Here is a 133,044-nt window from a genome sequence, read left to right as displayed (position 1 = left end):
AACATTTAATGGGTGGTCATGTCACAGAAGGTCATCTCAACCTGTCCCCCCCCTCCCAAAATGTCCAATGAGGGGCTTAGGGATCAGCCCTAAGCATCCTAAAGCATCCTAAAGCATAAAAGGTTGAGAAAGGCTAATAAATTCAGGGGGGTCATCATGCAGGTCTGAAGCATCAGAACAACGTTCAGTCTAGTGGCACTTTAAAGATCAGCAGAGTTTAATCCTGGGTCTAAGCTTTCATGCGCATGCCTGGCTGGGCTCAGACTTGGTTCTTCCTGCGTAGTTTGTTATCGAGGCACCAGTGGCCAGAGTTCAGCACTAGGCCAAGGGGTGTCCAGACTCATATCTTCACTCAGCCCCGAAGTTCTCTGAGAGACCTTATCTTAGCACTCTGGGTGGCCAACCTCACAGGGCTGTTGTGAGGGCTCTATAGAGGTGAGGGAAACTTTCTTTGTTTCCCCAAGTTCCTTCGACAAAGGCAGGATTTAAGGGGGGGAAATGTAATAGATAGAAAGTTTTCCGAAAAGTCAGTTAGGAAAAGAAACCACACGGGAAAGTACCTGCTCGTGACTTCACCCATGAAGAAGTGGAATCAATTACTCAAGTTTCACCTCTGCTGAGTTTCGCATTTCTTCTTCCTCCTGTTGTTTGTTTGTCAGTGTGTTCTTCAGCTAGTTCAGTTGGGGACAACTTAAAAGAGGACTTTCGGAGGGCGGTTTCCTTTTTTGCCTGGAAGGGATGGTCGTCCTTGGGATGAATAGAGGGGGCATCCTGGGAAAAATGGCTGAAAGGTTGCTGCCCTTGTTTGCGGGGGACGGTCCCCCGTGACCACTTGCCTGCTGATGCACCTGCTGGACCTGTACGTGTAAAGAATCCAAGAGAAACAGGGGCAGTTACCGTTCTCTCCCCAGCTGTCTTGAGAAAGCCATCCAGAAATTGTCTCTTTCTTGTCTCTGGGAAGCAGGGCGTGATTTCCAACGGGGTTCGGTACTGCGATGAAAGTTTCGGACCTAACTGCCCGCTTTCTGCTTCTCTCCCCCAGAAAAAGCCAGCACTACAGCGGAGCCTGCCCTACAGGAAGAAGAAGAGGAGGAGAAAGGGAGACGGAGCGTCAAAGAAGTCCCCCTCGCTCTCATTGTTGGTGGGGCTGGACTGATTCTGGGCCTGGCCTTCCTGGCCTTCGTGCTCTTTAAGGCTGTCAGGAGGGGAAAAGGTACGCATCAGGGTATCTCTTCCGTACTGCTCGGCTCCTTCCCTTGCAGGGGGGTCTGCCTGGCCAGGAAGGACCTGGTGACCCTCGTGTTCACCAGCACCCACCTGTGCCTGAGGACTGAACAGGCAATGTTGAGCCTTTACGTGAAGCCCCACCTGGTCCCTCCCACTTTCTAAAAAGACCTGAATCATAAAACCATAGAGAGAGAGAAAGCCATACCAATGCTGCAATGCTGATGAGATGTTTTACTGCCATGGGATCATGTTGCTTCAACATTCAATTTTTGTTTTGCAGGGGAACGGACGCGGCGTGCTGAAATGGCCCCCCTGGTGAGTTTCCTTTTGCTCAAAGCTTTGCTGCATGGCGTCTGTCGGCAACATTAGGAAGCAGGAGAGAGGCAAGACTTTAGATTGCAGGGCCGTTTTGGGGATGACCTCTGTTCCAGCTGCTTGACTCCAAGAACACCTAGTCAGCTACTCAGGACATAAGGGACCATCCTCCCCTGCCCATTTGTGCCCAGTGTCTGATGCCCTGAGATACACTGCTTCTGTTACTGGGAGCTCCACTGGAGAACCTTGACTCCAGCTGTGACAAGATGCATGTTCTTGGCCACGTACTTCTGCCCTCCCTATTACTGTTAAGTGTTCCTCAGGTTTGGGAAGATGTAAACCCTCCTCCTTTTAAAAAAACTTATCAGATTTTTCTGCAAACCTGGGTGACTTCCCCCAAGTTCATCAAGAAATTGCCCTTTTCTCTCCATGGCCCCAATTTGTGGGTTTCAGTATCCGGATTCAGTATTCAGTATTCAGAGGAGGTTGGGTCCAGGATTAGATATAGTGATAGTTTATTTTTTCCACTCCCGCGTCTAATCCTTCGTATGAAATTCCACACAAACGATTGCCTTATACTGAGTCAAACAGTTGACCTATTCAGGTTAGCACTACCAACTCGGGCAGGCAGCTGCATGCCAGGGCATCTCAGGCAGAGGTCATTCACAAAACCAGATCCTTAACTGGAGACGCCGGGGATTGGAACGGAGACCATCTGTGTTGCCAAGCAGCTGCTCCCCCACTGTGCCAAAAATCCACCCCAAATTCCTTTCTTAAATAATTCACGCAGTTCTTGTGCAACTCCATGGGGACCTTCTTCTCTTCCTATCTTTGCAGGAAGAAGAGCCCCCTGTGGAAAACGTCTTCACGGTGGATTACGGAATCCTGGAATTCGCCACCAAAGCCCCGCCGAAGCGCCCTCCGGTGGAGAAGACCGAGTATGCCACCATCGTGTTCCCCACGTGCGACAAGTCCCCGAAGCAGCATATCTATGTGGACAGGACACAGCTGCCTTAATGCCCCCTTTGCCAATGTTTTGCTCTTCCTTGGAAATCTCGGGACAGAGGGATCGTGGCTGGGAGGCGGTGCCAAGGACTCGTTTGCAAAACTGGAAGCCACGGAGAACGCTCCCTGCCCCTGGACTCGAACTCTGGACTCCCAGTCACAGAGTAGCAGAGGCTGGCTGCGGTGGAAGAAAAATTATACTGAAATAGGGGCACTTTTAATTTTTTTGAGCATGCACTTTGACTTTATAAATATCTGCTACTTGGTGGACCACGACAGTTCAGATTATATATAAAAAACAACATGAATAGACCATGGAAGCCTAAGGCACTAATACTCCTGATTTCCCAAGGCCCCTTCTCCTCACTTGACATCTGGGACTGTGGCCCCCAAGCAGGTCTGGAATGGAGGGTGGCTGTTCACATCCCAGTTCTGGACAAGGCCTCTCTCTCGAGTGACAACTATTTAAAGCAGAGGTCCCCAATCTTTTTGAGCCATTGGGCACTTTGGGAATTCTGGCACAGCATGGTAGGCAGAGCCATAAAATGGTTGCCACAAAATGGCTCCCGCAGGGACAAAGCCAGCTGCAAAATGGCTGCCACAAAATGGCTCCTGCAGGGGCAAAGTCAGCCGCAAAATGGCTGGCACAGCTTACCTTCATTTACCCAGTGGAAATCCTGATGCTGTGGAGTGCATGTATTTTATTACGAGAATACTGTATTATCTGTGGAACCAAATGTTCACGACACCCTTTGTTGTATGCCTCTCTACGTATTTTCTTTTGGTTTTCAGAGGTGCTATTTGTTTCTGTAAGGAACGGTAATTTATTGTTAAGACTAATTTAAAAATAAAAGCGAGCAAGAGGCGGACAAGGCGGAAAGTTTCTGTCACCCTCGTTCTGGCTTTTCCGGACGCTGCAAAAGATACAATTTGTGTTTTTGCACTTTGTGACTGCGACTTTGCATTTTGCACTTTGTGACTTTCTGTGACTGAGAACCGAATAGGTGTCGCTGTGTGGAGGTTGCACCGCGCCATCACGCCTCCAACACATGCCTGCTGCTACAACTCTGAGTAATTCAAAGTGCGACAAAATATCAGCACCTGGGGGGAGGGGGGAGGGGAAAGTTATTCCTGGGTTGCACTTGGTAGGCATATGTGGTGGGAGTGTCCTAGGTTTTCCCAAGAGCCAGTTCCCAGCAACCTCTTTACGATGGGGAGCGACCCTGGACTTCCTTGGAGGTCTGTCATCCAAGGACTAACCAGAGCCAATTTCTTGGCTCCCGAGATTTCATGGCAAGAGATGGTTGGCCCTTGCCTGCCTCTGTGGTGTGACCTGGGGCTTCCTTGCTGGTCTCCTGTCCAAGGACCGACCGGGGCTCAATCTGCTTAGTTTGCAAGCTTTGGTTACTCTGGGCGATTCAGGTTGCTGCTGGGAGCAAAACAGTGGGCATTTCTGCACATTGGTAAAAATAGCGTTACGCCAGCTGAATGGCGCAGTGCTAGATATTATCGCGCCTCCCAGCCACTCCACACCTTTTTGCTGTCTTACTCTAGTCTGCTGGCTTTTTGCGCTTCTCACCCTTCACAGCTGCTGCTGGAAATGGTGGAAGAGAGCAATGTGCTTTACACGGAACTCTCATTTGCCTGTCAATCAAGCCAGGCAGCCAATCCCCTTTCTCAACATTTTAAAGGTCCCACGATGCCAACTAATTTTTTAAAAATCATACTTCTCCGTTAAAATGCCTATGCATAAATGTATAGTGCTTTTTCAATGCCGCCCCTTATCCTTTGATGATTTTAAACATTAATCTCATTCCTGATTTTTTTTGGGGGGGCGGTGATTAGAGAGGCATGCTTTGTGTCACAAATCTGGGAAAAAATACTTTTATTTCTGGCATCGCCTGCTCACTTGTGCGCCTATTCGTTGCTCCAGGCTGTTCTCCGTTTTTAAAAAGCACTTCCCGTCCCCCATGAGAAGGGAGAGGGAGGCAGGTGTGAGGGAGGGACATTGGAGGCGGACTTAGTGCTTCCACGGAAAGCACTTTTTGGGTTGGTGAATCCACCTTTTTGAATTCACCAACTCGCGTTTTAAAATGGCAGATATAGCGAGAAGCTTGTGGCCGGACGCAGGAGGTTGGTGACATTATGCAGAGTGGCAGGAATATAATGAGGTAAATACTAGGTAAGTATTTCACTATATTTCACTGGTGTTCAGAAAAGCCCCATGATTTCTGGGGAGTCCCTGAAATATTCTGCTTGTCAAAATGGTGAAAGGCTGCCCTCTTGTGGCCAATCTTTTTAAAAATATAAATTTTATTTTTAAACGAATAATAAGAAGAGGAAGAAGAGTTGGTTCTTATATGCCGCTTTTCTCTACCCAAAAGAGTCTCAGAGCGGCTTCCAGTCACCTTCCCTTTCCTCTCCCCACAGCTTTATCAGTGCAGTGGCAAGCCCAAGGTCACCCAGCTGGCTGCATGTGAGCGTCGAGCGGGGAATCAAACCAGGCTTGCCAGAGTAGAAGTCCATACTGCTAACCACGACACCAAACTGGTGACCTATGCTGTGTCCCACTACTCCCCGGCATCTCCGAGGGCAAGATTCTCTTCTCCGTGACTGAAGAAAGGGCATTCAAATCAAAGCATTACTATTAAGTCGTTGAGACCAATATAATTTAATTTTAGACCAACATAATTTAAAAGTTGCTAAGTTGCTAAGATATGTGAATGATAAAACAAAGACCATGAAACCGCGCATCTCTGTGTGCAACTATTATCCTCCGGGGTTAATACGTAATTTGACAGTGGCCACACAAAATTTAGCAGCCCATGCTGTAATTTGAAATTTCTCATTGCTCGGCAGTTGTTTCATCTTACCAACTGAGGACTGGCCCGAAAACCTGTCCAGAGTTGGAAGTATAAACGTATCTCATCGTGTGGCGAAGCAGAAAATGCCCCACAGTTTCCACCTTCCCACGTTCCCAGGGCCGGTCTTTGAGACAGAGGGATGCTCTTAATGGCCTTCTAATACTGCTGTGAGCAGGGAAGACCTTCTGGCTGAAATAAAGGCTTTTCTCTATTTGCTGTTCTCCAGACTGAGTAGATAAGAGGCTGGGGCAAGAACATAGTTATTTCTAGCTGGCATCTGGGACCCAGGAGCTCTGGCTATATCCCACTGTCTACTGCTCAAGTAGCAAATTCATCGCTAATCCCTATCTTGCTGTTTTATATCTCACGGATTTCCGCCAGGATGATTGGAAATCATCCTCAAAAATAAGCATCATAGTCTCAGTTTGATGTTTGAGTTTTAACTGGAAGGTGATAGAGGACTTAGTAATTTTTCCTTGGACTCTGCTTTCAAACGCGCCATGACCCTGAGGAATTTAGATGGAGCCCTTTCTACAAGATGCTCTCCTTTGTGAACATAGAAAGAGCATTGAAAACAGAGAGCTGCCCCTCCACAAAGACACGGCTGACATAGGCCTAGCCAGACTAAAATCCCAACGCCCAGCAAGAAGATCTGCACAAATCCTGCAATCACAAAATATCCGTCTAGGGAATGAAATCAGTTCTACCCGACAGCCGTAACCTGATAAACACCTGGATCTGACCTGCCAGTATGGAAGATGGCAGACCTGTTGTTTAAATGGGATAAACTAACCAGTCCCAAATGCTGTTGCAGGAACGTGAGCATCGTGCTTTCTAAGGAGATGTGGCTGAGCTCTTTGTACTCTCCCCAGCTGCGATGGAGTGGATGGAAAACTTAGACATGCGTATTTAGGGGGATTTAGGGGGATTGCCCCATTGGGTCTGCTCCATAACCGTTGTATCTACTTGGCTACAGATTTTATATTATTATATGCTTTTTGTGCATTACTGCACCATATGATAGATAAATAATACCCTTCACGGTTCCTGTAAGCTGCGACTTGTTGGCCCTTTCCACCCCCAGCTGATCTCCTGCTGACTGCAGGTCAGCTGTAATTCAGGGAGATCTCCAGGTCTTTCCTGGAAGCTGGCAACCCTACGGGGCACAGAATCCAAACTGGGCAGCGGCCAAGGCTGGGCCTGCCCCACCTCCCTGCCTGCCTTCACAGGTGTGCAAACAGAATGCTAACCAAGCAAACAATCACAGCTTCTTAGCAGGTGTGGGGGCAGCTTCAGTTCTCACCCTTGTTGGGGATGGAGGGATTTGGAAGACTGAACTAGGAGGGAGGGTGTGGAGGAAGTGCCGTTTCATAAACGGGACGCTGCTGCTTTTGGGTTTCGTTTCTCAGCAACTGTAATCCTGGCCTTTGGGAGGGAGGAACTGGTTGAGCCCAAGAGGCAGCAGGAGACAATCCGCTCCAGGACAGGAGTCGATCAGGCGAGCCTCCTGTTTGGGGAGCTCCCCACAGACCTTTCCAAGCAGAGAAAGCCACAGAAGCATTTCAGAAAGCAGCCATGTCTAGAAGAGGAGGGCGTAACAACTTGCAGAGCTGGAAGGAAAAGTTCGCTCTGCTGATGAAGATACAGAAACCGGGGGACAGCTGGACCTTGGAAGCATCCGAGAATTGCAGTCCCGCACCATGTGGATGGTACCAGAATGTGCAGAGTCATCTTTTTGCCAGGTAAGGTGGTCAGGTGATAAATACCCTTGGCCATTGGAATTGTTCTTTTGTGGTGCAGAGTGGTAAGGCAGCAGACATGCAGTCTGAACCTCTGCCCATGAGGCTGGGAGTTCGATCCCAGCAGCCAGCTCAAGGTCGACTCAGCCTTCCATCCTTCCAAGGTCGGTAAAATGAGTCCCCAGCTTGCTGGGGGGTAAACAGTAATGACTGGGGAATGGCAAACCACCCCGTATTGAGTCTGCCATGAAAACGCTGGAGGGCGTCACCCCAAGGGTCAGACATGACCCAGTGCTTGCACAGGGGATACCTTTACCTTTACCCCGCTTCCCACTACCTGAAGGAGTCCCAAGGTGGTTACAAACACCTTTCCCTTCTTGTCCCCACAACAGACACCCCATGAGGTAGGTGGGGCAGTGAGAGCTCTAGGAGAACTGCTCTGTGAGAATAGCTCTAACAGGACTAACAGAAGGAGGTTGAGAGGGGACATGATAGCCCTCTTTAAGTATTTGAAAGGTTGTCACTTGGAGGAGTGCAGGATGTTGTTTCTGCTGGCTGCAGAGGAGAGGACACGCAGTAATGGGTTTAAACTTCAAGTACAACGATATAGGCTAGATATCAGGAAAAAATGTTCACAGTCAGAGTAGTTCAGCAGTGGAATAGGCTGCCTAAGGGGGTGGTGAGCTCCCCCTCACTGGCAGTCTTCAAGCAAAGGTTGGATACACACTTTTCTTGGATGCTTTAGGATGCTTAGGGCTAATCCTGCGTTGAGCAGGGGGTTGGACTAGATGGCCTGCATGGCCCCTTCCCACTCTAGGATTCTAGGATTCTATGATTCTATGACTGTGACTGGAGGCCCTGCCTGGAGGTAGACATAGCTTGGAGCGATCAGGGTTTGCATGGCGATCAAGCAAGATGCGAGAGCGAGGAAGAACGGGTGATGGTTTTGAATTGGCTGTGAGTTCTCCCTGGCAAATTGTCTCATTCGTCTCTCCCAGCAGCTTTGATTGCTCCAGTTGTTTTAGGGGCTGGAAATCCGCTCAGTCATCCATCCTCTTCCACTTACGCTTGGAGAGGAGCTGGCCTCAGAACCAAGGCCAGGTGAAGATGTGGATGTTCCGACAGAAATGCCGGAGATGTACGATGGCCGCGTACGAGGAGCCTAATTTCGATGAGGAGGCCCGTGACACCGTCCTCCACAATTTGGTTTCGACGATCCTCGAGAAGAGCTATGGAGAACCCCAGAGACCCCGTCGCCCTTGTGCTGTTGAGGGAATTCAGGAAGGGCCACATGATAAACTCAACTGCGAGGCATGCAAGCATGGGATGTGCACTGAAATACGTACTTCCAGACCGATGGCGATACACAGTTCTTTGGCTCCCTCTGAGTCGGAGGAATGTCTGAAAATTGTATTTTTTTTCCTTGCCATGATTTTGATAGCTTTTTTTGCTCTTCTGCTTCAAAACAATTAAGGGGTTGGGGATTTACCATACAAACAAGCAATGGGGTTTTTCAGCATCTCATTTTCCTTTTTTGTAAGTTCCAGTTTCTTCATTGGTTTTCTGTCCCACGAGTGTTTTGGTCTCCCCAGTGGTCAGTTTGATATCACACCAGTTTATGACTGATGTAGAAACCTGCAGTTTAAATCCAGATCATTTCTGCACGAGAATAACCCCCTGTATCGGCATTTTTAAATAGTTGAACAAGGCAAAGTTTTGTGCAGAATAGTTTGCCTGCCTGTGAGTAGATCCTAATTTTGTGCTCCCCCCCTTTCCAAATTCTTCTTTATAGCAATGTCCCCCCCCCCACTTTGGATCTTAACTGTAGATGCCCCCCCTCTTCACACATTAAATATGGAACCTCATTCTTTTTTTTTCTTTTTTTTTACAAACTAGGCAAACATTCTTTCATTCTCCAAAGTTGTTCTTGTTACATAATGATGATATGCTGGGCTTTATTGCTTATAATGCTGATGCAATTGATTGTTCATTGAGAAGCTATAGAATAGAATCCTAGAGTCGGGACCTCCAGGGTCATCCAGTCCAACCCCCTGCACAATGCAGGACACTCACAACTACCTGCCCACCCACAGTGACTCCAATTTCATTCCTTGTGAATTCTTTTCCTCTGTTTATTGCCCAGTAGCCAAAGATACCATATGCAGGAAGGCTGACTATAAATGCCTTAAAGAAATAAAAATAAAATGAACATGGCCAAGGGACAAAAGTGAATATACATAACTTGTATTCTGGAACCTGTTCTTCACTCGCAATGGTACTAGAATTTTGTTAAATTATCAGGAAGCATTTCTGTGTACTCTCTTGTATGCGTGACTTTGTGATCTCTGAATAAATCTTCTTTGTCAAGAGTATTTTTGGCCTCCGATATTCAGACGTCCGGTGCCAGGTCACCGGAGCCTCAGCCAGGGAGATGAAGAGCAGAGGTGGGTCCTGTGGGGGACTTATGCAAATGGATTTGTGCAATGCTGTGAAGTCACTTGTCGCTGCAGAACCAGAAGTGAGGTTGTTGCGTCACAGGATGCTCTAGGATTTCCCCAAAACTCTATGGTCAAAATCACAACGTTTGGGGAGAAATCTGGAGCATCCTACAACATCGTTTCCAATTTTAATGGGGGTTTTGATGGGATTTTTTACTGGACGTTTGTAACCCGCCACAAGCTGGCTTTGAGAGTGGTGGGGAATAAATTCAACAACAACAATAACAACAGAAGCAACAACAACACTTCTGGTTATGCAGTCATAAATGCCATTGCCGGACATTGCTCTGACCATCCCATCGTCCCCCATCTCCCTACTCAGTCAGGTTAATTCCTATGCTGGTTATACTTCAAAGGAGTTGGTATTATTATTATTTATCAGATCTGTACCTGTCTCTTTGCCCTCACAAGGACCTTTTAAAAATACATGGTAAAATCACATTTCAAAACCATTAAGAACCCCCCTCAACAAGCGTCATTAGAATAGTTGAAAAACAGCATTAAACTACACACAAAACATTAACAAAGCAGCAATGGAAAAATCGATCAGGAAGGCAGGATCATCGCAGGAATGCCAAACCAAACAAAAAAGTCTTCACTTGCTGGCAGAAGGCAGAAGCAGGAGGGACAGATGGATCTGTTCTGGAGGCCTCACTTCAAGAAGGACGCAGATAAAATTGAAAGGGTACAGAGGACCCTCTAATCCAGGGGTAGTCAAACTGCGGCCCTCCAGATGTCCATGGACTACAATTCCCAGGAGCCCCTGCCAGCGAATGCTGGCAGGGGGCTCCTGGGAATTGTAGTCCATGGACATCTGGAGGGCCGCAGTTTGACTACCCCTGCTCTAATCCATCAGAGTTGGGAGAAAAAGAGCTGTTTTTTATGCTCTGCTTTTCACTACCCAAATGGGCCACACAGCAGCTTACAATTGCCTTCCCTTCCTCTCCCTACAACAGGCACCCAGTGAGGGAGGTGGGGCTGAAAGACTCTGAGAAAACTACTCTGCACAAGCAGCTCTGAGAGAACTGGGACTGGCTCAAGGTCCTCCAGCTGCCTGCATGTGCAGGAGGGGGAATCAAACCCAGTTCTCCCCATCAGAGTCTACCACTCCTTCCTTCCTTCCTTCCTTCCTTCCTTCCTTCCTTCCTTCCTTCCACCCTGAGTCCTGTTCTCCTTCCTTCCTTCCTTCCTTCCTTCCTTCCTTCCTTCCTTCCTTCCTTCCTTCCTTCCTTCCACCCTGAGTCCTGTTCTCCTTCCTTCCTTCCTTCCTTCCTTCCTTCCTTCCTTCCTTCCTTCCTTCCACCCTGAGTCCTGTTCTCCTTCCTTCCTTCCTTCCTTCCTTCCTTCCTTCCTTCCTTCCTTCCTTCCTTCCTTCCTTCCTTCCTTCCTTCCTTCCTTCCTTCCACCCTGAGTCCTGTTCTCCTTCCTTCCTTCCTTCCTTCCTTCCTTCCTTCCTTCCTTCCTTCCTTCCTTCCTTCCTTCCTTCCTTCCTTCCTTCCTTCCTTCCTTCCTTCCTTCCTTCCTTCCTTCCACCCTGAGTCCTGTTCTCCTTCCTTCCTTCCTTCCTTCCTCTTCCTTCCTTCCTTCCTTCCTTCCCATGAAACAGAACAGAAACAATACAGATAACTTAGATTAACAATAATGAATGAAGTGAAACAACAAGCAACCTGGAACTGTAGAAAAATTAAACTTTAAAGTAACTCCTACTGATAGCCCAGTGGGTTGGGCGGAACTGCAGTGGGTGCCATCAGAGGGGGCCCAGGAGGACGGCCCTTGGAAAACGATGGTACAGATTGACCTCAACCAAATGCCTGGTAGAGGAGCTCCATCACACTGGTCTTTCCTGTCACCTCCTGGTCCTTTGAAACCGGAGAGGCCGGGGATCGAACCGGAGAGCATGCTTGAAGCTGTTTGATGCTGAATCAGCCCCTTGGTGTTGGAAGGTCACTCAAGCTTCTAGGTCTGTCTGGGGAATAATCCTTCCGGCTCCCTTTTGATTGCTGTGGAGCGCCGGCTGTCGTTTCTGAACCCTTTTGGACTCTCGCTTGGCAGGGGGTGGGGAGGGCCGGTGCCAAAGGCGGTCCTTCACCTTCCCGGCTGGGAGAACAAACTTCATCCTAGAGTTCGCCTCATTCCAACACTGGCTCTGGAAAACCAAATGCTCTGGATGAGCAAAGTGGCCCCGGAGCAACCATGAAGAAGCTGAACATGAATGGCTGGAGAAGGATCTTTCGGGAGATGATCCAGGAGGTGAAGCCCAACCATGTCTGGAGCCTGAAGATGGACCAGCGGCTTGAGTGTGGCCACTTGGAACCGGGCTGGACTCAAGTGCTACAAGAACATGCCCACGCAAGGTAATGGACGGAGGGCTGCTGTGCCAAGAACCTTTTGGGATGGGCACGCGAAGCTAACTGAATGGGGAGGTCCTTTTTGGAACTGAAACAGATCTTGGATCAGGGCCCTGCAGGTCCCGTTGAAAGGGACTGCCATTGCTTTAAACAGGGAATGTAGAAAGCCCCCCCCCCCCCCCGAACAGTGGAGCACCAGGGAACAGGTTGTGACCCCCTGCTCCGCTGCGTTTGAGTCTTTCGTGCAGTTCTGGAGGCCTCACTTCAAGACGGATGTAGATAAAATTGAAAGGGTACAGAGGAGAGTGACGAAGATGATCTGGGGCCAAGGGACCAAGCCCTATGAAGATAGGTTGAGGGACTTGGGAATGTTCAGCCTGGAGAAAAGGAGGTTGAGAGGGGACGTGATAGCCCTCTTTAAGTATTTGAAAGGTTGTCTCTTGGAGGAGGGCAGGATGCTGTTTCTGCTGGCTGCAGAGGAGAGGACACGCAGTAATGGGTTTAAACTTCAAGTACAACGATATAGGCTAGATATCAGAAAAAAAATTGTCACAGTCAGAGTAGTTCAGCAGTGGAATAGGCTGCCTAAGGAGGTGGTGAGCTCCCCTTCACTGGCAGTCTTCAAGCAAAGGTTGGATACACACTTTTCTTGGATGCTTTAGGATGCTTAGGGCTGATCCTGCGTTGAGCAGGGGGTTGGACTAGATGGCCTCTATGGCCCCTTCCAACTCTATGATTCTATGAAACAGAAAGAGGGGGGGGTTAAAGGGAACCTCAGAGTTCCTTTAACCCCTGCCTTTTGCTCTGTCCACGAACTGCCCTGAACCTCCACAAATTAATGTAAAAGTTACTGGCAGTTCCTGATGGTGGGCCTGACACAAACTTCAGTTCGAGAACTAAGAACGGGACAAAATTTGTGACATATTTTGCTTCATGGTTCAGTTTGTGCCCATCTCTAATAAGGATTGTGAAAATGGGTTTGGTTGTATTACAGGGACTACCTCAAAGTATCTGTTGCAGAAACACATGAAACTGCCTTATTCTGGGTCAGACCCTGGGTCCATCCTGGTCAGTACTGTCTACCAGTAGAGAGCCAGTTTGGTGTAGTGGTTAGGAGTGCGGATCTCTAATCTGACAAGCCAGGTTCGATTCTGCGCTTCCCCCACATGCAGCCAGCTGGGTGACCTTGGGCTCGCCACAGCACCGATAAAACTGTTCTGACCGGGCAGGAATCTCAGAGCTCTCTCAGCCTCACCCACCTCACAGGGTGTCTGTTGTGGGGAGAGGAACGGGAAGGCGACTGTAAGCCACTTTGAGCCTCCTTCGGGTAGGGAAAAGCGGCATCTAAGAACCAACTCTTCTTCTTCTTCAGTAATATCAGGGCTCTCTCAGCCTCCCCTCCCTCACAGGGTGTCTGTTGTGGGGAGAGGAAAGGGAAGGCGACTGTAAGCCGCTTTGAGCCTCCTTCGGGTAGGGAAAAGCGGCATATAAGAACCAACTCTTCTTCTTCTTCAGTAATATCAGGGCTCTCTCAGCCTCCCTCCCTCACAGGGTGTCTGTTGTGGGGAGAGGAAAGTGAAGGCGACTGTAAGCCGCTTTGAGCCTCCTTCGGGTAGGGAAAAGCGGCATATAAGAACCAACTCTTCTTCTTCTTCAGTAATATCAGGGCTCTCTCAGCCTCCCTCCCTCACAGGGTGTCTGTTGTGGGGAGAGGAAAGTGAAGGCGACTGTAAGCCGCTTTGAGCCTCCTTCGGGTAGGGAAAAGCGGCATATAAGAACCAACTCTTCTTCTTCTTCTTCAGTAATCTCAGGGCTCTCTCAGCCTCCCTCCCTCACAGGGTGTCTGTTGTGGGGAGAGGAAAGTGAAGGCGACTGTAAGCCGCTTTGAGCCTCCTTCGGGTAGGGAAAAGCGGCATATAAGAACCAACTTCTTCTTCTTCTTCTTCTACCTGGATTGGCAGCAGCTGTTCAAGGTCTTCAGTAGAGGCCGTTCATATCTCACCACACCAATGTGCTGAAGTGGTTAAGAACGGCGGCCTCTAATCTGGAGAACTGGGGTGGGGGTTGATTCCCAACTCTTCCTCCACATGCAGCCAGCTGGATGACCTTGGGGCAGCCCCAGTTCTCTCAGAGCTCTCTTAGCCCAACCTACCTCAGAGTTTGTCTGTCACGGGGGGGAGAGGTAGGGTAGGCAAATGTAAGCTGCTTTGAGACTCCTTTGGGTCGTGAAAAGTGGGGCACAAAACACCAGCTCTTCTTATTTTATTGACCCTTTGCAAATGGAGATGCTGGGGATTGAACCTGAGACTTTCTGCAGGCCACCCATGAAGCTGATTTCTTCTGACTCTGACCCTTGGTCCATCAAAGTATTGTGTACTCAGAATGACAGCGGCTCTCCAGGGTCTCAGCTGGAAGCATTTCCCATCATTCACTGCAGTGGAAGGGGCTTCCTCAGGAGATGGGGAGTTCCTCCTCCCTAGCGGTCTTCAATCAGTGGCTGGACAGATCCTTCTCCTGGATGCTGGAGGCTGATCCTGCACTGAGCAGGGGGTGGGACTACATGGCCTGTGTGCCCCCTTCTCATTCAAGGAGTGTATCAGTCTAGTTCAAATTCTGTGTGCCACTGCTAGTGGCCAAGTTCAACAAAAAGAAATGGTTTCAGCAGCTGCAGGTTGGACCTTTGGGGGCCGTCATGTCTGGTTTGGCCCTCAACATGTCGTTTCATCACAAGGAAGGACTTCGATTTGTTTTCTAAAGCGCCAAACCTGACATGGACTTTACTCCAAATGAAACGTCCCCCTTCTGCTGTGCAAACCAGTGCAAAGGTAACACTGGAAGCGCTGGATGCTTGGACAGTTGGAGGGCTTCTGGAGTTGTGGCACACTGGTGCATTGAAATGTGCAAGGTCTGTAGTGAGCATGATTGAATAGAATGTGAAAGGTATCCACAGGGGACATCGGGGAGATGAGAAATTAGCATCGTTAGATTAGGAACTTCCTGGTATTTTTTCAAGTCACCCCTTTATGTGTCCTGATTGGTTTACTGGAGACTTCCTGCTCCTTTGAGCCCACTTCCTCTCTGCTTGCCTCCAGAACAGAACAGAACAGAACAGACTGAAAGAAAGAAGAACAGCAGAACAGTTACACAGTTTGGATTCTCTCTCTCTCTCCTCTTTTTCGATGCAAAGTTTCTCTTCTTAATAAAACTATTTTATTCTCTATGCAACTCGGTGCTCTTCCCCTCTTTGCATATTTAAGCTCTGCCAACATGGTGGACCTTCTGACGGCCCCTGGGTTTTTGGCTCCTGTGTGACACAGAAGGCTGGCCTGGAGGGGCCATAGGCCTGATCCAAAATGGCTTCTCTTCTTATTAAAGGCAGTCCCAGGCAGGTCCACTTGGAAGTCCTATTTTAGTCAGAGGGGTTTACTCCGGGAAAAATATTCTTAGCATAGCAGCTCAAAGCGAACAAAGCTTCCCTCCTAGAAAGCTGATCAGAAGCGTCCTTTGAACGTTGTTCTCCTCATGGGAAGACTGCAGGACATGAATTCCTGGCCATAAAACACAGGCGAATGGTACAGAAATAAATTGCCTTGTTTATTAATTAATTGTATTTATTTCTTTGATTTTTAGTTCTGCCCTCCTATGTGTACAAGTTGTGGGTTAAATGCAATAGTTAAAGAAATAAAAACTAGGATTGAAATTAATATAGAATAGGTAATGAACAGATTAAAATTCCAGATCAAAATTAGGAGCGACCATTTCTCCACAGGACGTGTGTGTTACAGTTATCCCTCAGAAGTCTGCCTTCTGGTCTGTGGGGGATACAGATGGATAAAAGAAATGGACAATAAAGGGGAAAAGAGTGGGTGGGGCCATTAATAGGTAGCTGAGTTGGTGTTAATTCTGGCCCCAACCAAAAACCTGCTAGAAAAGCTCCGTTTTACAGGCCCTGTGCCTTTTTGACATTTGAACCAACTGTTGACCTCTCTCTCCCTCTGATCCAGAGACCCGGGTTTGATTCCTCTCTCCTCCACATGGAGCCAGCTGGATGACCTTGGGCTAATCACACTTCTCCTGGAGTTACTCACAGTTCCCTCAGGGCTCTCTCAGCCTCCCCTCCCTCACAGGGTGTCTGTGGTGGGGAGAGGAAGGGAAAGGTGTTTGTAAGCCGCTTTGGACTCCTTTGGGTAGTGAAAAGCAGGGTATAAAACCCAGCTCTCTCTCCCTCTCTCCTTCTCTTAGGTTTACATGTTCCCAGTGCCAGTACAGCTGGTCTTCCCACCGAGTGGCTATCCTCTTCCACCTGCATTGGGAGCAACAGGAAAGGCGAGGAGCGGTCTGGATGAGGCCTTTTAAGCAAAAGTGCTCAGAATGTCCTTCCGAGAAGTACGAGGAGGCACAGTTCACTGACGCGGATGTTGCCAGCGTGATCCACCACTTGATCTTCGACATCCGAGAGAAATGCTACCGGGAACACGTTGACCGCGGCGAGCTGCCAGAGGTCTTCTGGGATGTGGCGACTGCCGGGCTCCGGCACCCGCAGTGCGAAGCTTTCCGAATAGATCTGAGCCCACTGCGAGGCGGACAGGCTGAAGTCGCAGTGCATCCTGGGAGGCCCCAAGGGGCAGTGCAGCCGGGGGACCCCCAACCCCCCCTGCACTGCTGGATCGTCAATAACCAAAGTGCAGCGTTGCCGCTGACCCAGCGCTTGAATCCTACAGCTCAGTGTGTCCGTATTGTTGCCGCTTGTGCTGTTTTGACCGTTGTCATTCTTGTTGTTATTGGGTTGGTGTGGTTTTTCCGGAGGATTCTCTGAGGGTAGGAGGACGGATTAGGACAGCTACAGGTTGGGAAATTCCTGGGGATTTGGGGGACGGAGATTGCAGAGGCCAGGGTTTGGGCCTCAGTGGGGTCCCATGCCACAGAGCCCCCACTGCTGTGTGGGAAACAGAGGGAGGCTGGGGGAATCTTCTTCCTTGGAAGACTTTAGGGCGAATTTGGATGAGTACCCGTCAGATGTGGGTTTTTTTAGAATCATAGAATCATAGAGTTGGAAGGGGCCATACAGGCCATCTAGTCCAACCCCCTGCTAAATGCAGGATCAGCCCAGAGCATCCTAAAGCATCCAAGAAAAGTGTGTATCCAACCTTTGCTTGAAGACTGCCAGTGAGGGGGAGCTCACCACCTCCTTAGGCAGCCTATTCCACTGCTGAACTACTCTGACTGTGAAAATTTTTTCCTGATATCTAGCCTACATCGTTGTACTTGTAGTTTAAACCAATTACTGCGTGCCCTCTCCTCTGCAGCCAACGGAAACAGCATCCTGCCCTCCTCCAAGTGACAACCTTTCAAATACTTAAAGATAATAAAAATGTCTATTCCCAAAACTGGACTTATTTGGTCTTTGCAGCTGTGTGTGTGTGTGTGTGGGGGGGGGGGTTGCCAGCTCCAGGATGAGAAACTCCTGGGTTTGGGGGTTAGCCTGGGGAGGACAGGGACCTCTGTGGGGTGCAATGCCACAGCGTCCCCCCCCCCCCAGGGGAACTGACCTCTGTAGTCTGGAGAGGAGCAGTCATTCCAGGGGATCTCCAGGCCCCACCTGGAGATTGGCATTCTGAAACTGTGTACAAAGCCCTCATGCTTTAGCTATTGCTTGTCAAGGTGCAGGAGGGAGGTGGGCAGATCCAGCCCAGGTGGGAATATTTCTAACAAGTCAGATTTGCAAAGTTTCCCCTCCTTCCATGGTGAACAAAGAACATAAGAGAAGCCATGTTGGATCAGGCCAGTGGCCCCTCCAGTCCAACACTCTGGGTCATGCAGTGGCCGAAAGAGGGATATAGACAAACTGGAGCCTGTCCAGAGGAGGGCAACAAAGATGATGAGGGGTTTGGAGACCAAGACGTAGGAGGAAAGGTTGGGGGAACTTGGTCTGTTTAGCCTGGAGAGGAGACGACTGAGAGGGGATCTGATAACCATCTTCAAGTATTTAAAAAGCTGCCCTGTAGAGCAGGGGTAGTCAAACTGCGGCCCTCCAGATGTCCATGGACTACAATTCCCAGGAGCCCTTGCCAGCATTCGCCAGCAAATGCTGGCAAGGGCTCCTGGGAATTGTAGTCCATGGACATCTGGAGGGCCGCAGTTTGGCTACCCCTGCTGTAGAAGATGGAGCAGAGTTGTTCTCTCTTGCCCCAGAGGGACGGACCAGAATGAATGGGATGAAATTAATGCAAATAAATTCCGTCTAAATCTCTGGAAGATGTTCCTGATAGTCAGAGCGGTTTCTCAGTGGAACAGGCTTCCTCGGGAGGTGGTGGGTTCTCCATCTTTCGAGATTTTTAAACAGAGGCTGGAGAGCCATCTGATGGAGAGGCTGATTCTGTGAAGGCTCAAGGGGGTGGCAGGTGACAGTGGATGAGCAATAGGGATGTGAGTGTCCTGCATACTGCAGGGGGCTGGACTAGATGACCCAGGAGGTCCCTTCCAACTCTAGGATTCTAAGCAAAACATCACGTGGACAGCGCAGTCTTGAGGTTTGCCAAGGCAGAGGTGGGCCCTGGAGATCTCCCAGAAGCACACCTGATATCTAGCCGACAGGGATCAGTTTCCCCTGGAGAAAAGGTCTGCTTGGGAGGCTAGAGCATCATACCTCTTCTCCTGAACACCTTGACCTCCCCAGTCTCCAATTTGCCCCACTAAGAGAGGTGACATGAGCAGTCTTGCCAGGGCTGGGAAGAGCAGTGCACAACCGCTCACCGGAATGAAAATGTAAATGATCAATAAAATTAGACCCTCCAACAAAATCAGTGTTGAAATATGAAACAAGCATGCTCCCAGGGGGTTGTGAAACCCTGGGGTTTCTTGATGGCCTTGGAAGGGTTTCCCAAAGGGGTGGGAGTTAATTCTGTTATATATTTTTAAAATTTGTTAAACATTGATCCGGTGATATGACAACATTTGGTCATGTTGACCTGCCCCCCCCTCTTTCCAGAATGGCCAGTGTTGGGCCTGGAGGGGGGGGAAGGGGAGGGGCCCTGGGTGGGCGTGTCCACAGCTCTGCTTCCCAGCCACATTCTGCATGATGGTGCCACTTCTGGGGTTTCTCAAAGCCTAAAGCAGGGGTAGTCAAACTGCGGCCCTCCAGATGTCCATGGACTACAATTCCCAGGAGCCCCTGCCAGCATGCTGGCAAGGGCTCCTGGGAATTGTAGTCCATGGACATCTGGAGGGCCGCAGTTTGACTACCCCTGGCCTAAAGGATGTTTCCGGGCTTTCTCAATGGGAAACAAGTGGAGAAGGGCTGCTCTGCAGCAAAGAATAATTGACAGAAACGTTTGGACCCTAAAACATGAGCCTTGAACTGGGACGTGGTCCTCAGTTGGTAAATCCAACAGTCAGGGATGGCATTCCCGGACATCACCGTGAAGGATTCAGGATTCATCACGTGTCCAGCGGCCAACTTTGTGACATTTCTTGGCAGAGTGTTGCTCTAGAGTGGGCCTGAAGTCAGCTATCGATACCTCCCTAGATGAGCAGGGCCCCCTTAATGCTCGTGGGGCTGCAGAGTGCCCACCCACAGGTTCAGGCAGCCCTAAGGATCACGGCTGGTTGGAGACACTGTGGAGAGCATCTCTGGTGTGGGGCAGAAAGGCCATGGATGCAGAAGAAGGAAGGAGCTGCCCCGAGTCCATCGGTCAGTCTGCCTCTCCGCCAGGCCCAGGCATGGGATTTCTAAAGCGGTGGGTGTGTGTGTGTGTGTGTGTATGGGGGGGGGGGAGGGGGTTACAATACTTTCCAGAAACTTTCCCCTGAATTTTCAACTCTTTTCCTATTATTTATCTGTCTCGTTCCATTGTTTTCATCCATTCAATGAGCAGGTTTTGTTTGATTTCTTTTATATTTCATTATTTTTTGGGGTGGTTAACTGCCCCCCCCCCCCCGTTGTGTACTTCTGCCCCAGTTCATCCAGCAGGGGGGGGACGGGCTCTCTTGTCCCCAAGGGCGCTGGGCTAATGATTATGGGAGCTGCCCCCCACCCTCGCTCCTCGGAAAGAGCCCGTGCCCGCTGCCTTCCTCCGAACTGAAGCCGAAGCGGAGCATGGGGGAGGCCGCCTGGCGCCAGCTCTTTCGGCAGCGGATGCGAGAGGCGAAGCCCGGCCATGCCTGGAGCCTGGCCACGGAGGAGCGCCTGGACGCACGCAGCTCGCCGGCCGGCTGGAGGAAGGCCGTGCAGGAACACGCCCGCGCCAGGTAAGAAGGGCATGGCCCGAGGGCTGCCAACCTCCAGGCGAGGGCTGGAGAGCGTCTGGCCTCACAGCGGAGCAAGGGAGCAAGGCTGCCCCCGAGGGTTGCCATTCCAGCCCCCAGGCGAGGAGCGAAAACGAAAGCCAGGGGCAGACTATGGGAAACAGACCATGGGAAAAGCCCGGTGTACAAAAAGGCTAGGCATTTATGTGTCATGTACAAAAGGTATAAATTGTTATTAAACACCGTATTACTCACTGGCAGTCTTCAAGCAAAGGTTGGATACACACTTTTCTTGGATGCTTTAGGATGCTTAGGATCCTGTGTTGAGCAGGGGGTTGGACTAGATGGCCTGTAGGGCCCCTTCCAACTCTAGGATTCTGGGATTCTATGATTCTACTTTATTGAATCATTCTCCGCTTATGGAAAAACATCTCCCCACAACTAAATCTAAATCTGGATGGCACAAAAACGGCAGACACAACCACTATTCACTTATACGAGCGATTGCATGACACATCTGTCACAGATTACAAATTTTAAAGACAGGTTTAAACATTTTTGAAGAGTTTCCACTGTTGCCGTCCCAGAAGTAGGGAGGGAACACCAAGAAGGTGGGATGCCAGCTTCCAGGTGGGGCCTGGGGACCTCTGGAATTACAGCTCACCTCCCTGGAGGAAATGGATGCTTTTCACCCCAGCTATTTGCAACCGGGTGCTGTTCCCCAAAAGAGATGGCTTCCACTCTCCAAAGAGCTGGGAGAAAGGGAGAAAGTTTTCCTACCAGGTTAGTCAAACTGCGGCCTTCCAGATGTCCATGGACTACAATTCTCAGGAGCCCCTGCCAGCATTCGCTGGCAGGGGCTCCTGGGAATTGTAGTCCATGGACATCTGGAGGGCCGCAGTTTGACTACCCCTGGAGCATAGCCTTTTTGCAACCAGGATTGCTTGGAGAAGAGTTCCCAGAATGTGATGATTTGACATGTTTGTCCCCTGGAGAAAGCGTCTGTGAAACAGGAGGACCCAGTGTCTGCTGGGGAGTTTTTCCTGGGATCTCCCGGGTGTCCCGTCTGGGAGTTTCCTGGACTGTAATTGAAAATTCAACAGACACAACGTGGAGACCTGGAAGTTAGAAGAGCGTGCTCATTTTTTTTTTCATGGGACTCCTAATGTGATATGTGTATTAAAAATAATCTCTGTGACAGATGTGTTATGCAATTCCTTGTATAAACAGTGGTTGTGTCTGCTGTTTTGTGTCATTCATATTTAGATTTTGTGTATAGTTGTAGCGAGATCAGTGAAGCATTGTTAAATAAAGTTATACGGTGTTTAATAGTAATAATTTATGCTCTTTGGACATTATACATTGATGTATAATCAGTGCATAACGTCCAAAGCCTTTTTGTACCTTGGATTTTTTTCTATTGTCGAACCACCAGGGGAGGGCTGGAGAACTCCTGGCACTGCTGCAGAACAAGGTGGCAAATCATGGTGGTATCTGCACACTGACATGGAGGCAGGCGCCTGGAGTTGCCAACCTCCAGCTGAGGACTGAAGATCTGGAATTCCAGCAGAACGAGGTAGCAGTGGCAGCACCCACACTATGGCATGGAATGAGGCCCCTAGGGTTCCCACCCTCCAGCTGGGGGCTGGAGATCTCTTGGCATCACAATATAAATCAATAAATATTTATTTATTTATTTATTATATTTTTATCCCGTCACTCCCTGAAGGCTCGTGGCGGGTTACAGAATATAAATACATTAAACCCCTCCCAATAAAATTGCCCCTAAAAATTTGTAAAATCACATGTACTACAACACCCAAGATGTACCGTGACAAAAACCAATTAAAGAGCACCCCCCACTACCTCCAGGGTAGACATAGGGGGATGTCTTGAGCTGCCATAGGTGGTTCAGAAGACATGTCCTTCTCTCCTTCTAACCATGCCTTGGTTGGCTGCTAATAAAGGTTCAACTCTTTTTCTTGAGTGAAGACATGAACTCAGAGAAGATATCCAGAGATAGTTGCCAATTCCGGAGATTTGAGGGCAGAGACCGTGGAGGGGAGGATTCGGGGAAGGGTGGCCGGTGATCTCGGAGAGTCATGTCTTGCCCAACCAACAGAGGCGCAATGTATGGAAACGGGCTCTTTTCAGTGCAGGGATGAGAAGAGCACCCCCTTGTAATTTGGCTATTTCCCCCTCCATGTTCCTGGCCAGAATCCTGCCCTAGAATCTGTGGCGTTTGCCCAGGGGAACGGCTCTCTAGAGGTCAGAGGGATCCAGGCATGATGGGACTCCACCGAATGTTATCCTCCAGGCATAAAGATTGTGAGGAAACGAACTCCTGGCTATATGATGTGAGAACGGTACAAAAATGCGGGTCTGTGTATCTCATACCCCGATCTCAGCAGCCCAGGCTAGCCTGATCTTGTCAGATCTTGGAAGCTAAGCAGGGCTAACCTTGCCTAGTATTTGGATGGGAGACCTCTGAGGAAGTCTAGGGTCATTACACAGAGGCACCTCTGAATGCCTCTCAGCTTGAAGACCCTGCCAGCAGGGGCTCATGGGAATTATAGTCCATGGACATCTGGAGAGCTATGGTTTGGTCACACCTGCCCTCTGGGGTCACCGTAAGTTAGCTGTGCCCCGATGGTTCTTTTCACCCCTACGTGTCCAGAATAAACCTTAAAGGAAATGGAGGTTCGAGTGCAGGGGCGGCCCGCAGGATTTGGGGACAGTGAGTTTTTGAGACTCCTTATGCTGGTCCCCCTGCAGACGTCCCGGTTGTATTGCAGCTCGCGTGAAGGTCCTTTCCCTTCTCCCGCCTTCCCTCCCGCAGCTTCACGTGTTCGCAGTGCTGCCACACGTGGTCCTCACATCAGGTCGTGATCCTGTTCCACGTGTCCTGGGAGAGAGCTCTGCGGCAAGGACAGGTCCGGATGCGGATTTTCCGGCAGGAGTGCCACCGCTGCCGCTCGCCCCAGAAGGAGGAGCCGCAGTTCGCCAGGGAGGACATGGAGAGCGTCGTCCAGCACTTGATCCTGGACATCCGCGAGAGATGCTACAGAGAACGCGTCCAGCGCAGTGTGCTCTCGGAGGTGGTGTGCGAGGGGAGAGGACCCCACAGGAGCGAGTCTTGCGAAGCTTGCCAGATGGGCCTGCACAAAGGGTGCCTTGGGAAGCCTGGCGATGCACTGCATCATGGGAAGTCTGGGAGGGCACAGTATTGTGGGAGCTCCCAAACGCCAAATTATTTCTCGATCCCTTACTGGCATCGTGACGAAGGTCCCCCCGTTCCTAATTCCTGGAGGGGAAGTTGCATCCAGCCAGCCGGGCTGCCCGCTGTGCCCACGTTTTCTTGCCCTGGCTGCACCTGCCGCAGCTTCTGCCTCCTCATTTTTGTGGCTTGCATCGTGCTTGGGTTGGTTGGGTATTGGGAAGGCTGGTTCTGGGGCTGAATCAGTGGTGCCAGGCCACCAAATGCGCCACGGATGCCAGGCTGAACCTGCTGACCATCAGGAGGACATGTGGCTGGGGAGATGGTGTGTGTGTGTGTGTGGGGGGGGGGGAGCATCAGTGCTAGCGTGATGATGTCACTTCCAGGGAACACCCAGAAGTGATGGCGGTAGCTCTAGGAATTGCTGGAAACTCTATGGCTTTTACCTTAGCGCCTCCAGCTATTCCTAGAGCTCCTGTGGTTGCTTCTTGGTAGGGTTGCCAGGATCCCACTGGCTACCGGAGGAGGTTGGGAGTAGGGTTGCCAGATCCAGGTCAGGGAATTCCTGGAGATTTGGGGGAGAACAGGGACCTCAGCGGGGTGCAAGGCCATAGAGTCCCCCCTGAAAAGTATCCATTTCCTCCAGGGAGAGGAGCTGTAACTCCAGAGATCCCCAGGCCCCACCTGGAAACGGGCCTACCTCTGGGTGTTCCCTCCCTTCTTCTGGGAAGGTGACACAGGTAAATGAAATGTTTACTCTTGCCCCCTGTCTCTGTCCCCTGGCCCAGCACTTGGGGCAGGGGATTCCTGGATGGGGTCTTGGCAGCCTGATACCAGCCCCCCCCCCCTTACCCAGGGGCACAACCTTTTCCCGTCTGTTGGTTTTGCTGGGAATGGATGGAAGATCAGCCTTGTGAGCAGGCGGCCCAGAGAGGGAGGAGGGGCGTCTGTAGACCCAGTTGGGGTCTGTACCGTTGTGTGGCGAGGGACACGTGACCCATTACAGCACCCTGCAAATGCCATGTAGTTGGCCTCCTTCCCTCGGTCCCGGGATTCAGGCCTGCACTGGCAGTTCCCTGGCCAATTAACAAGGAGGGGCCGTGGCTCAGGGGCAGAGCCTCTGCTTGGCAGGCGGAAGGTCCCCGGTTCAATCCCCAGTGGCATCCACAGCTAAAAGTGCCAGGCAGGAGGGGATGGGAAAGGCCTCCGCCTGAGACCCTGGAGAGCTCCTGCCAGTCTGAGCAGGCAGTGCTGATTTGGGTGGACCAGGGGTCTGATTCAGGAGAAGGCAGCTTCAGGAGAGATGATGAGGAAGACAAGAACCGCCCAGCAGGGGCCTGTGGCTGGGGGGGGGGGGTGGTTGTCTCTCAAGGATCAGTGCTTGTATCTACATTCATTTTGGGCACTGCAACCTTTAGGGGGCGAGGCAGTGCTTCAGGCCTCTGGGTGTTGTAGGGTGAGGATGGGGAGGGGGCTGTCGGGAAAGGGTGTTTGATCAACGCACCTCTCTAGGGATTGGTGGAGGCTCTAGCAAAACCACAGAGTTTCCAGGATTCCTAGAGTGGCATGCCATCACTTCTGGGTTTTCTCTGGAAGGGATGTAATCAGCCTTGCTGGGGGATGGGGAACAGAGCAGGTGTGTGATTCGGGTTGCCAATGCTGGGGTGGGGAATACCTGGAGATTTGGGGGCTGGAACCTGGGAAGGGAGCGGGTGGGGGTGGGGTGAGACCCGAGCAGGGTATAATTCCATAGAATTCACCTTCCAAAGCAGGGAAATTGATCTCCATCGTCTTAATATAAATACTAATTCTGGGAGATCTCCAGGCACCACCTGGAGGTTGGCAGCCCTAAGTGTGATCACCAATTAGTCCCGTGGAGTTAGTGTTCAGAAGAGGGATGGGACAAGATAATCTTTGTGAGATCTGGCATAGTTGTGTGCCCCCCCCTAACCTGTTTACAGCGGCTTGTTACCCCTTAATAAACAGCACTGCAATTTCAAGTGATTTGTCCTGTTCTTGGTTCTCCTATGAACGTAAAAGCGGCACCTGGGAGGCCATAAGGCTACAATAAGGAGAAAAAGAAGAGCTGGAAGGAGTCCCAAAGCCGCTTCCCCTTCCTCTCCCCACAACAGTCACCAGGTGAGTAGGCGGGGCCGAGAGAGCTCTGAGAGAGCTGCTCCACAAGAACAGCCCCAAGAGAACTGTGACTAGCTCAAAGTCATCCACCTGGCTGCATGGGGAGGAGGAGTGGGGAATCAAACCCAGTTCTCCAGATTAGAGTCTGCTGCTCTGAACCAACACAACATACTGGGTCTCATTCTCACTTCTTCTCTTTGAGTTCTTTCTTGCTGCAGAAACCGAAGAATGCGGCATGCAGCGATGTGCTGGAAGCTATCCTACACTTCTCATATATGTTGGCAGAGTCTAAACATGCCTTAGAAACCGAGCACCTGCTGATTAAGAACAAAATAGATTTATTGAACAAGAGAACAATTTGTATAGTAAAGAGGAGAGAGAGAGAGAGAGTTCTGTCTGGTCTAGCAGGAGAGAGGAAGAGAACTAACTAACTGTTCTCAGAAGAACAGGGGAAAACCTGAATGAGCCAATCAGAGGCAAGAAGAGGAACTATGTGAAACAGGGGAGGTCCCTAACTTTGCTGTTCTAGCTAGCTGCTCCCCTTCATTGCCGTGCAGACTTTCCAGTCGCTTCTTTGAATAGATCAGCCTTTCTCAACCTTTTGACCGTTGAGAAAACCCTAAAACATTCTTCAGGCTTCAAGGAACCCCAGGGATCGTGCAGAATATAGTTGGGAAGCAGAGATGTGGGCACGCCCCTCCCCTCCCCACCCCCTCCAGGCCCATCATTGGCCACTTTGGGAGGAGAGGGTGGGTCAACATGACAATATATATGGCCATATCACCCAATAAATGTTTAACAAATTAAAAAAAAATTAATTCCCACCCATTTGGGAAACGCTTCCAGGGCTGTGAAGAAACCCCAGATTTTCACCAAACCCTGGCTGAGAAAGGCTGATATAGATGCACAGTAGATCTTGCACTGAATTCCCCCTGAGAATTTTTGTCTGCAAGTCAGAGATCCCACATCCCTGTCGGTCTACAACATGCCAAATGCAGGTTTGCGTAGCTTCCATTTGCCTCTGGCCACTTATGAAAGCAAGGAGGGGGCTTAACTCCTCCCCTGCCATTTGGCATTGATGACTGAACCTGGCTTCACTGTTTTCGTGGTGGGTGAGTTCAATGTTGTGTGGGGGGGGAAGTATTCTTAAAGACTGCCCAACATTTCCTTTAAAAGACTAACAGCACAGTGGGTTAATTGGTTTTAATTTCTGCAACCAAGCAGAGGTGAAAGGGTTAATTCTCCTCTCTCTTCTCTCCCCGCCCCCAACGCATGGCTCCAAGGCAAATTAAGGCAGTATGACTATGCATTTTACAGACAGATCAAGGTTATTTTCTTGGTTTATGCCTGGGTGGCCAAACCGTGGCGCTCCAGATGTTCATGGACTACAGTTACCATGAGCCCCTGCCAGCATACTGGCAGGGGCTCATGGTAATTGTAGTCCATGGACATCCGGAGCGCCACGGTTTGGCCATCTCTGGATAGACCAAGAAAATAGCCTTGATCTGACTATGTTATTTGAGCCTCCATCAATACCTGCGGAAACATGTGATGCCTCAAGGTTTTCGTTCATCTTGCCTCAAACCTAACTAGTTAATGCCAGCCAAAGGTATCACTGATTTCTCTGCACCAGTTCTTGGAAAAGAGTCCAGTTCAGCGGGGAGTTCAGCTCTTGCCTGTCTCCCTGAACGAGTGAACTGAGCGTGTCCTGATCTAGGTCTGTCTTGGGCAGGGGCCAAAGGCAGAGATCTGGTGGACCAGATTTGGCGAGGTTCTTCTTGCTCCGGGGGTCCATCAGCAGGGGTTCGTCTCTGGGAGGCATCAGGATTCAATATTCCACTCCAGTGACCTGCTTAATCCACGGCAGACTCCGGAACACGTTGGAATATACCCCGTAGCGGTCGTTCAAGCCGCACCCGTCGCCCCAAGACACGGTGCCGATCAGCTGCCATTGTCCCGTCTGGTTCTTCAACGTGACCATGGGACCGCCGGAGTCTCCGCTGCAGGCGTCTTTTCCTCCTGGGGACAAAGAGAAGAGTTGGAGCCCACCTTTCCATTCCCACAAGCCACAACGCTCCACACAGAATGTTCAAACAGAAGCCAGTGGGTTTGCTAGTGCATACTGCCGTGCTAGGGATGCCAGCCTCCAGGTGGGCCCTGAAGCGCCTCCCGAATTCCAGCTTATCTTCAGACTACAGAAATGAGTTCCCTCGGGGGAAATGGTTGCTTGGGAGGAGGGCAGAGGCCTGTGGCCTTCTACCCCAGGGAGGTTTTTGTCCTCCTCCAGCTCCACACCCAAATCTCCAGGAGATTTCCAGATTGTGACAACCCTATCCTGTATCCCGCGCCAGGGGGACCTCACAACCCTGTAACGAATAGGAAAGTAGCCTTGTGGAGCCATAGATCTTCGCCTTCTGGAAATGTATACCAGTTCTTCTTGTTTTTTATTTTTAAAAGGTAAAGGTAAAGGTATCCCCTGTGCAAGCACCGGGTCATGTCTGGCAGGGGCTCATGGGAATTGTAGTCCATGAATATCTGGAGGACCACAGGTTGACTACCCTTGCTCTAAGCTCTCAGGTGGAAGTCTTTCACATCACCCACCCACCACCTACTCCTCGTAACAGGGACTGAACCTGGGACCTTCTGCATGCAAAACAGATGCTCCATCATTAACCCACCGCCCTTGGCCATTTCTGCCCTGGCCGTACCTTGTCTTTCTCCGGCACAGATCATATCTTCTGTGATGACCTTCTGAAGCCTGGCATAAGCTTCCTTGCACATGGCGTGATCCGTCAGCGGGATCTCGATCTATGGTACAAAAAAGGGAGCTGGGTGGGTTGATTGGCTGATGCAAACAGGCCTCTCCTGGCTCTGAGGGATCATCTCCACCACAGCCCTATGCCGGTTTCACAGCTCTGGAGACCTCAAGATGTAGTGACAGCTACAGGAGTAGACAGCTTTTGAAGGGATCGGAATGCATTCGTGGCAGAGATGTCTGTCAGCCATGGTGACCGAGGAGAACTTCCACTTTCAGAGGCACTAAACCTCTGAATCCCAGAGCCAGGAGGCAACATCAGGGGAAGATCATGGCCTCTCTGCCCTGTTGTTGGCCCTCCAGAAGAACTGGTTGGCCCCTGTTGGAGACGGGTGGCTGGACTGGAAATCCATTGAAATGACAGATCCCCAGTTTCCACCTGGAGGTTGGCAACCCTAGCCCTAGTCTACCTGCCAAGGTGGCCACTTTCTCCAGGGGAACTGATCCCTGTCGTCTGGTGATCAGTTGCAATTCCGAGAGCTCTCCAGACCTCCCCTGGATGGTGCCACCCTGTAGACTGTGCTGCCTGCAGACCCCAGCTGGGGTGGCCATTTGCCAGGCTGAAGGGTAGGGATGCCAGCCTCCAGGTGGGACCTGGGGATCTCCTGGAATTACGGCTAATCTCCACGCTGCAGAGATCAGTTCCCCTGGAGGAAAGGGCTGCTTGGGAGGGGGGACTCTGTGGCATAGTGCCCAGGCTCCATCCCCAAATCTCCAGGTGTTTCCCAGTGTGGATCTGGCTGCCCTACCCCCCATCCCAGCTGACTGCCCTCCTGGAGACCTGACAACCCTACTGGGGTGTGTGTGTGTGTTCTAAGTGTGTTGCAGCATCTTTGTGAAAGGCGCTTTCCCAAGTTGCCTTTCTTCCCCGAAGCCCAGGCAGGGCCCAGCGGATAAACCTCCTCTCTTGGCTTCCTGAGAAGGCCACCTCCTCCTCCTGGGATTAACTGGTCCCACCTCCATCAAGGAATCCGGGAGACGTTGCAGGAACTGCTTTCCCCATCCGCTGACGACGACCATGGCCTCTGGTGGGGAGAAAGAGACCATCGCCTCAGCACAAGGCAGCCTTTCCCAACCTTTTGACCATACAGGCTCCCCTGGAATATTTTTCAGGCTTCGAGGGACCCTAGAGTTGATGACCCGCCCCTCCAGAGAAGTGGGCATGGAAGAGAGATGCGGGAGCCAGCCAATCTATTGGTCAATCAATTACAATTTCCGTTTCTGTTACAGAGAAAGAGACCAGGCCTGTCGAGCAACAGGGGGAATGGGCTCACAACCCTCTCACTCATCCCCTGTCACCTGCCACCCCCTTGAGCCTTCACAGAATCAGCCTCTCCATCAGATGGCTCTCCAGCCTCTGCTTTAAAATCTCCAGAGATGGAGAAGCCACCACCTCCCGAGGAAGCCTGTTCCACTGAGAAACCGCTCTCACTGTCAGGAACTTCTTCCGGAGGTTTAGACGGAATTTCTTTTGCATTAATTTCATCCCATTGGTTCTGGTCCGTCCCTCCGGGGCAAGAGACTCTGCCCCTGTGCTCGTGGCCAGCTAGAAACAAGCAAACATGTTCAGCCACACTGTTCCCCTGGCCTTTCCCAAATTTAACAGCCCCCAAGCGCATCTAGAGGATTGCTCTGTCTGTCCGAAAGGAGAGGGGGCACACACTCACGGCTTGGTGGGGGTCCCTCCGGAAGGCACACGGGCATCACGTAGTCATTCAGGGCAGCTTCTGCCGAGAGCTCCACCAGGGCAATGTCATTCTCTAAGGTGGCTGCCCGGTAGGACGGGTGCAAGATGAGGGACCTGGGCCGCAGGTGCTGCTCCGTGTCATCTTGCCTTTGGGTCCTGTGCTTCCCTGTCCAAAGAGAAATGGTTGGGGTCAACCTCTCAGGGTTGTTGTGATGCTAAAACAGAGGGCAGGAGAACAGTGTAAGCCTCTAAGGAGATATCAATCGGTAGAATCTGCCCGTTAAAGCTGACTTTTCTCCCGAGGAAAACAGAGCTCCGTTGCTTGGAAATCAATTGTAATTCGGGGAGATCTCCAGTCACCACCTGGAGACTGGCAACCCTAAGGGAAGTTGATTTCAGAAGGATATCCTTCTGAACCACCAAATTAGTGGAACCACCAAATTAGACCCCTAGTCCCTCAAGGTTGGTGGTGGTTCTCCAAGGTCTCAGGCAGAGGTCTTCCCCATCCCCTCCTGCCTGGTCCTTTTTCCTAGAGATGACCCTGGGGATTGAACCTGGGACCTTCTGCCTGCCAAGCAGAGGCTCTGCCACTGAGCCAGGCTCTCAGGCCAAGGTCTTCCCCATCCCCTCCTGCTTGGTCCTTTTCAATGGAGATGCTGGGGATTGAACCTGGGACCTTCTGCCTGCCAAGCAGAGGCTCTGCCACTGAGCCAGGCTCTCAGGCCAAGGTCTTCCCCATCCCCTCCTGCTTGGTCCTTTTCAATGGAGATGCTGGGGATTGAACCTGGGACCTTCTGCCTGCCAAGCAGAGGCTCTGCCACTGAGCCAGGCTCTCAGGCCAAGGTCTTTCCCATCCCCTCCTGCTTGGTCCTTTTCAATGGAGATGCTGGGGATTGAACCTGGGACCTTCTGCCTGCCAAGCAGAGGCTCTGCCACTGAGCCAGGCTCTCAGGCCAAGGTCTTTCCCATCCCCTCCTGCTTGGTCCTTTTCAATGGAGATGCTGGGGATTGAACCTGGGACCTTCTGCATGCCAAGCAGAGGCTCTGCCACTGAGCCAAGGCCCCTCCCCAAAAGAGGGAGACTACCTTCCTGCCCCGAACTCTTCCTTGCTTACCCAAGATGACTGTGAACAAGGACGGGCTGATCACATCCGAGGTTCGGAGAACGGGGTCTTCTGGATTCAGGTCATTGTGGAGGCAGTGAGCAGCGGTCACGATCCACCTGTTGCCTGGGAAACAAGAGGGTGGAAGGGATGACCAGGGGGCATCCGGGGGGATGGGGACACAGAGGTCATGTATTCCACTGGCTACAGGAAGTAAGTCTCTTCCTGCGTGGATCCTCAGAGCCGTTTTGGTTCTGTGCTTCTCTGTTGGACCGGGGAGAAGTAACGGGATCACCTTACAACTTTGCAATCTGTAATAATTAGGAGCTGAAGATTTGCATCCCCCCCCACACTGCTTTTGCATTCTCTTGCTTACATCTGTCTTGTGCTGAAAATCTGCACAATTTTCCTTGCAATAAATCCTGTATAAATTTGGGAGCAGAGCGGGGAGAAGGTGCTGCTTGTTCCTTTTTAAGGGGTTACTACTATTAGGGAGAAGAGCCTAATGCTGGGAGCGATCGAGGGCAAAAGAAAAGGGGGACGACAGGGAATGAGGTGGCTAGATGGAGTCACTGAAGCAGTCGGTGCAAACTTAAATGGACTCCGGGGGATGGTAGAGGACAGGAAGGCATGGAGGATCATTGTCCATAGGGGTCGCGATGGGTCGGACACGACTTCACAACTAACAACAAGAACACTATTAGGAATCTCAGACATCCAAGACTTTAATCCAGTTGGTCAAAAATGGAAGGAGGAAGGCCATCTGATACCAGAAATGGACATGCTGTGGCGTCTTAAGCGGAGGTAAGTTTAATGCTGTTCCCATTGGCTGCAGAGGAGAGGACGCGCAGTAATGGGTTTAAACTTCAAGTACAACGATATAGGCTAGATATCAGGAAAAAACATTTCACAGTCAGAGTAGTGGAAGCAGTGGAATAGGCTGCCTAAGGAGGTGGTGAGCTCCCCTTCACTGGCAGTCTTCAAGCCAAGGTTGGATACACACTTTTCTTGGATGCTTTAGGATGCTTAGGGCTGATCCTGCGTTGAGCAGGGGGTTGGACTAGATGGACTGTATGGCCCCTTCCAACTCTAGGATTCTGTGATTCTAATTTGTCGCCTTCCCTGGTGTCAGTGCAGTGGAAAGGTTAGAGAGTCGGATCTGGTTCAAATCCCTACTCTGGATGAATAAAAATTCTTGGTGATGTAAAAAAACTCTGTGTAAATCTTCCAGAGCAGACAAGACAATCTAGATTATCACTGGGCATGTGCCAATTTTTTTTTTTTAATTTGCAGTTTCAGATTCTGCCAAAAACAATTTGGCCGAATCTGAAAGGCACAGGAACCCCCAAAAAGTTTTGGGGCTTCATTATCAGTTGACGGATGGTTTGAAAACTTTAAAAACCAACAGCTGGCTGGTATCATCTCGGCAAGATCTTAAATTTAGCATAAAAATAATTTGACATTAAAAAACTGAAACATTTTAAAAACGAAAATTCAGACAATGCAGGGTTTTAATGATTTGTGTTTTCACATCCAATTTATGCAGCACTCTGATTCTCGCAGGGTGGGTGCTTGTAAGAGAAACTGGGGCCGGGAGGACAATGTTTGAATCAGATTTCAGCTCAGCAGCGGAGGTACGAACAATTTGCGGACACTCTGCACTTGTTTTTTTCTTTATACGTGCACTGAGTAATTCTCACGCATCTTGCATTCGAGACATGTGGAGCACCACATGAGATTGCGGCCCTGCACAGATCCAAGTGCTGCACCCTGGTTCATTTCGTGAACACGTGTTGGCCCCTTTGGACAAACAACTGTGCACCTATACAGGCCTGTGCATTCCCTGCAACTTGTGCATTCCCTGCAATTCCACTGCAACTTGTGCAGTACTCTGGAACGGAAGAGAAAGCCCTGTTGGAACCATGTTACCTTCCTCAGGCCAAGCCAAAGGGATCCTACCTAAGAGTGATCCTCCGCAGAAGGGACGCCCGTTCCTGTGCAACATGGCGATCCATGGAGAAATCCCCCGCTGGGCGTGGCGGCCATTAGCGATACGGGCCAGCAGACTTCTGGAGAATTTTGGTCTCCCGCAGACTGAAAGAGACAGGAAAGGCATGATTCGGGGCAGGGGTCTTCAGTGCAGTGCCCGTGGGCATCAGAGTTCCAGTCAACACCCTCCTGTAGTGTGCATGATTGAACAGAATATGGGGCATGCCCTGCAGGGGGCGTCGGAGATGTGTAGTTGGCATATTTAGGTCAGGAACGTCTTGGTATTTTTCAAAGAACCTGATTGGCTTAGTTGGAGACTTCCTGCCCCTTTGAACCCACTTCCTCCCCGCTTGGCTCCAAAACGACCAGACTGAATGAAGACAGCAGAACAGTTAGACAGTTAGTTAGGTCTCTCTTTCTCCTCTATTTCTATACGAAGTTGTTTTTCATCGACATCAAACTATTTTGTTCTCTTAAGCTGTCTGGTGCTTCTCCCTCTGCATGTTTAAATTCTGCCAACAACCTAGTGCCTTCCAGCTGTTTTTGGAAAGTTGGCATCATTGGTCAGGCCTCTCGTCCAGGAAAGCTTCTGCCTGGCCACTTGAGATCTGACTGGCTGTGCAGATTTTTGAAGATGTTGCTTTGGCAGCAGGCACCACCATTTGACACCGATCTTTGTTGTGAGACCAAAGGCAAGCTGCTGCAGGAGGAGGAAGAAGGAGGAAGGGCACCTCTGTGCACCTCTAATCTAGGTGTCTAGCTAGGGTTTGGAAATACCTGGAGACTTTGGTGGAGCCAAAAGCAGGATCAAATTGCTGTTGGTAGATTCATTCAGCAATTCAATGTCTTACATTTTCTTGTAATAAATCCTTCTTCAGGCCATTGCTGGCAAGAAGCCACATGTTCAGTAAACACTCTTGAGCGTACCATCTACAGACAGCGTTTTGATAACAACAGACTGTACCTGTTGAATTGTAGACTGAGGATTGTTCAAGAGCGGATTGTCCCTTTCAAAGTGTGAAATGCATGCAATAACTTTTTTGGCTCTTTGCTTGCTGTTTGGCGTTGAGCGCTCTATGGGGTGATATTATTGTGCCGTTATTGTGAGTTGTAAAGTTGGTTATAACACGTTAAGTTGGATCCACTAAAATAAATTTTGGAGGCCTATTACCACTCTTTATTTAAAACTAATGGGAAGATATTACATAGTCCTTTGGATGAGGGGCTTGGGAATGCTCAGCCTGGAGAAGAAGAGGTTGAGAGGGAACAGGAGGGCTCTCTTGAAGTAGCTGAAAGGTTGTGACTTGGAGGAGGGCAGGGAGCAGTTCCTGCCAGCAACAGGAGATAGAAACCTGCAATAATGGGTTTAAACTCCATGTAGAATGATATTGGCTAGATATCAGAAAGAAATTAGTCACAGTCCTAGCCGTTCAGCAGTGGGATGGGCTGCCTCAGGAGGTGGGGAGCTCCCCCTCACTGGGGGTCTTCAAGCAGCGGCTGGACAGATCCTTCTCCTGGATGCTGGATGCTGATCCTGCAGTGAGTAGTGGGTTGGACTAGATGCCCTCTGAGGTGCCTTTCAACTCTAGGGTTCTATGATTCTATTAAAAACTACAAGAGTGGTGACATTTTCCCCACAGTGTTTTCTTTCATTTCTGGATGAGATAAGTGCTAGCCAGGATATACTATCCCATGGTGGGGGGAATAGACCTGGGATCCTTAAAAACTGCCCCCAGATATTCTGGAACACAGCCAGAAAAATATGGAAAAGGTGCAGAAAAGGGGCAACTAAAATGATTAAGGGAATGGAACCCTCTCCTGTGAAGAATGGTTGCTCAGATCATGGCTCTTTAACATGTAGAAATGACAATTGACGGGTAAGTTTGACAAAATATCCGAGGAAGAGTGCTTGTCCTCGAAAGCTCATGCTTTTATAAATCTTTGTTGGTCTTAAAGGTGCCTGACTGGACTCTGATTTTAAAATGGTTCTTGGGCTGAGAGCGAGAAGGGAGAGAAAGAAGTCCCCTTCTCCAGAAGTCCCTCTCCACCCAAAGGGTCATTCACCTGTGGAATTCCCTGCTGCAGGAAGTGGTGGTGGATACAAGCACAGAGGGGACTGGATGAACGCATGGAACAGAGATGGATCAGTAGTTATGGGCCACAAGGTGTAGACGGGGCACTCTGTGCATGCCTATTTATTTATTTATTTGTTTGTTTGTTTGTATTGGGGCGGTCCCTGTAGCAGTCAAGGGTGCCGCCATTTTCATTTTTTCCACAACGAGAAGCCCCGTGGACAGAGTTCAGGACGTGCAAAGATTCGTATGTCACGGCAGTTTTATTCCTGTTCCATTAAGGATAATAATACAAAATAGTAGGCATAGTATAAAACCAAGTACAAAATCCTTATTGGTGTAGTATCTTTTAAATACGTAACTAAGCCAGGTGTGCTTCCCTGAGCCCATATTAACATAGGCTCCTTTCCCTGGATTGTTTCTGGTCCCGCTTTCCTCTTCCACCGCATTCGACTCCAGTTCAGTTGGCAAAGGAGCCAGAATTGTCCATGGAGGAAGATTCAGGGGCCAGGAAATGACCCCTTTCTGCGGGAGGAGTGAGTGGGGTGGAGGCAGGTGAGGAGAGGGGGGGCACAAACCCACCCCTGGGCTGTCACTGCAGCCCCAGCCCCACTCAGCTCTCCATGTGCTATTTGTCACCCAAGTGGGCACCGCCTTTTCCCCTGGCTGTAGGGTTGTGGGGGTGGAGCCTGGGGGAGGGGGAGGGACCTCTGGTTTGGGGAGGGACCTCAGCAAGGGGCCATGTGACAGAATCCAGCCTCCAAGGCTCTGTTTTCTTCAGAGGAAGTGGAAACCAGTGGTATTGGGAGGAGGGAGGGGGGTGCTCCAGGCTCCACCTGGAGGTTGGCAACCCTACATTGTACCAGCCTTACCTTCCCCTCCCCCTACCTCTATGCATAGCTGAACCATGGTTTAAGAAACGGCAGATCTTGGCTGTGAACAAAGAAACCAAGCAAAATCCAGTTAAAGGGCGGGGTGGATGGCAGAGGCAAAAAATGGAGTTTCTTCCCACCATTGTGGAGGTGAAGTTCAGCTCCTCCCCTTTCTTGGGATCAGCTGCAGGTAGAGGGGGGGGTCAAAACCGAGGGCCTGTCCACAGCTACCCCACTATTTTCTTTGCTCTGTCTTAGGGAAGGAAGGAGCTCAGAAGGAGTACAAGGTTGCACGGAGGGCCAGCGGGCTGCAGTGGCTAAGAAGTCGGACTTGAATTCAGAGCACCGGGTTCGATTCCCCACTCCTCTTCCACGGGAAGCCTGCTGGGTGACCTTGGGCCTGTCGCAGTTCTCTCTGAGCTCTCTCAACCCCCCACTTCCTCATAGGGTGCCTCACAAGGGGGAAAAAGACAAGGACAGAGAATCTTTCCCCTTCGCTGCTGGGAACATTGGTGGTTGGATAGGGGCACCCTCTTTGGGTGCCCATAGAATTGGACCCCTCGATCCAATCTTTTTGAAGCTTGGGGTTTTTTTTGAGGAGAACTACCCTGCTCAGCTACCCTGCCCATTTGGTGTCTTTATCTCAACCCCTCCTCCCCCCCACAGAATAGGCAGAAAGGGAAAATCCCCATTGACTTTAATGGTGCTGTAGGTTATTCTGGTGCCAAATTGATTTGGATTTGTCTGAATCTGAACAGGGAAGTGTGCTTTGGGATTTGGGATTTGGGCTGAATCTACTCAGGCTGAATCCGAACCCCCCCCTTTTTTTCACCTGACCTGCTTCTTTGACTCCCAGCAAGGACCTGCATCCCCCCCCCCCATTCCCATCCTCATAATAGCTTCATTTTCGCCTCCGCTTGGCCACTGTAACCATAACATTGTGAATCTGGGTCACTGATATGGTTGCCAACTCCAGACTGAGAAATTGGGGAGGGGCCTCAGTGGGGTATGCGACACACTCCCCACTCCAAAAGAAGAAGAGTTGGTTCTTATATCCTGTTCTCAATTCTCAGAGGAGTCTCAAAGAGGCTTCCAATCGCCTTCCCTTCCTCTCCCCACAACAAACACCCTGTGAAGTCGGTGGGGCTGAGAAAGCTCAGAGAGAACTGTGGCTGGCCCAAGGTCACTGCACTGACTTCCTGTGGAGGAGGAGAGGGGAAACACACCTGGCCAATCAAAAGCAGTCATTTGCTCCAGGGGGACTGACCTCTGTTGTTTTCGGAGATCAGCTGTCACTCTGGGAGACCTCCAGTCCTCACCAGGAGGTCGGTAACCCTAAATGGACGTCCTAGTTGGGAGTGCAAAATGGCATCAATCTGACAACAAAGCAAACCTCTGAAGGTTCAGCAAATAAAATATTCCTGCAAAAGACGTAATTCTCGTGAGAAAGGCAGTTGGGCGTTCCTTTTCCTTTCAAAACAATTGTAATCTGTGGTGTGGAAAAAAATAACGCGGTCCAGAAACGTTCTCGGAGTGTGTGCAAGAAAACGGCACTTTGGTGCAGCCGTTCCTCCAGCTGGCCGGCCGCCCTCGGCCGTGGCCCTGCTCTCTCATCCCAGTTCATCTCCCCAGGTTGGGATTCCCGAATGTCCCCCCGGTTTGCTCTTGGAGCCAGTCCACGTAGTTGGCGACCTTGGTGTAAACCCCGTAGACCTGTTTGCTCCCGCATTCCTCCGGGCCGCCCCACGAGACCAGTCCTTGGGCCACCCACTTTCCACTCTCCAGGTCTTGGATGACGAAGGCTCCCCCGCTGTCTCCGAGGCAGGTGTCCTTCCCGCCTTCGTAGTAACCGGCACAGAACATGTTCTCCGTGACGCTGTAGTTCCCCGACCGGGATTCGTAGCTCGTCTTGCACTCGGCGTGGAGCACGACCGGCAGCTTCACGTACTGCAGGACGTCCGACAGGGTCCTCATGCCGGAGCTGAAGACATCGTCCACCGTGACGTTGGGGTTGGAGATGCCCCAGCCTGCGACTAAGCCCAGCGTGTTGGGCTGAGGGCCTTCCAGCTCGTGTTCCAGGCGGGGAACGCAAACGGGCATCACGTACGGCCCCATGGCCACCTTCTCCTTCAGCTTCACCAAAGCGATGTCGTGGTTGTAGTTCTGGATGTCGAAGGCCTTGTGGAGGATGATCTTCTCCACCGTCCGGTTGACGGCGTCCACCTTGTTCCGGACGTTGTGAAGACCCAGGTAGACGGTGACGTGCTCCTTGGAGACCGGGGTGATGGTGTGGTCCCTGCGTTGGGACTGAAGGACGTGGGCGGCCGTCAGCACCCAGAATTCGGAGAGGAGGGCCCCGCTGCCGAACCACTTGTCGTTGGGCACCCGGGACGTGTCCTCCACCACGATGAGCGCTTGCCACGGGAAGAAGCCGGGCTCAGCGTTCCGCCCGCCGATGATCCGCTTGACGAGGGTGGGCAGCGGGCGGGCGGGCTGTCCACAGACTGGGAGGGGGGAAAGGACAGAAGAGATGGTCAGTCTACCGTGGCTGGAGGTGACACCCAAAAGGTCGCCCAACAATGACCCTCAGGTAGATTATGCCAGGTGTCCGCTCTGCGTTGGAGTGCTAGAAATAATCCTGTTCTGTGAGGCTTCTGTTTCCTAAACCTAAACTTACTGGCACAACGAAACAAAATCAGAGTCCAGTGGCGCCTTTAAGACCAACAAAGATTTATTCAAGGCGTGAGCTTTCGAGTGCAAGCACTCGAAAGCTCACGCCTTGAATAAATCTTTGTTGGTCTTAAAGGCGCCACTGGACTCTGATTTTGTTTTGTTGGGCTGCTTCAGACCAACACGGCGACCCACTTGAATCTAAACTTCCGGGGACAGGGTTGGGGGATGACAAGAGAGGAGTACTCTAATGGAGACCCTCCCCGCTCTGCTTGCCCTCTGCGAATGGCATCACATCCATGCCACTCCACTGGTCCAAAGGCCCCGAGCTCCCTTTTGCTCCTGCTTGTCTCTTTGCTCTACCTTTATGACCTGTGCCCTGACCTGGAAGGCCCGGCAGCCCTAATCCCCTGAGATCTCAGAAGCTGAGCAGGGCTGACCACGGCTAGTATTTGGATGGGAGACCTCCAAGGATTTGGGTGGGAGTTCTGCCAAGGGGCCATCTTGTAGCTGCACCCACCGCACCACATCAAAACTCCACAGGCCCAAAAAGGATGGGAACCCGTCAACTATACATTTGATTCTGAGATTGTTCAGGGAACGTTTGCCTTTGCCTGCCCCCCCTGCCCCTCCCCCACCCCCCGTCATGAGCCCTAATATTCCTACCAACCGGGGCCGTCCCTGCTTAGCTGCTGAGATCTATCAGGCTTGTCTGGACTATCCTCTGAAGACTGGCACCTGAGGTTTGCTCCCAACAATTTCCTCAGTTTCCCCCGCCCTGGGAGAGCCGTGATCTGTGGCATAATCTACCCGCAATGATGCACCTGCACCGTGTGGCACCATCCATCATTGCGCCCTCCTGGCCCCAGAATACCTTGCTGGGGCTGTCAAAGCAACATGCAGAGGGAGGCCTGGCCGCTGGGCCTGTCGTGTTGCCAGGAGCCAACACAATGTGCCCCTCCTTCGGAGAGAGTCTAGGCTGGCAACGAAAGAGAACACAGACAAGTGTTTCTACGGCATCGGGGGGAGTGGGGAAGAGAAGGGAGTCCTGCAATGCCACCCGGGAGGTCTCTGGGTGAGGCCTTCGGGGGAAGACCTTTGGGTGAGGTCTTCGCCCAGATTTAAAGCGGGTACAAGTTTTGCAGTGGTCCATGCCCGATGGTGAATCCACCGACAAGTCGTAGAAGAAGAGCTGGTTTTCATGCCCTGCCTTCCCCTTCCCCTTCCACAAAGGAGTCTCAACCCCAGAACAGACACCCTGTGGGGTAGGTGAGGCTGAGGGAGCTCTGAGAGAGCTGTGACTGGCCCAAGATCACCCAGCTGGCTGCGTGTGGAAGAGGCTGCCTTTCTTAACCACTGCACCATGCTGGCTCTCAATGCGTCTCTGCTCACACCGCCCTGGCACAGGGGTCACAGATCGAAATGGGTGAGTTTTGTTCATAGGGCAAGGCTAGAGGGAATGCCTCACCAGGCAGATTGCAGAGGGACTTTCCCAGGACAGTAAACATGGAAGACAAACAAGGACTCCCATAGCAGTCACAGTTTGCTAGAAGGGTTATGTCCATGGGCCAGTTGGAAACAGAAATGGCATAGACACTGTGGCTGTGCTCTCTGAGGAGAGCGACGAAGATGATCTGGGGCCAAGGGACCAAGCCCTATGAGGGACTTGGGAATGTTCAGCCTGGAGAAAAGGAGGTTGAGAGGGGACATGATAGCCCTCTTTAAGTATTTGAAAGGTTGTCACTTGGAGGAGGGCAGGATGCTGTTTCTGCTGGCTGCAGAGGAGAGGACACGCAGTAATGGGTTTAAACTTCAAGTACAACGATATAGGCTAGATATCAGGAAAAAGTTTTTCACAGTCAGAGTAGTTCAGCAGTGGAATAGGCTGCCTAAGGAGGTGGTGAGCTCCCCCTCACTGGCAGTCTTCAAGCAAAGGTTGGACACACACTTTTCTTGGATGCTTTAGGATGCTTAGGGCTGATCCTGCGTAGAGCAGGGGGTTGGACTAGATGGCCTGTATGGCCCCTTCCCACTCTATGATTCTATGATTCTATGATCTGAAATATGTAAAAGATTGAGGCTGCAGCCAGCCCACGGAGGGGTCAGCTTCTCTTATGTCTCGGTGTGTGTATTTTGTTATACTTTTCAATGCCTTGCGGAGCTCTTGTTGCTGTTGTATTTTGCTTGGTCGAAAGGTATTCTCCAAATGAGATTTTGCTGCAAAAACATTTCTAAAGAGCCACCAAGTGGGAACAGGCCACAGGAGCGTCCAGTCCGGCACTCTGTGACCCAGTGAGGAAATATCGATGTGGAGGGCACAGAACCCGTGTGGTCTGACCCCCCCCCCCGCCCCCCAGAGGCATTGAAGCCTTTAAAAAGGTCACAAGAGACCTCATTATGGACACTCCCCCCACCCCATTGTTCAGTATGGTGATCAGACAAAATATGTGATGACCATTAACCTCCCCATCGAGGCCCGCTTGGTGAGAAGCAGGTTGGGCTGCACTTTCTGTTAGAACACGCAAGGTCTGAAGTATGCAGGGATCAACAGCATGCGAAGAACATCCTACAGAAACAGTCGGAGACCTCCTGCTCCTTTGAGCCCCCTTCCGCCCTGCCTGCTTGCAGGAGAACTACAGTTAATCAGTTAGACAGTTAGGACAATCTCTCTCCTCTCTCACTCAGAAAGCTTGTTTCTCTTCTCAATAAAATTACCTAGGTCATTTGAGCAGCTGTTTCTGCACAGGACTGTGGCCTAATTCTGCTGCTGCAGACAGATGTGCATGGCTACTGGTCTGGATCTAGGACTAGAAAGAGAGTGCCAAACTGCCGCACTGTCTGTCCCTCCTGGGCCCAGGCGAAGAGGGACTCTGCCCCAGAACAGAAGGCAGAAAGCAGGGGGAGAGGGATCCCTGGCTGCTGGAGAGCTGAAGCACAGAGAATTCCTTGCTCTTGGATGACTCCCTCAATGTTTCCCCAGGAATTGCCAGCCCGCCTGGCTTCCGTCACTACCAGGAGCAGCAGATGTGATGGAGAGAGAGAGACAGAGAGTGAGAGAGAGAGCAGGGCAGAGCGGATGTTTTCAGCAAAAGATAATGTTGTACTTGCATGTAAACTTTCGTGTAAACTTTCTGGGAACCCGTACAGCGCTTAACCCCCCCTCTCCCGAAAAGTCACTCCAGACCTGCCTGCCCAACAACTTTCCTTTTTCCTCAGAAGTTTTTGCTCAGACCTCCCAGCTGGCTGGCTCACAACCAAACCGTCTGTTTATCCAGGCCTGATACCAGCAGCAGCTGCGGAATCTCCACAAGTACTCCTGCCCCGTGACAGGCAAACTCACAAGAGGGGCGCAGGTAATAGTTGGCATTGTGTGTCACTCACTGCTGTTTTCATTTGGTGGCAAGAAAATGGGAGAGATGCCTGAAGGGTCATTTTTCTACATTCATCCCAGGCCAAAGGTTAAGTGAAACCTCAAGAAAATAACAATGAATAAGTAGGTCAAGACCCAGCTGGAATCCCACCCTGGGAGTATTGGTGAGAGAGACAGAGAGACAGACAGAGACAGACAGAGACAGACAGAGAGAGAGAGAGAGACAGACAGACAGACAGACAGAGACAGAGAGACAGACAGAGAGGCAGAGACAGAGAAAGAAAGACAGAGAGACAGAGGGAGAGAGACAGAGAGAAACAGAGACAGAGACACAGAGAAAGAGAAAGACAGAGAGACTGAGACCAGGAAGATGATGGATGCCAACCCCAGCGTGCAACGTTCCTGGAGGTTTTGGGGGTGGATTCACAGGAAGTAGCGTGCCCGCTCTGGGTTGCAAAATACCAGGCAATTTGGGGAATGGGGTGTCGGGAGGGAGGGGTGTGGGGAGGGGTGGGACCTCCGCAAGGGATGATGCCATAGACTCCGCCCTCCCAAGTATCCCTTTCTCCGGGGAAACAGATCTCTGCTGAGTGGAGATCGATCGTAATAGCAAGAGGTTGGCATTCCTATGGGGAGGGAAGGGTTTGGGGAGGGGGAGAATCTCATCAGGGAATTCTGTCAAAGCAGTTCTTTTCTCAAGGGGAGCAGATCTCTGACCTGTGGAGGCCAGTTGCAGTTCTGGGAGATCTCCTGCCACTGCCTGGAGGTGGCAGCCCTGATCTTGGGAAGTGAAGAAGAGCTGTTTCCACCGCCACCCTGCTTTCATTACCCGAAGGGGTCCCAAGGGTGTTTACAAACACTTTCCCCTCCTTCTCCCCACCACAGACACCCTGTGAGGTAGGTGGGGCTGAGAGAGCTCTGGAAGAATTGCTCTTGAGAATTGCTCTAAGAGAACTGTGACTGCATGCAGAGGAGGTGTGGGGAATCAAACCCAGTTCTCCAGATTAGAGCCTGCCGCTCTCCGTCACTGCACCACACTGGCTTCCTTGGGGCAAGATTTCACCCCAAACGTGCTACCCGGTGGTTGTTTCATGAAGACTCTGCCCTCCCGCGGAAGGAAATTGCTGCGCCCTCTTTAAAACGGAGGCTCGTACCCAGCAGCAACAGTGTGCATCACTGTAAGGCAATGAAGTTTTGGTACCTGGTTGGCAGGATGGCAGGCCCGTCCCCAGCTCGGCACTGATCCAGACCCCTCGGGGGTCACAGGTGAAGATCCCTTGGAAGAAACAAAAAGCAGAGCTGTCAACACACATTCTGCCACCAGGGGTCACCCCAGCAACATTTTGCCAGCTTGGGTTGCCAATGTGCAAGAACAGGGGTAGTCAAACTGCGGCCCTCCAGATGTCCATGGACTACAATTCCCAAGAGCCTCCTGCCAGCGAATGCTGGCAGGGGGCTCATGGGAATTGTAGTCCATGGACATCTGGAGGGCCGCAGTTTGACTACCCCTGTACGTTGCAAGGAGCATTTCGTAAGGTGCCACATCACCATGGGGGATGTATTTATTGGGATATGTGCTTGTTTGTTTTTTATATAGAGCAGTCCTGGTTCGCAGTGCTCTAGTGTCTTTTGTAAGTAAGAAATAGAAAAGGAAAAAAAAACAGGTCCCAGACTAGAAGGGCCTTATAGTCGAAAACCCAACTATAGTGGATTAGATAGATTCATGCAAGTTATTACGACACTCAAATTAATGGAACTCCCAGGACTCAACAGGGATATTGGTTTCTTGTCTCACTACATATGCTAACCTCATTCAGCTCTGAAATCTGCATTCCTTACAACCCCCTCTTCATTTTATTTCGTTTAGGACAATGGGATTGTATGGTGGGTTGCAATGGGGTGTAATGAATCATAGAATGACACAGTTGGAAGGGACCCCCAGGGTCATCGACCCCAACCCCTCTTCACAATGCAGGAGCTCACACCTACCTACCTACCCACCCACAGTGACCCCAATATCATGCCCAAGTGATCCCCCCACCAAAAATCTTCAGAATCCAGCCTAGGCTGAAAGAAATTCACCAACCATCCCAGGTGGAGGCACCTGCCATCCCTGAGGGCACCCAGTTTCTAGCTGAAAGTGGAGGCTGGACTTCTCGGCTGGACCAGGAAGGCCTGTCTGGTGTGCTTCCCCGCCCCCATTAAAGCCACTTGCCCCTCCTCCTCTGGCTTTTGAGACCCCAGCTCCTTCCCCTCCCCCCGCAAAGCCCGACGTTCTCACCTGTGACGTTGGGCACCATCTGGTAGTAGGGATGCTGGCAGAAGTACCGGATCCCTGACTGGTAGGTGGTCAGGTTGTCCGACGTGGAGAAGGTGACGCTGCCGTGGTCCAGCTCCGGCGGCTGCTTGCAGTCGGCCACTAGGGATCCCAGCACGAAAGGGGACAATTCAGAGAAACTCTGCCTCTTCTCTGCGTTTCCCATCAGCTCACCAGCCAGAAGCCTTCCCATGCTTGCCTGCTATGCATCTAGGGTTGCCAACATCCAGGGAGTGGCTGGAGGTCTCCCACTAACTGATTTCCAAGCAACAGAGATAAACCACCTGGAGAAAACGGCTTCTTCGGGAGGTGGACTCTGTGGCGTCATACCCCATTGAGGCCCCTCCCCTCCCCTCCCCAGGCCCCGCCCTCATCAGGCTCCGCCTCCAAGCTTTCCCGGCATTTCCCAACCAAGAGCGGGGAACCATAGGGGTGGAGCCTGAGGAGGGACTGCAATGGGGCATCAGGCCATAAACTCCTCCCTCAAAGGAAGCCATTTTCTCCAGGGGAGCTGATTTCTATTGGCTGGAGATGAGATGGAATTCTGGAAATCCCCCAGGTGCCATTTAGAGGTTGACAACACTACTGGGGATGCCAACCTCCAGGTGGGGGCTGGAGTTACAACTCATCTCCATAGCAAAGTCCGTCCCCCTGCCGGGAGCACGGGGCTGCTTTGGAGGGTGGGAATTCAGGCCTGCTGAGGTCCTTTTCCTCCCCAAATGCACGAATCTCCTGAAATTTCCCCAGGATTCTACAGGGATTCCCAACCCAGCGCTGGCAGCCTTCACTGGGAGACCAATGGGAGACCAATTGCCTGCAGAGGAAAGGATGCGCAGTAATGGGTTTAAACTACAAGTACAACGATATAGGCTAGATATCAGGAAAAGGTTTTTCACAGTCAGAGTCGTTCAGCAGTGGAATAGGCTGCCTAAGGAGGTGGTGAGCTCCCCCTCACTGGCAGTCTTCAAGCAAAGGTTGGATACACACTTTTCTTGGGTGCTTTAGGATGGTTAGGGCTGATCCTGCGTTGAGCAGGGGGTTGGACTAGATGGCCTGTGTGGCCCCTTCCAACTCTAGGATTCTGTGAGACCCGCAAGGGCTCCTTCTTGGGTGCTATCAGGAGACCCTGGACTAATGGGGGGGGGGTCTCCCGGACACAACTCTTTTCAGCCTCTGAAGCAGCATGTATTACTACTGAATGTGGGCTACCTACGGATTTATTTTGCGGGAAAAATGGCTGTGTGCATTTGGGGTGCAATGTGAGTGATCTGCCGTGTGCCTCATTCAAAAGCATATGAGGAATATCCTGCAGAGGGCATCGAAGGAGATGTGAAGTTAGCATATTTTGATTAAGAACTTCCTGCTGTTTTCCAAATAATCCTCCCTTCTGTCCCTGCTTGCTTCCAGAACAGACAGAATGAAAGAACAGTTAGCCAGTTAGTTCTCTCTCTCTCTCTCTCTCTCTCTCTCTCTCTCTCTCTCTCTCTCTCTCTCTCTCTCTCTCTCTCTCTCTCTCTCTCTCTCTCTCTCTCTCTCCTTCTCCTTTCTTTCTATACAAAGTGGTTTTTCTCCTAAATAGAACTGTTTTATGTTTTATTCTTATAAGCAGTTTGATGCTCTCCTCTCTTTGCATGTTTAAACCCTGCCCTCCTAGAACACAGTCGGATGACCCTCCAGAGTCCCAAGTGCCGTGCTGGTCCTGTGCTTCCTAAGCAGATAAATCAGAGCAGCTTTGCCTCTCCAAAGGTTGGCAGCCTAAGAAAAGGAAATCTAGTGAGCAGGGGAAGGTGTAAGGAGCGTGAGAACCCGCAAAAGGAGGTGAGGCAGGCAGAACTGTGCTCAGACGCAGCTCAGGAACAACCATGCAAAGATAACTGACCTATTTTGCATGAGTGTTTATTTCAGGATTGATGAGGTTGCCAAGTCCCAGGGACCAACTGGAGATCTCCAGAGAAGGTTGCCAGCTCTGGGTTGGGAAATGCCTGGAGACTTTGGGGGTGGAGCTGGATCTGGGGCAGGGAGGGGCTTCAGTGGAGTGTAATACTCTGGAGCCCACCCCCCCTCCAAAGCAGCCCTTTCCTCCAGGGGAACTGATCTCTGTTGCCTGGAGAGGAGCTCCAAAGCCAGAAGGTCCACCTGGGCCTGGCACCCCTGCCAGTTCCACAATCTCAGCCTATCCTACCTCACAGGCTTGTTGTTGTGATGTGAGGGACGCAGAAAGGTACTGTGGGAAGAGCTGGGAGAAAATCCCACTTCCAAGTGGAGGGATGCCAGCCTCCAGGGGGGACCTGGGGACCCCCCAGAAGTACAGCTCCCTCTTGGCTCTGGGATTCGGAGGTTTAGTGCCTCTGAAGGTGGAGGTTCCCTTCCGTCACCCCGGCTAGTAGCCATCGATAGATTTCTTCATGAATCTGTCTCACCCCCTTTTCAGGCTGTTTTCCTCAGGACTGGCTCTCTTGGGCAGGACTGCCCAGGATGGCAAAACGGGCAGATAAACCACGACTTCAAGAGGGGCAGAGAATTCCTTCCCGGGTTCGTTTCTCCAGCAAGAGATTCTTGCACATTTTGTAGGTGCAGCTTTGCTGAGAAAGGGATTTCTTCCCCCTTGCCTGTGAATTCCGCACCTGCCCCCTCCCTTCCCATGACAGAATGCAATTTTTGGGAAATGCAAAGAATGACTGGGAAGGGCTGGAAAGGAGGCCAAAGGCCAAGGAGGTGAGGAAAGAAGCACAGGACGGCCCTCCAGCAAGAGGGGGCCGGTCTGCTCAGTGAGAGACGGGCAACCAGGTTCGGTGCTTTACATGCATGTGGTGGGGTCAGAGAGAAGTCCCCCCAGCCAAGCCCTACCTGGTAGCCCTGACTTGAAGTGACACATTGGTCCTCCCATCTCCCCACTCCCAAATGGGGTTGCCATTCCCCAGGTGGGACCTGGAGAACACCCCCTCCCCATCACAATTGATCTCGAGGCAGCCACAATCCACTCCCCTGGAGGAAATGGCTGCTTTGCAGGGGCTCATGGACATCGTAGTCCATGGACATCTGGAGAGCCAGTTTGGCCACCTCTGCTCTATGGTATGAGTCCCTGCTATGGTCCCTTCCCTTCCCAAACTCCATCCTCCTCAGCTCCCACCCCTAAAATCTCCAGGAATTTCGCAACACAGAGTTGGCAACCAGACTTGCAACCCCCTTACTGCTTGCTCAGCTGTGTCGTGAGAACAGAGAGAATTGACTCCTCCCTCCCACGCCCCCAAAAGCATCTTTCCCAGTATTGCGTAAGGGATGCGTCTGCTTTCTCCTGCATGGGGGGCTGCATGGGTCGTCTTGGCCAAAGGAAACAGACAGGCGGCAGTGTGGCATGGACTTGGGGGAGGAGGCGGAGAGCGGCTCTCCTTCGGAGAAGCCCCCCCCCCATGACTGTCCTTCTGGGGAAGGCTTTTTTCCGTCAGCGGAACTGAGGCAGCAGCGCTCCACGGTGGGCCGAGCAGATGGCATGTGCCTCTCGCCAAACTCCTCCACCACCGCTTTGCAGATGGCTGACGGAGATCCATGAATCTTCGAGTCTCCGGTGCGCATGAGCTTGCCTCTGCAGTGTGTGGGGATCTCCTCCCTCCCTCCACTGAGCAAGGAGCAGAAACAGGTTTGAGGTCAGGGGCACCTTCAAGGCCAACACAAATTTTATGCAAGGGGTGCGCTTTCATGCGCGTGCATGCTTCCTCAGACACAAACGTGTGTGCACACAACAGCCTGCACCTTGAATCGAACTCTGTACTCGGCTCTGCTGCTTTGGACCAGCATTCAAATCTATCTGGGTAAACAAGGAGTGTCACCACGGTTGGTCAATGCCATCACCACATTCCTTTCCACCGAGGAGGGAACCGGATGCTCCTTTCTGCGTCCTCTGAGTAGGGGCTTATCCTGTCCTGAGTCTAGGCTCAAGACAACCACTCGGGTGTAAAGCCCTCTCCCCCCACTTCTGCCTGTCCCAGAGTCAGGGAAGGGCAAACCACAATGGGACGCCCCTTGCCTTGGGAACCCGACAGCTCTCCCTACGTAGGCACCGTTCCCCACGAGAAAGCAGCCCAGGAGGAAAGGGCTCGTTTCCCTCCTCAGCAACCTTCCGCTTGAGACAGAAACTCTGCTGCTTCAGTTTACTAATTGTGGAAAAAACAAACAGAATCATAGAACCATAGAGGGGGAAGGGGCCACGCAGGCCATCTAGTCCCATCTAGTGCAGAATTGGCCTAAAGCCTCCAGAAGGATCTGTCCAGCCGCTGCTTGAAGACGGCCAGTGAGGGGGAGCTCCCCACCTCCTCAGGCAGCCCCTTCCACTCCTGAACTACTCAGACTGTTCTACCCATAGTTCTACCTGTAGTTTAAACCCATCATTGCAAGTCTTATCCTCTTCTGCCTACAGGAACTCTTCCCTGTCCTTCTCTTCCCCAGGTGAAACATCCCCATGCCCCTCAGCCTTTCCTCCTAGGGCTTGGTCCCCAGGCCCTGGATCCTCCTCATTGCTCTCCTCCGTACCCTTTCTGTTTTGTCCATGTCCCTTTTGAAGGGAGGCCTCCAGAACTGCATCCGGGACCCCATTCTGGCTGGCTAAATGTGGAGACAGATCAAAATGGGCGGCCCATGTGAGTCTGCAGCTGCAGAAGAGAACCGGGGTTCAGCAGGACAGGAGCTTCGGGGAGGCACAGCTCACTTTTTCAGAGGGATCTAGGTGGGCCACCTTGCTAGTCTGCTTGACTCAGGATAAGGGAGTCAGCATCATGTATTCACGACTGGGAGAGAAATCCCGAAAGCAGAGGGCGTAATTATTTTGTGCTTGCCAACAAAGATTGACACGAGTGGGTAAGTCAAAGCGGACGATCAGCTAATAATAGGATTGTAATAACCAGGTTTGATGGTGGCTTCAAAATTAGCGCATTTCACACAGCATTTTCACGATGCTGTATGTGAATTTACTTTCTCACTTTGTCTAGAAGTATGAACGGATGACTTCCACTCCACGACATTGCATCTGAGGACATGAGCCTGTACATGGAAGTTCATTCCTGGAATAAAACTTTGTGGGTCTTCAAGGTGCCCCTGGACTCCAAATTTGTTCAGCCAAATACTGTGAATTCATCACTGGCCATTTTGATATTATTGGAAAGCCATTCCCACCCCCCACTTCTTAGGGCTGTCGAAAGGCTGGATAAATAAATATCCCTTTAATTTATTTGGTTCCTCCTTACCCCACCTTTCTCCCTAGAGGTGGCCCAAAGCAGCTTACATTGTTCTCTCCTCCATTTTTCCTGCACAACAGCTCTGCAAGGTAGGCTGGCGGAGAGAACACGACTGGCCCAAGGTCACCCAGTGAACTTCTGAGGCAGAGCTTGGGATTTGAACCTGCGTCTCCCAGATTCTAGTCCAGCATTCTTACCCACTACCCCACACTGGCTGTCCAGGTGGTTATTCACCTGTGTGCCTCAGGCTGCAGCAGCTCCCTGTCCCCCCCTTGAAGGAATGGGGCATTTCCCTCTGGACTTGTTAGCAGCCCAGCCAATTGCTGTTGCTGATAGTTTGCCCCCTTTCCTTGCCCCCCTCACTGCCCTCGATCTTCATTGCTCGCAGTCTCATTAGCTGAGGGTTTGGGGGTTATTTTATTTTACTGGTGTGTGTGTGTGAGTGTGCAATTGAGGCATCATTAAAAAGGCTGCTGCATCAGAATGTCATGGGCAAACTCGTGTTGGGTCTCTGCAGCCAATGAGATTCAGTGCCAGAGTGGGCAAATGGGGGCAGTGAAGGCAAAGCAGGGAAATTGTTTTCGGCGGAAAAGTAAGAACGACGGCCTATGGGAAGCGACGTGTGACGCTCACAAAGGCAAGGCCGCGTTCCTGGCAGTGCCCCGTGCCAAGACTGGGACAGTCACAGGAAAACACGAAACTGCGTTCTGCCAGATCAGACCCTCAGTCTGTCCAAGTCAGCATTGCCTACTCAGACTGGCAGCTGCTCTCCTGGGTCTCAGTCCGAGCGAGGTCTTTCCCATCCCCTCCTGCCTGGTCCTTTTAACTGGAGATGCTGCTGGGGATCGAACCCGGGACCTTCTGCCTGCCAAGCAGGGGCTCTGCCAGGGAGCCACGGCCCCTCCCAGACACTGTGTTTTGTTCCTTCATGTTGACACCTCTTGGGAGAATCCATTTCAACCCCCTGGTGTTTCGTGACTCAAACAGGAGGCTGTGCGACCCACCCCGTCTCCCGTCTGCTCGGCTGCCCTGGGCTGTAACTTGGGGACTTCCTCAAACGTTCCCCCAAGAGCCCTTTTTGGGGTACCGATGATATGTCTATGGGCAGAATATGTCTATGGGCAGAATAAGACAAAGTCCCCTGTGTGGTTTGTACCCTTAAAACTTTGCCCTTATTTGCTTGGAACCAGGATCTACTTTGTTTCTGCACTTTCACTACGTGGCTGGGTGGCATGCACATGGATCAAGGAAGCACAAACAGAGTTGCCTGTTTTTCCTATGTCATTAACCTTTGCCTCTCTGAGGTTCTGCCGGGGAATCCCCCAGCCCTGCAGTTCCAGACGAGGGAAAGAAAACTTCATTTCTTCTTTTCTGCCCGTCAGGGACAGGAGCTGACCCAGAAAACAAAAGTCGGCTCAAAAGCACAAAGGAATGTTCACAGGAGCCAAACGTTTTTTTAAGGGGACCAGAATATTCACAGAGGCTGGCTGAATGGTCCCCTGAGGACCCCCCCCCTTTTTTTTTTCTTGGTGGTTGAGTTTTGGAGTAAAGAGATGAGGGCATGTTAAAAGAAACTTTCCAGAACAGCGAAGGCAGAAAAAGCACTGAAACCAAGTTAGGAAAAAGAAATACCATCACCACCAAGAAACCCACAGCTGCATTAGCCAATCCTTGCAAAACTGGTTTCATTTTTGCCAAAACAGGGCTGGAGTCTACCAAAAGACAGCGAGAAACAGAGACAGAGAGAGAGAGCGAGTGTAGGGTGGGTGGGTGGGGGGGCTGCAGAAGGCATCCCAAGAATGGTGAGGACCCTCACCCACCATCCAGGGTGATTTTGTTCCAAGGAGAAGCATTCTTCCTTTCACGCCATGCCCCAAATGTTACTCTCCTGCTTTTCTCTTCCCTCCTCCTTGGCGTTAAAAGCATGCCAGGCAGGAAGAGGTTAATGGGCCCCCCCGAGAGCAGCCGGAGCACCTCCATGATCTGAGGATGCAGCCATGGCAGACCCTCAAGTAGGGCTGAGGCCATGCCTCCCCGAAAGGCGCAGTGTGCTCAGGTCAATCCTCCGCTGGGGGCGCCTCCTCTTTTAGCTCTGTCCTGCCGTCGGTCGCTTCCGTTGTAGCCACTGCGGTGAAAGGCGGAAGGGAGTTTGGAAAGGGGTCAGGGGCAAGCAAGAAGAGAGAAAGCAGGGATTAGCCACCGGGCAACCAAGAGAGCATGCAGGGAGGCAGCCGATAAGAACCATGCGCGGACTCATGCGCGGACTGAAGGGGCAAAGGACAGAGGGGAGCCGATGTTACCATTTAGATCAATTGGGTGCTTTCCGCACATGCTAAATAATGCAGTTTCCATCCATTTCAGCAACCGTTTGCAAGCGGGGCCACTATTCCCCCATACACCCCCCCAAAGAGCCTTGCAAATGAGGGAGCAAAACCTGTTCAGGATCCCCAGCTGCGTGGAGGTTGAACTGGCCTCAGGGGGCTGGTGGAACACCTTCCAAATCAGATCAGTTCCACCTGGCCTGCAAGAAGGAGCTGTTCCGCCAGGCCTATGGCTGAAGCCTGAGAGAACATCTGGAACCGCTGGCCTCCCTGCTGGAAATCCACGAAAACCATGGTCTATTTAAAGTTTTCTTTCTTTTTTTTAATGTGGCCCTTCTTTAACTTTTCCGAAGAAAAAGAGAATGGGCAAACGGAGTGCCTAATTTTTTTGTTTTAATGTTTCAATAACTTACAAATTCAGTGTAGATTTTGATTTTGTATTTGCATTTTACTGATGCCATTTGGTCTTGATGTAACCCACCCCGAGTCCACAGAGAGGGGTCGGGAAAGAAACCCCAAAATAAATAGAGGGATAGATGGATGGTTAGATAGATAGATAAATACCAGCTGCAAAGTACCTCAAAAATGGATCGGAAGGGTATTATTTAGCATGAGTGAAAGCACTCTAATGTCTCTGCCAAATTACAGAGGAGGACCACCAAGATGGGGAGGGGATTGGAGCACCTTCCCTCCCTCTCGGGAAAGGCTGAAGAGTTTGGGACAACCAAGAAACAACCCAGAAGATGACGGTAATATAGAGGCTTATAAAATTCTGCATGGGGTAGACAGAGTTGACAAGGAGAACTTTTCCTCCAGAAAGACTAGGACTGGAGGGGATCCAAGGAACCTGGTGGAATGTCGGTTCAGGATGGGAAAAAGGATATACTTCCACACGCCTCCAATGTTGGCTTTTGGCAGTGGGGCTCAAAGGCTGACTTCTTCTGAACATGGAGGTTCCCTTTAGTCCCTATGACTAGGAGCCACTGATGGACCCCTCTCCCATGAATCTGTCTAGCCCCATGACTTCTTCTGGCTATAGTATCTCTGAAGAGCCCTGTTGGATCAGCCCAGTGGTCCATCTAGTTACTTCACAAGCACCTCAGGAGAACCCTGCTGGATCAGACCAGTGAGGGTTCATCTAGTCCAGCCTCCCGTCCCCCACAGGGGCCAACCAGTTGCCAACAGCAAAGCACAGAGGCCCTCCCTCCTGGCTCTGGGATTCAGAAGTTGACTGCCTATGAACATGGTGGGTCCTTGGAGTCCCCATGTCTAGTTGCCACTGATAGACCTGTCCCCATTCATTTGTCCAACTCCCTTTCAAGGCCTCCTAGATGTGTGGCTGTCCTACCATTCCTGGCAGTGCATCCAGCAGAGTCTCCCTCCCCAAATCTCTAAGGATTAAGCAAGCCACAGTCAGCAACCCTCACGGCCTCTCCTTCAAAGCGCCAGCGTAAGGCCGAGAGCAGGAGGCCGCTCGGGGCAAAGGTGTCCCATGGGGTGCCGATCCCTGATGCAGGATGTCTAAAGGAGACAGGGCCTGCATGCCAAATGGCCCACGGGGCGGGGCAGGAAGTGTTTTGACCCCGGCCGATGCTGCATGGGCCAGCCGCTCAGAAAGGGCTCAGCGGGATGGAGAAGGATCTTACATTTGCAGACTGGAACCTTGTTGCTCCACGTCCCGTCCTTCATGCACTGGATCTGGAAGGTTTCACTTTCCACGCCGTCCTGCACAGGGGGAGGAAGGAGGCTGATGGGAAAGGCCGGCGACAGCAGCGAAGTTTAAATTTGCAAAGAGGGGCAAAGCACCAGCTATGTTGCGAAGAGCGGAACAACTTCGTATAGAAAGTTGGAGGCAACAGTCTGGAGGCAAGCAAGGACGGATTGTGCTCAAAGGATCAGGACATCTCCAAAGAGCCAATCAGGACATTAGAAGGGGATTATTAGGGGAGGAAAAAACCCAAGAAGGTCCTAATCTAACCATGCTAAATACACATCTCTTCTGCTGCCCCCTGCAGGTCATTCCTTATGTGTTTCTGAATCATGCACTCTACAGATCCTGCCCATTCTAACAACATCTACCATCTGACATGGTTTTACGACTGCTAAATAGTCTCATAAAAGAAGGGAGAGTGAGTCCTAGGTAGCTCCGGTTTGGGAGTTTCCAGGAGATTTGGGGGTGGGCCGTGAGGAGGGGAGGGGCCTCGGCAGGCTAAAATGCCACAGAACAGAGGGGACCAAACTGTGGCTCTCCAGATGTCCATGGACTACAATCCCCATGAGTCCCTGCCAGCCCCTGACACATAAAATGCGACCTAGGGAGTCTAACTTGCCCCAGCATACAATTGTGCTCCAGTTTGATTGGGGATGATTCCCTGTGTGGAGCAACTAACCAAACAGGACCTCATCTGAGGAAGAGCACGGAACAGAGCCTGAATCCGGAAACTCTGTCCCCCTGCTTTCTAAAAAGGGCTAGCCAGAGTGAAAGAAGAGACTTCTCCACGAGTTATCTTGCTGCTCTCCGCTTGCTGCATATCCCACACAGGCCGTCTGCTAATAAATAAATGAGAAAGGGCTCTTTACGTCAGACTTCTCTCTCCCCCTTTCGACTGCAACCTGAATGGGAACGGGATCTGCTTGAATCAATGCCCGTGAATCTTTCTTCCTTTCTCTTGCAATATAGTTCTTGGGAGACTGATGTTCTGCCCTCAGGGTCCCACTTCTAGGACAGGGCAAAGGGTCGCTGCCTGAACCAAAGATCCCCGCCTGGAGTACCTTGAAGACATGGTAGCCGGTGTTGCAGCTGATGACCACCTGGTCCTTGAAGGTGTACGTGGCCTGTGAGGGCTCGATCCTGCCGTTCAGCGGAGGCTCCACCAGCAGGCAGGGGTCCCCTTTCCCCCAAAGGGCCAAGGAAGAGAGAGAAAGAAAGAAGCAAACCCACAATGGAAGTTAGTATTTGTTTATTGTATGGCAGAGTCACAAGCAGGAAGAATATCACAATTAGGGTTGTGCGCTTTGAGGGCTGAAGCACACAACCCTAATCAGAATAAAAAATAGGTAGCCAACTGGGAGCAACGGCTCTGTCTGCTAAATACTATTCTCCAAGTTTTCCACCCACTCCTTTACAGTTGGGGAGAATACAGAGAGCTCTGTCACATCTCCCTGGAAACCACGACGCTCATACTCCTGTGACAGATGGAAAATAGTTTGGCCGGCTGCACCCAGAATCACATTCAGGGTCTGATATTTTGCAGTTGATTTGGGATGCCTTCTCGTGGTGCACGGTGGGTAACGCTAAAGAGCTGGAATGTTTGGCTGCAGGATCACCGTAGGATCTTCTGGCTACACGAAACGCCAGGAAACGATCAATCCAACCGCCCTCCCTTCTCCGGAGTCGGCCTCCAAAGCTGCCCGCAGTGTCTAGCTAGGCAGGAGGCAGAATTGAAAGGCAGCTGGAATTCCCAGGGGCCCAGGCCAAGCGGCTTCCTGGCCCAGGGACGTTGCTTAGCATAACAAATACCTGCCCTTCTGGGCAGAGACAGTGACCAGCAGAGAACAAAAAAGGGGACAGAGAACTCTGTCAGGCCTCTCTCGTTCCAGTGCATGTTTTCTCCCTTCCCCCTCCCTGTCTCCAGAGGGATTAAGGTAGCGTCCTAAGATCTGCAAGGTTTGGGGGTGACGCCTCTCACTGGGGAAGGGGGAATCTGGGGGGGGGGAGGGAGGATATTGCCAAGAATGTATGGCATGACATAGCCCTCACCCTCCCTTGCCTCCCGGGAACGGATCGCTGTAGTTTAGAGATCCAGTTATAATTCTGGGAGATCGCCAGGCACCTCCTGGAGGTCGGCATCCCTACCAGCATTTCCTCTTTCTCTCTTCACAACAATCCTGTGAGGGAGGTTAGGCCGAGAGTGACTGGCCTTTGGTCACCAGCAGGGAGAAAAGGCCCCGTCCACGGCTCCTCCCGTCCCGGACGGTCCTGCCGTGGCCTCTCCCTGGAGCCCGCTGTCTTTTTTATACTCAAGGGACATTTTTGCTAGTATAATAGTAATCGTCATCTTTATTTTTATAACCTGCCCTTCCTACCCTCATGGTGGGGAACAACAATAAATAAAAGACCAAATCTTAAAATCAATATAAATACCTAGGCCTGGTGGAACTGGTCAAAGTCCTGTAGGGCAGGGGTAGTCAACCTGTGGTCCTCCAGATGTTCATGGACTACAATTCCCATGAGTCCCTGCCAGCATTCGCTGGCAGGGGCTCATGGGAATTGTAGTCCATGAACATCTGGAGGGCCACAGGTTGACTACCCCTGCCGTAGGGCCCTGATCTCTCCTGCAGACTGTTCCACCAGGATGGAGCCAAGGCCGAAAAGGCCCTGCCCTGGGTCAAGGCCAGTTTCACCTCTTTCGGGTCAGGAATTCTCAGCAATTTTTAGTCCGATGATCGTTAATGACCTTTTGGGGAGGGGGTCATGGTGGAAAGGACTCCCTCTCCTCGCTTTTGATGCAAAATTATTTCTCTGCTTAATGAAACTATTCTATTCTTTTAAGCAGCCTGGTGCTTTTGCCATCTTTAGGATGCTTAGGGCTGATCCTGCGTTGAGCAGGGGGTTGGACTAGATGGCCTGTGTGGCCCCTTCCAACTCTATTTATTTTATTTTATTTATCATACTTCTATGATTCTGTGATTCTATGATTCTATGATCTTTGCATGTTGAAACTCTGCCCATGGCCTTGTTCTGCAGGCTCCGCTTGGAGGTTGGCGACCCTGGAATGGCCACGCAGCTTCATGTGTTTAAGATTTCAATATGGCTAAGTGTCATGGGGGTGGCCGGACATGGGAGAGCCCCAGGAAGCCGCACCAATGGGCGCGCATAATCAAGGCACATCGCTTTGGGAGAGGTTACCGATCGCCGTGTAGGCCAGCTTCCAGCCGTTGTTTTCTCCAGAGTTGTCACTGTGGAAGAGGATCTGCACACTGTTGCTTCTGGTTTCGATGCGTCCTGGAGATCTTTCTCCGCAGAACGGCCCAAATTCTTTAGGTCCAGCTTTGATCTGCCAAGAGGAGAGGCAGAGAGAGGGTCGGTGGAGTGGGGAGAACAACGGCAGACCCCCTGGTGCCCGACTCACAGTGCAGGCGGGGCCCCCTCACAGCCAGGCCCTGCCCCCCAGCTGCCAACCAGCTTGCCGGTGGGGAGATTTACCAGGAGAAGGAGAAAGGCCCAGGCCATGTTGCTGGCCTTGCACAGGAAGTGATGTCATCACACCTGCAACATCTGGGTGTAGGGTTGACATTCCCTCGTTGGGGCCTGGGCATCCCCTGGTTTGGCCCCCCTCCCCCCCTGCTTCAGGGGTTTGAGAAACAAGGGGAGCACCCCCACCACCCCAAACAACAACAACAGCAACAACAACAAAACCCAAAACAGGCAAGAAACCTGAAAAATAAACCACAACCGGAAAGTGACTTACCAGGATTGGGGAGGGTCCAGAAAGAAGAAGTCTGAAAAAAGTGACGTTTCCATGTCACCCAGAAGTGACATAGGGACACCAGTGATGTGTGTGTGTGTGTGTGTGGGGGGATGTTCTGGTTTCAGAGCTCTATTGTAAAACGTTGATTTGACCATGGAGTCCCCCCTCCCCTCCGACCTCACCGTGGTCCCTACATTACTTCTGGGTGATGCAGAAACGTCTTTTTAATTTTTTTTTACAGGCTTCTACCCTTTGGACCCTCTGCGTTCCTGGTGAATTCCCACCCTCCCCCTGCTGGCTGACCGGATGGACTGGCGCCACTCTGGCATTTGGTCAGAACCTCCAGGGTACCAGCCAGTCCCCCCCTACATCATCCTACGGACATATTTACCTTGATGTAGTCATATGGGCAGGAGACCTCCGGGTGGTTTTCCACGTCAAAGGTGTCTTCAAACTGCAGGGTGATGAAGAAGCCTTCTTCCAGCTCGATGCGGTACAAGCAGTCCGAACTCTTGGGGTAGGAGCTGGGGAAATCCGGGCTGCTGACCACGCCGTTCCTCTGCGTGAAGAGGTTGTCGCTGCATTCCACTGCAAGGAGGACGGAGGGGCAGAGATCGCGGAAGACTCAGCGGTAGGACAAGACGGCGATAGCACCGCAGGCTGAGTTAGCGATAGAGTTTGCCTTCTCTGGGTGGGAAATACCTGGGGATATTTGAGGGCGGAGCCTGTGGGGGCGGAGCTTGGGAAAGGGAAGTGCTTCAACCTTCCTTCCAAAGCAGCCATGTTCACCACTGAAACTGATTTCTGTTACCTGGAGACCAGTTGTAATTCCTGGAGATCTCCAGCCACCCCCTGGAAACTGGCAACCCTATGGGAATGCTCCTCAAACCCTGACGCTGTTTGTCTTGGCAGGATGTAAGGTGCACAGGCCTCCTCTGATGTTTCAGGCAGAAGTTCTGCCAGGTTGCTCATCATGAAACAGAGTTTTTACGGAGGAAACTTGAGCTGCCGAGCCACAGTTAGGCAACCAGAAAACCATCCCAGGAGAAAAATTAAACAGAAAGTTAAGGCCTCATCTGCTTGCCATGCAGAAACCCCTGAGACATTCTTCAGGCTTCCAGAGACCCCAGTGGCTGCACAATGGTGGAGGGTATGATGGAGAAGCAGAGCTGTGGACACGCCCACCCAGGGGAATCCCCCTCCCCACCCTCTCTAGCCCATCATTGGCCATTTTGGGAGTGGGGGGGTGCATCGACATGACCATATATGGTCATATCACCTGATAAATGTTTAACAAATTTAAAAAATAGATAAAAAATTAATTCCCATCCATTTGGAAAATCCTTCCGGGGTTGTCAAGAAACATCGGAGTGTCATAAAACCCTGAGAAAGCCTGACTTACAGTAAGTTCTTACCACAGAATTCCTGGTGATTCCTAGAGCGACCAGGAAGTGATAGAGGGTATGTCTAGGAATCACTGAGAACTCTATGGCGAAATGCTTACTGTAGAGTCTCTGGCAATTCCATTTGTCATGTTTTTGGGTTGCTCTAGGAATCACTAGGGACTCTGTGGTATGAGCTTCCTGTAAGTAGAGAAGGCCTTATTTTCCTCCTCCCCTATGCTTCCAATGGAGGTGGGCAAAGGAACCTGGAGGTAGGGGATGCCCTTTCCCAATTGGGGGCGGGAGAGCCCTATACAAGATACGTCCTGGCCAACTACAAGGGTGTCTGTGGAGTATACCTTTGCACGTCCTGTTGTCAGAGTGCAGGAGGTAGCCAAACCTGCAGGAGCAGTAGTAGCCACCAATATAGTTGTGGCAGTGGTGGTCACAGGACAGCTCCTCATCACTCTTCTCCAGGCACTCATCTACATCTGCAATGGTACAAAGAAGAAGAAAGGGATTTGCACAGGAAACACTCAGCTTTGGTCCCGAGACTGACTACTGCCTTGTGCTTTTCCAGGGATCTGCCCTTGAAGACTGTACAGAAATGACAGCCGGTACTGAAAAACTTAAATTATAAACCTGTGAATTTTTTTTTTAAACGTTTTAAAAATAAGCATGAAACTGCAAAAGTAAAGTAAAAACTCTACTTGGAAGAAATAAGCAGTCATCAGGATAATTCCTGTGGGGTGAGGAATGAGAATGCGTGCAGCTGTCGTACGCTGTCTTGAACCAAGAGGAAGGACAGGGTACCAATATTTTAATGAGAAGAGCAATAGCAGGAGACAAGGCCTCCTTAGTGTCATCTTTAAGAGAACGTAAGAGAAGCCATGTTGGACCAGGCTAGTGGCCACTTAAGTCAATCACACCATGTCACCCAGTGGCCAAAACCCAGGGGTCATCAGGAGAACTCTAGAAGCCCTCCTCCTGGAGCACTCCTACCCCAGCACCCAGAAGACAGAACATCCCTGCCCCAGACATCAGAAAAGCCATGTTGGATCAGGCCAGTTGCCCATCCAAGCTAATGTTTTGGGTCACCCAGTGGCCAAAACCCAGGTGCCCTGAGGAGGTCCCACTAGCAGGGCCAGAACCCCAGAAGCCCCCACTCCACCCTCCCCAGCACCAAGATGACAGAGCATCCCTGCCCCAGACATAAGAACATCTTTCTCACTATGTCCGGTCTTCTGCTGAAAGGCACACCTGGAGTATAGCCACGGCTGGTGTTTTGGACTCATGTTCAAATTAAAAGGGGGAGGGTGATTGTGAGTCACAAGATACAGGGTTGCCAACCTCCAGGTGAGGCCTGCCTCCCAGAATTCCAGCAGAGATCCATTCATCCAGCGAAAATGGCTACCTTGTCAGGTTGATGCCAATAGTGTTATAGCTTGCGGAGGTCCCTCACTTCCTGAAATGTGAGGAGTGCCAGTTGTACTCCTCAACTTTACAGGAATTTCCTGACCTGGAGTTGGCAACCTTACAGAAGAAACTGAGACAGTGTCTTGTACAGCCCAAGCCCAGAACATGCCTCAGGATCCCCTGATGCTCAACTTCCATGGCAAGCACTGTAGAAAAGGGATTCAGGTGTGTGTGCGTGTGCAGCCCCAAAGGCCTCGAATGGGCCGAATCTGGTCTGAATCGCCATTTCCCATTAAGTTTACATGATCAAAGCCACCTTACTCAAATCTCTATATCGTGATTCGACACCATTAAAACCAACGGTGCCATTCAAGTCAAGGGGGATTTTCCCTTTTCTGTCTTGTCCAGGCTTTGGGGATGGGGTGGGTGTTTGAGGTAGAGGCACCAAGGTTGCAGCATAGCTGCAGGACCCTCTCCTCAAAAGACTCCCCGAGTCGCAAAATGTTTGGACCAGGGGGTCCTATTCCAGGGACATCCAAAGAGCGTGCCCCCATCCCTTATTTCTTATGGTGAGGACAGAGCAGAGAATCTACTTTTTTCTCATAGGAAATAATGGAAATGGAACAGGGCACACTCTTTGGGTGGCCCTAGAATTGGACTGCCTCGTCCTATCTTTTTGCAACTGGGGGCTTCTTTTGGGGAGAGGCTAGGCTGAAACCCTCACTCCCCCAGAGCCCAGAAAAGACAGAAAAATTCCCCTTAGGCCTAAACCGAATTTATTTGGCCAAATCAAAGCAACACTATTGGTGATTCGGATGAATTGATTCGGTCCAAATCAATTTGGACCGAATCAAAAATGATCCGAATCTTCTCCTTGAACATGCCTACACAAAAGCTTATACTCATAACTACACTTCATGGATCTTAAAGGTTCCACTGTATTTGAACTTTGTTCTGCTGCAGGAGATGTGTTTTGGGAAAAGAAAGTCTGAAGACTGAAAGTCCGGGAGACTAACTCACAGAACGGGGGTTGCTTACCGACTGCCGTGTAATGAGCATCAAAACCTGTGAAGCGCTCTTCGTTGGAGAAGTCGGACCTGAACGTGAGGCTCATGTACGAACCAGGAGACATGATGGCTTGCTGGCCGGGGGTCTGCTCCGTGTCTGTGGCCTCTCGCCCACAAAAAGTCACCAAGACTTGGTCTTCCGATTCAACCTGTCAGAAGTCCAAAAGAACAGCATCCATTGGTCCTAAGTTGGGTTAGGTTTGTCCATACAGATGCCAACCTCCAGGTGGTGGCGATCTCATAAGAACAACATCAGAAGAGCCTTGCTGGATCAGATCAGTGAAGGTCCATCCAGCCCAGCCTCCCGTCTCACCCTCTGGAGGGCCAGCCACAGGGCAGAGAGGCCGAGGCCTTCCCCTGAGAAGACCCTCAGAAGAGCCCGGCTGGGTCAGGCCAGGGAGGGTCCATCCAGTCCAAGCCTCCCGTCTCACCCAGGGGCCAGCTAGTTCCTCTGGAGGGCCAGCCACACGGCAGAGAGGCTGAGGCCATCATAAGAGTGTTAGAAGAGCCCTGCTATGTCAGACCAGTGAAGGTCCATCTACCCCAGCATCCTGTCTCACACAGAAGCCAACCGGTTCTTCTGGAGGGTCCAAAACCAAATGAGCTTTGCAGGATCAGGCCAGTGGTCCATCTAGCTCAGCAGCCCAACTCACACAGTGGCCAATCACCTGAACTGCCTGAAGCAGAACCCTTCAAAGGCCCAGAGTTTGCAGGATCTGAGTATGCAAAGGAGGTACACACCACTGGCTGGTTATACAAACCGGCTGCTTAAGGAAGAGAAACAACTCTGTAAAGGGGAGAGGAGAGAGATAGTCCTAACAGTCTAACTGACTAACGCTTGTGCTGGAGGCAATCAGGGAGGAAGTGTGCTCAAAGGAGCAGGAAATCTTCAGTGAAGCCAATCAGATTATTTGAAAACTTCAGGAAGTTAGACTCATAGACTCAAAGAGTTGGAAGGGACCTCCACAAACAGTCTTCAGGGACCTCCAGTTCCTAAGGCGAATCTGCTAACTACGCATCTCCTCTGATGCCCCCTGGAGGATGTTTTCCATGTGCTGTTGAATCAAGAACACCACAGATCTTACAGATCCCACCAAACTCAAGTTGTTCTGTCCACAATCTGTTCACAGATGACACCCAACATTCAAATGAAACCTAACTGTGATTCCATTTTCCTGCACGGCCATCTGCTCAAAAGCCAGATATGAAAGCATTGCAAATGTGTTTCCCCCTTTCCTTTCACAAGGGTGCAACTACACCATGGAAGCCTTCCAAAAAGCATGTAAGTAGGATGGATAAAACCAGCTGTACCATGAATCATTGCATTGTGTATGCACGTGTGTGTGTGTGTGTGTGTGTGCGGGGCAGGCAGAGACCACCTACACAACTCTCTCCTCACGCTCCTGCCGAGCTTTTTGCCGTTGGCATTTTGTGTCTCAGCTCCTGACTCACTTTGGAGGGGTCCCCCTTCCTTCAAGCTGTTCTGGGTGCCTCAAGGCAGGAGACGTTGAGATGTATTTACGTTTTGGTCTGGCTGCAATTGAGATTTCTTAACCGCCGCTTGCATTCTTCCAGGACAGCTCACAGCTTTGGACCCCAGGACTGGAGGGATCCAGAAACCCAAACCCAACCAGCCAATGGCGCTGGTGCCCAGCAGCTTCTGGGGGGAAACGATCTTTCCTCAATCCTCAATTCTCCACGCAGAGCCTTTCCAAGAAGGGTCCCCGTCCCAGGCTGAACCAAGCTGCGGCCATCCAAGGCACTGCTTTTCCTCCGGATTTCTGACTTTGGCTAACCAAACCCATCATTCGCATGGCCACGCCTTGCCTCTGTGTAAACGATTTCCCCCCTCTTTTGCCACAACACTGGAAAATTAAAAAAAAAAAAAGAACACTCCATCCAAACATCCCATGGCACCAAAGCCCAAACCGGTCGTGTGACGGTGGAGATATTTTCTATCAGGTTGTCTTAATTATCGCCATGGAGGAACGGCTGGAGCCAAACGGAGGCAAAAAGGACGTTTGAATATTATATTTTTTAAAAATAGCAGAGGGGAGAAAAGCAAGGATCTTAAGAAGATTCCCTGCCAGGTCAAGGTTTGAAATTCCTGGAAATTTGTTGGTGGAGATGGGAGGGAAGGGAGGGAGCCCATTGGGGTACAATGTCACAAATTCTACCCTACAAAGCAGCCATTTTCTCCAGGGGGATGGATCTGTGTTCTCTGGAGATCAGGTTTAATCCCCTGGTTTGGTGTTTCTCTCCCCGCTTCAGGGGTTTAAGAAACCGGGGGAACATACATCTGAACACAATGGAAAAATGGGCAAATGAGAACAAGATGCAGTTTAATAAAGATAAGTGTAAAGTTCTGCATCTGGGTCAGAAAAATGAAAAGCATGCCTACTGGATGGGGGATGCGCTTCTAGGTAGCACTGTGTGAACCTTGGGGTACTTGTGGATTGTAAACTAAACATGAGCAGGCAGTGTGATGCAGCGGTAAAAAAGGCAAATGCCATTTTGGGCTGTATCAACAGAGGCATCACATCAAAATCACAAGATGTCATAGTCCCATTGTATACGGCACTGGTCAGACCACACCTGGAGTACTGTGTGCAGTTCTGGAGGCCTCACTTCAAGAAGGACGTAGATAAAATTGAAAGGGTACAGAGGAGAGCGACGAGGATGATCTGGGGCCAAGGGACCAAGCCCTATGAAGATAGGTTGAGGGACTTGGGAATGTTCAGCCTGGAGAAAAGGAGGTTGAGAGGGGACATGATAGACCTCTTTAAGTATTTGAAAGGTTGTCACTTGGAGGAGGGCAGGATGCTGTTTCCCTTGGCTGCAGAGGAGAGGACACGCAGTAATGGGTTTAAACTACAAGTTTAATGGGTTTAAACAACAACGATATAGGCTAGATAACAGGAAAACTTTTTCACAGTCAGAGTAGTTCAGCAGTGGAATAGGCTGCCTAAGGAGGTGGTGAGCTCCCCCTCACTGGCAGTCTTCAAGCAAAGGTTGGATACACACTTTTCTTGGATGCTTTAGGATGCTTAGGGCTGATCCTGAGTTGAGCAGGGGTTGGACTAGATGGCCTGTATGGCCCCTTCCAACTCTATGATTCTATGATTCCATGATTCTACCATGTTGGGGAGGGAACAACCAGGAAGTAAACATGACATCCCTGTGTCACCTGGAAGTAACACGGGCACAGTCTGGTTTTTGGGCAAATCTCTATGGTAAGAAGCTAATTCTACCATAGAGTTTTCCCCAAAAGCCAGAGCGTTGCTCCCCTGACATCACCGGCGTCATTTCCAGGTTTATGTCAGCACATTGTTAATTTCCTCCTTGTTCCTGGAAAGAGCCCCCACCCCCCACTGGCAGCTTTGTTAGACCCCAAAACCCTACTTGCAATTCCTGGAGAACTCCAGTCCTCATCTGGTAACCCTATAAATGAGGATTGGTGCAAATTGGGTAAGGCTGGAAAGACACCCAAAGGGCTATCAGTCCTTGATGATTTTGGTCTTAACCCCACCCTATTTATTCTAGGATTATGGTGCGTTATGGAGGCAGCCTTCAGATGGGTCTGAAGATATCCTGGGAGGACAATGGTCTACTAACAGAGCATCGTCCATGAAGGGACTTTCAGTCTACATTTCTATCAACATTTATTGTGCGCAGCTTTAAAAAATTCATTAAGGTTAAAAACACACACAAAACTCATAGGCTATTATTGGGAAATTATCCTACGCACGGTAAGGTGCTCCTGGACTCGAATTAAGCCATCCTGAAGAAATAAGCTTGCAAGAAGGAAATGTTTAATGCAAACTGCATGTGTTGCAGCAGACTCTATTTGAGCTGAAGTGGAGACTGATTGCACAGAGACACCAACCACCTGCAGCATTAGCTGAATCACATTATAAAACAGCTGTTGTGCATACAGATCTTGTGCAATCACCAGGACAATTGCCCCGAGATCTGATTTAGTGGCGTGGTTAGAGGTGTGGACTTCTAATCTGGTGAGCTGGGTTTGATTCTGCACTCCCCCACATGCAGCCAGCTGGGTGACCTTGGGTCAGTCACAGCCCTGTTAAAGCTGTTCTGATGGAGCAGGAATCTCAGGGCTCTCTTGGCCTCACCCACCTCACAGGGGTCAGTTGTAGGGAGAGGAAAGGTGACTGTAAGCCACATTGAGCCTCCTTTGGGTAGAGAAATGTGGCATATAAGAGCCAACTCTTCTTCTTCTTCTTCTTCTTCTTCTTCTTCTTCTTCTTCTTCTTCTTCTTCTTCTTCTTCTTCTTCTTCTTCTTCTTCTTCTTCTTCTTCTTCTTCTTCTTCTTCTTCTTCTTCTTCTTCTTCTTCTTCTTCTTCTTCTTCTTCTTCTTCTTCTTCTTCTTCTTCTTCTTCTTCTTCTTCTTCTTCTTCTTCTTCTTCTTCTTCTTCTTCTTCTTCTTCTTCTTCTTCTTCTTCTTCTTCTTCTTCTTCTTCTTCTTCTTCTTCTTCTTCTTCTTCTTCTTCTTCTTCTTCTTCTTCTTCTTCTTCTTCTTCTTCTTCTTCTTCTTCTTCTTTTCCGAGATCTGACTCAATTGGGCTATCCTGGACTAGCCAGCTCATGGATGGCATAAATTGGTCCCTGGTACGTCAAAATCCCCCAAACTTACAAAGGCGAAACCTTGGAAGCCTCTGTGACTGCAGTGAGCGCTCTTGTGCACATGGCAGACGCAACTCTTAGCAGCTGAATTGCCCTCGAATCTCCTTCCCCAATCTCCTTGTGTGAAAGAACACGCAAGAAGCTGCCTGTCTCCTCCTAACTTCACCCTGTTAGCGATGTGTGAGAACAGCGGCTCTAATAGGCAAGTCTGGTTTCTATTTTGCTTCTAAGGGTTCTGGTATTCCATTTCCCGCTGTGCTTTCTCTCTCTGTCTCTCCCTCCCTGGGGCTTCCCATCTGAACCCACATCAGCTTTCATTTTCACAGACTTCCCCTTTAATGCTGTCTCCAACCCATCCATCATCAGGCGCATGAAACCTCAGGCCAAGGAACATAAAGATGAGGGATTATATGCCAGATAGTTTGCACCAGGCCAATGCTTTTAGCAAGCTCTCTAGATGATTTTATGGCTGGCTCGCAAAATCAGCAGTCCTGGAGGAATCTCTGCTTTTCCAGTCTCTTTAAACAGAAGGGGAAATGCACCCTTCAGATGGAGAATTAAAGACACATTGATACACTGAACCAGAAGGTCCCCCAAGGGTCATCTAGACCAGTGGTCCCCAACCTTTTTATCACCGGGGACCACTCAACGCTTGACAATTTTACTGAGGCCTGGTGGGGGGGTAGTTTACTCCTCTACTCTCAACCACTGCCCTGACGCTCTCTGATCGCTAAGGTCATGTTTAAACATCCCTTCAAAATAAGATACAGACATGCCACAACAATGAACATAAGGAACATTTCATTTTCATGGAAATTTTAACTCATGACAAAGACAAATCAATGGGAACCCGCTTGTTTCTCTGCAACGAGATGGTCCCATCTGGGAGTGATGGGAGACAAGGACACCCAAAGTGTGTTGTAAAGGGCCGGGGGGGATGAAGGAAAGGGTCGGGGGGGGGATGAAGGAAAGGGCCGGGGGGGGGGGAGAAGGCGTCCTTCGCGGCCCACCTCCAATTAGTCGACGGACCACATGTGGTCCGCAGTCCACAGGTTGGGGATCGCTAGTCTAGTCCACTCCCTGCACAATGTTGGCCATTCACAGCCATTCTAGCCTCTGTTTAAAAATCTCCAAAGATGGAGAACCCACCACCTCCCAAGGAAGCCTGTTCCCCTGAGGAGCCGCTCTGACTGCCAGGAACTTCTTCCGGATGTTGAGATGGAATTTCTTTTGAATTAATTTCATCCCATGGGTTCTGGTGCGTTCCTCTGGGGCAAGAGAGGGTTAGCGTGTCCAGACTTAAGAATCTCAATGTCTGTTAATAGTGCTGGATTATGGAAGATCTGTCGTGTGCAGGACTGAAAAGAATAAGAAGAATTTCCTTCAGGGGGCATCAGAAGAGATGTGTTGTTAGCATAGTGAGAGCAGGAATTTCCTGATATGTTTTGAATAGTCTCCCCCAGTTTACTGATACGCTCATTGGAGACTTCCTGCTCCTTTGAGCCCACTTCCTCCCTGCTTGCCTCCAGGACAGAACAGACTGTACGAACAACAGAACAGTAAGTTACGTCTCTCTCCTCTCCCTCTACACAAAACTGCTTCTCTTCTTAATAAAACTGCTGTGCTCTTTTAAGCAGCCTGTTGCTCTACCCCTCTTTGCCGATTTAAGCTCTACCAGCCAATCGTATTACGATGGTAGCATTTTTATTAAAAGATGAGAATCTGGGGACACTTTGGCCACTGCAAAACTCCTCTTGGTGCCGATCCTGGGCAGCTGCCGACCCCACATGGCAGCAAGGAACAAACCAACGGGTCACACAGTGTGTAGCTATAACACCACAGACCAGAAAACACTGCGTGAGAGCGTCCTCCACGACTAACTCGAATACCAACATATTATACCAACATATTATGTTCCATTCCTTAGAAAGAATGCATATACATTTACAAAAATAACTGTTGATTTCTTAATTCAGATGTCACACAAGGAGATGTGCCATAGCATTTGGCTCAGTGCTTTCTGGTCTGCTGTATTGTAACCCCCAGGAGGTGGCTGGAGATGTCCTGCTTTGTACAACTCATCCCCTGTCTGTCTGTCTGTCTGTCTGTCTGTCTGTCTGTCTGTCTGTCTGTCTGTCTGTCCTTCTGTCTGTCTGTCTGTCTGTCTGTCTGTCTGTCTCTCTCTCTCTCTCTCTCTCTTTATCTATCTATCTATCTATCTATCTATCTATCTATCTATCTATCTATCTATCTATCTATCTATCTATCTATCTATCTATCTATCTATCTATCTATCTATCTATCTATCTATCTATCTATCTATCTATCTATCTATCTATCTATCTATCTATCTATCTATCTATCTATCTATCTATCTATCTATCTATCTATCTATCTATCTATCTATCTAATCTGGCTGTCCTGTTGTCTGAACGATGCAGCGTGCCCTGCCTTGAGACCTTTGGCCAAGCGAGTTGACCATTAAAGGAACGGATGCTTGGCTGTGATTTTTTTGCCAGCCCCTCTGAATTTCGGAGTATTGTTTGCCTGGCCAGCATCAATCTGCCGGGCCAATTGGCAGAGCATTTTAGCGTTCAGAGTTTGGGGCTGGGCGTTCTGCCGACGCCACCGTCCAGCAGAAGCACAAAGTCCAGTTTCACAATATTGCTGACCTTGAGCCCCTTCCGCGAGAGAGGTGGCCTAACTCTTTCTCCTCCTCCTCTCCTGCAAATGGGTCCCTCAGAGTCCGGGAATGGAATCCAAGAGCTTTCCCGGATCTGAGCAAAATCCGCGTAGACCTGACCTGAGCAAACAATTCAGGGCAGGATGAAAGGAAGGCGCATCATGCCACGAGACAATGGAGGTTAAGGGAGGAGGCAGCCCCTCCCTAAGCCAAACAGGCAGGCTAGAAGGGTGCCAACCTCCAGGCTTCACCTGGCAACCTCTCGCTATTATAATTGTTCTCCAGACAACCAAGATCTGTTCCCCTGAGAAAATGGCTCCTTTGGAGGGTGGGATCGATGGCATCGTGTCCCTCCCCTCCCCAAACCCCACCCCCATGCGTCTCCACCCCCCAAATCTCCAGGTAGCTTCCAACCCAGAGCTGGCAACTGTACAAGATGAGACAATTTTGTTAAAACACTATGTTCGGGATTATTATTGTTGTTGTTGACAGAGAGGCTGATTCTGTGAAGGCTTAAGGGGGTGGCAGGCTACAGTGGACGAGCGAGAGGGTTAGAATCCTAGAGTGGGAAGGGACCTCCTGGGTCATCTAGTCCAACCCGTTAGGGTTGTGAGTGTCCTGCATAGTGCAGGGGGTTGGACTAGATGACCCAGGAGGTCCCTTCCCACTCTGTGATTCTAAGATTCTATGAAAGGGACTGAGAATCAAATGGCTGAGAGTGGGATTGCAGTTGCCAGCTCTGGGTTGGGAAATTGCTGGAGACTTTGGGAGTGGGTGGGATTTAGAGCAAGGGGGGCCTCAGTGGAGCCTCATGCTACAGAGCCCCCCCTCCCAAGGAGCCACTTCCTCCCGGGGAATTCATTGCTGTCAATCTGGAGATGAGCTGTAAAACCGGGAGATCCCCAGGCCCCACCTGGAGGCTGGCATCCCTAACTGTAATGCCCCAATAGTGCAACCTCATTTGGAAGACACTGTGCAGTTCTGGTCCCCGTCACTCCAAAAAGACATTGCAGGGCTCAGAAAGGTACAGAGGAGGGCGGCCAAGACGGTGGAGGTGTGGGAGCCCCTTCCCCAGGAGGAGAGCATGAAGAGCCAGGGACTTTTCTGTTGAGGAAAGAGGCAACAACTAAGGGAGAGGTTTCTAAAATGATGCACAGGGTGGGGAGAGCTCAACAAGCGAACTTTTTTCTCCCTTCTCCAAAAATCTGGAGCTCAAGGGGGTCCAATGAAGCTGGTGGGCAGTAGGCAGAAGAGCTGCCATCTCCTGAAATCAAAGGTGCATTTTCCTGGACCGGACCTGGGGGGAAGGATCCAGCCACCCAAAAGGCATTGCCCCGTGGGAGCGCTTATTTATACACTGAAAAGGTGGTCTCACTGTCTGTTTAAATGCTGACGCCAAGAAGGCTGATCTGGTTCCTTTTTCTGCCTGGTCTCTGGCCCCAAAGGCAACAAACCCACCAAAAACCCAGCCAGGGCGTTTTTCCATTGGGTTGGCAACCCAGCCCAAGCACTGGAACATCTAATTTTTCCCTCATTTCCCTTCTGGTTGCAAAAGATTCATTCATTATTCGTGATGTTATTTCCATTCCTGCTGGTTTTCTCTGGTAAAGTGTTTATTACAGTTTATACGCTGATGTTATTGCATTGTTTTTTAATGTACGGTTCTTTGAAACTTATCATGCACACCGTCCTGAGCCATATTGGGAGGGCGGTATAGAAATTAATAAGAATAAGAATAATTGTCATTTTGACCCCCCCCCTACACACCTCTCTCCCTTGCCCTCTTGAAATCCTTCTACTGCAAAATGTGTTTGGCTTTGCTGATTGGAAAACCCTGGGGTCACTTTCATGTCCCCTGCTCTCTCCTGATTGTCTCCTGTTGGCACCCTCAAACTCCCCCCCCTCCTCCAACAGACAACACGAAATTCATTTATTATGATTATTCCCATTTGCTTCCTTTATTTTAACAAACATTACATAAGTTTTTTAAAAATTTTCAGTTCATTTCCCTCAAACCATATTTTAAAACAAACACCCATGCTTACCATGTGTAAATCCGACATAGTTCACAGATGCCTAAACCACAAGAAATACGTTGTTTTTTATATTACTAGCCGTGAATAGTGGATTGGCCAGGCCAGCCTGATCCTGGCTAGTATTTGGATGGGAAACCTACAAGGGTTTGGTTGGGAGTACTTCCAAGGAATTTATCAACAAGCCAGTTTTAGAGAGGAGCAAACCAACCATGTCATTAGAAGGGAAGATATTACGGCTAAAGCTCACTAACTTTGGACACATCATGCAATCAAACTCGCTGGAAAAATCATGAATGCTTGGCAAGGTCAGCGGCAAAAGGAAACGTAGTTGCCAAAGGATCCACTGGCTCGACATGATCAAAGCTGATACAGGGATGACCATAGAATCCTAGAATCATAGAGTTGGAAGGGGCTATTCAGGCCATCTAGTCCAACCCCCTGCTCAACGCAGGATCAGCCCAGAGCATGAACCAACTGGAAGAAGCAGTCAGAGACAGGGGCACATGGCGGAGACTTTCCTATAGAATCGCCGAGGGTCGGACACGACTGAACGGATGACATTATCACGATCTTCCAAGGAACACAAGGGACGTGACACAGAGGCCGAAAATGGCAAACCACTTCCAAACGCCCCTTTCTTGGCTGCCAGGTAATTCTCAGCTCTCCTGGCTACGCTGCCCACGCCATACGAGAACTCAGATCTGGCTGACACCCCCAATCATTTCATAATTCATATATGGTTTTCTTTTGACTGGAGAAAGAAAAGGAGACAGACCTGGATGCCAGAGCTCCCCTTCACCGTAACCAGCGTTGGCCGTGTTTAGATATGCAAAGGAAAGAGAGGGCACCGGCTGCTTAAAGAATACACAGCTTTATTGAGAAGAGGAACGACTTTGTAAGGAGAGTGGAGAGAGATAGTCCTAACAGTCTAACTGACTGTGTTCTTCTGTCCTGGAGGCAAGCAGGGAGGAAGTGGGCTCAAAGGAGCAGGAAGTCTCCAGTTGAGCCAATCAGGAGGAGATGAGTTGAAAAAAAAAGACCAAGCTCTAAATGTGCTAACTACAACTCCCCCCTTGATGCCCCTGTAGGATATCCTTCATAAGCTATTGAATCAGGCGCACTACAGACCCTGCGCATTCCCACAGACGATTGCCTCTTTTAAGGCCGCAGACTCCTGCTGTAGTGTAAGTGCAGAGGCTGGCTCTGTTACTCTACCAGTGGCATCCTGCAAGTGGAAGACCAGTTCTAGCCTAGTGAAGCAAAGAGAAAGCAGCTGCCGTTTGCTGCCCCCCCCCCATAACTTCCCATTTCTCTTTGGGATAATGAGCAGCCATCTGGAGTGCCTTAAAAGAAAGCCACGGTGATTTCCTGCAGACAAATAGCAAGAATCCGGCCTCTGCTCTGCGTCTGGCATCCTTTGGGCAAATTCTTTATGCTCTTTCTGGCCCGATGCCATCCCTCCCCCTCCACGATCCTTGCCCCTGCGCTTGGATACCAGGCCCCCTTTGGGGGGTGGTCTGCAGAGAGACGCATCTCTTAGGCAGGGGCTTTGTCCAGATTCCCAATGAAAAGATTTGAATATGAATATATACCCCCCCCCTTTCCACCCCGGACCAATTTTCCCTCCCAGCCGGAGGAGTCTGGGGCGAGGAATTCCGCTTTGTTCCCGAGATGCGGACAGGGCTCCTTTTCCTGGCAAAGAGATCTGATTCAGAGGATGGGAGCACGGACCGGCTTTCCGTGGGGAGAAAGGGCAATCCGGAAGAAGAGCCGGAGGTCTTTGGGCCGTCCCGTCCTATTGCTTCTGCCTTTCTGTGATCGCGTTTCTCAAAGACGTTTTCTGCTCTCTTTGCTTTCCTGGGACCCCCAAACTGACACAATCATGGGTCGTAGGACCCAGAGCAGAGGGGTGAAAAGATAAACGAAGAGGAAGGTACAAATCCAGGTGCTACAACTTTCAAAAGTCAAATATAAGCAGAAATGGAGATCCCTGTATCTTTATATCCCAATTAGGAGGCGGGAGGGATACTCCACAGTAGAACTGATTTCTGTAGTCTAGAGTAGGGGTAGTCAACCTGTGGTCCTCCAGATGTCCATGGACTACAATTCCTATGAGCCCCTGCCAGCAAATGCTGGCAGGGGCTCATGGGAATTGTAGTTCATGGACATCTGGAGGACCACCGGTTGACTATCCCTGCTCTAGAGAGCAGCTGAGATCTCCAGGCCACCCCTGGAGGCTGGCAACCCTCACCACTGGGTTCAAAGCACTGCCGTGGCTGGTTCTTATAACTGGAAACAGCGGGACTTCAAAAGCTTTGATTCTGTCTGGATCAGGCCTTTGGTATCGTTCTTTTCACTGTCTCTCTCTCTGATTTAAGATACCCCCCCCCACTTTCTCCCTAATCCCCTCCCCGCAAGTAGCAGCACAGTTCTCTGCCCTCCTCCCTCGACACGACACCCCCAAGAATGCTCTCCAGTCCCACGGTGGAATTTCACTGAGTTAATGAGCCGTTTCTATATACATTACGAGGGGGCAGATTAGATCCCTCGACCGCCCAATTAGCGCATTCCTGGGCGAGCCAGGATGGGGTCGATGGCCGCGTTTCTTCCCTGCAGGCTTTTGGGGTCTGCAACGGAGAACACAGCGTTCCCAGGAAAAGGAGCAAAGAGGGTTGCCAGCCTCCAGGTGGTAGCTGGAGATCTCATGGAGACAGAGATCAGTTCCCCTGGGGAAATGTTGCCCTCTGTAGCCCCGTTCCCCACTGAAGTCCCCCCTCTACCCAAATCTGGCCCTCCCTAGGATCCGCCCCCCACCGCAAATCTGCAGGAGTTGCCTTTTCCGGGGCCTGCAAACTGAGTTTCCAATGGGAACCTGCATCTTTTTCTTGCACCCAGCATGGGACTGATCTTTTGGCCACAGCCCATTGGATCAAACAGGAGGCTCATTCCGCATTGGACAGTTAGTTGCTTATTTCAAGCATTTCTGCTCTGCCTGGCCACTCAGTTCCGGCTCTCCCTATCGTGGCTCATGGTCGTGTGAAAAGCCTTTCACTGCCTTACCATCCACCACCCCATTTCCATCTCAAGGATCAATGTCGCATAATGTATTACGGAATGCTTATTTCAGCATTCCCCAACAGAACAACATCCAGACTCCAGAAGAGCCCAACTGGGTGAGTCCAGCGGTTCGTCTAGTCCAACAACCTGCCTCCCACAAAGGCCGGCCTGTATCGCTGGACTGTTAACAACAGGGCAGAGAGGCTAAGACCTACATAAGAGTATTAGAAAAGCCCTGCTGGGTCAGGCCAGGGAGGGTCCCTCCAGTGCAGCATCATCCTGTCTCCCACAGGGGCCAACCAGTTCCCCTGCAGGGCCAACAACAGGGCATGGGTGCCAAGCCCTTCATAAAGACATCAGTACAGCCCTGCTGGCTCAGATCAGTGGTCCATCTAATCTAGCATCCTGTTGCACACAGTCGTCAACCAGTTCCTCTGGAGGGCCAACAACAGGGCAGAGAGGCTGGACATCAGAAGAGCCCTGCTGGATCCGACCAATAGTCATAGAGTCATAGAGTTGGAAGGGGCCATACAGGCCATCTAGTCCAACCCCCTGCTCAACACAGGATCAGCCCTAAGCATCCTAGTCCATCTAGTCCAGTCTCCTGCCTCACCCAGGGGCCAGCCAGTTCCTCTGGAGGGCCATTAATGGGGCAGAGAGGCTGATGCCTTCAGAAGACCATGAGTCATAAGACTGACCCTGCTCAGTGGTCAGCCATTTCTAGGGTTCCCAGGTCCTTCCTGGCCACCGGAAGGGGCTCTGACAGCTCTTCCCCTTTTGTTAGTCTAAGCTGCTCCTGGAATCTTCCTCTTTTGAAATGTGGGCTGCCATTTTCTCTCCTTTCCAGAGGGGCTGGACTGGCCCAGACCTTACCCAGCCTTAGCATTACCTATTTAAATTCACCTGAAATTTTACCCTGAATGCTGAGAAATGGCTTTCAGGTGAGTGACTGAAGGATTGTTTTTGCTGCCTCTTTTCCTTCCCCTTAAAAAAAAACAAAAACATCCACCCCCCCCATTTGCCAAGTCCTAGAATGAATTAATCTAATTTACTGGAAAAGAGGCTGCATCTCCCCAGGGTCATGGTTCAACCCCTCAGCTGAACAACTTGTACTTGTGGTTCATCCACTCCCGCCTCCTGTGCACTCAGCTACATCCTTTCAATTGCTGACCTCCATTGCTTATTTTTTTTTTTGGTAACGCTTGTGCAGTCAGAAGCATCTGTTCAATAAGCTGTTGCAGGGATGGAGTGCTGAGCTTGCTGGCGTCGTGGGCAGACACCAAAGGGACACAGAGACACCTAAGTAATAAGTCTCAGCTCCAAAGTCTCAAAGACGACACCGCGTAAATATGTGGCTTTTAGGAAGGGGGACTGGCAGAAGCAGCAGCCGCGTGGCGAAAGACATCGTAATCTGCTAATGGGGTTCATCTAAATCAGGGGTAGTCAAACTGCGGCCCTCCAGATGTCCATGGACTACAATTCCCATGAGCCCCTGCCAGCAAATGCTGGCAGGGGCTCATGGGAATTGTAGTCCATGGACATCTGGAGGACCACAGGTTGACGACCCCTGATATTCTAGCTCATGACTTGCGGATTAGAACATGAGCTGGAACGGTGAATTATTGTGCACAACGAGTCCTTATCTTTAGTGCATTCATACGGAAGCTTTATTTTTTTATGGCACGCCTCTGGTGGGCACATGAGAGGGAGCCTTTGCAGTGGCAGCCCCAGTTCTGGAACAATGTTCCCAAGGAGGCGTTCCTGGCCCCTTCGCTTTTGATTTTCAGGAGGCCACTGAAGCCGGTTTTGTTTAGAAGTCCCTTTGAATGGTTTGGTTCATGTTTATGGGAATTCCTAAGTGGTTTGTGTTTGCGTTTAAAAAACAAAACAAAACAAAACATTGTTTTATTTACATTCGAAGCCGTCTTGAGTTCCACGAGGGAGAAATGTGGCTAACAAATGTTTCAAATAAAGAAATAGCGTTTCATTTTTTAAAAAAAAAATTGGCTGCGAGTTCAGGCAAACATGTTACTGCAGAACAGAGTTTAAGTCCAGTGGCACCTTTATGACCAACAAAGTCCAATTCAGAGTGAAAGCCTTTGTGTGCAGGCACACTGCAGGAAACAACCAGTTCCGTCTAGATGGCCCACCACAGGGCAGAGAGGCCGAGGCCTTCATTAGAGCATCAGTAGACCCCAGCCGGAACAGATCAGTAAAGATCCATCTAGTCCAGCATCCCATCCCACACAGGGACCAGCCAGTTCCTCTGGACAACCAACCACAGGGCATAGAGGCCGAGGCCTTCCTAAGGACATCACAAGATCCCTACTGGGTCAGACCAGGGGTCCATCCAGTCCAGCCTCCTGTCTCACAGAGAAGCCAACCAGTTCCTCTGGAGGGCCAGGAACAGGGCAGAGAGGCCGAGGCCTTCCTAAGAACACAAGAAGAGCCCGGCTGGGCCAGACCACATATTTACGTGGTGTCGTCTTTGAGACTTTGGAGTTGAGACTTATTACTTAGGTGTCTCTGTGTGCCATTGGTGTCTGCCCACGACGCAAGACCAGGGGTCCATCCAGTCCAGCCTCCTGTCTCACAGAGTGGCCAACCAGCTCCTCTGGAGGTCCAACCACAGACACTTGGTGACCCTTTGTAAGACTAATGTCTCTGAACAGTTAGCTACAAATAGGTTTGCCAGCTCTGGGTTAGGAAATACCTGAACATTTTGGGAATGGAGCCTAGGGAAGGTGGGATTTGGGGAGAAGAGAGCCCTCAGCCCTACATCATGCTGCAGAGCGCTCCCTCTAGAACATCCATCTCCTCCAGAGGGATTTCTCTTAGTCTCCTGGAGATCAATAGTGACGAAGGAGATCTCCAGCCGCCAGCAGGCCACAAGCCCGGCTTCCAGGAGTCCTCCAGCCGCCGCTAGCCTTGCAGATTCCTGCGGTGTCTTTTTTCCACGGCACATTTCCCTCCTGGGCCCTGGATGCGCCTCCACGGGGAGGAATCTTCTCTAGTGAACATGTCGACACGGTGACCCCGGAGGGGAATCCCGCCAAACAACCGCTGGGATTTAATGGCCAGCCTGCTCTCGGACCGTCAATGATCTGCAAAGGAGCCTGCCGGAGAGGGAGGGAGCACATAAACCCGGCCGGATGACCTTCCTGTTCAGTCTACTGTCAGACGCCAGTGGGGTGGTGTTGGTGGGGGCTTGGGGGGGGGGCTTGGGGGACGAGTTGAGCCAAAGGCCTCGGAGTCTCTTGAAGAATTAGCCCCTCAGAAGCGACAGGGGCTGCTTGGGCTGTTCACAGAACCAGAAGTTTCCGTGGAGAAGTGTAAACATTTGCGCCTCACCAGAGTTAAAAAAGAACACGGAATGCTCCACGGATGCTCAACCTGGCCCAGCAAGGCCATGCAGCATTGGCTTGGGGGACGCGCAGAGAAGTTAGAAGCCCTGAAGGTTGCCAAATGTGGGTCCAGGTGGGCCAGGTGGGTCCTGGGAATCTCGTGGAGTGACGGGGTATCTCCAGAACAAACCTGGAGCAATTGGAGCCATGCACCCCACTGAAGTCCCTCCCCTCCCCCACCCCCAAATCCCCCTCCGAACCCAGAGCAGCCGACCCTCCAATGCGGGACGCAGACCACTGCACATGTGCCTCTCTGTCAGGAGGCCGCATCCAGCATTCCTCTGGGCAGGGTTTCAGCCTCCTTCGCACAACTTTCTGTTTTAATTTTGTGGCAGATCAGACATGGCGGTGGCCGGTCCCCCCGGGAGAGAGACGGCCGGGTTCCCTGAAGCCGCCAGAAAGATACAAACAACTCAACGGGGGACGCACAAAATAGACTTGCTTCCTGACATCGGTCTGACAGATTCCATGGAATTGCGCCAAGGAGAATGTGCAGAAGGGACCAGCGGCCAAGGCTTTGGCTTCCCTGCGGAGCTGCCGTGGAGCAGCGCCCCATTGGGGCCTTCCCTCCCCAGCCTCTGCCAATCTGCCGAAGCCACAGAAATATGGGACTGTTTAAGTCTCCCCACCAAGTCTGTCTTCAGCTGCTCGTGATGTTCCTTCCTCCGTGCGCCAAAATGAACAGGGTTGGCCTGGTTCACGAGCCCCTCAGTGCAGTCAGCGATTGCAGCTGTCTCCCTGGCTCCGTTCCGTCCCCAAATGCCGCTCTGGTCAAAGAGCCGACGGACACACAAAAGTGCCTGATACAGAATCAGACTCTTGGTCCACCAAGGTCACAATTGCCGGCTCAGACCGGCAGCTGCTCTCCAGGGTCTCGGGCAAAGAAAGATCTTTAAACTGGAGATGTTGGGGATTGAACCTGCCACCTTCTGTGCGCCCAACGGATGCTTTCCCATTCAGCCATGGCCCTTCCTTAACACGCACGCACACACACACGAAACCTCATTATACTGAATCAGACCACTGGTCCCATTTTGGTCAGTATTGTCTACTCAGACTGGCAACAGCTCTTCAAGGTCCCCAATGGAGATCTTGGAAAAACATCTGGAGCCAAGACCCATCAGTGGCTCTCAGCCTCAAGGTATAGAGGCAAACCTCTCTCTGGGGCAGTGAGGCTCTATTCTTGGTGCTTGGGGAGGAAAGCTTGGGGGTCTTCTGGCCCCACTGGTGGACCTCCTGGTGGCACCTTGGTTTTGGCCACTTTGTGACACAGTGATGGACAGGATGGGCCATTGGCCTGATCCTGCATGGCTTCTCTCATGTTCTCATATCTGAAGCAGTGAGGCTCTATTCTTGGTGCTTGGGGCGTCTTGGTTGGGGGTCTTCTGGAGTTCTGGCCCTGCTGGTGGACCTTCTGATGGCCCCTGGGTTTTGGCCCCTCTGTGACACAGAGCATTGGACTGGATGGGCCATTGGCTTGATCCAACATGGCTTCTCTTATGGTTTTATGTCTGGGGCAGTGATGCTCTGTCTTCTTGGAGACTGGGGGGTAAACAGGAGAGGACTTCTGGAGTTCTGGCCCTGCTGGTGGACCTACTGGTGGCACCTTGGTTTTGGCCACTTTGTGACACAGTGATGGACAGGATGGGCCACTGGCCTGATCTTGCATGGCTTCTCTGATGTTCTCATATCTGAAGCAGTGATGCTCTCTTCTTGGTGCTTAGGGGGCAAGAGTGGGAGGGCTTCTGGCCCTGCTGGTGGCCGGAGTTCTGGCCCCACTGGTGGACCCTCTGATGACACCTAGTTTTTGGCCCCTGTGTTACACAGAGTGTTGGACCGGATGGGCCCCTGGCCTGATCCAACATGGCTTCTCTTGTGTTCGTATGTCTTTCACATCACCTTCAACCTGGTCCTTTCAACTGGAGGTGCTGGGGATTGAACCTGGGACCTTCTGCCTGACCCATGGTCCCTCCCTCTGTGTAAAGATATGTCTCTGGTATTAATGTCAACTGGGTCTAAAACTTACATCTTATCCCTAGTTCCACCTGGCCTCCCGTCGAATGTGGAACTGAGCTAGACTGGAACAGGGAAGCTCCAGGTTCAAGTCCTGCTCTACTGTGAACCCTACCAGCGTAGAACATGAACCAGGGATTGTCTCTCTCCATACCAGCAGCCTTAGATCAAATGCAGGACAAGGGGACTGTACAGATCACCCAAAGCTCCTTGTGGATTTGCTCAACTTTGTAAAAAAAACTGTTAGCTGGCCATTTCACCTTGTGGAACTCAAGGCGGATTCCCATATAAATAAAACTACAATGGTTTAAACCCCCCCCCCCCGAAAAAACCATATTGAAAAATCTCCAGTCAGGAGTGCCATCAATAAAATACAAAATTAGTCCAATTCACTCCTAAATAAAACTGTTTTCAGTTGTAGGAGGGCTTATTTGGAAGAAGGGAGCGATATCAGTCAATAATAGGATTTCATTTTCATTTATCGTACCGGGTGTATGCAGAGGATCGGAGGGATCCAAGGAGTGTCTGGCAGCCGGGACAGGGAGGGCGGGGGGTTGTTTGCCTGCCCCTGCATCATGGCCGTACTTTTCCTTGGGGAAACCAGCCAACTCCTTGGAGGTCTCCCCTCCAAATACCAGGTAGGGCTGGCCCTGCTGGGGGATCAGTTGTCACTCCAGGAGAACTCGAGGACCCACCTGGAGGTTGGCAACCTAATTTCAGATTGGAAAAATTCCTGGAGATTTGGGGGGGGGGGGAAGGAAGGCCAGAGGGGGTAGAATGATTTAATGCCCCCCCCCCCCCAGCAAGCAGCCATTTCTCCTAGGGACTGCAGCAGTCCGGACATCACCTGTAATTCTGGGAGATTTCCAGGTCCCACCTGGAGGTTGGCAACCCGAGGCCAGAAGCGCAGGCAGGGATCGCGGATTGGTAATCACGGGTTGCTTTTAAATATCCTGCTTTATCACATCCCCCTCCCAAGACACAACAACAAAAAGTCTTCCCCCCCTCCCCCCCCCCCCACTGGGCTCTGACCTTTGTACTTGGGAGAAGATCCAAAGAACAAAGCAACAAGAAGCACCAGGGCTGTGAGAGGCCGGAGGGATGCCAGAAAACGCAAAGTGAGAAAAAACAAACGCCGTTCTTTCCAAACGGTTGTCACAAGACAGGGCAGCCAAAGAGAGAACTGCAGGGATATTTTGTCGCACTCAGTGCTGACCACACGGATCAGGTCACCCGGTTCACACCAAGCTGCCACACATCGCCCAAGTTTAAATATGCAAAGGAGCCGAGCACAGGCTGCTTAAAGAGTCAACCGTTTTATCCAGAAAAGAAACAACTTTGGGGGGGGGGGGGAGAGAGAGGAGAGGGATTGTCCTAGCAGTCTAACCGACTGACTGTCCTCCTCCTTCATTGGGAGGCCAGCAGGGAGGAAGTGAACTCAAAGGAGCAGGAAGCCAATCAGGACACAGAAGAGATTATCTGAAAGATACCAGGGAATTGTGGATTTAAATATACTAATTATACCCCTCTAGGACAGTGGTCCCCAACCTTTATTAGGCTGGGGACCGGCAGGGCATCGGGCCGCGCCCGCGGGGACCGCGCCCGCGGGCCGCGCCCGCGCATCGAGCCAGGCCCTGCCGCGCCCGCGAGCCACGCCCACGGATCAGGCCGCACCCGCGGGCCGCGCCTGCGGATCGGGCCGCGCGGGCGCGGCCTGCACGGGCGCAGCCCGGCCCCTATTCCTTCTCCCCGCCCTCCCGCAGTAAGTAGCTTCCCGGGCCGCAAGCTTGCGGCCTGGGAAGTTTTTTACTGCGGGGGGGGGGGGGCGGGGAGAGGGAGCTGCGGCCCGGCGCCATGGCCTTCGCGGCCCGGCGCCGGGCCGCGGCCCGCAGGTTGGGGACCACTGCTCTAGGATATTACTCCTATGCTGTCGGATCACGTGCACGATGCGTCTTACAGATTCCAGCATCTGATTCAGGCCATTGAGGTCAGGGCTGGCTGCCGTGGGTTTTCTGGGCTTGTGTGGCCAACGTGGCCGGGTAGCTTCCATCCGGTAAGTGTGGCTGGCCTCTTTGGGGGGCAGGATGGGAATCTCTCCCTACCCAAATGTGGAGTGTGGGCAAACGCCCCCTCCCATGGGGCAAATGAAAGGTCCAGCCATTGCTCACCCAGGCTGCCCTTCAGGAGGGAGAGATTCCCATCTTGCCACAGTTCTTGGCAAATTGTCAGGGGCCGAAACTACTGGCCCACGTTGGCCACGCAGTCTGGGAAACCCACCACAGCCAGCTGACTCTGGCCGTGAAAGGTCAGTATTGTCGACTCAGACCAGTAGGAGCTCTCCAGGGTCTCAGGAAATCAACCTGCTGAGGGGACCTTCTGCAGGCCAAGCAAACGTTCTGACCCGGAGCCACAGTCCCTCCTGTCACATGCAGGCCTTCCACGCAACCAGGCCTCTGAGCCAACCGGGCCAGCCCTGCCTGCTCAGGGCCAGTCCAGCTGCTCTCTGGGTCTCAGGCAGAGGTCTTTCCCAGTGCCTGCAAACTGGTCCCTTTTAAACTGGAAATGCCAGGGATTGAACCGGGGACCTTCTGCATGCCAAGCAGAGGCTCTGCCCCTGAGCCATGGCCCCTCCCCCTGGTCAGTGCAGTCCAAACATGTTACCCCCTGGAAACGTTTCCAGCACTGGATTTGGTTTTCTTCTGGTGAAGCCCTCACAGAGTCCTTGCGTTATAGGAGCAAATGTCAGAAAAGGGTCTCATAAGGTTATTTCTGCATTTTGGAACAACAAGAAGACATCAGCTGTAATAGCAGAAGATCTACAGGTGCTGTCTGGAGGTTGGCAACTCCAGCAGGGAGCACGCAACCCTGCCATCCCCTGTCCCCCTGTCCCCCCCCCCACTGCCTGCCCTCCTCCCGCCTTTTCTGGGGAACTGGTCTCGGATCTCCAGGTTCTCCCTGGGAGTTAGCAAATGTGGGGACAGCGATTCAGTGAGGGCCGAAGGCAAGAAGCCGAGGCCGTCCCTGGTAAATCAGCACAGCTGGAGCCGAGGAAATGTTCCAGGCATCTGGAGCTACCCTAGTTAGTCTGGGTAGACAGTGCGTTTGGAAGTTCCTGTTCCGGACAGAAACGCACGGAATTTGGAAGGAAGTCAGAAAAGCAGCAGAAGAACAAAATCTAACCCGGCCAAGAAAGTGGGGCAAATCGATCTATGCGGGACTGAATGGACCGCATGGTGTTACACTCTGCTGAGCTCTCTCCCTTCTCCAAATCTCCACTCCCTCAACCTCCAGGGATTCCCCAAACCAGAGGTGGCAACCTTACCCCAACTTCACAGGGCTTTCCCGGTCTCAGTGGCTCCCGGCCTCCGTTTTGCACCTGCTCAGAGGCCCAGAGAGGACTCACCTTCACGTAATCGTATTCACACAGGTAGGACGATTCCAGGTCGAAGTGCATGAAGTACAGCTTGACCCTGAAGCCCTCCGGCACGGATATATTCCACGTCACTTCCGAATCGCTGGGGTAGGAGTCCGGGAAGCTGGGGGACTGGATCTCCCCGAACATGTCGGTCAGCTCGATGGCCTCTGCTTTGACGAGGTGCAGGATGCTCAGGGACCAAATCAGGAAGCGCCTGTGAAATGCACAAAGAGACACGTTGACCTCTCCGCTGATGTGCAGGCATCAAAGCAACGTCATACTATGATTGCTGTTGTCATGGGTCACAGTCAGATGTTTAACAGGCAGGTGGCATTCTGCAGTTTGAGATCTAGCCTAGTTCTTGGGGATTGCTGGTGTAACTTTGCGGGTTTCTTGCTTCTGGAGCCGTCATCCTCTTCAGCCTCTGAGTTGGGGAGCCATAATTAAGCCCTGATCTTGGGGGCTAATATGAGCCCCGTAATCCACTCGCAAAGAAACTGGTGCCTGGAGAAGATCAAGATGAACGTAGCTGATCGAAAACTAGCCGGAAGCCAGTTGGAATCGCAGCCCAGCAATTTATGTTGAAAGAAAACAACATCACAGTAACACCAGGTGGGTGACGAATAAAGATTCCGGCAACAGACCCTAACGTGATGTTATTTTCTTTCAACATAAATTGCTGGGCTGCGATTGATATTGAAGTTTACTACATGCCAAGAGCACAGGGTCTTTTAAAAATTTATATCCTCGGGAGTAGCTGCTTTCCTCCCGGGGAACTGATCTCTATCATCTAGTTATCGTCTCTATAATCTGGGGGAGCCCCAGAGCTCTCCTGGTATCACCTGGAGGTTGGCCACCCTATGTGCAGGTCTTTCCGTGAAGTACCTTTCCTTGCACACTGATGGAGATGCACGTGTCGAATGTGGTGCGGAAGGACGGCCGGATCTGGACATCCTGGGAGACTCTGGATCGCTCACCATCAGCTACTTTGAGTGGAGTTTTTCAGAATCGCTCCATTTTGGCCCATTCCCTTCCCAGCAGCTGTTAGAAATTGGTGGATTTCTGGGTTCCACAAATGACAATAAAATCAGAGTCCAGTGGTGCCTTTAAGACCAACAAAGATTTATTCAGGGCGTGAGCTTTCGAGTGCAAGCACTCGAAAGCTCACACCCTGAATAAATCTTTGTTGGTCTTAAAGGCGCCACTGGACTCTGGTTTTATTGAGCCACCCATGTGAATCTGTACTTATGGACAGATTCTGATTGTGGTGGGTTGCTACGTACTCAAAGAAGGAAACCAAGAGTCCGTCGTGAAGGGGGCGCCCTGGGTGGACAGTTCCTGTGGCTGCCATTGATTGAATGGGGCAGGCGACCCAAAAGAGCATTTTGGGGGGCTAGGCCATTCGAGTGACACAGTTTAGAAATGCACACAAAGAGGCTCTTCCCAAATGCCACCCAGCTGCATGGGGCAAGGAGAGGGAACATGCTGTCTGCAGCCTTCCCCATAACTAGGGATGCCAGCCTCCAGGAGGGACCTGGGAATCCCTCAGAATGACCTCCAGACTGCAGAGATGAGAAAGCCCCTTGCAGACTCCTTCCTTCGGGTATAAAAATCCTCTTCTTCAAAGAAGCAGGGAAAGAGCTGGGGTATCTCGGCTGGACACAGAAACTCATTGGTGGGGGCACAGGATGAATGCGGAGGGGGCAGACTCTGATTTTCCCAGGATGGTTTGGCTGATTTGAGAAGTTTGGTTCACGTTTCACTTGGGTGCAAAGTGGGTCCTTCACAATGCCGGGAGTGGCGGGACCCCAAGCGGATCTGGACCGGCAGGTACCTTGCTGGGTTCCGTTTCTTTTAGGGATTCCAGTTCCCAGGTGGGGCCTGGAGATCCCTTGGAATTCCAGCTCCTCTCCAGACTACAGAGCTCAGTTCCCCTGGAGGAAACCAGCGCTTTGGAGGGGGGACTCGAGGCCATTGGGCCTTCCTGTCATCTCCAGGTTCCCAACCCGGATCTGGCACCCCAGTTTGCACGTATGCACTGAAGGAGGCATTAGAGCCACGTGCGAATTCAAGAAATCTTGGAAGTCCTTAAGGCACCACCAGACTCGGTAGCTGTTCGTAGATTCAGGTGGGTGGCCGTCTCGGGGGAGGGGGGATCTGCGTGATGGGAAAGTGGGTGAAAACGCACTCAAAACGTCCTTCTTTCAGATCTCTGCACAGGGTAGTGAATTTACTCGGAAGCCGCAGAACAGAGTTTGAGCCCAGGGGCACCGGGGAGACCCGTGGAGTTTGATCCTGGGTATAGGCGTCTTCTCCAGATATAATGAATGGGAGGTGAACAATTCAGACCCAGAGGGAGAGGGTGAGCACTTGTATGTTGTGTGCCAGGGGTGGCCGAGCTGTGGGTCTCCAGATGTACATGGACTACAATTCCCATGAGACCCTGCCAGCGCGCTGGCAGGGTCTCATGGGAATTGTAGTCCATGGACATCTGGAGACCCACAGCTCCGCCACTTCACTCCCTGCCCTCGCCCTCCACGTATGGGCCGGAAATTTCCATTTTGCGGCACCTGGAGTAGTTTGCATGCCCACGAAAGCTCGTCTCTCCGTGGCTCTTCAAGGTGCCCCCGGGACGAGAACTTTGCTCCGTTGCTTCGGACCAACAAACTTCGGCCCAGCGGCCCAGATTTCGAGGGCTCCAGCTTTTCCGGAAGGCGCATGCCTGGGCACCAAAGCTCAGACCTTGAATAACGGTGCCCCGGGTGGGACTCGGACTTTTTTTGGACACTGTCCATCCGCCTAGGGTCCCCCCGCCCTCCCTCCCTCCCTTTAACTCCTCTGGCCACAAGCAGCGGCCAAGGGGCGACGCTGCAGAGGGAAAAGAGGTCCCGGGGGGGGGGCACGCTCCGCCAAACCGTCCCAGGATCGCAAGCAGCCCCCCCTTTCTCCCTCCCCCCGGCAGTCCTTCTGCAAGCAGGCACCAGAGGGGGAGGGAGCCCTCTCCCCAACTCACCTCATGCTCCCTTCCGCGGCTTCCACCGCCCCGGGGTGGGGTGGGGGGTCCTGATCCCGGGAGGGGAGGGGGTCGCGCCGTCTGGCAGAGAGGGTCGCCTCGCGCTGGCCCCGGCCCTCCGCCGTCCGCGGCTCCTGTGTGTGCCGGAGAGCCCGGGAGGGAGCGAGAGCCTGCCTGCCTGCCTGTGTGCTTGTGCGTGTGTGGTTGTGTGTGTGTGTGTGTGTGTGGTTGTGTGTGCGAGAGAGCGCGGCAGTGCGTGCGGGCGCGTCCCTGGGGGGCTCGGCCATTCCCCCCGCGGGACACGCCTCCCTCCCGCGGCCCCCCTTCCTCTCCCCCGCCGGATCCGCCCCGCCGCCTCTGCTCCCGGGTGCCAACCCCCCGGAGGCCGCCTGGCCCGACGGCTCGTTACCCTCCGTTCCCAGCCGGGACGGGCCACGGGAGAGGCGCCCGCCGGACCCCAGCCGCGGGATGTGTCCCCGGTCGCTGGGCCACTTCGGAGAGGGGTCTCCGGTTGAACTTCGGCCTGCCGAGGCTTCCTCCCCGGGAATGCGGACGGGCGCTGGCTCCCCGCCCCGCGGGAAAGCTTATTGGGGGTCGGGGAGGGCCTTTCCTGACGTTACGGTTGCCGGCTCCAGCTTGGGACGTACCTGGGCATCTTAGGGGTGGGGCCTGGGGAAGGCGTGGCTGGGGGAGGGGCCTCAGCAGGGTCCGCCCTCCAAAGCAGCCATTTCCTCCAAGGTAGACTGGAGATGAGTTGCAAGACCGGGAGGGCTCCCCAGTGGGCAAAGCTCTCGGGGATCACAGAAAGGGGGCATCCGCTGGGCCTGGAATTGGGGTTTCCGTGGGTGGGCAGGGAGTTGTGAGTTTCCTGCATTCTGCAGGGGGTTGGACTAGATGACCCTGGGGTCCCTGCCAATGCTAGGATTCTACATAGTGATGCGCTTGCAATGGGTCTCACAGAACTTGCCGGGGGTGAGGGGCCGGACTCTGGGCCTACTCCATGCAAACCTCTACTCTGCCCTCCAGGTTGCAGAGTGACTTTGGGCCCAATCTGGGGCACCCAAACTTTGGAACTCCGTCCCTCTGTCTCCCTTTATGGGTGCCTTTTTTGGGGAGAGGGCGGGGAGGGTCCCCTGTGGGGTGCAGCTGCCACGGAGCCCACCTTCCGAAGCAGACAGGTTCTCCAGGGGAAAGGATCTCGGGTGCCTGGAGATCAGTTGGAATCCCTGGAGATCCCCACCTGCCCCCAGTGGAAAGGCAGCACAGAAACGTTTCTCAACGAAATTCCTGTTGCTGTCTCTTGCAATCAGATTCAGATTCCTTTATGGGCATATGACTGGATGTACGTAAAGCAGCAAGTAAAGAAGAAGCAATTTCCAGGCAAAGACCTATGAATGACAGGAATAGTGCCGTGTGCCGTGCAGCCAATCTGCAGCAGAGGTCAATCGGTCCTCAAGATAATCGACAGGATTTTTGCAAGGTCCACAATTTGTGAACTCGATTTTTGCAAGGTCCACAATCCCACTCAACAGCACCTTCTGATGTTTCTCAGCAGCACACCTGTACTTCAGATTCCCCATAAAGACCCCCAGATAATGATGGTACGTCTGAAATTTGGGGCAGTTGAATAATAAAATAGGTGGGGAAGTGTAACTGGTACCTTACATCCGTGCAGGTAACCTTTCTCCTTTCCTGGAACTTGAAAGAAATGGCCTCTTGATAGATTTGAAGGGAGCTCCTCCACCAGGTATTCGCTTGAGGCCGACCGACAGAACACCTGCTGGTCCCCCCAGACGCCCCCCCCCCCATGACTCTCCCAAGGTTACTGTTAATTGTTATTTGTACTATAAGAGTGGTTCTGTAATCTTCTGATGCTTTATTTGAAAGCTGTTTTGATGTTATAGTCTGTATAACGTTGCATGTAAGTTATATAATGTTCAGGGTAAACTGCCCAGAGCTGCAAAGAAATGGGCGGTATAGAAATCTAAATAAATAAAAAATAAATAAATAAAATATTTAGACGCGACAGGAGAAAAGCCCCTTTTAAGGAGTCATCATCTAACACAGGGGTAGTCAAACTGCGGCCCTCCAGATGTCCATGGACTACAATTCCCATGAGCCCCTGCCAGCATTGGCAGGGGCTCATGGGAATTGTAGTCCATGGACATCTGGCGGCCGCGGTTTGACTACCCCTGATCTAACACTTGTAGTTATAGGGGCATTGATTAATGGGATTTGGGCTGGGCTGCTTTTAGCTAGGCTGGAGCTCCCTCTTCTGACCAAGAGTAGAATTGCAGATTTTCCTCTGTTTTTTCTGCTGCCCCCTGGGCTCTGGGTTGGTAAAGGTAAAGGTAAAGGCATCCCCTGTGCAAGCACCGAGTCATGTCTGACCCTTGGGGTGACGCCCTCCAGCGTTTTCATGGCAGACTCAATATGGGGTGGTTTGCCAGTGCCTTCCCCAGTCATGACCGTTTACCCCCCAGCAAGCTGGGTCCTCATTTTACCGACCTCGGAAGGATGGAAGGCTGAGTCAACCTTGAGCCAGCTGCTGGGATCGAACTCCCAGCCTCATGGGCAGAGCTTCAGACAGCATGTCTGCTGCATTACCACTCTGCGCCACAAGAGGCTCTGGGTTGGTGCTGCCCCATAAGTGGCTGAGAGGAGCCAGGCCAAGCAGGAACCGGGAGGCACACGGGGCGGCAGGGCTGCAGTGGCTTCGGTAGTCCTTGGGACCCTACTCTGCTGCCTGTCTTTGAGCCGTGAGACACAGAAAGGCAGGGTGGGCAAAGAGTTGACCAACGAGATCTCCTGGGGTACATGTTTCAGAGAATCGGAACTCCGTGACAGCAGGAAAAGGTGCCCTTGAGCATGTCCAGATTGCATTTCCTTCAGAGAGGATTTCCACCTATCGGGGATTGGGGGAGGGGAGGCAGGATTTGAAAGGCACTTCATTTTACAGAAGTTTGACTTGATGGAATCCTGTTGCATCTCAAGTCACCGTAGCAGCTGGATCTGGTCAGAGATCCAGAGCTGCATGCTGGATCCTGTCTCTCTACAGATGAAGAGTTGGGTTTTTATATTCTGCTTTTCTCTACCCTACCCTATCCAGATGAAGAAGACTTGGGTTTTATATCCCACTTTCACTACCCAGAGGAATCTCAAAGTGGTTTACAATCACTTTCCCATTTCCCTCTCCACCACAGATACCCTGTGAGGCAGGCAGGGCTAAGAGAGCTCTAAGAGAACTGTGCATGACTCAAAGTCACCCAGCAGGCCTCATGTGTTTCCAAGTGGCTTATGATCACGTCCCCCTAACCTCAACAGACATGCTGTGATGCAGACGGGACTGAGAGAGTCTTGAGAGAACTGCCCTGGACCATCCAGGTGAGCGTTAAAGACGGGCCAGGGTGTTTCACCAGTGCCTGCCTCTGTGCAGAGATCCTGGACATTCTTAGAGGTCTCCTTCCCACATACTCAGCAGGGTGGATCCTGCTTAGCTTCTGAGAGCTCATGGGAGCAGGCTAGCCTAGGCCACCCAGAAGATGATGAAGAAGAAGAGTTGGTTCTTTTACGCCGCTCCTTTCACTACCCGAAGGAGTCTCAAAGCGGCTTCTAATCTTTCCTCTCCCTACACCCGACACCCTGTGAGAGAGGTAGGGCTGAGAAAGCTGCTCTGTGAGAACAGCTCTAACAGGACTTTGGCCCAAGGTCACCCCGCTGGCTGCATGGGGAGGAGTGGGGAATCAAACCTGGCTTGCCACATTAGAAGCCCTGTGGCTAACCACTACACCACATTGGCTTGTACATAAAACTACATTATACGAAATCACATCCTCCTTTAACTGGAGATGCCGGGGATTGAACCATGGACCTTCTGCATGTCAAGCAGATGTCTCACTAGTGACCCACAGCCCCTTCTTTACTCCTGCCCAGAGTCACAGCCTCCCTTGCCTGGGCTTTTTCAGGCTTTCCCAGCCAGTTTTCCGTTCTCTCCTTCTCTGTCTCTTCTCCTTGCTCCCTTCACATGTCCCGTTTCATACCTGGGGCTCCGCCCACTGGTGCTGACTCCACCCTCAGCCCAGACCTGAATCTCCCGCCTCCATGGTTGTGCTCAGAAGCCGATAGGGGCAGAGCAGGCACACCTGTGGAAATGGGGATCCTACCTCTGCCACCTTGGACGATGCCCCTTTGGATCTTGGAGCACCACCTATGGTTGCCATCCTCCAGGCGGAACCTTGGGATCTCCCAATATGACTACTGATCTCCAAACAAAAGAGATTGATTCTCCCTGGAGGAAACGGCTACTTTGGAGGGTGGACTCTACCTTGCAGAAGTCCCTCCCCCCAAAACCCCGCCCTCTGGCCCCACCCCCAGAATCTCCAGGTTTTTGCCAACCCAAAGATGGCAACCTTACATAGAGAGTGAACAAAGTTTGTGTCCAGCCCAACAAAGTTTTATTCCAGGTAAATTTCTGTGTGGATGCACACTTCCCTAGTGTGTGAACTGGGAATGTCTCGTTTGTTCATACAGGCAGAAAGGGAGCAGTAAATTAACATGCAGCATTACGAGAAATGTTTAGGAGATTCATTTGCTGCTCACCCTCTGCCTTTGTGAGTGGACTGGTAATTCACAGGCCATCGTATCTGAGGAAGTGCGCATGCAAACAGAAGGTTCTACCTCAAATACAAGGGCATTTCCGCACATCACATAAAATAGCGTTACGCCAGCTGAATGGCGTAGCACTTAATATTTTCACGCCTCCGGCCACTCCTCCCCTTTTTGCTGATGGGCTGGTGGTAAAGAAAATGGTTGCAACCTTCTGATTGGTCATATAGTTATTAGAGATTGGCTATAATTCTACATCCGGTCCTGGTTCAAGTCTTTGGTTCTGACCAGGCAGAGAAAACAGCCTATTTCTCACTGGAATGTTGTTTTTGATAAGCTCTCCCAAAAGACCAAAGTTTATCTTAGAGCTGAGATCGTCCTTCTCAAGGCTAGAGAAATGGAAGAAGAGTGAGTCACTACCGTTTATGTAAAAAACTGGGTGGGAGGGGGAGATGATGGAAACAGCTTTTTCAGAACCTGCCAGCAACTTTTTTTGGAGGGGGGCTGGCTTGGTGGCTGCAGGGCGGTCCTGTGGGATGTCCGAGGGGGGAGGAGACCCCAGGTTATTGGCTTGACCCATAAAGGACATCAGCTTTCCCTGCCTCCAATGGAAAGTTATTTAATCTTGAGTAATTGTATTGTTCTCCATACAGATTTGGGTACTCCTCTGTGTCTATATTTCTTCTGAAGTAAAAATATAAAAAGGTTTTTCTCTCAGTGTGATTCATTGGGGATGGGCAAAGGAACCCTGATATGGCCCTTCGGTTATCATTGCCGTCACTCTGCAGTCTGCCGCCTTTTCTCGCTCTTTACCCTGCACAAGTGCTGCTGGAAATGGCGGAAGAGAACAACACAACGCGGACTCTCTTACACTTGTCAATCAAGCCAGGCAGCCAATCCCCTTTCTCCTTTTTTTAAAGTTCCTGCAATACCCACCAATTTTTAAAAAATTTATAGTTCTCTGTTGAAATGCCTATGCATCTAATCATAATCATAGATGCATAGGCATTTCAACGGAGAACTATTAATTAAATTAAAATTAATCATAGATGCATAGTGCTTTTTGAACACCACCACTTATGGACTCATGAGTCTTGAATTGTTTAACAATTAATCTAATTCCTGATTTTTTTGCAGGGGGGGACTCTAGAGAGGCATGCTTTGTGTGACAACTTTGGGGAAACATTCTTTTTGGCTTTGCCTGCACACTTGTATGCCTATTCGTTGCTCCAGGCCGTTCACTTAAAACACAAAATCCTGTCCCTGGGAGAAGGGAGAGGGAGGCGGGTGCGAGGGTGGGACATTGGAGGTGGAGATAGCGCTTCTTTGTCTCCCTACATTTCTTTAGCATGTAGCATGCTGGTTGTCCGCTGGGGGAAAGCGCTTTTAGTTTGGGGAATCCACTTTATGTGATTCCCCAATTAGTGCTTTGAAATGGCAGATGTAGCCGTCTGCTTGCTGGCCAGACGTGGGAGGTTGGCGACATCATGCAAAGCAGCCAGAATATAGCGTCTTCACAAGTTAAGCATTTCTCTATATTTATCGCGTGCAGAAAAGCCCCCACTTTGTTGGTCTGAAAGATGTCTCCGGAGTTGACGTTTATTCTGCTGCTTGACTCTTTGTAAAGTATACGGAGACATTGCTCCTGCATCCCACTAGATGGCACTGTGACCATTTGGTCCCTGCAGGCGGAACAAAGAGTTCCCTTCCAGGCAGGTTTTTATTGCAGAAAAAGCCGCTCTCCAGTAGGACTGTCAGACAAACTCAAGGAAAAGTGGTCCGTTGATAACAAGCCATGACTAAATAAAGCCTCCAGCTTCAGGCGCAGGCTACTGAAGAATCATAACAACAAGCCCTAAAGGAGGAGTCTTGCTTTCACCATCATAAAAAGCAGCTCTTTGGCCAGTCCTGGAAACTGCAGGCGTCAGAACTTTGAGAATTCTGGATCTGATGAGGAAGAAGAAGAGTTGGTATTTATACCCCGCTTTTCACTACCCAAAGGAGTCTCAGAGCAGCTGACAAACCCCTTTCCCTTCCTCTCCGTGCAACAGTTACCTGTGAGACAGGTGAGGCCGAGAGAGTGGTTTCTCAGTGGAACAGGCTTCCTCGGGAGATGGTGGATTCTCCATCTTTGGAGATTTTTAAGCAGAGGCTGGAGAGCCATCTGACGGAGAGGCTGATTCTGGGAAGGGTCAAGGGGGTGGCAGGTGACAGTGGATGAGCGAGAGGGTTGTGAGTGTCCTTCATAGTGCAGGGGGTTGGACTAGATGACCCAGGAGGTCCCTTCCAACTCTGTGATTCTATGATTCTAGCTCTGAGAGAACCGTGAGTGGCCCAAGGTCACCCAACAGGCTTCATCAGGAGGAGATGTGGAGAATCAAATCCAGTTCTTCAGATTAGAGTTCCCTGAGCTGAACTACTCATATCGATCTAGCAGGGTCTTCTGGTTGGAAAGGTTGCCGAACCCACCCTCCCTGGGCTCCACTCGCAAACCTCCTGGAATTTTTCCAACCTAATCTTTATACATACACAACCCTGATGTTTACACATGCACAGTAAACAGGGACAAATGCACCCCTCAAAAGTACTTTGTTTGAGGCTGGAAAGGCCGCTGAGAGATCGTCCACCTGCAAATGACATCAAGTTTCTAGTAGACATGATGCTTCGGTGAGTACAGAATAATTACTGGTGTTATCTTTCCCGCCCGCCTATTGCTGCGTTGGCTCCAGTTCTGTTTGACATCCACGCTGAGTACTTTTGTGTATTTTCATTTTCCTGCCTCTCCTCTTAATCCAAATTCCGCACGGAGCTTAGCCCGGCATTGCTCGTGGATGTGTAGTGTTGTGTCTCACATCAAACACGGGGTGAAAAGCAACGACAGGACAGAGATTATCTTCTCGTCTTGCCAAGGAAAGTCTCTGCCGCGTTCCCTGGGCTGGGACGCATCGCAGAAGCGTTCTGTGGAACCACAGTGGCCTGTTCCTTCCTGGCCACGGGCAGAAGATGGAGGGCAGGGCTGCCAGCTCAAGGTGGGGGAACCTCTGGAGATTTGGGGGAGGACAAAGACCTCACTAGGGGTAGGATAACGTGGATCCTGCCTTCCAAAGCATCCATGTTATCCTCAGAAACTGATCCCTGCAGGCTGGAGAGGAGCTTGCTAGCCGTACCTGAAGAAGGGAGCTATGACGCCCAAAAGCTCCTGCCCTGCCACAGATTTGGTTAGTCTTTAAGGTGCACCTGGGCTCTGGCCCTTTTATTTATTATTTGAGTTTTACCCTGCCATTCCCCAAATGGGCTCAGGGTGGCTTTTCAGCTGCTGCAGACAGACTAGCGGAGCTCGATCTCTCTCCATGGCAGGCGCCACATTTAGACCTTAATCAGTCTTGAAGGTGCTGCTGGACTCTGGCCCTGTTGTCCTGCTAGAGCCAGAGGAACACGGCCAGGATTCCTGATCCCTCTCCATGGCAGGTGCCACATTCAGCCGTACAAAATGGGCATCCAGGTCTCTGAAGAAGTGGGCTGTGACTCTCACCCCCCCTCCTCTCCGCTGGACTCAGGCGTTGTCCTTTTGCTTCAGACCAACAAGTCAATCCTCCTGAATCTCTGGCGCTGCGTCCTCCACGGACTGCCCTGCCTCCCGACACCTGCATTTGAAAACAGACAGGAATAATGAGAAAGACCCTCCCGAGATCAATGCCACCTGCGTTCTTTGAAGCCCAACAAGGCGCCCCCATTTAATGCCCTCTGTCGGAGGCTGAGCTCCACATGCCTAATTGTCTGAAATATTTTGGCATTCCCTGCGTCGCCGGGATCACAAAAGCGAGATCAGGCGGCAGGGATGCGTGTTCGCAAAAGGAGGCCGGCGGTGCTGTCCTAAGCAGAATCACACCCTTCTGAGTCTGTTAAAGTCCAGCGGATCCGGCAGGGTGAAGGTCTGTCTGGGGCTGCCTGGTTAATCTCCCTCCTCCCAAGCACGAGGCTTTCGTACTGAGATTTATTCTTCCCGTTGCAGTCTACTGGGGAAGCCCAACGCATGCAGCAAACACGGCTTTCTCCCGCGGTTGACATGACAGCCGCAGTTTCATCTCTCAGGTTCGAGCCGGGGAGTGCGAGAGGGGCCTTGCTTAAAACACCGTCTGCTTCAAGTTGATGCACGGCCTTAAAAGAAGGGTAGGTTTCCCGGAGAGAACTCGGCAAGGCAAAAAAACGGGGTTTGAAGATGCATTTGCAATTAATCCTGCCCAGATAACTGAAATGGGTTTTGGGGAAATCGTCTTAAGGGATGCAGAGGGAAAGGGGAAGGGAGAAAAACTCATTTTCTCTGTACCAGCTCGATCTGAGTCCTGTCGCAACTGAATGACCCACAAAATTCCCGGGGCAGTTTCTCCACAAGGGGAGGCTGAAGAGCCAGGCGACTCAGGGGGTGGCATAATCGAGGTCTATGAATTGATGCATTGAGAAAAAGGAAACCTCCCCTCCATCACCCAAAGGACTCGAACCAGAGGGCATCCAATGAAACCGATGGGCAGTAGGTTCAGGCTGGGCAAAAGGAAAGACAGCTTTACACAGAGAGGGATTAAAACAGCCTTTTCCAAGCTTTTGACTGTGGAGGAGGAATTTTTCAGGCTTCAAGGAACCAAGGGAGGCCTCTGTGCCACCCCGCCCCCCCAGAAGGGACACCTCATCATCTCCTCCTTTCACTCATTCTCCTCCTCTTTGCTGCTTCCACGGTGGCTGTTTCTCCCAGGTGTGGAAACCACGAGAGAATGAACACTCGGGAGGGGAGACAGTGGACAAGGGAAGCAGACGGTTCCCCAGCTTTGTGGTTGAGTCCCTTAAGGCAAGAGGGGAAAAGTAACGGACCCTCTCGAGAACTCCCGCAGACCCCCGAGGGGGTTCGGTGACCCCTGATTGGGAATCCTTGGATTAAAAGGTGGAATTTGCCGCCAGAGGATGTAGTGATAGCCACAAGAATAGACAGCTTTCAAAAGGGATTAGATAGATTCATGGAGGAGAAGTCTACCAATGGCTACTAGCCATGGTGACTGTTGGGAACCTCCACATACAGAGGCAGTCAACCTCGGATTCCAAGAGGAACTCCAGAGGAAGGTCTCAGTCTCTCTGCCCCATTGTTGGCCCTCCAGAGGAACTGGTTGGCCACTGTGTGAGGATGCTGGACTGGATGGACCCTTCCTGGTCCGACCCATCAGGGCTCTTTTGAGGTTCTTATGAAGGCCTCAGCCTCTCTGCCCTGTTATTGGTTGGCCACATTTGAAGAAGAAGAAGAAGAAGAAGAAGAAGAAGAAGAAGAAGAAGAAGAAGAAGAAGAAGAAGAAGAAGAAGAAGAGTTGGTTCTTACATGTTGCTTTTCTCTGCCTGAAGGAGTCTCCAAGTGGCTTCCAGTCGTCTTCCCTTCCTCTCCCCACAACAGACACCCTATGGGGTGGGTGAGGCTGAGAGAGCCTTGATATTCCTGCTCGGTCAGAACAGTTTTATCAGTGCTGTGGCGAGCCCAAGGTCACCCAGATGGCTGCATGTGGGGGGGGGGGGTGCAGAATCGAACCCGGCATGCCAGATTAGAAGTCCGTACTCCTAACCACTACACCAAACTGGCTCCAGAGACAGGAGGCTGGACTGGATGGACCTTCGCTGGTCTGACCCAGCAGGGCTCTTCTGATGTTCTATGAAAGCCTCAGCCTCCCTGCCCTGTTGATAGACCTTTAATAATCTTCAGCCTCTAAGCTGAGGCGATAGAGATCACATGAAGAAAATGGTCCTCTGGGAAAGGGCGTTCTATGACATTCTACCCCCTTGAAGTCCCTCTCCCTCCTAAACACCCCCGTCAGGCTCCATCCTCCAAATTTCCAGGTACTCTAAGGAACGGAAAGATCTAAATCCAACGTCAGATTGCAGCTTTTTATTTCCTGGCTGGCTAAGAAACAGAAGAAGCAGATTTCATGAGAATCCTGAAACTGAATAAACAAATAAACAGAATAAATAAATAGAGTATGAAATCCCCGCCTGAGTTTCGCACGATGAGATGAACCGCGGAGAAGATTTTGTTGTCCGTACATGCCGGAACTCTTCCCGAAGACGCCATCTTGTTTATTAATCTGAAAATAAACAGCCGATAACGAATAAGAAAAAATGACTACTGTTAGGTCTCTCTCTCCTCTCTCGATACGAAGTCGGTTTCTCTTAATACAACTATTTTAAAAACATTTTTAAGCAGCTTGGAGCTCTGCCCCTCTTTGCATCTTGAAACTCTGCCAACTGTCTGCACGTGTCCCTTTCTGCAGGCGAATCGGCTCTGCATTCCTGCAGACAGCATCAAGAGCCCGAGGAAGGTTGACCCCGACCGGTTTCAAGTCTCCGAAAGATGCCAGCTATATCCCGTGGCCGTACGGAGGCCTCGGCTTGTGATTGGAGGTGAATTATTCCTGCTGCCCGGGCTCCCTTTCCTGCTGGCCTGGAGTCCTTGCAGTCGCTGCCGGCATCGTCAGTACACATTTTGGCATATCGCCTGCAGCTCGGCTGCGAAGGGAGGACAGAGGCGAGAGAAACACCCACGGGCAAGGATTGTTTCTTTAGCAGCCGGAATATTTTGCTCCATCTTATCGGCCACTCTCAGGCCCTCCAGACGGCTCAGGGCAAGTGGAGAAAGCAATCCAATAGACTGTGAAAAGTTCCTTACAGGCTGGGAGAGAGTTTTTAAGCATGATCCTCGGCAGACAGAGTCCTCTGGCCAGGACAGAATATCCTCTGGAGCAGGGGTAGTCAACCTGTGGTCCTCCAGATGTTCATGGACTACAATTCCCATGAGCCCCTGCCAGCATTCGCTGGCAGGGGCTCATGGGAATTGTAGTCCATGGACATCTGGAGGACCACAGGTTGACTACCCCTGCTCTGGAGGACAGGATCACCAGTATGTGTTAGCCACAATGAGAAATGGAGCCTCCATGTCCAGGAGCAGGAGTCTGCTATAACAACAGGCAGAAGCTGTTTTGGATTCTGGTTTCTCAGACGGTTTCTTCTAGGACTGGCCTCTGCTTAGCAAACGTGCTCAACCGTACGTTTCCTTTATCCTCGGGCCACTATCCCCTGGGTTACCTGTTTGATTGAAGCATGTTTAGGCCTTTTCTATCACTTTTCCCAGAAAGACTGATGAGAATGGGAAGACAGAGAAGGGGGGGGTGGAGGCACTGCATTCTCCCTCCCCCCCCATTCCTCAAAGATAGCCATTCCTCAAGCGGGTAGCCGTGTTGGTCTGAAGCAGCACAACAAAACAAAATCAGAGTCCAGTGGCACCTTTAAGACCAACAAAGATTTATTCCAGGCGGGAGCTTTCCAGTGCTTGCACCAGGAATAAATCTTTGTTGGTCTTAAAGGTGCCACTGGACTCTGATTTTGTTCCATTCCTCAAAATACAATTTAAGTCGCAAGACAATAGATCTCCTGCTATTATCTCCTGCTTTCACGTTCTTCATACAAAGGAGATGGGATGTATTTCCTGGCTCTTCCTGGTTCACCCCCCCCCCCTTCTGAACTGTAGCTTGCAGCCAGTATCCCTCACCCAAGATGAGGGGTCCCATGGGCACCTTTCCTGGCACCTACCCAGTGTTTTCAGGAAGTGAACGGGGCAGAGGTGGTTGGAAATTTGCTTGGCGGTGCAGATGTTCCAACGTAAGTGAGCCGGAGTTTTGTGATTTTGCCTCCTAGTGACAGATCAGGCTTCATGTGCTTTAGCATTTCCTTGTTTGTGGCTTTTGCTGTCCAGCACCAGAAATCAAACGAATCAATTCTCCTTCTGTCCAATCCAAATCTTCATGAAGGGGAGAGGGGGAATAAGCAGCCTCAAAGGATGGCTGTTATTGAATTTTCGGGGGGGGGGGCGCGTTTCCTGTCAAGTCAGAGAGCCAGCACGGTGGCCTCTAATCGGGAGGACTGGGTTTGATTCCCCGCTCCTCCTCCACATGCAGCCAGCTGGGTGACCTTGGCCCAGTCACAGTTCTCTCAGAGCTCTTTCAGCTCCTCCCTCACAGGGTGTCCTTTGTGGGGAGTGCAAGGGAAGGTGATTGGAAGCCGCTTGGAGACTCCTTCGGGTAGAGAAAAGCAGAGTATGAAAACCAGCTCTTCTTCTTCTGCTGCTGCTGGTGACCCCAGGTGGTATTTTCAAGGCAGGAGGTGGCTAGCCATTGCTTGCCTCTATGTGGCAACCTTCAGCATTCTTCTTGGTCTCCCATCCAAGTACTCTCCAGGGCTGACCCTGCGCATCTGTCCAGGTCAGGTCAGATCAGACGAGCCAGGGCTGTCCAGGTCAGAGGACATGTAGGATGAGGTGTGACTCAGCCACATGACTTTTAGCAGCTGAACTGAAAGACAAGTGAGAGGCCCATGCAAGACGAGACTTCTTCACCTATGTGCATAATTAGTTTTTGGCCGAGTTCCGCAGGGCCTGCAAAACGGAGCTCTTCCGCCAGGCGTTTGTCTGAGGCTGGGAAGCAGTTCTGGGGATTAAGATCAGGCTCCCCTCTCCCCTTAGGTCTGGACCAGTATTAGATTGGCCTGACTCAACAAGTCCCCAGTGACAACATCGGTCCACCCACTGGGTTTGTGTGGGATATAAATTAAATTGTATTTCGCCATAGCTTGCATTGAGTTTTAGAATGTCTTTAATGTGTCTAGTGGGGGCTTTATTGTTATTGTGTGGATTGTATATCAAAATTGTAAACTGCTGTGAGCCAGCTTTGGGAGTGGCGGTCATACAAATTCAATTATAAAAATAAATAAAACAAATTCCTTACCACAATGGGTGGCCTCTAGCTTTTCCAAAAGAGAGTGAGGCACGTTCATGGAGTATGGGTCTCGAATGCTATTAACCAGGATAACTAAATGGAACCTCCACAACAGGGGACAGTGTACCTTGACATACTGAAGTTTGTGGGAAAACAATAGGGTATGGGTTTTGCTTTCATGGAAATACATTAACTGAACAGGAAAAAAAAAGAAACGATGGGGACAATACACTGAAGAAGTGCATAAAAGAGACAAAAGGATGACACAGTTCTCCCAAGAAGAATCTTTTGAAGAAGAATCGACAGTTTTAGAAAGTGAAAGGAGAGCTGCATTGAGAGCAATTGGGAGAAACAAATCGCCAGATGTAGATGGGGTGTCAAGAGAACTATTCTAAGCCACAGAAACTGAGTCCATCAAAATCTTAACAAGAATATGCCAACAAATATAGAAAATGAAACAATGGGCCACAGATGAGAAATGCTCAATTTACATTCCAGTTCTGGGAAAAGGGAAATGTCAAAAATTGCAGCAACTATCAGAGCATTGCATTAATTTCACATTCAAAGTAAAGTGATGCTCGCAACCTTACAACAAAGAATGCTGCTATACATGGAATGAGAAATGCCAGATGTTCAAGCTGGATTTGGAAAAGGAAGAGACTCTAGAGATCATATCGCAAATTTACATTGGCGAATGGAGCATACAAGAGAATTTCAAAAGAAAATCAGCTTGTACTTCATAGATTACCCCTTTTGACCGTGTGGATCATGAAACACTATGACTGTTTTTAAAGGAAATGGGTATGATGGAGCATTTGATTGTTTTCATGAGCAATCTTTACTCAGGGCTGGAGGCCTGGAAGCTGAACTGGTTTAATCCATCAGGGTTTAACAGGCAGGAGCCTGTTAGCAACCTGTGATACTGCAATAATCTAGAATGCTACGCTGCGCTGTGGAGAGACCAGTCCAAAAAAGAAGAGGAGGAAGAATCAGTGGAAGAGCTGGGCTTCTGGTACCCCATTTTTTACTACCTGAAATTGTCTCAAAGTGGCTTCCAGTTGCCTACTCTTCCTTGCCCCACAACAGACACCCTGTGAGGTAGGCGAGGCTGAGAGAGCTCTGAGAGAACTGCGATAGCCACAAGGTCAACCAGCTGGCTGCAGGTGCAAGAGGAGGGTGGAATCACACCTACTGGACTGCACAGAATCCCCTCCCTCTTGACCTGGATTGGTACCACAGGTTTCCCATTGCAAGTGGAGATTAAACTTTATTCAGACTTTGATGCATTCATTACAATCAGCAGCAGCAGTGGTTTATTATCTGGGGAGAGAAATTTTCCCCTTGAAAGAGCTCTCGAGAAGCTCCCCCCTGCTATTATCCCTCCCCCCTCCCCTGCACAGCTTCTTTCTCCCGTGCGAATGAATTTACTCCACGTGGCTGTAAGCTTTTGTGAGGCAGGGATCCATTCCCAAGTGGCTTTTACTGACGAGGAAATGACGGGTTGGACTCCGTTCCTTTTGGCATCGACAAGCTGAACAGGAAAATGCAGAGGATGATAAAACAATACAAGAAAGTAGAAGGAAGAAGAGGAGGATGAGGCAGTGGGGTAATATGCAAGGGGGGGGGAGGATAATTATAACAATACACCAAAACGATCCAGTGGCTTGAATACTTTTAAACACATTTTGTCTTCGCTCAGAAGAATCTATCTGCAAAGATTATTCCCCCCCCCTCCCGCCCCATTCTGCATTACACAAAGGTAATGATTACTTCTGTCAAGGAAAGCGATTGTGCCTGGGGAATGAAAACAGAATAAAAGGGAGATGTTTGTGCATGGAGAAGAATTGTTTTTTATAGCCCACTTTTCCTTGCCCGAAGGAGTCTCCAAGTGGCTTGCAGTCGCCTTCCCTTCCTCTCCCCACAACAGACACCCTGCGAGGGAGGGGAGGCTGAGAGAGCCCTGAGATTACTGAAGAAGAAGAAGAAGAGTTGGTTCTTATATGCCGCTTTTCTCTACCCGAAGGAGTCTCAAAGTGGCTTCCAATCACCTTCCCTTTCCTCTCCCCACAACAGACACCCTGGGAGGGAAGTGGGGCTGTGAGAGCTCTGACAGAATTGCTCAGCAAGGACAGCGCTAACAGGACTGTGACTGGCCCAAGGTCACTCAGCTGGCTGCATGTGGAAGAGGAGCGGGAATCAAACCCGGCACTCTTGACCGCTGCACCACATTGGTTCTCTTTGCAGAGAGTTTGAAGATATCCCTTCTTCTAACTTCCTCTAGCCAATTATGGATTAATGGCAGTATAAATATCCAATAATCAAAGGAATAAATGATAACCATTTCCATCAGATGGGGGGTGGGGGGGTTCAGAGACTTCTGTGCCATGAGCTGGATGGGCCAGGCTAGTCTGGTCTCAGCAGAGGCCGAAAGCTAAGCAGGACTGGGCCTGAAACTGCTTGAATGGGAGATGAGCAAGGAAGACCACGCAAATCCAGGCAGTGTCAAACCACCCAAGAAGAAGGAGGGTTGCTTTTTTGTAAGCAGCGGCTGGACGGATCCTTCTCCTGGATGCTGGAGGCTGATCCTGCACTGAGCAAGGGGTTGGACTAGATGGCCTCTATGGAACCTTCCAAGTTTTCTTTGTTTTCTACCCCCCTACCCAAAGGAGTCTAATTATCACCTTCCCCTCCAGCTTGGTGGACTGGTTAAGAGTGGCGGCTTCTAATCTGGTGAGCAGGGTTTTGATTCCCCACTTCCTCTACATGCAGCTAGCTGAGTGACCTTGGACTAGTCACAGTCCTGATAGTGCTGTTCTGACCGAGCTGTCGGAATCTCTCTCAGCCTCATCTCCCTCACAGGGTGTTGGTTATGGGGAGAGGAAGAGTAGAGGTTATTGCAAGCCGCTTTGAGACTCTTTTGGGCAGTGAAAAGCGGGGTATAAAACCAACTCTCCTTCTTCCTCCTCCTCCTCATCCCCATGACAGACACCCTGGGAGATAGTTGGGGCTGAGAAAGCTCTGAGAGAACAGAGACTGGTCTGAGGTCACTCAGCAGGCTTCATGTGTCTCAAAGCAGCTTCCAATCACCCACCCTTTCCTTCCCCACAACAGTCACCTGCGAGGTAGGTGGCGCTGAGAGAGCTCAGAGAGAACTTTGTGTGCCACAGTCACCCAGCTGGCTGCAGGAGGAGGAGTGGGGGATCAAAGCGGGTTCTCTTAGCCACTTTACCAAACTCGCTCTCAGTGATAGAGGCAGGTGGGTCGCCCTGCTGCTCAGAAGCCGCAGAAGGAACTTGGGCCCCAGCGGCCCCTGTAAGGCCGGCGCAGTTTTACTCGAGGCCGAAGCTTCCGCGTGCAAGCGCTCCGTGCCTTAAACCCCGCGGGGCCGCTGCCAGCCTGAGCAGACGATGCTAGCTCGGAGGGCCCGAGGGTCCGATCCAGCGGCCTCATGCGCTCGTGCCGGCGGACAGCCACTAGCAGACTCCAGGGGGGGGGGGGCTTTATGAGTTAAAAATCTTTCTACCCCTTGACTCAAGGCCGCCCCGCAAAAAAAGGGGGAACGGATCCGGATGGGCAGAGCGGGCGGCGGCGCTTGGTCAGTTTCAGCGCCGCCCGCCTTCCCCCTGGTCACTTTCACCTCGCGGGTCACTTTCCCTCCCGGCAGAAAGTCCACCCGCCGCCCGCCCCCGCGCCGCTCAGCCCGGCCAGAGACGCCTCCGGGCGACCCTTGCCCACCCCCGCCCCCAACCCTGCCTGGGGAGGGTGTGAGCAGAGCGGGTGAGCGGAAAGAGCGTCGCCCCGTCTCCTAAATCACCCAGTCGGAGACGGCAGGCTCCCCCCCCCCCCGTCGGGGCGCTGCTCGGGCGGCTTCGCGGGGCGTCGGAAGGGCGGCTCCTTTGGGCGGCGGGTGGGGGGCGCCTCCGCCGTGACGTCAGAGGCAGGCTTTAAAAGGGGGCGCCTCGGCGGAGAGCCCAGACACCCGCCTCGGCACCAGCGACGGCCCCCACCCCGCTGCGCCCGCCCTCCGTCCTCCTCCTCGCGGTTTTCCTCGTCCGCCCTGCGCAGCCATGCTCACCAGCCGCCTCCAGCGCGCCCTAGCCCTGCTCGTCTCGGTCGCCCTGGCGCTCAGCTCCGCGGCCGCCGCGCCCTCCGACCCCCGTCTCCGGCAGTTCCTGCAGAAGTCCCTGGCCGCAGCGGCGGGGAAACAGGTAAGCCAGGGCCGCCCAGGAGCACCTCAGGACCCCCCCACCCCACCCCCGGGACAGACACCCGGCCGAGAAAAGCAGAGTGCGTCGGAGCCAGTGCAGAAGGCATTTCAGCCCCTCCCCCCCATCTTGGGAGAATGGGGGTCGTCGGTTCTAGAGAGCCAGGGTGGGGTTAAGAGTGGTGGCCTCTAATCTGGAGATTTGATTCCCCACTCCTCCACAGGCGGGGTGATCTGGGGCCAGTCACAGTTCTCTCAGAGCTCTCTGAGGCTCACCTCCTTCCCTGTTGTGGGGAGAGGGAGGGGAGGCGATTGTGAGCCACTCTGAAACTCCTTCGGGCAGTGAAAAGTGGGGTACAAAACCCAACTCCCTTCCTTCTCCTAAACTCTCGCCAGGTTGGTGCTGGAGGACAGCTCCGGGTCTGCTTGCTTTGGCTTGATCCGCGGCCCCTCTCTTTGGACAATGGGTCTTGGAGCCCCGCTGCCCCTGGCAGAAGCAGCCCAAAGAGTTTCTCGAAGAGGGCTTCAAGCTCAGATTCTCTTGGACCTGCCGGAGCAGAAAAGGACATAGGCGGGGCTGTGCGTGGGCGGGGACCTAGAAATGGGACGCTCAGGTTGCTATCCTAAGCAGGCTCCATAGGGACTGAGTCCCTCTGAGGCCACCTAGAAGGGTTGGAAGGGACCTCTAGGGTCATCTAGTCCAACCCCCTGCAAAATGCAGGAAATTCACCACCACTCCCACAGTGACCCCAATCCCATGCCCAGAATCCCTGGCCAGCCTGGACTGGAAGAAATTAGGATTTTACTGTACATTCTTATCCAATCAAGTTTAATGTACATGGGGTCCTCTAGGTTTTTTTTTTTTTAATGTAACTTTGTGGATTTCTCAGCCTTCTTTCCAAAGAAGCGTTCAAGAGACATGCAGGCGCACACACAAATTGACTGAGGTGGAACGATCCAAAGAGAAATTCCATGAACGGAGGCCGGAGGGGGGCGGGGTGGAAGCCCTGGGGAACTTCGTACGATAAAGGCCACCCATCATACAGCAGCGGGGAGAGAGAGTCGAAAAAGCAAACAGGAAAATTAATAATGTGCCAACAGCTTGGACAGCTTGTGATGTAGGCTACTGGTTAGCCAGACTGGATGAAACCTGAAAGAGCCAAGGAGGAAATGGGGAATCATACCCTCTCCCATAGCAGATATGCCGTCTTCCAGAGCTTCCCGGCTTCCCTGGGCAGTTTGATTCGAATTCTGATCCTAGCCTGGGCAATCTTCCCTATCCCCTCCAGCCACCTGAACATCTGGTCACTGATAATTCCACCGTGACTGTGAAACTTTCTGGGACTCTGTCCCTTTGGGATAATAGCTGTCATAGCTGAATGGAACCTCCTTGTTCAGTGGAAGTCTTGCTTTGGAGCTCCAGAGGCTGGGAACATTCCACAGGAAGGTACTAAATCAGGGGTAGTCAGACTGCGGCCCTCCAGATGTCCATGGACTACAAATCCCATGAGCCCCTGCCAGCGTTCGCTGGCAGGGGCTCATGGGAATTGTAGTCCATGGACATCTGGAGGGCCGCAGTCTGACTACCCCTTTACTAAATTGCCTCCTTTTCCAGCTTCTCCCAAACAACTGCCTCACCCTAGGGGAACCAGGGAGTCTGACTGATCTGTTGGCCTAACCCACTGGGCATCTTCTTGTAGCCACAGGTCTGCTGGACCCAAAGGCTGGCTGTAAACTAAGGCTGAGAATAAAAGGGCAGATAAATGACAGAGCCCCGGGGTGCCTCAAATGTTTTTCATTGGCATACGCTTTTGTCAGCTCAAACATTTGGTCCCTGGCTGGTGACTATTTTCAAAATGCTTTTCCTATTTGAATGTCATAAATGCACATAAGAACACATGCGAAGCTGCCATTGGGGCATCACGGTCAGGACTGTCCGCTCAGACCGGGAGCCCCTCTCCGCGGTCCCAGGCATAGCTTGCTCCCTTCCCCATTTCCCCCCTCCTTGTCTTTCAACTGAAGATGCCATGGGGATTGAACCAGGGACCATCTGCGGGCCAAGCAGAGGCTCTCCCTTTGAGCTAGATCGCCAGTTTAAATAGGTCAATGTGGTTCTAGAAAAGGATACCTGACTGATCCGATGAAAGGAAAGGCTACACTGAGCATTACAGCCGAAATACAGCCGAGTTGGAAGGGCCAGTAAAGGCTGCCTATTCCAGCTTCTGGCTTCTGTGCAGACCTGGCTCCTACCGTGTTGCTTTCACATGGCAGAAGTGGGTTTGCTTTGGATTCCAGAGACCGCTCCCTCCCTCCCCCCTCCCAGAGGCAGCGGTCATTGGGTGGTGGGAGAAGTTAGGCCCTGAGCCCTGAAAAGAGCCACCATGGGAAGAATGCGCCACACCCACCCATGGCAAATATATCTCCTTGCCAACCGAATAACGGCTTTGGAGTCCCTTGTGGGGCACACCCATGTAAGTGGCCCAATGCCATAGAGCTGGGGTTATCAACCTGTGGTCCTCCAGATGTTCATGGACTACAATTCCCAGGAGCCCCTGCCAGCGTTCGCTGGCAGGGGCTCATGGGAATTGCAGTCCATGAACATCTGGAGGACCACAGGTTGACTACCCCTGCCATAGAGAACTAGTGTGGCAAAGGGGAAAAATCATGGTAGGATAAGGGAGGCGGGACATCAGTCATCCTTCTCCCCTTGTTGAATCCTTGTGAGGGCTTGTTATGCACACTCAGCTATATTCTGCAAAACAGGCTTGGATACAAAGAAGAAGAAGAGCTGGCGTTTTTTGTTTTTTGTTTTTGCCTCTTGCTTTTTACTACCTGAAGGAGTCTCAACGAGTCTGTCAAGCACCTTTCTCTTCCCCCTCCCCACAACAGATGCCCTGTAAGGTAGGTGGGGCTGAGAGAGCTCTGAGAGAACTGTGCCTGGCCCAAGGTGGCTGAATGTGGAGTGGGGAACCAAGTCCAGTTCCCCTGATTAGAAGCGGTCCCTCTTCCCCGTTTCAAGTTGGCTCTATGCAAGTTGGTCTTAGTGGGAGAGCACCTGGTTTGCACACCGAGGGCCCCCACCTCAGTCTCCAATGTCCGCCCTTAAAAAGCATCTGGGAGCAGATGATGAGAGAGATCTCTCCCTGGGATCTCGGAGAGCTGCTGCCAGTCAGAGTAGGCAGTCCCTGGATTGACCGGGAGTCTGACTCAGTAGACAGCAGTTCTGTCCGCTCCCAAGGGCTTCCTTTGTTCCAGCAGACGGGTGGTGAAAACGTGTGGAGCAACAGAAGGGAGATCAACTGATCTTATCTGCCATTGAAAAGTTGTGTGGAATCTGTCGAATGGGCCAATGAAAAACGGATTGTGGCCAGCTTTCTCTTCCTGATAGCCAGCGGGGTCCAGGAGTTATCGGTCCATCCCGGGCCAAGGAAAGGAAAGGTTCTGGCCCAAGTCTAGGAACTGGGAACAACAGCCCGCTTAGGACCATTTGAGTCCGGGGCCTCCTTTAAGATTTTATTCGAGATGTAAGCTGTTGTGTGCACAGGCAATGAAGTGGAGGTTACCAGACCATATTTAGAAGTAGCGAGTGGATCATGGGCTAATACACGGCATAAGGAAGTCATTTAAGAGATAAAAGGGCCAGACAGGAATAACTAGCTAATTTTATAGGGCCACCATTCGTTTGAGTTCAAGCCTGGGAGTACGGGGGAATAGTCAAGGAAATTAAAATGTTGAGATGAAGGGACAGATGCATTTGCAACTGGGGACCCAGAGAGTGATTTAAAGAGAACCTCTCAGGATGCTTCTTTTGTCTCCACCACGCTCTCTTACACACTTACATCCCGAGTAAGACTTGGTTGGACCTAAAGGTGTTCCTGGACTCAAGTTTTGTCCTGCTGCTGCTTCAGACCAACCCTGCGACCCACCGGAATCATTGTAGGCCCGGGCCTTCGAGTTATCGGTCCCTGTCCTTGGTACTGAAGGGCACATCCTAGTTTCTTCATGGCAAGAAATTTATCAGCCTCTGCCGGGAAATGATGGCAGGGGCTTGTGGGAATTGTAGTCCGTGGATATCTGGAGAGCCACAGTTTGGTCACCCCTGCGTGTAGGTGGTTTCTCCTGGTCTATCTCTAGACAGCAACCCAGGATTTCCTTGGTGGTCTCCCATCCAAGCCCTAACCAGGGTCCACCTTGCTTAGCTTCCAAGATCTGTTGAGATCAGGCTAGTCTGGATCATCCAATCCAGGGCAACAGAAGGCTTGTCCTCCCTAAACCTGCCCCCTTTTAGACCCATCTCCGCCTATGGATTTCCTGACCGGGACAGAAGCTGAGTAGGTGGGCCCTGGTTGGTACCTGGATGGGAGACCCCCAAGGAAGTCCTGGGCAGGAAAATGAGGCAGGAAATGGCAAAGCAGCCAGGAAGTTTCTTGCTCTGAAAAGCCTGCTGCGTCACCCTAAGTCAGCTGCAGCTTGATGGCGAAAGAAATTCAAGCCAATGGTCATCTTCGCCTCCAGGGGCAACGGGCCCCTCGTGAGAAGCAGCGATTCCGTTTGACAATCTTGGATCTTCTGCCAGTCAGTTCCGAAGACGAACTCCCAAGTTCTCAGTTTAATTCAAACACGTAAAGGCAGAAAGAGGCCAGGACACATTCCGCACATGTCGGAAAATGCACTTTAGACGCAGGTTTTCCTGTTTTGTGCAGGAAAAGCCAGTGGCAAAGGCGCATTGAAAGTGCATGGCCCAGCATGTTCAGAATAGGTACAGGTCAAGTTGCATTGATGACCACTTCTAGCCTGCTCGAAACCCCCCCTCTCCCCCCTCATTCACTCCAATTTCATTTTTTTCTATCAATCTGTGGGAATTTTAGCATGAGTTCGGCTTCAGTAGAATTCAGCTTGAAGTCAGGATTTCACACTGTCCTTTTGTGGATGACAACCAATTTGACACCAGAGAGGTTTGCAAAATTATGCATGGGACAGAGAAGGCGGAGAAAGAAGAATGTCACTCCCATTCTCCCATCCAAGGATTCATGGCTAGAGCAGTAGGCTTGGACTAGAGAGATAGAAGTCCTTCACCCAAAGCAGGGGTAGTCAAACTGCGGCCCTCCAGATGTCCATGCTGGCAGGGGCTCATGGGAATTGTAGTCCATGGACATCTGGAGGGCCGCAGTTTGACTACCCCTGATCCACAGTATAATGAGCACATGGAATCCTCTGCCACAGCAGCACCAACAAGCACAGACAGCTTCAAGGGCTATTTGGAGAAACCTCCAGAGCAGAGGGCCATGAGTGGCTGTGAGCCCCAAGGTCTAGATGTCACACTCTGCCTGGGGCAGGGATGCTCTGTCGTCTTGGTGCTTGGAGGGAAACAGGGGGAGGGCTTCTGGAGCTATGGTCCTGCTGGTGGGTCTCCTGATGGGCGCTGGGGTTTGGCCACTGTGAGTCCCAGAGTGTTGGATGGGAGGAGCCATTGACTTGCTCCATCTTGGCTTCTCTGATGTCCTGACATCTGGGGCAGGGATGCTCTTTCTTCTTGGTGCTTGGGGGGGGGGCAACTGTGGAAGGGCCTCTGGGGTTCTGGCCCCAATGGTGGAGCTTTTGACAGGTTTTGGCCCCTGTGTGGCACAGGATTGGACTGGAGGGGCCACTGGCCTGATCCAACATGGCCTCTCTTATATTCTAACACTTCTACAAGGGGACTCCTCCAGTGTAGGGAAGGGCAACGGACCCACATGTGGGTCATCCGATCTGATGGTTGTACATTTACTGAGAGGGGCAGGTAGCAGGCAGCACCGTCATTCTGGGAAGCTGTGGCTGAGGCCAGCACGAGCAGCAAAACAGACACGCATGCACACATGTGCAAGATGTTCCACGTGAGAATGCAGGAAAAAACAAGCCAAAGGGGCCAAAGGAGCTTCATTGAAAAGCTGGTCCCCTGTTTTCCGATGGTCTTCAAATACAGACGTGCTCTTCCTCAAGGGAAAACTTAAAATCAACAAAAATAAACAGGAGCGTCGTCGGCACATTATAACATATTTTTCTTTTGCATCCGTCTTTATGCACTAGCAGCTGCATCGCCTTATATTTAAGCTAGAATAAAAATTGGCAGTTTTCGGTTTTCTGCAGTTCTCTTGCTGATTTCACAGCAAACTCCCTTTTTGGGGTGAAAAAACAACAAAATCTTACCCGATATTGCAGAATATTGTCTTCATGAATAGAGTTTTAGGATGGTTAGGGCTGATCCTGCATTGAGCAGCGGGTTGGACTAGATGGCCTGTATGGCCCCTTCCAACTCTATGATTCTGTGATTCTATCCTGCATTGAGCAGGGGGTTAGACTAGATGGCCTGTATGGCCCCTTCCAACTCTATGATTCTGTGATTCTATCCTGCATTGAGCAGCGGGTTGGACTAGATGGCCTGTATGGCCCCTTCCAACTCTATGATTCTGTGATTCTATCCTGCATTGAGCAGGGGGTTAGACTAGATGGCCTGTATGGCCCCTTCCATCTCTATGATTCTATGATTCTGATTCTATGATTCTACAAATCCTCTGTACAGAGATAGAGGTGGTAAACTTGGCTCCCTCGCCCGCAATTCATTTTCATAGCAAACAATGCGAGGTAGGTTTGGGCTAAGGGAATTCAGGCCCAGCTCAGGGTCCCCCTCCAACGTTCCATGGCAAGGTTGGGATTCGAACACAAGTCTCTCAGAACCCAGTCAGATGTTCTATCCCGGGCACCGCAGGGGCTGTCGTTGGTGCTTCAGGCTTCTGATGAAGTGGGTTCTAATAAAAGAAAGAAAAGAGCAGGGGATGGCCAAACGGTGACTCTCCTGATGTCCATGGACTACAATTCCCATGAGCCCCTGCCATTTGGCAGGGGCTCGTGGGAATTGTAGTCCATGGACATCAGGAGAGCCACTGTTTGGCCACCCCTGGAGAAAAGCTCCAGTAAAGCTCTATCCATAGGCTCTAGCTGGTTTTGCACCATTGGCCTTTTTACAATCTCCAAATGAACGTCAAGATCAGGTGTCCAGAGGAACGTCCCCTTGAACCCTGCCTGACTCAAATAAGTTTTGACGAGAGGTTTTTTTCTTCTCTCTAAAGGAACTGGCCAAGTACTTCCTAGCAGAACTCCTCTCAGAACCAAACCAGGCAGAAAATGAAGCCTTGGAGGCAGATGACGTCTCCCGCGGTGCAGACCAAGACGAGGTGCGGCTGGAGCTGGAGAGGTCGGCCAACTTGAACCCAGCTCTGGCACCCAGAGAACGGAAAGCCGGTTGCAAGAATTTCTTCTGGAAAACGTTCACATCCTGTTAGCTTTGGAGATTTCTTCCTTTCCTCCTCTGCCCCCCCCCTCTCCAGCGTCTCTCTCTCTCTCTCTCTCTCTCTCTCCTCCCCGCCCTCACCCCCCTTCACGTCAGGAGCTGAAGACTGTAAAATATAACACACTGTTAAGGTAAAATGGAAAAAAAAAACCACAAAAAGTTTTGATTTAAATTGAAGTTGTTTTAATAAAACATTCTGTTTCAATTGTACACAATTTCCTCGAGTGTGTGATTCTTGACTTCTTCACCATGAGACACCCAGCCCCACCCAACCCAACTTGGGAAACCACCCTCATGTGCTATTTTTCATTCTTTGTGGCAATAAAGTTTATGTTTCAAAGTGTCATGGTTTTTAGCTTTTCTGGTCATTGAATTTTCCTTCCTTCCTTCCTTCCTTCCTTCCTTCCTTCCTTCCTTCCTTCCTTCCTTCCTTCCTTCCTTCCTTCCTTCCTTCCTTCTGTCCGTCCGTCCGTCCTTCCTTCCCCTGCCCGGTGTTTTTAAAAACTTTGACTGTATATAGTTCATGTACTGATCCTGAACACAGACAGTCAAGTGCAGAGCACATTACTGGCATTTAAAGAACATAGCTTGGGGGCATGTGCAGAGTATTTATGGTATATTTGGAACATCTGAGAGATGTTCTGTTTATAGGATTATATTTCTGTTTATAGGATTAGCCTGGAGAGGAGGCAAGTGAGAGTCTGATAAACATCTTCAAGTACTTAAAAGGCTGCCATGTAGAGGATGGAGCAGAGTTGTTCTCTCTTGCCCTGGAGGGATGGACCAGAACCAATGGGAGGAAATTAATGCAAAAGGAATTCAGTTTAAACCTCTGGAAAAAGTTCCTGACAATTAGAGCAGTTTCTCAGTGGAACAGGCTTCCTCGGGAGGTGGTAGGTTCTCCATCTTTGGAGATTTTTAAGCAGAGGCTGGAGAGCCATGTGATGGAGAGGCTGATTCTGTGAAGGCTCAAGGGGGTGGCAGGTGACAGTGGATGAGCAATAGGGTTATGAGTGTCCTGCATAGTGCAGGGGGTTGGAACCACCTCGTCGCAGTATCAGAATAATCACCCAGACCGGCCTTATTAAGATGTACACAAAAACCCTTGGAAATTTAATAAATTAAAAAGACTCACCTTGAACAGCCAAAAGTGCTATACAGATATTCAGGATTATAATCATTTCCCATAGAATGATTTCTAGTCAGCAAGTGTCCAGCAGCAGGATTCCAGGTACACACAGGGGCTTATACTGACTAAGATAATTGGTCCCTCAAGGTCAGGAATAGTCTACTCAGACGGCAGCAGATTCCCAGGGTCTCAGGTACCGGACCTGTGCATCACCTCTCTCCTGGAGATGCCAGGGATTGAAACTGGGACCCTGAACTCCAGTACCTGTTTTGTTGGACTCCCTTAGATTGGGGACACACATCAGATAACAGGGCAATGCATTTCCAGAAAGAACCGTGAGTCAGTTCAGCTCCCATCAGCTCTCAGCCTTCAGCCCCTTCCAGCCTCAACGGATACAATCATAGAGTTGGAGGGGGCTATACAGGCCAGCTTGTCCAACTCGCTGCTCATTGGAAGACCAGCCTAGACTGTCCCTGAAACATGTTGGTCCTGCTGCTGCCTGAAGACTGCCAGTGCAGGGGAGCCCACCACATCCCAAGGCAGCCTGGTCCCACTGATGGACTGATCTGACTGTAAAATTAATCAAGCCATGGCAATCTCCAAGGTCTTTCTCGCATCTCCGTCCCAAGATTTAAAAACAGCAGCAACAGATGGTTCTGAACCATGTTGGAGCTCATCCATAGGATAGACCTGGGGGTGGGGTGGGTGGGAGAAAGACCAGGAAGAATTTTTCATAGATCATAGATCATTCTGGTCCTCACATTAGGACGTGGCTCTGAAGACTCATGTCTGGGAACGAAATCAAGCACAACAATGCTACCAAAAACCACAAAGCCTTTGTCAACATGTGTTTGGATAATGTGCTGGACATGGGGTTTCCAGGTGCCCCCAGCCCAGGGAGGAAATTGGGGGATAGGGTGGCCAGTCCCACATTGGGGAACTCCTAGAGCTATGGGGGTAGAGCCTGGTGAGGTCAGGGAGATCAGTGGGGGAGAATGTCAAGGAGTGTAGTTTGGGCTTTCAATTCTTAGGGGTAATTTTATTTTGGGGATTTTATGGATGTTGTTACCCACCATGAGCCTTCGTGGGAGTGGCAGGCTGAAATAATAAAATAAAATAAAATAAAATAAAATAAAATAAAATAAAATAAAATAAAATAAAATAAAATAAAATAAAATAAAATAAAATAAAATAAAATAAAATAAAATAAAATAAAATAAAAAAGGAGCCCCCTCCAAAACAGCCATTTTCTTTAGGGAAACTGATCTCTGCAGTCTGGAAATGAGCCGTCATTCCAGGGGATCCCCAGGCCCCACCTGGAGGCTGGCATCCCTAACTGTACGTCTATTAGCCGTAGTGGCTGAAGGGAACCTCCAGCTTCTGAATCCCAGTGCCAGGAGGCAACATCAGAGGAACTGGCTGGCCCCTGGGTGAGACAGGAAGCTGGACTAGATGGACCCCTGGTCTGATCCAGCAGGGCTCGTCGTCTCATGTTCTTGTGGGGAAAGAGCCTGAGTACATTTATTTTAGTGCACACAATTGTTAGAAGTCAGACCCCTCCTCCTGCTGAGGGATCATTTAGAACACAAAGAGCCAAAAACGTACCTCTTAATATAACCCCATTACCTTGAGTGCACTTCCTGGGCCAAAATGGACCAATATGGATACCAGCCAGGCCTCAGTCTGGGTCCCTCCCCCTCCCTCAGACCCACCCCCAGACTCCCTCTTCCCCCTCTCCTTACCTCTTGCAGCAGCACTGGCCCGGCCTGCTGTTGTGCTGCCCTGTGACTGCCCTTGCCTCTTCTGGCGTGCTTCCTGGGGCAGGACTACGGACATCCATGTTCGTACCCATTTCTGCCCCGGAGGTGCGCCAGAAGATGTGTTCCGCATCAAAAACTCTCCTGGTTCCTCCCTGCCTTTCTTAGCTAGCTCTTGTGTGCGTTTATCGTGTGCATTTTATTTTGTTTTACCCTGTTCTGAATAAAAACCCTACCGGCTCAGAAATCTGATTATTTCTGAGAGTTCTCACGGGGACAATCCTGCTACACATAGTTGGAGATCTCACCTGCCTCTTGCTGAGTCTCCAAGCCAATTGTGCCCTGAATTAAGTGGAGACTTGGGTAACACAGTGGCCTTGTAATAGCCAATCGCACAGCTCCTGGGAACTTGCTGGGAACCCCTGATGTCTGCGCAGGTGCTGTGCTTGCATCTCCGGAAGATCCTCATGGAGGGGCCTAAAACCCAGTCCTGAGCAAATGATTGCACTTCCCCTCCTCGCTTCTTCTAGGACAGGGGTAGTCAAACTGCGGCCCTCCAGATGTCCATGGACTACAATTCCCAGGAGCCCCTGCCAGCGAATGCTGGCAGGGGCTCCTGGGAATTGTAGTCCATGGACATCTGGAGGGCCACAGTTTGACTACCCCTGTTCTAGGAAATGCGTTGTATCTCTGATTGCAGAATCCAGTGACTCATAAGAGCAGGTGTGCAGGTGTGCGCGAGAGGGCATTTGCCTGCCATTCGAGGCAGGTGGAGTACATTTGTCACCCTCCATTGTGTGTGAGAGAAAGGCTCCCCAGAGAATCGAAATGGAGCGGGGGTGGGTGAGTCGGGGGTAGGGAAAGCCAAGAAGCCGCTCTTTCGTTCAGAGGGCAGCAGGCAGACCCAAAACAATCCTCTTGCCCTCGGCACAGGCTACTGCTCACACGGCACATCTGGGCCCCACTCGAGACACACCCACCCACAACAGTGTATTCCAGTCACACCTGGCTTTCTGGGAGAGCTCCTGGGCTCCTGGTAGATGACTCAGGGGAGGTGTCGAATCTGGGTGTGACTGCCGTGCTGAAGAAAAGGCAGGTGTGATACCGGGGATGCTCAGGGAGGGAATCGGGAAGCGATCTGGACATGTTCTTATCTCTGACTTCCTGTAGTGCCTCACATGCCACCCTTGCTCTCTTCCTTTGCCTCCACAAGGTTCGTGTCTCTTCTTAATCTGCACCTCTTTGCATATTTGAACTCTAACAGCAAAGGAAGCCCACTCTACAGTGTCTTCCAACAATAATTATTAAGTCCTCACTCCCTGAGGTCTCTCTGGCCTTGCCCTGGCCTCGCTGAAGCCCCAATGACACCTCAGCGACATCACAATGCCAGCCTTCTGCCAAGGGTGACCAGCTGATCAGCCAGAGCGGCAATCCCTTAGGAAGACCCCCTTCCCTCTCTCTGGGAACCATCACCTCCCTTCTGGAGGGGTAGGGTGGAAGGTGGGGGGGCCGCACAGAACATCGGAGAACACCTCGGACATATCTCCGGTTTGTGATGGAATGCGCTCGGCCAAGCAACGCGCGGAGCTGAGAGCCCTGCCCAAGGAAGGGTGAAGCCACCATGCCCTACGTGGTCCGCCCAGGTTCTAGAACTCAAGGCCGGTCAAGATGCTAGATCCTAGGAACGTGCCGGAGAAGGAACTCTCAGAAGAATCATGTGAGCTGGAAGCAGCAGCTGTCCTTCCCGCCTCCTGCCTCCAACATCTGGACAGCAGCAACTGGAAAGAACGCATCGCTTGCCTGGAGGCCTTTGAGAAGGCGCTGGAGAAGATGGAGAAGAGCCAGGTGCCCTGCCAGGCTCTGGTGAGGATGCTGGACAAAGAACCGGGATGGAACGAAACCAAGCTCCAGGTGATGCAGAAGAAGCTCCGGATCGTCACCCTCATTGCCCAGAAGGGGAATTTCTCCAAAACAGCTGCTCAATTCGTCCTGGGAAACCTGGTGGATAAGATCGGGGACGTGATCTGTGGGAACGACACCAAGGAAGCCTTGACTGCTGTAGCAGAGGCGTGTGGGCTGCCGTGGACGGCCGGAAGGGTCACCGAAGTGGCCTTTTCCCAAGACAGTCCCAGAACACATTCGGAAACCCTCAACTGGCTGGCCAGCGCCATTCAAGACTTTGGCTTTGACGGGCTGGAAGCGAAGACCTTGGTCCGTTACATGAAATCCGCCTTCGCTGCGGCACACCCTGATGTGCGGTCTTCTGCCTTCAACCTCCTAGGGGTGATGTACTTATGTGTGGGTGCTCCTCTGAGGGCTTTCTTTGAGGATGAAAAGCCGCTTCTGCTCTCCCAGATCGACGCTGAGTTCGAGAAGGCGAAAGGCAAGAGCCTGCCTGTTCCCACGCGAGGCAGAGGCCAGCTGTCCCAGGAAACTGAGAGCGAGCAGAGAGGGGGAGACGCACAGTTCTGCAGAAGGACGAATGCGGTGGACCTCAGCACGAGGATCTCCAAGGAGCTGATGCTGAAGATGCAGGACTCGAGCTGCAAGGTGCGCAGGGAAGGTCTGGAGGAGCTCTCCCGGATTCTTGGGGAGGTCAAGTTGATCCAGCCCAGTCTTGGGGACCTCCCAGTGGCCCTGAAAACTTGCTTGCAGGACTCCAATAAAGCCATTGTGAAGCAGACTCTTGTGATCCTTCAGCAGCTTGCCCGGGTTATGGGCCCAGGCATTAAGCACCATGTTGAAACTCTAGGTGCACCGCTTGTTGCAGTTTTCAGAGACAGCAAGAGCAGCGTGAGAGTCATGGCCCTCAAAACCGTGGAAGCCTGGGCCGAGCAGACGGGCATGAAGGAATGGCTGAGTGAAGTGGATCTCTCTGTGGAGCTGAAGAAGGAGAACTGTCCCCCAAAACAGGGGATCCTGGGGTGGCTGGCTGAGAAACTGCCATGTCCCAGTTCGGCCACCACCGACTTGGTCCGCTGCCTGCCTTACCTCTATTCGTCCCTGGAGGATCCTCACGAGACAACACGCACTGCAGCCCAAGAGGCCCTGCCGTTCTTCCTGCTCCATCTTGGTTTTGAGAGGATGTCTGACTCAGCTGGGAAACTCAAACCAGCTTCCAGAGATCAAGTGTTGCTGGTACTGGAGAACACCAAAGCAGTGTGGTCAGCCAAGCCCGTGACCCCCCTTGGCGACCCTCTTTCCAAGTTGCCAAGGAGCAAGCTTTGGTCCAAGCTGACTCCTCCTCAACAGTGCAATCTGGCCTCCTTCGCTGCGGAAAATGCGATCCCCACCAAGCTGCCCTTGGAGGCCAAAAAAGCCAAATCAGAAGGAACCGTCTCCAAGGCAAAGAGGATGCCGGGCATGAAGACAAAACACGGCCCGAAGGAAGACAGCGGCATGCTGGGGCCCATTTTCATGGTCGTTCCCAAAGCCAAAGAGCAACGGATGAAGGACGAGAAGGCCCTGAAGGTCCTCAGGTGGAACTTCAGCACCCCGACCAGCAAGTACGTTGAGCAGCTCAGGGCCCAGATGGGCAGCTGCCTGTCAAGTGGGCTCCAGGAGGAGCTCTTCCACTCCAACTTCCAGCACCACATCAGAGCCCTGACCATCATGACGAAGCACCTGGAGGTGGAGAAGGAGGGCGTCATCAGCTGCCTGGACCTCATCCTGAAATGGCTGACCCTGCGGCTCTTCGACACTAACACATGGGTGCTGATGAAGAGCTTGGAGTACCTCAAGAGACTCTTTCATCTGCTCGTTCGGGAGAACTACCAACTGACGGAGAGCGAGGCCTCCTCCTTCCTCCCCTACCTCCTTCTGAAAATGGGGGCGACCAAGGAGTCCATCCTCAAAGAGGTCCGGGGAATAGTGAAGCAGACCATCCTCATCTACCCAGCCTCCAAGACTTTCTGTTTCCTCCTCGAGGGAGCCCGGGGCAAGAACCCCAACCAGCGGGTGGGATGCTTGGAGGAGATGGGTTGGCTCCTGAAGGAGCGTGGCCCAGATGTCTGTCAGCCCAACCCGAGCAAAGCTCTGAAGACCATCATCAGCTTGACGGGGGATTCCAGCAATGCTGTCCACAGTGCTGCCTTGAGGGTCATCACCACGGCCAAAGATGTGTATGGGTCGGAGGCCTTCAAGAACTTGGCGGGCATATCCGAGAAGCACATGAACTTCCTGGAGGAGAGCATAAGAGAGGAGGCAGCACGGCGAGTCAAAGAAGAGAAAGCCAGCCTGCAGGTCTCCAACCTGAGCATCAGGTTGGCATCCGCAGAGGGCTGCAAACGAAGCCACGGAATCGGCGCCCACCCGGGGGATGAATGCTCCACTCTCCACCAGGAAAGGACTGAGGTGGAGAACGCTAGGAGCCCGTGTCCTGAGGAGAGTGACCACGTCCCCAGCACTATGAGCCTCGAATCTCAAGCTGGGAGAAACATCAATATGACCATCTGCCATGTAGCCAGCGGAGACGTCAGCACCAGCATTGAAGCTCTAGCAGAGATCCAAGAGCTGCTAAGGCAGGAGAATGCGGCAAAGACCATGTCCGGCCACATCAACCAGTTCTTGATAGCTGCCCTCCGGCAGCTGAAGTTCATCCAACGGCTGCACCTGACAGCCGAGGAGGAGACCGAGAAGGGGAAAGTCCTCGAGCTTTATGGCTGCGTCGTCCGCTGCATGGTCTCCGTCTTCCAGGTGGCCAACCTGGCTCAGGAAACCTCAGTCGGGGTGCTGAAGGACCTCGTGAACCTCCTGATCAACTTACTGCTGGATTCTCCAGTCAGAGGCCTTCCGGAGGGGCAGGAGGTCACCCAGTCCGTCAACCTCCTGATGACGAAGGTGCTGGAGAGATCGGACCCGACCAGAATACTCAGCTCTTTGCTGGGACTGCTGGCTGAGGGTCTGATGGCCTCCACGAGCCTCCTGGCCTTCACTGAGGTGGTGGCCAAGTGCTTGTGGAAAATGGCCAGGCTCCTGCCACAGACAATCGAGAGCATCAGTTTGGACCAGGTCCTGCTGGACGTACACCTCTTCATGAAGGCTTTTCCCGAGGAGAAACTGCAGCACTACCCAAGCCACTGCCCACACCGGGCACTGAAGGCCCTGATCCACACCCTCTGCAAGCTGAAGGGAGCAGCGATTTTGGACCACCTCCTGTTGATCCAGGACCGAGGCGAGTCTGAACTGGAGGCCTACCTGGGGACGGTGGTGAGGTCCTCAGCAGACCAAGACCGGGCAGGGAGGGAGAAGGAGCCTTCTCTGCCCGTGGGAGGCAAGGTCAACCCCGCCCTGGAAGACATTTTCAAGAAGATCAACTGCAAAGAGAGCGCCCGGGCCGGCCTGGAAGAACTCTACGGATACAAAAAGGAGCACCCCGAGGCCAACTTGGAGCCGTTCTTGAAGACCTGCTCCCTGCTCTTCCGCAGTTACGTCAAGCACGGCTTGGCGGTGATCGAGGCTGAGAGAGGAGGCAAGCAAAGCAGCTGATCTCCCGAGAGGCCGGCTTTGAGACAGGGCCGGGCTGTGTCCTTCCGGCCTTGGCCTCCCCAGCCTGGTGTTGTGGGTTTGGAGGACCCACCGTTGGGCTAACAGATTCTTCTTCCAGGACAGCAAATCATTCACGAGGTGAACAAAAGTACCCAATAAAATCAACCACCTACCTATGGCTCAGAAAGGTGTTGGTCTTTTGCTTTCGATGGGAAGGCTTGGATTTTCATTGCTCGTTCCCCCTCAGCCCCTGGCACAAGGATCTGCAGCACCAAATGCCCAGCGCTAAGCATGGAGGATGTGGTTGGCAGAGTTTAAATAGGAAACGGGACGGCTGTTTAAGAATAAATTGCTTTAGTGGGAATAGAAACAACTTTCTAAAGAGAGAGAGAGAGAGAGAGGAGACAGGAGAGAGAGTCCTAGTGGCCTAACTGATTAACTGTTCTTCTTCATCTGAAGGCCAAAAGGGAGGAAGTGTGCTCAGAAGAACAAGAAGGGGGGGGGAGGACTTGTATTGGCAGTAGCATGTGCAAAAAGGATCTAGGAGTCTTAGTAGACCATACATTGAACATGAGTCAGCAGTGTGACTCAGTGGCTTAAAAGGCAAATGGGATTTGGGGCTGCATCAAACGGAGTATCGTGTCCAGATCACGGGAGGTGATGGGACCGCTTTACTCTGCTCTGGTTTGGCCTCACTTGGAGTCAGTTTTGGGCACCCCAGTTGAAGAGGGATGTAGACAAACTGGAACGTGTCCAGAGGAGGGCAACAAAGATGGTGAGGGGTTTGGAGACCAAGACATATGAAGAAAGGCTGGGGGAGCTTGGTCTGTTTAGCCTGGAGAGGAGATGACTGAGAGAGGATCTGAGAACCATTTAAAGTATTTAAAAGGGAGGATGGAGCAGAGTTGTTCTCTCTAGCCCCAGAGGAACAGACCAGAATGAATGGGATGAAATTAATTCAAAAGAAATTCCGTCTCAACACCCAGAAGAAGTTCCTGACAGTCAGAGCGGTTCCTCAGTGGAACAGGCTTCCTCGGGAGGTGGTGGGTTCCCCATCTTTGGTGATTTTTAAACAGAGGCTGGAGAGCCATCTGACAGAGAGGCTGATTCTGGGAAGGCTCAAGGGGGTGGCAGGTGACAGGGGATAAGCGAGAGGGTTGTGAGTGTCCTGCACAGTGCAGGGGGTTAGACTAGATGACCCAGGAGGTCCTTTCCAACTCTATTATTCTATGATCCTATGATTCTAAGTCTCTAAATGTGCCAATTAGGACACAGGAAGAAATGATCTGAAAAATACTGGGAAGTTCCTCATCTGCACATCTAATCTGCTCACTGCACATCTCCCCTGATGTCCCCTGCAGGCTCTTCTTCATATGCACCCTGTAAAGGAAATAAATGAATAAAACTCTCTGGTTGAAATATTAATGCTTTTCCACGTTTCTTCCCATGCTGATCTGCCCAGTCCTTGGGAATGAGGCGACAGATCTTCCTCTCCCCTAGAAATAGGGTCATCGTGAGAAGGTTTTTCTAGAATTAGGGTGTCCTGGTCTGGGTTGGTAAACTTCTGGAGACTTGGGGGGTGGCAGAGCCTAAGGAGGGTGAGCTTGGGGAGGGGGGAGATTTCAGCAGGGTGCAGGGCCACAGAGACCCCCTCTCCAAGGGGCCGTTATCCCCAGAGGAACCGATCTCTGCCAGCTGAACAGGAGTGAGTCTCCAGTTAACTCCAGGAGGTTGGCAAACCTAACTAGAAGCCCCCCTCACAAGGTCACTGTGAAGATCAGCAGGAAAGAAGGCCAAGGCAGTCTTGGGCGCATGATTCGGTTTGTGCATTTACACACGAGATATAGCTGGCAAGAGTTTCTCTCCCTCTCCCAAAAGACCAGAATTCAAGGATTCAGGACAGACCAAAGGAAATACTTCTTCACGCAGAGAGGGATTCAAATGTGGGATTCACTGCCAGAGGATGTAGTGATGGCCAGAGGAAGAGACAGCTTGAAAAGGGGACGTGATTGAGTCACGCAGGATCAGTCCATCAATGGCTGCTAGCCATGGGGGCTAAAGTGAACCTCCATATTCAGAGGCAAGAGATCTGAACATCTAACTACATATCTCCTCCGATGCCCCCTGCAGGATATTCTTCATATGCTTTTGAATCAGGCACACGACGGATCTTGCCCGTTCCGACACACAGCAGGGGTTTTATCCAGGGGCGCCTGGAGATCGACTAGAGTAGCAGGGGATCTCCAGGTGGCCCCTGGAGGCTGGCATCCCCATCCTTCTAGCCACTCAGTCCTGAAGGGCTTGTTTCAAGAGGCCCTTTGTCAGACTGGAGTCGGAGTTAGTTAAAGCTGCTCCTCCTGACCCTGATTTGCTCTGTGTCAACAGCGGACTGCCAAGAGGTGAATGTCTCTGTTTGCTTTGGCACAAAGGAGAGAATCCGCCGTTCTCATTTGCAATTCATGCGCCTGGGAGGAATCATGCTTCTCCCGTCTGCCCAACGGCACAAAGAGCACCGGGACTCCGCTGGTTCCTGGCAAGGGGAGACACTGTTCGCGGGGACCCTTCAGATCTCATCGTCTCCTGATCAGGCCAGCCAAACCACAGAATCACAGAGTTGGAAGGGGCCACACAGGCCATCTAGTCCAACCCCCTGCTCAACGCAGGATCAGTCCTAAGCACCCTAAAGCTGTCGGCAGGAGGAGAAACAGCCTTGAGGAGGAGGCAGTCCGAAGCACGAGGGCAAAAGGATACATACAAAGCATTTGGGAGGCCTGTCTGTGGACTCAAGGATGGCCGTTCAGGATAATGAGTTACCCGGAAGGCAGGGAAGCTGTTTCCCGGGGCAAGAGGCCACATCAGGAGCGATGGGAAATGTTGAGTGGCCAGCCTCCAGGTGGTTGTTAGAGTTTGACTATGCAAAGAGGGGCCAAGCACCATGCTGCTTAAAGAATAAAATAGTTTTGCTAAGCAGAGGAACAAACTTTGGAGAGAGAGGGAGAGGGAGGGAGGGAGAGAGAGAGATCCCTAGCTGTCTAACTGTTCTTCTGTATTCATTCCGTCTATTGTGGAGGTTAGCAGGAAGGAAGCTTGCTCAAAGGACAACGAAGTTTCTAGCTGGGCCAGTCAGTTAGATGCTGCCTGGATGATATTCTTCATATGCTTTTGATTCATCCACACTACAGTTCATGCATGTCCCAACATTGGTAAGGTCTCCAGAGCTCCTGGGACTGTGACTGGCCTCCAGGTGACAGAGATCAGGTCCCCTGTAGAAAACGGCAGTTTCAGAGGGGGGGGGCACTCCGGCATTATAGCTCACTGAGGTCTCTTTCCTACCTAAACCTTGCCCTCCCCAAACTCCACCCCTGAATCTTCAGGGATTTCCCTGAGTTGGCCGCCCAATCCTTAGACCAAACTGGAAACCTGGCTCAGATCCCCCCCCCCAACTAGTTCTGCAAGGATTCTAAGCTAACAACCAAACCTTTGGGCACAGGGCAAGGAGAGAAACCAGCAATGCAGGGGGATGAGTTAAACACAGAGTATCTGTCACAGCCCCCTTGCCACCGATGGCAGTTGGCCCAGTGAAGACGGGGAGCTGACTTCTCGGGAAGCCGGTTCAGCTGTGAGCTCAGTGGAAGAAGGAATGTCCCGGCTGTGTCAACAAAGGCTGGGGAGGTGCAGGAACTTCAAACTGTGTTCTTAGAATCACCCCAACTGAATCCAGTAGCTCAAGTTCACCCATCGCAGCTAGATGCTGCAGCCAAAGACTTAGGAGATGTTCGGCACGCTTCATGAGCCACGCTTGGGCAAAGGGTTCTGAGGAGATCGAGTGATCGCAGGATGACTCCCGTGCAGACTGCTCAGCCTGATTGGAGAAACCCCACCCCCACCGGGTGGTTCCACCCAGAGCCCTGCCCGAACTTCCACAGTCCCATTCGCTTGAGGACCACCGGCTTGGATCACCTGCTGGTCGTGCCCCCCCCAAACACCCCTCCATGACCGAACAATTTGTTCTCCCCAGCGTTGTTGCTGCTATTCATGTTGTGTTGCAATGTTACTGATAGATTGTTGTGATGTTCTATTGAAAATTTTATAATGCTATAGATTGTTACAATGTTCCATGTAGATTGATGCACTGTTCCATGTAACCCGCCCTGAGCCGTAAAGAGTGGGATAAATAAATGAACAAGCAAACAAATAAACGGCCATTGCAGAATGCAGTGTGGATGTACCATACCTGAGCCCCTGCCAGCACCTGCTCATGGGAACTGTAGTCCACAGACATGTTTGGTCATCCCCCCCGCCTTAGGGTTACTAGCTCTGTGTTAGGAAATCCCTGGAGGTAGAGTCAAGAGTGGTCAGGATTTTGGGCATGGAGGGACCTGAGCGGACTATAATGCTGTGGAGTCCTCCCTCCCAAGCAGCCCTTTCCTCCAGAGAAACTGATCTCTTTAGTCTGGAGATGAGGTATAATTCCAGGGGTTCCCCAGGCCCCACCTGGAGGCCCACATCTGTATTACTCTCTGCCATCTCCTGGATCCTTCCTTTGCAAGGCCTCCTGCCCATAAGCCCCAAGAGAAGGTTTGCTCCGGCAAAAATAACCTCTGTGACTTAATGCAGTTAGACTATTTGTGAACTTTCCATGGCATCCCTTGTAGACAGGCTAAAAGCCTAGATGTGTTGGCAGTTCTGAGCTTGCTATGCCCGAGAGGGGTTTTCTGCAGAGCTCTGAAACCCAATGTAGCCAGTGTGCGCACCCCACAGGGTTGTGGCGTAGGTGAGCCCTACCTTTCTCTCGGGTCGAACTCTCGTTTTAATTTGTCAGGATAATGAGTAAGGCCGGATTCCAGGAAGCAACACTCTCAGCAACCGAGGCCGGGCAGGGTGGAAGATCAGTTTAAAATAAACACAGGCAGGATAAACAAATCCATCAAAGCAATAAAAAGCCTACCATTAAAGAGAGACCCGCTAATTAAAAATAATAATCCTGATGCTCGCCGTGGAGGCATATTTAAATTTGTGCAAACACCAGCTTTAATTTGTGCTGTTCAAATTAGTTGGGCTGTGTGGCCGCATGCAATGGCCTTAATCATGGGCTGCAGGTCGACCCCATGCAGGGCCTGGCTTAATGGCTGTGCCCCGTGGTCAGGAAGACTCTTTTTCGGTTCATGTCGAGTGGAACAGGAGGAGGAGGAGGAGGGAGAGGCAGTCAAGGGGAAAGAACCGATGGTACCTGAACCCACGGGATGAAATGAATGCAAAAGAAATTCCGTCTAAACATCCGGAAGAAGTTCCTGACAGTCTGAGCAGTTCCTCAGTGGAACGGGCTTCCTCGGGAGGTGGTGGGTTCTCCATCTTTGGAGATTCTTAAACAGAGGCTGGAGAGCCATCTGACACATTCTGTGAAGGCTCAAGGGGGTGACAGGTGACAGTGGGTGAGTGAGAGGGTTGTGAGCATCCTGCATAGAGCAGGGGGTTGGACTAGATGACCCAGAAGGTACCTTCCCACTCTATGATTCTATGACATCGTAGCCGGGGGGGGGGGGAGGATGCATGGGCCCTCCCTGGCCTAGCCGCCAATGGCGCCCATGTTAAAAAAGGGAATGCTGAAAAATCAAATTAGTTAAACTCAAACCTAGTTGTTCTACTACAGCTGAAACGACAGCAGACTTTTTTATTTTATACTTTTTTAAAAACCTCGATCTGCATGTGAATCGGCAGCATGCAATTAACATCCCAGCGCCAGGTAGGAAGGAAGAGCACATTCCTAATGGGCAGAGAATTCTGTTTTCCTTCCTGTTTACCTGCCAGGTATGCACTCACATTTCCCTCCATCGCAGCCTGTGTCATTATCCAGCTTGTGCATTAAGATTAATAAATATTAACTTTGCCGGTGTTCTTTTGCTCCTCCCGTGCGCCCTTAAAATGGAAACAAAGAGCTCTCTCCTAATTAATCAGATTAGACCTTCAAAAGCAATTTCCTTTTTAGAAGCTCCGTTTCTGTTTTGCCAGCAATTAAGGCTGATGACAGCAGTGCAGGCGTTCATCCTTGAGAAAATTTTTAAAAGGGGGGTGGGTTGAAGATACAAGCACAGCTCCGCTGTGCGTTTAATGGAGCTCTAATATGGATTAGCTAATCAAGTGTGAAGCGTCTGTTTGCCCTCTCTTCGGTAATTATTTGAAAGCTTTTAGAAAAGTCATGCCAAGCCTCACATTCTGCTCCGAAAGATTCCGGCGGAAGAAGCCATGATTCTTGACGCGCCGCCTGGTGGCCTTCCTCGTAGGGGGCTTCCTGCACCCTCGTCCATGGAATTGCCCCACAGATTCTGGAGTTCAGAATTATCGGGTCTTGCAGTCAAAGAGAAGGCGCCGAAGTAGCAAGAACTCTTTGGGGGTCCGTGGTTTTGTTGGCAAATGACAGGCAGAGAGTTGTGCTGGCAGGTTTTGACATTTCAGTGGGAGCCTTTGGGTGCTTCCACCCCTCCTTCCTTTCAACATGACCAAAACACACCTGCAAATGTAGAAAACCCAGACCAAAAAACTCTCGAGCTTGACACAACTGTAAATAGACTTGTGCAGGATATAAGAAGAGCCCTGATGGATCAAGCCAGGGAGGGTCCATCTAGTCCAGCATCCTGTCCCACACAGGGGCCAGACAGATCCTCTGGAGGACCAACAACAGGGCAGAGAGGCAGAGCCCTTCATAGGAACCTCAGAAGAGCCCTGCTGGATCAGACCAGTGAAGGTCCATCCAGTCCAGCCTCCCGTCTCACACAGTGTCCAGACAGATCCTCTGGAGGACCAACAACAAGGCAGAGAGACTGTTCTACCTCTGAGCCACAAGCTCCTTTCCATGGGCTAACTCTCTCTGAAAAGCAGATCCTGAACTCTCTGTAAGCACTGTTGTTTTGCAGGAGAGCCTCTGCTTGGCATGCGGACCGAGCCGTCCCAGGCTCAATCCCCAGTGGCATCTCCAGTTCAAAGGAACAGGCAGGAGGGGATGGAAAGACCTTGACCGGAGACCCTGGCCCAGTGACAGATCCTCTGCTCGGCATGCAGAAAGTCCCCAGTTCAATCCCCAGTGGCATCTCCAATTAAAAGGGCCAGGCAGCACGTGGTGTGAAAGACCCCTGTCTGAGGCCCTGGAGAGCAGCTGCCAGCCTGAGCAGGCAATGCTGACTTGGGCAGACCAAAGATGTGATTCAGCAGAAGGCACTTCACATGCTTTCCAAGGAGGACCAAAATATAAGCAGGAAGCGTCCCTTCGTAGCTCAGTTCCGATTCCAAAAGAGGCAGAATTAACATTTGTCTAATGGGGAAAGGGCTGCAGGAATCTCTGGGGAACGGCGCTCCGTTACAGCCTAGAGCAGGGGTAGTCAAACTGCGGCCCTCCAGATGTCCGTGGACTACAATTCCCAGGAGCCCCTGCCAGCGAATGCTGGCAGGGGCTCCTGGGAATTGTAGTCCACGGACATCTGGAGGGCCGCAGTTTGACAACCCCTGGCCTAGAGTTTCTTTAGCCCCGCTGGCAAAGGATCAAGGGCAAACATATTCTGCTTGTTATTTCCTCCTCAGACTAATTCATTAAAAGATTTTTTTTTCAAAAAAAATATCGTCTTCCCTGATTTAAAGGCCTTATTAATGCCTTGATGAAGTGTCATTCTAAGGAAGATACGAAAGTGGTTGTCAGGACAAGAGAGACGCTGTCTGGTTTGGGAGGGGGGAGCAAATGCAATTCTTTTTTTTCTTTTTTCTGCTCTCGGCTGAGCGGCCAAGGAGAGCACGAAATCCGTCAGCAGAAAGGCTAAGTTCAGCGAGAAGGTGGTCAGCTACTGAAGTCATGCCGCCTCTTCATTGATTAGATACGGCAAATCTAGACAGCATCCTAAAAAGCAGAGACATCACCCTGCCAACAAAAGTGCGTTTAGTCAAGGCTACGGTCTTCCCAGTTGCAATGTATGGCTGCGAAGGTTGGACCATAAGGAAGGCCGAGCGTCAAAGAATTGAACTCTGGTGCTGGAGAAGACTCTTGCGAGTCCCTTGGACTGCAAGGCGAACAAGCCGGTCAGTCCTAGAGGAGATCAACCCTGACTGCTCTTTAGAAGGCCAGATCCTGAAGATGAAACTCAAATACTTTGGCCACCTCATGAGAAGGAAGGACTCCCTGGAGAAGAGCCTAATGCTGGGAGCGATCGAGGGCAAAAGAAGAAGGGTGGCTGGATGGAGAATGAGGTGGCTGGATGGAGTCACTGAAGCAGTAGGAGCAAATTTAAATGGACTCCGGGGAATGGGAGAGGACAGGAAGGCCTGGAGGATCATTGTCCATGGGGTCGCGATGGGTCGGACACAACTTCGCACCTAACAACAACGATCTAATAATAATAAAATACTACGAGCTCTCTTTATAGCCATTCTGTTTAGCAAGGCTATGTGTCAGCATATGCAAGACCTCCAGCGTGCCCAACTGAAAGGAACATGAAGAGTGTCCTGCAGGGGGCATCCGAGGAGAGGTGTATTTTGCATAGTGAGATCAGGAACTTCCTGATGATTTCCAAATCATCTCCTCCAGTGTCCTGATTGGCTCCATAGGAGACTTCCTGTTCCACACTTCCTCCCCGCTGGCCTCCACAATAGATGGCTTCCAGACGAACAGTTAGTCAGTCAGGACTCTTTCTCTCTCCCCTCTTCCTATACAAAGTCTGTTTCTCTCCATAATAAAACTGTTTCATTCTTTTAAGTAGCCTGGTGTTCCCTCTCTCACATATTTAAGCTGTGCCAGCTTGTAGAGCCCTCAAAAGATGTGTGCAGGCTGGTACCCTAGATGGGCAAGCTGCACCCAGCTGTGTTGACAGCCAGTGTGACATCATGGTTAAGGGAGGTGGCCTCTAAGCTGGAGAACTGGGGTTGATTCCTCACTCTTCCTCTGCATGTTGTTGGGGACTTTCAGCAAGTCACAGTTCTCCCAGAGCTCTCTCAGACTCGCCTTTCTCGCAGTCCAGCCCCCTGTCTATCAAAACAACCCTCAGCCCAACACATTTTAGCAGGAGCAAGACTAGCAACACGTGGGGCGAGGGAGGAGCTTCTGTGAGTCGTTGTATCTGAAGAAGTGAGCTGGGACTCACAGAAGCTCCTCGCCTGCAACAAACCTGGTTAGTCTTTAAGGGGCTCCTGGCTGGGTTGAGGTGGGTTTTCTGGGTGGTGTGACCATGTTTAGTTCCTGGTCTTGTTTTAGCTCCTGATGTTGTGCCAGTAACTATAACTTTGAGAAATCAGTGCTCCTGGACTCTGGCTCTTTTCTGCTGCTACAGACAGACTGACAAACGTGATTGCTCACCTGCATCTAGATCAGGGGTAGGGCAAACTGTGTCCCTCCAGATGTCCATGGACTACAATTCCCATGAGCCCCTGCCAGCATTTGCTAGACCAAGGCAGCTTCCGGTGCTCACGTGGCTTGTGGGACTCACAATTTGGGGTGATGCCCACCGAGCTTCCCAAGGTGTTTTTATGAACTTTCTAACGCTGTTTTTATTGTTTTGTTGTTTCGCTCGTATGGCAAACTGCCTTGAGGTCCACAAAGCAGGACGGAAGCTAATAAATGTTTTAAAATAATAAATCATTACACAAACCGGTAATTTTTCCAACGCATCTCCGAGTGATTTTTCTCTCCCGGTTGCCCCAGGGCTCCTTCCGCGCACCATGCTGGCGGCAAACAATGAGACTCTTCGTCAAAGGGCTGTTGGAAGGAATTGATCCTTTGGCTTCTCGCGCAGGTGGCTGAGAATATTCCCAGCGGGTCTTTCCTCTCCTTGCATGCGACAAGCCCCCGAAATGCCTTTTCTTTGCGGGAAACAAACCATTAACGGAACAGGCCGCTTAAGGAGCATCTTGGGCCAAAGTATGTGCGGAGCATCGTTCATGCGCTATTAAAGGGTTTGATTCATGGAAACGGCTCCTGGGCAGAGCAGGGGGAATGAGTCTCTGAAAGGAGCCTCCTCACGGGAGGGGATGGATGGCCAATCATGACCCCAAACCAACGAGCAGAAAAGCAAGGCAGTCCAGCAAATTAATACCATGGGACCTCTTTATAAGGAGGCAGGCGAACGCAGAGTGTATGCAGGCTGTGGTCCTGAGGAGGCTTTCCTGGGAGTAAGCCCCTCTGAATACTGTGGGACTTCCTTCTGAGTAGACCAGCGTAGGACTGCTACCGCAAAAATGGCTCAAACAGGCAAAGGAGCCAACTTGGATCAGAGGTAGCAGGTGTGTTCTGGGCCCTGAAGTCACTGTTGACTAACCCTGGGTTGGGAAATTGTCAGAGATTTTGGGAATGGAGTTTGGGGAGGATGGAACTGAGAAGGGGAGGGGACCCCAGCTGGGTCTGATGTCATCAATTCCACCCGCTGAAGGAGACTGGAGACCAACTGGAGACTGGAGACCATCGGTGATTTCATGAGACCTCCAGGGCCCACCTGGAGGTGGGCAATCCAACTTCTGGCCTCTGAAATTGTGCTTGGCTGAGAAGACTCGGAGATGACAAAAGGGGGCCTATTGCTGCATGAGAGAGTTGGCCAAGAGAATTTTGTCTCCCTTTCCCAAGATGCTAGAACTCAAGGGCGTCCAATGAATCTGATGGGCCGTAGGTTCAGGATAGACAAAAGAATATCCTACTTGACACAGAGAGTGATAACAGGGTGGACTGTGGAGTGATGGCCAGCGGAATAAACAGATTGAAAAAGGGGATTAGATACGTTCACGGAGGATAAACCTATCAGTGGCGACTGGGCACGGTGACTGAGGGGAACCTCCACATTCAGAGGCAGTCAACCTCTGAATTCCAGAGCCAGGAAGCCATATTAGGGAAGACCTTAGCTTCTCTGTCCTGTTGTTGGCCCTCTACAGGAAACAGATGGCCCATGTGGGGGTCAGGGTGCTGGAGTAGATGGGCCACTGGACTGATCCTGCAGGGTTCCTCTGGTGTTCTTAGGAAGGCCTCAGCCTCTCTGTCCTGATGTTGGCCCCTCCGGGAGACAAGATGCTGGACTAGATGGACCCTCACTGGTCTGACCCAACAGGTTTATTCTTATGCTGTGATGAATTAATAATGCCCAGTTGCTTCATTTTGGCGTGGAAGAGGAATTAAACCATGGGAGTTAAACCAAGGGACAAGGAATTAAACCAAGGGACCAAGCCCTATGAAGATAGGTTGAGGGACTTGGGAATGTTCAGCCTGGAGAAAAGGAGGTTGAGAGGGGACATGATAGCCCTCTTTAAGTATTTGAAAGGTTGTCACTTGGAGGAGGGCAGGATGCTGTTTCCGTTGGCTGCAGAGGAGAGGACACGCAGTAATGGGTTTAAACTTCAAGTACAACGATACAGGCTAGATATCAGGAAAAAAAATTCACAGTCAGAGTAGTTCAGCAATGGAATAGGCTGCCTAAGGAGGTGGTGAGCTCCCCCTCACTGGCAGTCTTCAAGCAAAGGTTGGAGACACACTTTTCTTGGATGCTTAGGGCTGATCCTGCATTGAGCAGGGGGTTGGACTAGATGGCCTGTATGTCCCCTTCCAACTCTATGATTCTATGAGTCCTCTGTCATTTCTGTTCTGCGTGGCTAGTTCTAATTTAGACCAATATTTTCGATCTGCCCAGAACCTCATTTAACTTGTCTACGGGGAAGGGTCTGACCTTGGCAGAGGAGCTTGGATCAGACCACCTCTGCACCTTTACTGAGATATGCACATCAAAGAAGGCAAGGATATTTGTTTAATTCTTAAGCTGTTTCCTCTACCTTTTGCTTAACCTAGCTCAACTAGGCTCTTTAGAAGGTCAAATCCTGAAGATGAAACTCAAATACTTTGGCCACCTCATGAGAAGGAAGGACTTCCTGGAGAAGAGCCTAATGCTGGGAGCGATCGAGGGCAAAAGAAGAAGGGGACGACAGAGAATGAGGCGACTGGATGGAGTCACTGAAGCAGTCGGTGCAAACTTAAATGGACTCCGGGGAATGGTAGAGGACAGGAAGGCCTGGAGGATCTTTGTCCATGGGGTCGCGATGGGTCGGACACGACTTCGCACCTAACAACAATGTCCAGTCCTAGAGTCAGAAAAGAGAGAGGTTTCATCAACTAGGAGCAGGATTGGGTCAACCGTCCTTGGAGAAAACTGACCCACTGGCCTTCCATTTGTCCCTTAAAATGCTCAAGAAGAACTCCAGGTGCATTTTTAAAAATTAAAAGCAGATTCTCATCAGCCTTCTTGGCCCAGCCTGTTCAATTCCAAACTCTCTCTGCCACTATCCAAGGCCTGGAACCCGCGGTTGTTGAATCCTGCATCAAGAAGAACATCCAAGAAGGAATGACTAGACAAACCTAAATCTTCCCAGGCTTTTCAGCCGACAATCGCAAATGATTTTAAGAGCTTTCTTATTATCTCCGTTGAAAGCACTGCCCGCTCCAGATATGAAGGGATGGTTAAGAAAGAATCCCTGCTCAGAGACCACCTTTGTGATTGTTCTCAGGGGAAAATTGGAACTTTAATACATATCTACTTGGAGCGTCTTCTTTATATTAGCCTTAGAAAATTTTAAGACAGCATCTAGATACTTTTTCATCTTCGGAAGCTACTTTTACTCCTTTTATTTGTCTGGTTCTCTAATGGATTCCCTTGCAAGTTTTTCCCTTTGGGTTTAGTGTTGAGACCTGATAGTTCTTCAATGCAGAAGGGTTTTTGACTGCTCAGGATTCTAGTCAAGGAGTTTTAAAGGGAAGGAACAAAATGCTGCTATAAAATAAGATTCCAGGAGCACCTTTGAGACCAACAAAGATTTATTCAAGGCGTGAGCTTTCGAGTGCAAGCACCCTTCTAACGAAGGGTGCTTGCACTCGAAAGCTCACGCCTTGAATAAATATTTGCTGGTCTTAAAGGTGCTTGTGGACTCTTATTTTATTGTGCTACTTCAGACCAACATGGCTACTCATTGATTAAATGCTACTATGTACAGAACGGCCCTTCCGTTGCTCATAGCTCCTTGTCTGGTACTCTTGTTGAAGGAACACAGAAATACTCACTGAAATACGCTCCTTGTACATATGAGAGAGACAAGAGAGACTGTCCACACCCAAGAGATCTTGGCTCAAGTTTAAAAGAATCCTTTTTCTGCCTAGAGTATTACATATCAGTTTGGTGCAGTGGTTAGGACAGCCAGCTTCTAATCTGGCGAGCTGGGTGTGATTCCCTGCTCCCCCACATGCAGTGAGCTGGGTGACGTTGGGCTCATCACAGTACTGATAAAGCTGTTCTATACCCTCTTGTTGAACATCCAGGGAAACGGGTTGGCCATTGTAAGAGACAGGATGCTGGAGTAGGTGGACCCCTGGTCTGACCTAGCAGGGCTCTTCTGATCTTCCAGGAAGGCCTCGGCTTCTCTGCCCTGTGGCTGGCCCTGCAGAGGAACTGGCTGGCCCCTGGATGGACTGGATGGACCCTCCCTGGTCTTACCCAGCAGGGCCCTTCTGATGTCCTTATGAAGGCTTCATCTTCTCTGCCTTGTTGTTGGCCCTCCAGAGGAACTGGTTGGCCCCTGGGTGAGACAGGAGGCTGGACTGGATGGATTGCTGCTCTAACCCAGCAAGGCTCTCCTGATGTCCTTATGAAGGCCTTGGTCTCTATGCCCTGCCTGTTGGCCCTGCAGAGGAACTGGCTGGCCCCTGTGTGAGATGGGAGGCTGGACTAGATGGACCCTCCCTGGTCTGACCCAGCAGAGCTCTTCTGAGGGTCTTATGACTGGTTGTAATTCTAGAAAGGCTCCAGCCCCTGCGTGGAGCTTTACAGCCTACCTGCATTAGAGGCGAGAGAGGCAGCTGTGCTGATTCCATATCTGCATGTCAGCTAACTTTGGCTGTTGAACAGAGTATAAAGAACAAGGCTTAATCCTGCACCATTTCTGTTTTTACATGAAATTTGTTCCACTGACTCGGTTTCCCCCACTATAATCTGCTCGAGGGTCAGTTTAACCCTGGCACCTGGTTACTAAAATGATGTTTGGGAAATGTTGGAGGGTTAAAAAAAATTCCTATCCAAATGTATCCATTTTAATCATGTCTTTTTTC

At 51.3% G+C, this 133,044-nt stretch overlaps 6 protein-coding genes and 1 pseudogene across 13 annotated transcripts in view; 6 read left to right on the top strand and 1 right to left on the bottom strand.

The window, feature by feature from the left end:
• Window positions 1-2,559, top strand: part of PDCD1 (programmed cell death 1) — a 7,934-nt gene extending 5,375 nt beyond the window's left edge. Inside the window, exons 3-5 of the mRNA XM_077347911.1 lie at window positions 1,043-1,213; window positions 1,508-1,542; window positions 2,380-2,559. Of these exons, the coding sequence (XP_077204026.1) occupies window positions 1,043-1,213; window positions 1,508-1,542; window positions 2,380-2,559 (386 nt within the window). The remainder of the gene's footprint in view (window positions 1-1,042; window positions 1,214-1,507; window positions 1,543-2,379) is intronic.
• Window positions 2,560-6,755: 4,196 nt separating this feature from the next.
• Window positions 6,756-9,522, top strand: LOC143842809 (receptor-transporting protein 3-like). 2 transcript variants are annotated; one of them, XM_077348035.1, is made up of 2 exons: window positions 6,756-7,153; window positions 8,149-9,522. In XM_077348035.1, the coding sequence occupies exons 1-2, from the start codon at window positions 6,987-6,989 to the stop codon at window positions 8,621-8,623; spliced, it is 642 nt and encodes a 213-aa protein (XP_077204150.1). In that variant the 5' UTR covers window positions 6,756-6,986; the 3' UTR covers window positions 8,624-9,522. The 2 variants fall into 2 exon arrangements, with proteins under 2 accessions (XP_077204150.1, XP_077204151.1); XM_077348036.1 differs by having other exon boundaries at window positions 6,763-7,153; window positions 8,152-9,522.
• Window positions 9,523-11,372: 1,850 nt separating this feature from the next.
• On the top strand, window positions 11,373-17,383 carry LOC143842808 (receptor-transporting protein 3-like). Of its 2 annotated transcripts, none has more exons than XM_077348033.1 (2): window positions 11,373-12,002; window positions 16,239-17,383. In XM_077348033.1, the coding sequence occupies exons 1-2, from the start codon at window positions 11,842-11,844 to the stop codon at window positions 16,810-16,812; spliced, it is 735 nt and encodes a 244-aa protein (XP_077204148.1). In that variant the 5' UTR covers window positions 11,373-11,841; the 3' UTR covers window positions 16,813-17,383. The 2 variants fall into 2 exon arrangements, with proteins under 2 accessions (XP_077204148.1, XP_077204149.1); XM_077348034.1 differs by lacking the exon at window positions 11,373-12,002 and adding an exon at window positions 14,388-14,901.
• A 1,871-nt stretch (window positions 17,384-19,254) lies between these two features.
• On the top strand, window positions 19,255-25,457 carry LOC143842807 (receptor-transporting protein 2-like). Of its 3 annotated transcripts, none has more exons than XM_077348030.1 (2): window positions 19,255-19,732; window positions 23,080-25,457. In XM_077348030.1, exons 1-2 carry the CDS (start codon window positions 19,647-19,649, stop codon window positions 23,696-23,698), a joined length of 705 nt encoding a protein of 234 aa, XP_077204145.1. In that variant the 5' UTR covers window positions 19,255-19,646; the 3' UTR covers window positions 23,699-25,457. The 3 variants fall into 3 exon arrangements, with proteins under 3 accessions (XP_077204145.1, XP_077204144.1, XP_077204146.1); XM_077348029.1 differs by lacking the exon at window positions 19,255-19,732 and adding an exon at window positions 19,784-20,243; XM_077348031.1 differs by lacking the exon at window positions 19,255-19,732 and adding an exon at window positions 21,843-22,597.
• A 1,580-nt stretch (window positions 25,458-27,037) lies between these two features.
• MASP1 (MBL associated serine protease 1) lies at window positions 27,038-85,951 on the bottom strand. 4 transcript variants are annotated; one of them, XM_077348026.1, is made up of 16 exons: window positions 85,640-85,949; window positions 82,615-82,840; window positions 61,345-61,522; window positions 59,250-59,381; window positions 57,900-58,096; window positions 56,947-57,094; window positions 54,810-54,928; window positions 53,684-53,762; window positions 44,453-44,590; window positions 43,373-43,447; window positions 33,158-33,292; window positions 31,211-31,324; window positions 30,076-30,261; window positions 29,366-29,433; window positions 28,302-28,401; window positions 27,038-27,612 (listed from the first exon to the last, which is right to left on the bottom strand). In XM_077348026.1, the coding sequence occupies exons 1-16, from the start codon at window positions 85,924-85,926 to the stop codon at window positions 27,422-27,424; spliced, it is 2,373 nt and encodes a 790-aa protein (XP_077204141.1). In that variant the 5' UTR covers window positions 85,927-85,949; the 3' UTR covers window positions 27,038-27,421. The 4 variants fall into 4 exon arrangements, 3 of the variants coding, with proteins under 3 accessions (XP_077204141.1, XP_077204142.1, XP_077204143.1); XR_013233360.1 differs by lacking the exons at window positions 27,038-27,612; window positions 28,302-28,401; window positions 29,366-29,433; ... (1 more) ...; window positions 31,211-31,324; window positions 33,158-33,292 and adding exons at window positions 38,513-38,635; window positions 39,676-39,780 and having other exon boundaries at window positions 85,640-85,943; XM_077348027.1 differs by lacking the exons at window positions 27,038-27,612; window positions 28,302-28,401; window positions 29,366-29,433; ... (1 more) ...; window positions 31,211-31,324; window positions 33,158-33,292 and adding an exon at window positions 35,504-38,635 and having other exon boundaries at window positions 85,640-85,951.
• Window positions 85,952-102,996: 17,045 nt separating this feature from the next.
• SST (somatostatin) lies at window positions 102,997-110,785 on the top strand. Its single transcript, XM_077348025.1, has 2 exons — window positions 102,997-103,247; window positions 110,350-110,785. The coding sequence occupies exons 1-2, from the start codon at window positions 103,107-103,109 to the stop codon at window positions 110,560-110,562; spliced, it is 354 nt and encodes a 117-aa protein (XP_077204140.1). The 5' UTR covers window positions 102,997-103,106; the 3' UTR covers window positions 110,563-110,785.
• Window positions 110,786-114,861: 4,076 nt separating this feature from the next.
• LOC143842804 (cytoskeleton-associated protein 5 pseudogene) lies at window positions 114,862-119,130 on the top strand (annotated as a pseudogene).
• The last annotated feature ends 13,914 nt before the right edge of the window (window positions 119,131-133,044 follow it).

Source organism: Paroedura picta, chromosome 8 (assembly GCF_049243985.1).
Source record: "Paroedura picta isolate Pp20150507F chromosome 8, Ppicta_v3.0, whole genome shotgun sequence".
In the NCBI taxonomy this organism is placed as follows: Eukaryota; Metazoa; Chordata; class Lepidosauria; order Squamata; family Gekkonidae; genus Paroedura; species Paroedura picta.
This window is presented reverse-complemented; position numbering and strand designations above follow the sequence as displayed.

What these genes read in the sequence shown, in the direction of transcription:
- LOC143842809 (XM_077348035.1), top strand. Translation starts at nt 6,987, where the DNA reads ATGTCTAGAAGAGGAGGGCGTAACAACTTGCAGAGCTGGAAGGAAAAG. An exon ending in CAGAGTCATCTTTTTGCCAG is followed by an intron (nt 7,154 to 8,148) that starts GTAAGGTGGTCA and finishes CGTCTCTCCCAG; the next exon opens with CAGCTTTGATTGCTCCAGTT.
- LOC143842808 (XM_077348033.1), top strand. Translation starts at nt 11,842, where the DNA reads ATGAAGAAGCTGAACATGAATGGCTGGAGAAGGATCTTTCGGGAGATG. An exon ending in CAAGAACATGCCCACGCAAG is followed by an intron (nt 12,003 to 16,238) that starts GTAATGGACGGA and finishes TCCTTCTCTTAG; the next exon opens with GTTTACATGTTCCCAGTGCC.
- LOC143842807 (XM_077348029.1), top strand. Translation starts at nt 20,092, where the DNA reads ATGGGGGAGGCCGCCTGGCGCCAGCTCTTTCGGCAGCGGATGCGAGAG. An exon ending in CAGGAACACGCCCGCGCCAG is followed by an intron (nt 20,244 to 23,079) that starts GTAAGAAGGGCA and finishes TCCCTCCCGCAG; the next exon opens with CTTCACGTGTTCGCAGTGCT.
- MASP1 (XM_077348027.1), bottom strand. Translation starts at nt 85,926, where the DNA reads ATGGCCGAGCCCCCCAGGGACGCGCCCGCACGCACTGCCGCGCTCTCT. An exon ending in TGACAACAGGACGTGCAAAG is followed by an intron (nt 58,097 to 59,249) that starts GTATACTCCACA and finishes TCCTCCTTGCAG; the next exon opens with TGGAATGCAGCGACAACCTC. An exon ending in CCTGCCATCCTGCCAACCAG is followed by an intron (nt 38,636 to 43,372) that starts GTACCAAAACTT and finishes CCCCCCTCCCAG; the next exon opens with TCTGTGGACAGCCCGCCCGC.
- SST (XM_077348025.1), top strand. Translation starts at nt 103,107, where the DNA reads ATGCTCACCAGCCGCCTCCAGCGCGCCCTAGCCCTGCTCGTCTCGGTC. An exon ending in CCGCAGCGGCGGGGAAACAG is followed by an intron (nt 103,248 to 110,349) that starts GTAAGCCAGGGC and finishes TTCTCTCTAAAG; the next exon opens with GAACTGGCCAAGTACTTCCT.